This window comes from Sinohyriopsis cumingii, chromosome 15 (genome assembly GCF_028554795.1).
Source record: "Sinohyriopsis cumingii isolate HCF-2022 chromosome 15, ASM2855479v2, whole genome shotgun sequence".
Classification (NCBI taxonomy): Eukaryota; Metazoa; Mollusca; class Bivalvia; order Unionida; family Unionidae; genus Sinohyriopsis; species Sinohyriopsis cumingii.
In genome coordinates, this window is record NC_142975.1 from 116,339,738 (window position 1) to 116,483,916 (window position 144,179).

At 35.0% G+C, this 144,179-nt stretch overlaps 2 protein-coding genes and 1 long non-coding RNA gene across 6 annotated transcripts; 2 read left to right on the plus strand and 1 right to left on the minus strand.

Moving 5' to 3' along the window:
* Positions 1-2,087: 2,087 nt before the first annotated feature.
* On the minus strand, positions 2,088-52,857 carry LOC149782544 (arrestin domain-containing protein 17-like). Of its 3 annotated transcripts, XM_089933974.1 has the most exons (10): positions 52,533-52,857; positions 50,032-50,134; positions 49,467-49,635; positions 38,016-38,138; positions 32,349-32,566; positions 26,020-26,202; positions 20,411-20,620; positions 16,672-16,819; positions 10,532-10,753; positions 2,088-10,042 (listed from the first exon to the last, which is right to left on the minus strand). In XM_089933974.1, exons 2-9 carry the CDS (start codon positions 50,068-50,070, stop codon positions 10,578-10,580), a joined length of 1,266 nt encoding a protein of 421 aa, XP_089790100.1. In that variant the 5' UTR covers positions 50,071-50,134; positions 52,533-52,857; the 3' UTR covers positions 2,088-10,042; positions 10,532-10,577. The 3 variants fall into 3 exon arrangements, with proteins under 3 accessions (XP_089790100.1, XP_089790099.1, XP_089790101.1); XM_089933973.1 differs by having other exon boundaries at positions 2,088-10,753; XM_089933975.1 differs by lacking the exon at positions 50,032-50,134 and having other exon boundaries at positions 2,088-10,753.
* A 1,343-nt stretch (positions 52,858-54,200) lies between these two features.
* On the plus strand, positions 54,201-61,979 carry LOC149782545 (uncharacterized). The gene is made up of 3 exons (XR_016414382.1): positions 54,201-54,227; positions 55,120-55,268; positions 60,049-61,979. It is a non-coding gene; the product is annotated as an uncharacterized LOC149782545 (long non-coding RNA).
* A 16,998-nt stretch (positions 61,980-78,977) lies between these two features.
* On the plus strand, positions 78,978-105,301 carry LOC149782546 (b(0,+)-type amino acid transporter 1-like). 2 transcript variants are annotated; one of them, XM_089933978.1, is made up of 12 exons: positions 78,978-79,420; positions 79,971-80,072; positions 83,740-83,979; positions 85,473-85,598; positions 89,396-89,495; positions 93,891-93,935; positions 99,741-99,864; positions 100,459-100,562; positions 100,993-101,089; positions 101,433-101,582; positions 102,987-103,155; positions 104,740-105,301. In XM_089933978.1, exons 1-12 carry the CDS (start codon positions 79,270-79,272, stop codon positions 104,808-104,810), a joined length of 1,479 nt encoding a protein of 492 aa, XP_089790104.1. In that variant the 5' UTR covers positions 78,978-79,269; the 3' UTR covers positions 104,811-105,301. The 2 variants fall into 2 exon arrangements, with proteins under 2 accessions (XP_089790104.1, XP_089790105.1); XM_089933979.1 differs by lacking the exon at positions 101,433-101,582.
* The last annotated feature ends 38,878 nt before the right edge of the window (positions 105,302-144,179 follow it).

The window sequence follows — 144,179 nt, forward strand, 5'->3', positions numbered from 1 at the left end:
AAAAACATCAAGAGCTGAACTCGCTCTCTCTCATATATATATGACCATATTTTGTTTTGATCATGAGGTGCACGAAGGAAAATGCGATGGAATACATAAGCATTTTTCTCTCTGTATCTCTCTTCCCCCACACCACAGCTCCAAAAAACGGAAAAAGCATTACAGTATTAATGATGTCATTTCCCTATTGTTGGTAATCTGAAATAGCATACAGTGATACTTTTAATATTTATGAAACCAGAAGTTATTATAATTTAATTCCACAGGGCATCGTGAGTTTTATCCTACCTGTAACTCAATAAATGTTCATTTCAGCATCATTATATGTAGCTAAAAGAACATAATAGATTTAAAATACTTCATGTGAAGCAAATAAGGTACTTTTAGTTATATTTAATGATCCTGACTGGGAAGGTTACTGAGTTACAGATGGGATAAAATTCACGATGTTGTGTAGAACGAAGTGAAAAACACAATCTGAGGTATTGATCTGGCCTAATCTTATACTCGGCATCAACTTATATGTGGATGAAGGATGGAAATTCTTTTAAATTTGCTGATTCGACCTCTACTCCACATTGGCCTATAGGTCGGCAAATACAGTAGTATATAGATACATCCCTTTGATTGTGTGCTCACCCCCCCAATAAATTCTTGCAGGTGCCTATGATTATATTCCTTGTAATAAACAGATTTTGTTGACTGATTGACCTTTTCATGTCAATTTTGGCATACAATCATTTTAATGTTTGAACAAGTTAATGCATGAGAAGTTTTTAATTGCACATATTTTTTTTCAAGATAAAAATTCATATCTTCAGGAATTCCTCCACCATGGCTGTATCAATTTTAATTCTAACTATATGCCTCACAATTTTTCTGACAATTTTTTTCTTCTTCCACATAGTTGTTGTAGTGATTGCCATTAAAAATCTAATTTTTTATTTCACCAGTGATAAATTAAAAAGAATGCACAATGGATGAACAGACATAAATGCATATTAGTTGGTAAGTTGTTGTTGTAGGGTTTAATGCCCTTTTTCCAGCACACAATAGGCTATACATGGCAGCCAGTATTAATGGTGGAGGAAGAACCTGGGAAAACCCCGGAAAGAACCACCGACCCACGAGAACCTACTGCCAAGCTTTCTCACATACCCACATTAGCTGAATCCGAGACTCGAACCCACGCAGACAGAGGTGAGATGGCAGTGATCTGTAATGGAGAGCGCTTGAGACCAACCGGCCAATCGGGGCCCTTAGTTGGTAAGTAAAAGGTTAGATGCAAGAATAAAATCAAAAGAATAAGCAATAATGTGAAAAAGAGACTCTAATATGAAAATTACAAAATATATGAATTTACACATGAGAATAAACAGCAGAATAATAAAGGAACATAACATTTCACTAAATGGTCATTATACTTTTACTAAAACTGAAAACAAGATGCAAAAGTTATGATAATGAACAGAGTTTACTACTGAATAGGGTTAATTATTTTTATTTCACCTAACAATAAAATTAGGATGTTCTAAACCAATAAATCACTAATCTCCTCAAATTATAAGTTAAAGCCCCAATGCAACTGTTTATCATAAATTTCACCATTTCTCCAATCTAACTAAAGTTTGGAAGGAAGGAAATGATTTGTCATAAAAGTTTCTGACAAAAATCATTCCTTGAAATAATCATGATGTTTGGTTTAAATGACTTTCAAATGTTCAGTTTAGAATTAAGAGGTGCCACTCTAATTCAGTCAACAACATTGCTCATAATTCTGATCTTTTTCCAGCATGCTCCAAAAGTATTGGTGTGATACATTTGACAAATTCCATTAGTGACTAATCTAATAACATTCACACCTGGCACACAAACCGATTCAAGAGGGAAAAAAGAGAGGCAGGTCAACTATTTTAGTGAACCTGAGAAGAAAAAGTGTGCATCAGATAAAAAATATGACCTTGTGAATATTGGTGTTCTATATATGCTGACCTACACTTCTATTTTTCACCAAATCATGTTTCCCACTGACTATATGGATTATGCTTTTTTGCTACATTAAGAAATAAAAATAAAGCAATACAAAGTTCTTTTTGTAATTTTTATTATCATCTCTTTAGTTCCATTGAGAATATTCTTATAACGGTGACTGCTGCTTAAGAATAGCATAAGAGTACTTTCCTCATTTGCTATTTACAGCAACTGTATATGACACATTTCTAAGAAAACAGATGTGCTTTTTCAAAAGTAAAGTTGTATAACATATTTATTGATAAGCTAATTAGGTAGTGAACCAGTCTTTATTTCTAAAGAAAATCACACTAGATGTTAAATGAAATACTTTATGGTGTGAGTTGTGGATGTTATATGATGGAAAATGGATGGACCATTGCAAACTTCAGAACACATCAAATAAAAAAAAACGGACAAAACAACACCGCTTTACTAACTTATATAAGAGTAATGTAATACTGCACTCTGAGCACCTGACCATGATCATTGCAGAATTCCAGTTCATGATCAATCAGCAAAAATCACACATACAGACTAGTTGAAGCAAGTGCTGAATATAAATAATTTTTCAGTATATTTTGTATTGGTATCCTGGTTCTAATCCATACGGATTTTGCCCTCTGTGACAAGAATTTTGACCAGCTGCAGAACCAGGTTAGTAGTAAAAAAAAAATGTATGTTTCATTCATGCTGTAATTCTGGCATGTAATAAATAGATTACACTTTTTACACCCAAATGAAGCTTTCTTTGCCACACATAATTAGCAATAATTATGCTTATACCTCTTGGGGGGGTTGGGGTTAGCATGTAATGGTGATCAGCTGGGGTGCTGGAATTTCTACTGAAGGGCGAACTTGGGCTTAAGACAGTCTGACATTGCACTGTTAGCTTCTTATGTTTACAATGGTGATGTCATCAAATCTTGTGTGCCAGCCTTCGACTGAAATCAATGTATCCACGGATGTTGCCATGAACATTTGATTAATTCTTATATGTAGAAAATGACAGGGTTTCTCAGTTCATAATGTGATGAAATATTTATATTATCTGGTTTTATTGGAATCCAACAATATTTAGGACCAATATCTTTCAAGATTAAGTATTATTAAAATGATTTTGCATATACAACATTTTGCACTTTACGGCAGCATTGTGGCCTTAAAAGCCTGTACAACTGGTCTTTAAATGACATCAAATTTTATTTATAGCAATAATGACCTATTTGTATGATATTATATCTCAAGGAAAGTAACTCTATCACACCAAAAGAAGATCACTATGACTTAATTTACACAATTGACTAGTATTTTCAGCTCACTGTTCATATTTTGGATCCTGTTTCACCTACACTCAAGAAAACTGGCATCTAGATACATCTCAACAAAACCAAAACTTGAGTTAATTTTGCTGCTCAAGCATCATTTTTGCATTTTCCTTTATTCATGTAAATCTGGCCCAATTTCACATTTTTTTGTAGGACCAACTACTAAAAATCATATTTAACAAAAGAACAATTAGCTATATTGGTTCCAGAGAAGTAGCCATAACAGGGTTTCATATGGCAACTGTATTGGCAGTCGCACCAGAAATATTTTCATTTAAGACCAACTATTTATCTTAAAATTCTTTAAATTCAAGTCACATGTCAATACTGATATCCTCTGAGGAGTAGTATCATCAAGATTTTTAAGAGGACTGCCATGGTGGCCATATCTAAGATCAGACAGGCACCATTTCTATTTAAAACCAGCCAACATCTTAAGTCTTTTATTGAAAAGTTCATGCAGATATGACTATCCATTCATGAATTGTGATTTTAAATAAATAATTAAAAATTGCCACTATGTCAGATCAGCACCATTTTCATTCCGTGCCAACTACATATCAGAAGTCTTTTTGTGAAAAATCTGTGTCAGTAAGGATAGCATTGATAAGATTTTCAAGGGGATGGACTTATTGGGCACCATTTCTGTTTAGGACCATCTACACATCTTAAGGCCTGCTCCATTTAAACATATATGGTACCCAGGGAAGGCAGTTAAAAAACATATATATCCAGATATTATGATTTCACAGAGTTCATGTTAAAATCATAAGAAAATTCTAAATTGCATCTATGGGTGAGTACCCCACTTTAAAAGTACCTTCTCAGCATCACATGTATATTTTAATGGAAAAGCTCTAAGATGTCTCTTAGTTAAAATTCCTATGCTGATCTGGAGAAGCAACAAGATTTTCAATAAGGTCACCAGGATGTTCATACTGGATGACTGAGGGTCGCCTTTTTCATTTAGTACCAACTGGACCCTGGTGTGACACTGTGTGCTGGGTCTCTATCACTCTGCTCCTTTTAATTTAGAACCAGTTAATGGCTGCCAGATGGAGGATCATCGCATTCTGGTCTTTTAAATGCAGAGTTATTAAGCTCCAATTAAATGACATATACTTAAAAAAAAACAGACCAGTTACTTAAAGGTAAATACAAACAACACTAAACAATAAAAATGTAGTATAACAACAAATTTACCACAAAAAAATGAACATGTCTATTTTATATGCCAAAGGATAACCATGGCATTAACAACAAAAGTTGAATACTAACTGATAACCATTTATTTTAACTCTTCCAAAATGAAGAGAATAGAATAACTGTCAAACAGTATACATGTAAAACTAATTATATCAATGCTCAATCATGTTATATAGTTCCAAAACTGTTCAACATAAACTTAAAAATACATCTGATACAAAGTTGTAAAATATACACACATTTTATCATGCAATTTGAATTTTCAAAGACTTTCCCTCCTCTATTTAACAGTACTTCCTTTACAAATACCAAAAGAATCTACCTGATCTACATCTCCACAGGTGCAAATTAGATAGCTTACTACTTTAACAATACAAAAAAATCACATAAACATTCCAGTAACTAAATAATCAGAAACATAAATTAAAATGGTTGGCATTTTCAAAGATTAGGGTAAAGAATCCTACTAATCTGATCAACAGGAGCTACTGACAATGATTGTACTGCCAAGGGTCGCACTAAGTACAATTTGCTCAACAGAAGAATTTGTGTTGAGAAATTATTTAGAACAGACATTTGTGGGCTATTATTATTGCACAGGAATGCAGTAAGTCAAACTCATGGAAGTTCCCATCAGTGTAAAGCTAAAGCTCAAATCTCACTGAAATCCATCAATCACTGCTAAAGTGATGCTACAGAAACCAAACTTGAGATTTGGCCTCAGTGAGCATTAATACTCACTAACATTGTGAATGCTGGAAACAGAACTAATTTAAACCTCATTAACATAAAGCTACATGCCTAATTTGCTTGAAATCCAACCAACCTTGGTAAAGTTTTGCTGCAGGAACCAAAAGAGAAGAGAAAGAGTGATCAGGGAGCATAACTCCTGTAATTGACATCCATTGCTCATTGGCTGCTTAGTTTGGTCCCAACAGAGCCATTTTAGTGCTAATGAAACCTCTATATCATGGCCACCTCTGTTTATGAATGCTAAAATCTACAGTTTTGGTTCTCTCAATAGATATGGCTGAATGCTATAAAATGATTAGTATAAGCCTTCACATGATGATTTTGACAACTGAAATGCATGTGTATATGACGTTAGCCCCCTGTGATTATTTGAACCTTTAAAGGAATTATTATATGAGGCATGTTCTAGTTTGCTCCAGTTTAAACCTGCTCCATTAAATTTGATCAGGAACAAGCTGGAATGACAACAATTTTTTGTTAAAGAGGTGGCAGTAGCCTGCAACGAAATGTGTGTACTTATTTTCATTTAGGACTAGCTACGTATCACAATAAGTCTTTAAGTGAAATTCCCATATAAATACAACTATTCATATAAAATGAATATCAAGATAGCTGCTATGATGACCCTGCTGGACCTAAATTTGAAACATTTTCATTTAGGATCATCTGCACAGCCTAAGTGAAAACACTAGTAATAGTAGAGTAAAGGAACTCCATTGAATGAGACATACCTTTTTAAAAATGTATAAAGAGATACATACAAACAGTTATTAAATAACAAGCTATATACAGTGCTATCTACATATATATGACTGCACATTATTGTAACCAACAACATATTTACCACGAAAATATGAATATGTATAAATTTAAATGCCAAAGGATGACCACAGCATATACAATAAAGGTCAATACTAACAAACTGTCAAACATATATTTTAAGTTTTCTAAAATAACAGTGATAAAAAGCGATAACAATATCAGAACAATAAATAAGTGAAAAAAGGTATATATATATATATGAGAAAGAAAGAATGAGAGATAGAGACAGCTGCATAAATATTGACATACATCAATTACAAAATTATAAAATTTAAAAATGGATTTTATCTGAATACATCAATTACAAAATTATACAATTTATAGATGCTTTTATCCTATGTTAAATTTTCAAATAGATTTCCTGCCTGTCTTGTTAAGAGTACTTATATTTCATGGAATTTCCATAAAAAAGAACCTGCCTTATCTGCATCACCACAGATACAAATTAGATTCAGAAACTTACGGTACAAGGAAAAACACTATCCAGCAACAATATCAAAACACTTTCAGTCAAAAGGAATAAAACATTTTCAAAAGAGAATCAGAATAATAAATTACATTTATTGGCATGTCCAAAGATGAGGGTAATGATCCTGATAATCAGCAGACAAAGACCAACCAACAACAATTTGCACAGCAAAGAGCATACCCAGTAATTATACTGGGAAACAAGTCAGAATGGGAATGCATGTGCTATAATTGCTGCAATCTTAATCACTCCAGGTCTCCTCAACATAAAGCTGCAGCAGACCTGCCAACTCTTACGATTTTGCCTTAAACCTTAAAAAAAATACCCTTAAAATACGAACTTAAGGCATACTAGCAAAAACTATGGGAAAATGATTGTTGTCGAAAATTCCGGATAATTGGTTCATCCATGTTTTATTTGGATCCAGGTTTTATCTTAGAATTAGTAAAATTAGTCAGGGAACCAGACTAACTTTACAGCAACCCAGAAGCTTTAAACTGCACCTGTCAGTTCATGCAATGCATCTGCAAGATCAAACTGTTGATTATAGAATTTTTGAAAATGGCGTTCAGAAAGTGAAGCATGTTTAAGGACTCACAGTATTAATTTAGTTCCTATAGTAAACCTATGCAAACATCATGATATTAAAAATTCAATAACTTAAATTTTCTCTGTGCTCATTATCAAACTTATATTTATCAGCATAGATGAAACCTGGATGTCAGCTTCTGTGTAGAGGAAAGGATATGAGCCACAGCATTTTCTGAACCAGCATTTGTTTGAACCATGTGCTTTCAATTCTGCACTACAGAGTCATGTGCTAATTTTAGTAATGTATGTTCCAACTCAAGACTGTTAAAGGACTGAAATTCCATCAATAAAACAATGTCTCTATTTTTTCCAGTTACATCAAGGATAAGCTCTCAAAAGATTCTTTTTCCAAAAATATAACATATATTATTAACCAATCCTGGTCAGCCAAACCCATATATACTCTATTTTAGATTCACCCATTTCCAAACTGGTTCCTTTTTTTTTCTTTTCCATATAATTAGTACTGTGTGTCCTTAAGACAGAAGGGAAAATAAGCTTCTAGAAAAGTGTTAATAATCAGCACAGAAGAATAAAAAAGAGTATTGAGATTCTTGTGAATGAAATCTAGAAATGACATGATCACGTTTATTGGACATCACATGCCAATTTGAGTATGTCGTGTGGCGGGAGATATGATTGCCATCGTCATGTGAAATGGAAAAGAATTTCCAAGAATTATGTCAAGTTGAGAGACAGCAACAAGCCATTGAGATGCATAGGGTTTAGAACTATACTTTGTGCAACTGTACTAGTGGTAAATAAAGTCTACACATACTTTACAAACTTTTGAGTTGAACATAATGTTTACCATCAATGCATCAAATTTTAATTATGTCTTCCAGTTTTATAACAGCAGTTAGGGGCCATCCATTAAGTATGTACGCACAAATCTGGCAAAGCTTGACCCCTTACCCTCCCACTACACATGCATAGTTTTTTTACACCCCACTCTCTGCATACGTGTGCTTGATGCACCCCTCTCGAATTTTATAGAACGGACTATACTTAATCCACACAGAAACCATAAAGGATTAATAATATTAACGTGTTTAATAAAACATAGTCCAGTGATGTTGAATGTCTGGCTGCATCAAAGAAATAAGCTGTGTAACTTTAAGCAGTTTGTCTGGTGTCCGCTAAAATTCAAACGCCAACTGGACCCAGTCAAACAGGTTACGTATTAGACAAATTATTATCGAGGTTTCACCACCATCACCCTGTCTCCTATGCATACATACATTATCAGTAGACACTCCCCCATACGCAAGCATATGCATTTGGGTTACCCCCTCCCCTCCATGCACATGTACTAAATGGACAGCGCCATATTGATATCTTGTTACATCTTACTGAAAACTGGTCAATCTTACAGAACAAAATCAACTGCCTTACTAAGATGGACTCATCAGAGTTGGCAGGTCTGCTGCAGGTCAAATTTGGTTCAAATCAAACAATTCTTGGTAAAGTAACACCGCTTAGTCAGCTGTGTGGTAAATCAGGGGGGCTTAACTCCTCTTAATATCACTGTGGAATGCTGGAAGCTGTACTCATTCAGAGTCTAAATAACAAAGCCATATACCAAATTTGGCTGAAATCCAACAATCCTTAGTAAAGTTATGCTGCTGAAATCAAATGTCGGGAGAATGGACAATCACAGAGATGCTTTCAGGATATGCAAGTACATGAAGTGAACAAACATTTTAGGACTTTGTGCACTTAGAGAGATGCGATGATTGCATATAAAAAACTCAGAACAGCAAATAATTTTTATGTCAATGATAACCTTAAAGTGCTTGCTGAAACATAAGCTGCACCACTGGTAAAGGTCTCTGGACTTCTTGTGGGCAACCATTTACTCATCCTGGGACTTCTTACAATTATGCTGAACACCTTTATACTGCATGACACGTGCATTTAAAAATAGTAAAGTGTATTAGGAACTACTTTATAAACAAACCAAATACACTCATGAAGTAGATGCTTAAGGTTTTAGTTTATTAGATTTGTTTGTGGATGAATTAAAGCAGCTGTTTTGTCCATTTAAAAGTAGAGATGATAATGAAGATAACAAGTTAAATGAGTCACAAATAAAACTTTCAAACAAGCAAATAAATGAACATGATATTCACAATGTCAACAACAAATATACGAGATGCAGTAACTGAAAATACCAATCTGATCATTTAAACAGCTATTTTGGAGAAATATTCATAGAGACTGGTGCTCTGTAGGGTCTATTTAAATAGCACTGAAAAGCATATTGAGGCCAAGGGCTTTCACATATCTATCAGAGACATAGCATTTTACAAGTCAGTCAAAACACTCAATTCAAGAAAAAAAAATGCAACTCAAGGTTCTGTTAGGAAACTAAGTGCCTCATAAGCAATAAGCCAAGACTACAACAAAAGTAGTATTTCCGCTGGCTAAATGGACTGTCACACTTTGCAATTTTTCCCATTCAACTATTCTGATACAATTTTAGGCCAACGATATAAAGTACACACTGTCTGATACAGGTCATAGCTGGGATCCCTCCAACAGCAATCATGCAAGTAACAGGGCATCAATATATGTCTTCTTTAGCTGGTAATAAGAATGGTAATAAATATATTTACCTTTGTGCATCAGGAATTTTTCCCTCAAAATGTACTTTCTTTGTTCTGCAAATCTGAAAGACATGGCCCATGTCATGGAAAACCTGATACACACTGAAATTGTACTGTTATTTTGACCTCATTTCCAAATGAAATCAATTCTCCTTACTGCACTGAATTGACCCAGTAAATCCAGTTCATCATAAGCAGAAAAACAGAAGTGAGTTGCATCAACAGAAAAATGAAATCCATCCATTCCAGACCAACTGCAAAAGGTTTTCAATGCACATTCATTCCAAATATGAGTATAAATTTCAGTTTAAGTAGACCAAACAAAATTATTACTAAAAACTAACGTTGTGTGCTATGAACTTTTAAGGTCATAAGGCGGTGCTATGTGCACATTAATATTGTTAGTGTGTATTGATGAATGTATGGTTTTATTTATATTGAAATATAGCATAAATTCAATTATTTTGTCTTGTAGTGTATTCCATTATAAGAGACAGATCAGGGTCTATAATGTTTGCAGCTGGACTCAACTTATCAAGAGGTATATATATGGAAAGCGTTCAGATCTAAACTGGCTATGACTGTCTGAACCTTTCCATGAGTTACTACACTCAGTGTGTTCCACTAAAAACTATTCCATTACATTTTATCAAGGAGAAATTAGAGCACCAAGAAAATAAATTATTTTGTACAGATGGTAGATGTAGTCTGCGACCAAATATCTGTACACCTTCACTGCTCACCTGATTGTAAGTCCAATAAAGTAAATGTCATGCTGAAGATGTTACTTCAGTTCTCTGTATAGGCTGGAGGTTCTAGAACAGCTGTAGATATCTCCACATTTTGTATCTGCCAATTATAGTTTGGGTAGGCAGGTGCCCAGTCATTCTCTCCAACAGTGTTCATCTCCCCTTCCTCACAGATGTCTATTCTACCAAATACACATTCCTCATAAGAGGGAGGAGCTGAAATGAAAATGTATGATGGGAATATTTTAAGCAAGGCAGTGTGGGTCTGCATGTTATGCCCACATTCAAGGCCTGTTTTAAACATCATGACCTTGAAACCAAGGTGACAAGGGGATCAAGTATGTCATGAAGCAGAATTCTTAATCAGATATGCCAAGTAATGACAGAATCCAGGAATTACACGTAAATTAAATCCTTGAAAAATAATATGAATGTGCTATGACAGTGATGTTGACCTCAAGGTCAAAAGGGCAAGTTAGTGTTTCAAGTAGTTAGGAACAAAGATGTTGACCTCAAGGTCAAAAGGGCAAGTCAGTGTTTCAAGGGCTTTGGAACTAAGGACATGTGAAAAAAATTAAGCTAAACCTCAATTGTAAATCCTTTATACAACTGTAATCTTGATCTCAGGGTAAATGGGGTGTTCAAGTGTTTTTCAGAATGAATTCTCTTTGATTTATAATGACCCATCTCATATAACAAAAGAATACATGGAGGGATTTTTAATTATGCTCATATGTTGTTTTATTTACCACAATCTTAACTGTTGCAGTCACTAGTGTAAAAGTGACTGCTATGTCTTGCTTGCAACTAACTTGGACTAAACAAAAATATTACAACTAAAATTCATGTATTATTTGCAGCTGTACAACAAGCACAAAACTACACCTGGTACAAGAACCATCATATATATCAAGGTCTCATATTGCAAACATTACATATATTATGACCCTACTTTAATTTCCTGCCAAACTGAAACCTCAAACCCACATATTCTGTATCATGAGATTCCTATCCAACTGACCTAGCTTTTCTTGTCCCAGAGTCCTCATTGCATAACAAGTGGCCTAATTCTGCTCACCTGGCTGACACCGGCCTAACAGCAAAAGGTGAAAGTGTGTGGCCAAGAAATCTGAGTTGGCAGTGTACATTTTTTTATTTCTAATGATGCTGATAAATGTTAGGAAAAGGGTTTAAAGGTTTCTCTGTTGTATGCATTTTCATCCATATATGATGGCACATCAACAACAACTTGTCCAGTATGGTAAGGCTTTATGAAATGATGATTTCTGTCAAAGTTTGTCAAATTCTGTTAGATATTTTCATTTAGATATAGGTGATTCAATGTCTTTCTATTTAAACTCACCTGGCCATTCTGAATTTGACCAGATTTGACAAGAAGCATCCTAGCATGGATGGCCGTTTTGCACACGTTGCCAACCCATTATCAAAAACCATTACTAAAAAAAAACCCAGAAATCCATACTGACTTTATAAATTAAATCCACTTGTAAAGCCAAGAAAGTGTATATATTCTAAGTGAGAGACTAGTACTTACAGCCAATCCTTGAGGTGTGGGAGATATCCAGTGGACAAAGAAAAGTGCAGAGAAAGGGATCCTATATATGTATATACATGGTCAAGGAAAGATGATGAATCACAAGTGTTTCTTTCCCCTCAATAGTTTCAATACAAGTACAAAATTGCAATCACAAGCTGACATGTACATATGACCAGTACAATTTGAAAGCCCATCATGCCAAGGTGTATTCCACCAAGCTGACGAAAATTATGTTGAGTGTATGACTTTTGAGAACAATGTTATTTCAAAGTCATTGTGTTTAACTATTTAGACCATATTTGATAGTTCTGCATAATCCGATTCAGACTGGGAGCCATTTATACCAGAATGCTTTTAGTCAAAGATCTGAATTGTTTTAGCAGTTCTTGAGAAGAAAACATTTAACAGTTTTCCTATATTTAGTCATTTCTGTTATGTCTAATTTACATTTCTATCATGATAGTTAGTTGAACTTTTGTCATAAGCAGTTTTGGAGAAGTCACTGTTTAAAGGGTTCCAAAGTTCAGTAATAGTGGTCACATTTGATGGCAGATCATCATTTGTACAAATTTTAAAGCCCTTAAAGCAAATGGTGCTTTCTGTCAAATCTGCCATCATTTGTACAAATTTTAAAGCCCTTAAAGCAAATGGTGCTTTCTGTCAAATCTGTCATCATTTGTACAAATTTTAAAGCCCTTAAAGCAAATGGTGCTTTCTGTCAAATCTGTTATCATTTGTACAAATTTTAAAGCCCTTAAAGCAAATGGTGCTTTCTGTCAAATCTGTTATCATTTGTACAAATTTTAAAGCCCTTAAAGCAATGATGCTATCTGTAAATCTGGTCAAAATCTGTTGACCAGTTTTTGAGATGTACCGTATTTCATTTATTTTTCCATACCCTTTAACTTTTTCATACATAATCCAGTTATCAAAATCATAATTATTTAAATGTATCATAAATTTTTCTACATATAACTTTGTATTTTTAAAAAAATCCATTAAATTATCAGACATAAAATTTATACTAAGAAGATTTACATTTGCAAAAAAGATCGATAATACCATATTGCCATTTTGTTTTTACAAAAACTCAATAATTAATTATTGGGGAGAAAATACACAGATTGATGCATAAGCTCTCTTATTGTCATTACAATATCTTCTGGTGTTTATTAACAAATGGACAAATGACCTCACAGACCATATCTTTAAATATTATCATTTATTAATTCGCCTTTTAAAGTCCAACACTGCAACCAAATACCACGTTCATTTTAAAATGAGTTCAGAAGCCCTTTGATGTTTTCTTATACAACAAAAAAGTACATCTCAGTACATGCTAAAGTGAAGACCACAGACCCTTGATCAACTAGTCTTATTGTTTCATTATTGCCATATGAATGTAAAAAAATAAAAACCATGTCATTTTCTATCCTAAATTTGAAAGTCAAGCACTCCGTTAAATCAATCTGTATATATACATATACTATCTTTAAGTGTTTGTTCTGTTTTGACTTGGATATAATAAACATTTTATTGCAAATCTATTCAATGATATATTCCTCTATTATCTTTATTGGCGAGTTCGAAAAACAAGTAATGCATATGACTATCTGTCCTTATAACAAATTCTATATGGACAATGGCTTCTACAGCACACTGACAGATTTTCACTACCCTAAAGAGAGCCTCATTTCCCTACTGGCAGCCTCACTGATTTGACCTCTTGTGTCAATTCTTGCCCTCAATTTGGTTCCAACTGGAATAACCAAAGTGCTAAGCATGTTTAATTACCATGTAAATAACAATGCATAGCCATGTGGCTGTTGTGACAATGTATATCATAATTAAAACAAGAATGAATTGTTGAATTAGCGGTGTTTATTGATAATGGAATATAGTATGGTCGTAATACATGAGGATTATCACAATTGTCAGGTAACTCAAAATACGGTCTTTTTTTCTCTTTGCAAAAGCTAAAAATAAAAACAGCCCTGAATAAATATGGTCAAGTACACGGACAATATTTTTTCGCCTCTCTCTCACACACACACGTATGCTTACGCACATTAACTAAAACATGATTTCAAGTTCTTTTTTTGTTTAATGCAATCTGATAATGAAATTATTGCTGCCGTAAAAATACAAGTTGCACTTAATTTCTTGACTATGTGGACTCGTATTGTTGCATACAATTTACCAATAAATATTACACTTTACTATTACAAATTCAAACCATCTTAATCATTTTACTAGTCCTACATGTAAGACCACGGCGTTGATATATATGTTTTTACTTTTGTGCACACTAAAGCATAATAACATGTGATACGTCTTACATGTAGGGCTATCATTTTGCCAACATTACACAACATAACAGCTACATATGCTCTAAATGCAGACAAGCTCTCACACTGAGACATAATCCTCTCTCTCTCTCTCTATCTCTCTCATTCACTAATAACAACAAAAATCTTTCTGAGTACTTTTATTTTTATTGCAATTAGATTCTTGAGTTGAGGGAAGAATGAGACAGAAAATACATTTACTTTGTACGTTTTGTGTACTGTTAGGTTGTCGAGTAGCGTGTGTTTAGTAGAATTTGTTCAGGTACAATCCTTTTATGATGAAATGATAAGTATTTTACATATAATTTTTTGTACACTGAAATTAATAATTGTTCTGTCGTGTATGGAAAATTACATGAAATACAGTAGTTGTTTAAAAATTATTATATTTTTAGTAATGATGGCCATTTCTGATGGCAGATCAGCTCTATTTGTAAATATTTTAAAGCCATCTACGCCAGAATGCTTGCTTTAAAAATTGGTCAAATGGTGAAAAACTTGAATCAGTGTTGTCTTGTTTTAGTAATGGTGGCTATTTATGATAGATGGCTGATCAGCATAATTTGTACAAATGTGAAAGGCATTCATGTGCGAATACTTCCTTGTCGATTTGGTCAAATTCAATTTGAGTAGTTTAAAAAAGAAAGAAGCAATAATTAATTTAATACGTCTGTGCAAAATCACCAAAATATCTTAGAATCAACACTTAAACATACACATAAAAAACCATCATATCTCAACAGATTTTAAACAACAGTTAAATGTAGGGAACTAGTTTAAATTAGATAAAATAATAAATTGTTGGTAAAATAATGAACCATTTATTGTAGGTTCTGAAAGCTTCTCATTGTGTACCCAAAAATCAAATGAAGAATGGGTATGTTTACAAACGATTCCAGCTTTTACGCCCAAATATTATTTGATTTTAAAACTAATAAGTAATTAATCAGTGTATCCCCCCAGGGTGTAAAATTGAGGGGAAAAAAAAAAAACGATGTCAGAACTGGTGTTCAAATAAAAAATGTGGGGGTCAATAATGTAGACAAATTTTCATCATACCCGTACTTTTTCAGCTTGAAATAGGATATTGTAACTTGCATAACATACTCTCTTTCTCTCTCTCTAAAAATACAAATAAACCAACATGCACAATTAATAAACAAATGCATTGTCCATTCAAAGAATAATTTTATTAGTTCATTTTTCTTTTAGTTCAAAGTCATACTTTTAACAGTATCCTTACAATCTTTTTGTAGCAATATTACAGACCAACACATTACATATAAGCAAATACAAAAAGCCAATTAAATCTTTTAACCGAATGGCAGTTAATTTACTGCATCATAAAATGTGTACTATCATCGGTTTCATTGTACTTTGTCCTAGAACACATTTATCCAAAAATCAAAAAGGCTAATGATTAATTTATCTTTCTAATAAGTTGCACTTGAACTTTAAGTTCTTTCTTTTATTGCAGCAAGTTAAAAAACAACAAAATCTGCAATGACCCCCGGACTTTGCAATCCAAATAACGCATTTGTCTCAAGCAAGTTTACTATTTCTTTGTTGTGAAAGAATGTCTTGGGTGATAATGTGTTCTCCAGATATCTTGTGGCAAACAAGGGCAGATTTTTTAAAATTCTTAAACCCTGTCATGAAAGGATTATTTACTCCTGCAGTCACTTTCTAGTGCAACAAGCATTGACATTAAAAATCTGAACAACATCTTGCTGAGCTTGATGGAAATCACGCGAGAGCTCACAAGATTAGGGAAGCAATTCCATCATAAAATTGCCTATGCTAGTTTGGTACCCTGTTTCATATGCTCCCTGTGTTGCACTCCACTAGCGTAGTGCAAAACAGGGAAAATACAAAGCAGGAAACCAGACTATGCCTATGCTTGAAGTATACATGATGCCATCCCTCATCTAAAGCATTGGACATTAAATAAATCCTGATCAATTTATGCAAATCATTTGCGTCAGAAAAACGCATGACAACAAAATGTGTGCAAATTTTCTCCAGTGTGTGTCACTGATGCACAAATGTGCGTAAAGGGAAACACTGATTAATTAATGCAATATATGTATCCCTATATTGGAGCTTTTCTTTTGCAACCACATTTTGCCAATTCAGTATCATGTGTGACAAACACTGAGCTAACAGCAACCACAACATTATGTTGCATGAACAACTATTCCAAACCAACAATGTTATTATATACTTACCTGCATCATAGGGTGGAGGTGCTGTTGGTTCCAGTAAGGGAAGAGACGACTGATATCTTGGGGACTGGGGCTGCCTAAAAAACGGAACTGTTCCCACCAGAATTTCTTTCTCCATTTGAACTAGTGACCTGCCACATCGAACAGCTAGCTTTTAAGGGAAATCAGAGTTGCAATTAACATGGAGTTAGTACTTACCATATATATTCGTTCATAAGTGGATACCAACTGTAAATTTATTTTACACAATTGCAGTTGCATAATGCACTGGCAGATCATGACCTATGTTGTTTGTTCTACTGACTACTACTAACAAACTGCACAGACCCAGATAGGCCAGTGATTTATATGACAGACAGTAGATATGAGTTGACACAGTTAACAGTCTATTTCCTGCATAAGGAATCAATTTTCTTCTATACATCAAAATAAATTTGTTATGATGTAGACAAGCTAGGTGATCAGCAATATATAGGTCACACTAGCCTTTGTTTTGTTGGTATGATAGTGTACTGTTCCTTAGAATGTATGCACACATCAAACTCCATGATGATAAAAAGCAAAATGTGCCTTTGAAATCAAAAACAGAAATTTACTGTAAAGTTCCTGGATGTAAGATATTAATATTCTTATTATAATTTGCTGAATTTATTCTGGATCTTTAAAAATGAACTTTGTGGAGTTTTTCCAACATCTGCTGGTCATCGAACTTGTTCCACCAAAATTGTGTTATTAGACACAATACAAATTCAAAACTATCGCATGAACAGAAGGCATATCTTCAATCTGAGACCAGTGTATAAATATGGGACTAGTTTTCAAACTAATCATTGCTTTCTGTAGACCATACCACTGGCATAAAACCAAGTAGACCAAACTAGACAATCTGAGTGCATTCCGGTGGCTAAGCAACACATTTTGGGCAATCTGAGTGCATTCCAGTGGCTAAGCAATAACTAGTTAGGAACTACAAACACACTTGTTATGTCAGATTCAAATTATGTTTGAGGGCTGATGCAGCATCATTTATCTTACAAGTACACCTAACAATGAGTAAATTCTTTATTTATTTTACAATGAGTACACCGAACATACATTAACTAATTTCAAGGGCTTAAATGTTGAAACTTCTTTCAAATGAAGGAATCCAAGGAAAACACGGACCTTCAATACCTTTAACTTTAACCCTGACATTTGACAGAACTAGGAATCATGGTAAAGATGGCAGAGGGTAAAGTGTGTTTGCTTCCATTGTACTAACCTTGCTGCTATCCAGATAAGATGATAAAACTAGAACCCAGAATATGTGCTCAGGGAATCTGAAAAGCTCCCAACAGTGATGTCAAAGTAATAACAAGTAAGACAGACATATACAAATATAGCAATATGTGCCTCCCCCCCACCCCCCGGACCACAAAGTGCTACTTGACCAGACAGACAAGGGTAATGACATGTGCCCCTCCACAGTGATCTCCAAGTTATACTGAAATGAACAGCTGGAAACAGTAACACTCCACAGTGACCTTAAAGTAATATTTAACCATAGATTGACAAGGGTAGCATTATATGCCCATCCACAGCTACCTCAAAATAATACTTTACCAGACAGATTTATGAGGGTAATAATCTATGCCCATCCAGTTACCTCAAAATAATATTAACCAGACAGATTGACAAGGTTAACATGTATGTCCATCCAGTTAATGCAAAAAATATACTTAACAGACAGACAGACAAGGGTAACATTATATGCCCATGGACAGTTATCACAAAGCAATACTTAACTAAACAGACCAACATGGATAACATTCTATGCCCATCTAGTTACCTCAAAGCAATACTTAATTAAACAGACCAACAAGGATAACACTCTATGCCCATCCAGTTACCTCAAAGCAATATTTAATTAAACAGACCAACAAGGATAACGCTTTATGCCCATCTACAGTTACCTCAAAGCAATACTTAACTAAACAGACCAACAAGGATAACACTCTATGTCCATCCACAGCTGACCAACAATGATTATAAGCACAATGATCATTACCATGATTATAAGCACAATGATCAGTATAGGCACAATGATCATTACCATGATTATAAGCACAATGATCAGTATAGGCACAATCATCATTACCATGATTATAAGCACAATGGAGATCAGTATAGGCACAATCATCATTACCATGATTATAAGCACAATGATCAGTATAGGCACAATCATCATTATCATGATTATAAGCACAATGATCAGTATAGGCACAATCATCATTATCATGATTATAAGCACAATGATCAGTATAGGCACAATCATCATTACCATGATTATAAGCACAATGATCAGTATAGGCACAATCATCATTACCATGATTATAAGCACAATGATCAGTATAGGCACAATCATCATTACCATGATTATAAGCACAATGATCAGTATAGGCACAATCATCATTATCATGATTATAAGCACAATGATCAGTACAGGCACAATCATCATTATCATGATTATAAGCACAATGATCAGCATAGGCACAATCATCATTACCATGTATAGGCACAATCATCATTACCATGATGATAAGCACAATGATCAGTATAGGCACAATCATCATTATCATGATTTTAAGCACAATGATCAGTACAGGCACAATCATCATTATCATGATTATAAGCACAATGATCAGTATAGGCACAATCATCATTACCATGATTATAAGCACAATGATCAGTACAGGCACAATCATCATTACCATGATTATAAGCACAATAACCATTATAGGCACAATCATCATTATCATGATTATAAGCACAATGATCATTATAAGCACAATGATCATTACAAGCACAATTGCAAGCACAATTTTAAACACAATAATCATTACAAGTACATTTTTAAGGATAGGCACAATGATCATTGTAAGCATAATTATGAACACAATAATCATTATAAGTACATTTTTAAGGATAGGCACAATGATCATTATAAGCATAATTATAAACCCAATAATCATTATAAGCATATTTTCATAAGCACAATGATCATTATAAGCATACTTTTAAACACAATGATCATTATAAGCAAATTTAAAGCACAATGATCATTATAAGCACAAGGATTATTATCAGCACAAAGAAAAAATGTCATAAACAGAGCTCCTATCAAGTGTATACATGTACTGGAAGTCTTAGCTCTCTTTTTAATGAGCTCAACAATTTGGTGGTTAATTCTTCCAGTGGTTTTGGCCAATGAAACACATTCATTCTGGAAACACATGTAAGATTACTTCTGGAAACAGATTTCCAATTCAAACAATATCACAAAAGACTAAGGAAACATTAGGCATGCAAACTGTAGGTTGCAAGAAAATCACTACCATATATACTTGCTTACAAGTTGGGTCAAACTGCAAACAACATAGATCCTGATCTGTCATCACATAATGTGCTGGCATATCAAGTTTTATGTTGTTTATTCTAAGAATTACTCCTAACAATTGCATAGACCCAGATCTGCTGGTGCATAATGGATTGGCTGATCTAGGAGTATGAATTGGAACAAACCTATATGCAAGTAAATTTTAGCAGATGCTTCCTGCCATCTTACATTAGGGTGATGACATGCACTTAAAAATGATATTTTATATATATGACCAAAAAATAATAATAAATGTGCAGATATTATGCCAGTACAAAAATATTAAACAATAAGGGCAATAATCACATACTGCACGTGCATACTTACCACTATAAAATAAGATGCGCTGATAATTCCACATCCTTCAAGGTAAGATGGGGGTAGAGATGGTAATATTGATCCCCGATTTATTCTGCCAGTTTCGTTTTTAGGAACCCTTAAGGATTCATTTAAGAGTGAGAATTTTTCCTCCTTGGTATGGTACTTTGGTGATCCAGATGAGAAGATGTGGTTGCAGAAACCTGTGTACTGCACAACCTGACACAGAAAATTAACTTAGTTATATGGGTACACATCAGTAACCATGGTTGCAAAGCATTACGTACAAGAAATATCTTCATCAGTTAATTTAAAAGAACATTTATAAAGAATAAATCTAGGGTTCCATGGAACACCATCTCCCTATGAGCTGCAATATGATGTTATAATGGCTGCTTACAGTTCATAAAAGTGAACCACATTACACTTAAGTCACCTTGTAATGTACAATGTAAGAAAAGCTGGGTAAGGTTATCATTTTAAACAAAACTGCATTATAATAATACCACTAAGTGAATTTGAGTAAAACAACTTACTTATATTTACAATATTTAATATCCAAATGTGACTGTTTCTTAAAAAAATTCTTCACATGTATAAAGAAATCCATGAAAATGCCTTAGTTATTATGTTTTCATATTTGACTGAGGCAACTTATGTGAGGGATCAAAACACTGTTCTTGATGCCAATGCTATGGTAACCACTACTAATTCAACAGTTAGTGTTGCCACCACCAGAGAGAAAAACCAATTCTATTCATTACCTCTAAGGGATGAGATAAAAAAACGTATTCAAATTTCTAATAATAGATGGTAAGAATTGTTAAATTTAAAGTCATTCATCAGAAATTCATGAAGAATGCAATTTGACATGTGAGCAGAAAGAACATGGACTAGAGAAGTAATGTACTGTATAAAGTGGTAATAAACTGTAGGCTTACATGTATATAGCATTGTGTTTTAATTGTATGCACTATTGATTATACAATACTGGATATTGATCAGCAAGTGATAAGGGCAAAAAAAATGTTTCTGGTCAGCCAACCTGCCCTGTTTTTCGGTCCCAACCTCAGTACCATAGAACTTTTTCTCCCATGGTTCACAAAAATAATCTGAATTTGATTTGTGCATCTAATTGAGCTGATTTAACCAGGTTATTGAAGCACTTAGTACATTCTATATACTAATTGTAATATATGTTTTACAAAAATGACAACCAAATTATTAAAATAAATCCCTCAAAATTTATTTGTGCATCTAACTGAACCAGTTTATTCCAGTACACTAATCATTGTAATATACACATAATGTTAGAAAAAACACTGTCTATTGCATACATGCCAACCCCTGGCGAGGAAAAAGTGTAATCCAAGTGGACAAAAAGAGAAATCCAAGCAGAAAAAGAGTAATCCACATATAACATCATAAAAATTCAAAGAGCACATGTACAAAATGATTTATTTTATCCCTCTGGACTTTTAACATCAATTACTGCTTAAAGTGTTCCTATATAACACTTTAAGCTTTAAAAAGCAAGAGATTCTCATCACTTTGCAATTCAAAACAAACTGTACCAGCTGAGACTATGAATGTTTCACACACTAGTAGAGCACTAAGTGCTGGGTTACTGATCCTGTATCTGAATTCAGTATTATTTGTAAACAATACTGAACAATCTCTCACAGTCAGAATTAGAATGGCAAAGAACCAATATTCCTTTCATAACTTGACAAAGAGGAGGAAATTTATATCTCACAGTTATTGGGTCTTTTAGTTGGGAAATAATATGAAAAAATCAACTCTGTCCACATGAAGTACATTGTCAGGTAGAGTGCCAACTTGATACTTCAGGAGTTCTCCTAATTTATCAGCAGCCTTTCCTGCAGCATGGTGCCACATATGACAGAGACAACCTGATATGTACAATGATGGAGACATTTGTCAAAATATAGAATGCAACTCCTTTATGAATTCCAGTCATCACTGATGCAGTGTCAGCTAAAAATCCCATACAGTTCTGCCAACTTGTGTTTATTCAAAGCATTATCAAGCAAATAAAATAATGTTTTCTCCATTGGAATATACTGTTAATTCTGGTACTGAGAGAAGAGCACTCTAATTTTGCCCTTTTCGTTGTCAAAGTCTCTTACAAAGACTGGGTACAACCTTTTGACATAATCACTACTCCTGTCTATTGCAATACTAAACGGCCCACTTTTCATGGCTTCTGCAATTTTAAGTGAAGTATCTTCTGCTAAACACCTAACAATATTAGATGATTTTGTTCTTGCACATACATATTTTCTGCAATTTTGGACAGGAAACATCCATTTGAACAAAGGACCAATGCAGTCTTCTACTGCTAGGGGTAGTCTGTGTTATATTAAGAACTTGGCAGATAATGCTTCTGCATTTATAAAATTCATATCCACAATTTAGTCTGCTGTAAAAAAGAAGTTACCTTAGAACTGGAGTTAGTAAAACATGCTAATTCAAGGTTTCTCTGTTTTACCACAATGACCAATATTAACATACTTTCCATGCAGCCTGCAAGGGGCATGAATCTGCCCTAGAATGGAATGCCGTATGGTGTAATTCATGTATTCATTTCTGAATCGGTTTTTCGTCTTTTCCTAATCCATCTGTGAAATCTTTTGGAAAATATTTTTGCTCTAACACACATACCATCAAGAATAAATCTGACTTCACTTTTAGCGCCAAATACCTACAGACTGGTTCTGTACCAGATATGAATTAGAACAAAGAACCTGTGCACAAAGGGTAAAAGAAAACCAGTCTGTTCTCTCCTAACTAAGCCATACAACTGCTATAATTAGAAACTAAATTCACAAGTTGAAATTAGAAACCAGCATGTTTTTTGGAATAGGGCAACTGCTACAAATAGAACATAATACTGTCAGGAAAGTGCATGTAAGTCTTCAGACAAGTGTACTCTTATGTCGCAGTTACACAGAAGCCGTCTTTTCTTGAATACAGTCTGTGAGATTAATGGGATGTTAATCAAAATGAGAAAACAAATTATTAATTTTTTTGAGGGAGATATACCAAAAAAATGCATAATCCGAATACAGATACGCATAAGGCGTAATTTAGTGAAAAAAAGGGTAATGATTATGCCAAATGTGTAATGGTTGGCATGTATGCTATTGTGAACATATTCTATTGACAATAAAAAAACCTACAAAATGTCTATTGTGAACATATTCTATTGACAATAAAAAAACCTACAAAATGTCTATTGTGAACATATTCTATTGACAATAAAAAAACCTACAAAATGTCTATTGTGAACATATTCTATTGACAATAAAAAAAACCTACAAAATGTCTATTGTGAACATATTCTATTGACAATAAAAAAAACCTACAAAATGTCTATTGTGAACATATTCTATTGACAATAAAAAAACCTACAAAATGTCTATTGTGAACATATTCTATTGACAATAAAAAAACCTACAAAATGTCTATTGTGAACATATTCTATTGACAATAAAAAAACCTACAAAATGTCTATTGTGAACATATTCTATTGACAATAAAAAAACCTACAAAATGTCTATTGTGAACATATTCTATTGACAATAAAAAAACCTACAAAATGTCTATTGTGAATATATTTATTGACAATAAAAAAACCTACAAAATGTCTATTGTGAATATATTCTACTGACAATAAAAAAACCTACAAAATGTCTATTGTGAATATATTTTATTGACAATTAAAAAGTAGCAAGACAAGCTATGATGTCACAGTAGATTAGTTCAGGATTTTTTGTGTGTCTGTTTGAACATGCTAATGAATATGCAATTGTTGATTTACCATATCAATCAGGGGTTTTGGTCCAAAAATGACATTGTTACAAGCCAAGGAAGACAATCTACTATGCTCCTTTATTAACTGTGGCTGCTTTTGCTGAGATTCTTTCATTTTTCATTTTAAAGCATAAAGAAATAAAATGTCATCAGCAATACAATCAAACAATCTCCTACATATCAATGAATGTGCCCATTTTATTGATAGATAAATGACTGCTTGGAAGAGAAACTTTGATTTGCTCATTCAAACAGCTTGAAAGATAATGGCAAGAAAAATGTACTCATTCTTACAGAAAATATCTGCAGAGGCAGCATGGCTGACAAAGAAGTCCATATGACTTACAATGATGAGAAATCATAAAACTCCAAGCTTCAGTTTTCTGTTTCATTGATTTGCAAATGTAAACCTCTGTTTAAACTCAAGATTAACAGTTTTATGATCTCTTGGACCCGCTCTTCACAGTGGATCTTGGCATGACTGACACCACTAGAAAAATAATTTCTTGATTTTCTAATCAATATAAATTTGACCAACCCAAAGAAATAACAATTATTTAGACTAAGAAAGCACATAAATTACTTGGGTAAAATATACTGTATATACTTGTTTATATTTCAAGTCAAACTGCAAACAACAAAGATCCTGATCTGCCACAGCATAATACACCTGCAGATCATGGTCTATGTTTGTTTGTTTGTTCTACTGATTACTCCTAACAGGCTGCACAGACCCAGATCTGCCAGTGTATTATAAGATCTGTATCAGTTTGCAGTTGGACTCAACGTAAAGTGAGTATATATGGCAGGTTTGCAGTTAGACTCAACATAAAGTGAGTATATATGGCAGTTTGCAGTTGGACTCAGCGTAAAGTGAGTATATATGGCAGTTTGCAATTGGACTCAACGTAAAGTGAGTATATATGGCAGTTTGCAGTTGGACTCAGCGTAAAGTGAGTATATATGGCAGTTTGCAATTGGACTCAGCGTAAAGTGAGTATATATGGCAGTTTGCAGTTGGACTCAGCATAAAGTGAGTATATATGGCAGTTTGCAGTTGGACTCAGCATAAAGTGAGTATATATGGCAGTTTGCAGTTGGACTCAGTGTAAAGTGAGTATATATGGCAGTTTGCAGTTGGACTCAACATAAAGTGAGTATATATGGCAGGCATAATGGACTTGCAGTGAAGAGTCTGCCCTAATATTTGCCTTAAGCTGCAAGTAGAACAAAATGCAGAGACCCAGATCTGCAAGTGCACTATGAGCTGACAGATCTGTTCTGTTAGCAGTTTGATGCATATCTACCATGCATTATGTGGTAATGACAAATATATTATTACATACCCAGGGTTGATGTGGTTATTGAACAATATTTCTATATGGTACACCAAGAGTTGAATAAATTTGGTGTTTTCCCTGATGTCTGCACATTGATATCCTCAGATCATACAATTATAAATCGCAATTTGTTTTAAATTCATAGATACAAAATCTAATTGGAAAGCATAAAAGATTAGGGTATGTTACAGATACAAAGCTACTTATAAAATATTGTAATTTGTATACATCTTTCCTGATGGTCTCAATGGATTCCTCTGCAATGTTAAACTTGCTCTTTCCTTGGACTGTATCCGTATAATTTAGAATCACATATATCATTTGGAATCATATCAAGCATGCACAATGCATGCATATCACTTTACCCATTTTTGGGGAACCCTATTGTCTAAATATAGGCAAAACTAACAGGATGTTTTGGTTGAGATATTTAATGCCTACCTGTCTGAGTTCAAGTTGTAATTTGCTAATATTGTTGTCACTCTTGTTGTCAACTGTAATGTCATACAAAATGGGTTCACCTGGTACAAACCCAGTCTTTTGAAGGCTCAATATTACCCCAAGGGTCCCAGTAGTGCAGCACCAGTTCTCAATGTTCTCCTCTTTAGATAGAACAATAGGTACCTGCAAAGGAGTTCATAAGTGTGAGATATAACTATGTGATATCTCAAAGAAAACTGAAAACTCTCAAAACATTTGGACTGATTTCACAAGTTTAATTTTTAAAAGACTAATAAATTTCTTATGCTAAGATTGTTCACAATGGTAATATTTTGTTTAAACAAACAGATTGATTATGTTGACTGAGAGAAAAAAAATGAAATATTGCAATCAGAATTGCCGGTACTTTAATAAAGTGTGGTTTAAGTAAACCTGTAATATTGTATTGCAATAAGGACCAAATTAAGTTCAGTCAATATTTTATACATGTTTCATATGATGTAATGTTACTTGTGTTCACATATAGTAAAAGAGAACACACAAAAAAATTTGTTTCTATTTCCTACACTGTACATGGATTACCCAGACTAAAATAAATCCCAAGAATTTACTGACATTTATCACTGAACATTTTGTCAGACATCAGATAGTATTCTGATATTAGTCAAACTGTTGCAGTCTACATGTAACTAGAAAAGCACATACACCACAGAGGACTGAACCCAGAACATCATGGCATAAAGTCAATCACACATTGTACCAGAATAACATGTCCAAATATGTAGATCGCATTATCACACCCACCCACCACCAGTTTCTACTTTAACAGCCACCCTTTTGTGACATAACAATTCACCTCAGAGCAATTAAGACACACATCACAAAATATGAATAAAACATTATTTTAATTCACTCAGTTTTTCATTAGAGTATCTATCACTCTAGACCCATCCCACACCTATGATCATGGCACTGCAATGTGACTTTGTCGTTTCCATGGCAATACTGCTGTAATTTGCTGGTGATAGGATGATTTTAAATAACAATTTAGTTAAAACTGTCCTTATGATTAACTTTGCATGCAGTTACAATTTACATCAATGGAATATATTGTGAAATCAGTGTTAAAAATGCTCTTTTAAGTATCTGGATTGATAATATGAGTCATAAAAAATGTTGGAATTTTCTCTGCTGGATTTGTTTACAGTTGATTCACTAGTTAGATTAGGTTTCATGGCAACTCACTAAAAATTGCATAACAGCTGTCATACATTGCATCCAGATGTTAAGTCAAAATAGGCAACAACCCTTACAAAAGTCAAAAGAAGCAAAAAGATTTGTCAACAAGTGCATTGAGAGATCATGATCATATTATGTACCAAGTTTCAAAGTGATAACAAATATTCCAGACAAACTGCATTCACAATATTGTCTTGCACTACATTCAGTTGTAACACAAAGGGCAATAACTCTAACAAAAACCGTACAAACAAAGTGATTTATTAATATATGCAGTGGACACTTGCATTATGGTATATCTCTCCCTCAATAACTCATGCACATGTTTAAAAAAACATAGAACACTATAAGCCAAGGCATGAATTACCAAGGTACCTCCAAAAAGGTAAGAAGTGATGTCATGCCCACTGTACATTAAGAAAACTGCTGGGTGGCAAAGGGCAACTGGGGTGTTTAATGGCTGAATACTTATTTTATAATCATATTGGGAATAATTTACAACAAAGTGCTTTTTTAATGAAGTTGTTAGCTTTTCTGTATAAATTACCTTTATTTTAAATATGTCCAGCTTCTGAAAGATTGTTAACACTATCCCAACTGGTATCAAAAATGTGTACATGAAAACATTGTGTATTACATCAATGCTTTTTGTTGTTGTTGATTCACAAACAAACAAGATTACTTTTTATCAAAATCTAGGAATGTTTTGCAACAAAACTGTCAACACTGAAACTAGATTTTTTTAAAAATTGTTATATTAAAAAATCATGGTGCACTGATTTCATTGCAAATAATAGGGAAAATTCCTTCAGGAAATTATGGAATGTTAAGTAAACTACAACTCTGAAAATCACTTCTCCATGTGAACTGTACATGCAAATCAATGATTTTTATTTCACCAGGTACTCATGTCACTTGGTTGCCTTGCTATATCTATTATAACATTTATGAAAGAGTAGGCTAATTAAAGTTATTTTAATTATATTCTGACCACAATAATATTTATAACAGTGTTCGAATGACCAATTGATATCAGCTAACCTGACAAACAACCAGGGCCACCAGCTCTTATGTAGGTAGGGTTTGCATGCCTTTTAATTTTTCTTTTATTCCACAACATTTATTTGATTTGATACAAAAAACATAATTAGCATGAAAATACAAAGCAGGTCTGTTCTTAATTCAGTGCAACAATACTGCAAATACCTCTGCAAGACAAATATTTAAACAGAACCAACACTTAGATTTCAAAGAAACACTTGCAGTCATAGTTGTTATGGTAGACTGACATATTTTACATTTGAATACAAGAGGACACATTGCATTTATGATCATTACATTTAAACTAAAAATAAATTTCACTTGACAAAACTTACTATTAAAGTACTGCCTCCAGTAGTGACATTTTCATTGAACAGAACTTTAGTTGAATATTGTTATTTGCAGTGTACTAAGAATGTTTTTGGAAAGAAAATTTAACTGAATATATGACTTAATAAAAGTTGAGAATTTCATAATGCTGGTTCAAATTTATGAGTACCATCTACAATTACCGATGATAAAAGTACCGATATAACAAAGCTTCAATACCAATTCTGACAACATTTTTGTCATGTTCAACAAATAGGGTTTAATTTTTGGGTGTTTGCTAGCAAACAAATAGGGATCCACTCTTGGCCCTCAGCCCCTGTGTTGTATGTGGGTTCATGAGATGATGCACATTATCGAGGGAGTGGTGTAAAAAAAAAATATTACTAACTGAACAAGTAACACTCATGAAAATGATAACATGTTTGAATACAAGTACCATGGAATTTTCCATTCATGATAATGCTCTCGTTTAATTGAAGTTTTCACCCATGACCTACCACAGGGCTTAGTAAATCCACTTGTTAGACAAGTTTTATAGTCTGTGATATCAACAGAGTACATATGTCAGTACTTTTGTTTAATATACAGCATTCTTCTATATAACTACCCTAAGATTCTTCAAACCATAAAGCTTGTCAAATATTGTGTTGATGCATGTTCTCAATTTCAAGGTAACACATGGAAATGGAGGCAAGCAGGAGATGACAACACTTACCAGAAAAAAGCAAAGGCTAACTTCATTGTTATTGGAATATTCCAATGATGGACATGGTTTTACATTGTTCTCTTGGGATGGATACTTAAACCCGCACAAGAAGTTGAAGTGGAAAAGTATTCAAGAAAATGTTGTCATTTACTAAAACATGCTTAAAATATAGTAACACAGTTCTGTTCTTGGTTGTCTAACCTTTCAGTTCAAGGTCTTTTACAAAACAATCTCTCCTCTCTCTCCCTCAATCCCACTCTCTCTCAAAGTAGTTGTTTCCAAAACTCTTTATCTACAATCCATTTATCAATCTTTTAATCTTGTAACTACGTATACAATCTAAAACTTTATCTCATCTGCATAGTTATCTAAATGTATGTTTAATATATATGATTATCTTTTTTGATCATTTAAATATTGGCATAAGATTGTAAGGTGCAAGCAAAGATAAAAAATTTCTTATTTGTCAAATAAATATAGCACAATTTCCCTAAAACATTCCATATTTTATCTCACCTTATTTTTTATGTAAGTGCAATATTATATTGTGACATTTTCATATCTTGAAAAGGCAAGTACAATTTTCCATTCAGCATGCCCTGTAAAGTCATGACAAGAAAAGTTTGAAGATGGCTTCCACGGCAGCCACATTTGAGGTCATATCAACACCATTTTCATTCAGCATTAACAATACACCATAATTATTCTGGTGAAAACCCAAAGTTGACTAGAATTTCCATTCAGTAGGAGTAGCATCTGCACCATTTTCATTCTAGACCAACTAGGTATCATAATTAGTCATGTGAAAACCGTAAATATGACAATTTAGGAGCTGCAATAACAAAATTTTCAAAATGGCTGCCACAGTGGCCATACTGGATATCTGATAAGCACAATTTTCATTTAATACCAACTAACACCAAAGAAATCATTTAGTGAAAACCCCATGTGGATATGAGCTTCTATTCAGACAGAGTAGCAGTAAGATTTTCAAGCAGCATCATTTTCATTTAGGACCAACTAGACCTTGGGATGAGTATGCAAAATTTCATGACAAACCTCCAGGTAGTTTAGGATGAGCAGTGACAATAAACTTGTGCAAAAAATGGGATCCACACCTGCCTCCAAGTTATAAATGGATCTATCAGTTATCAGGATTTGCCACTGCAAGGTAGCAGTGTAAAATAAGATTTCATTTACATGAGTTTGGCATGAAAAATAAAAATAAATATTAACCTCTATACTTTAGGATTCTCATCTTTGATCACAACAAACGTTCTCTGACAGCACAAAAGAAGTTAAGGCCTACTATTTAATTTTATGTACCTCAGTATTTGCCAAGCTCCAGCTTTCAACTAATATCCTGAGGGTTTATTATTTTTCTTCTTTGGTTCTGTGGTTTGGATCAAATTCTATGATAGAAGTTTTACTTTTTGTCTGACTTTTGTCTTGGTTTTTGTTGAATAGAGTTGTCATGTGAGTATTCACATAATACATTCACAATCTGAGTCCAATACCGTGGTACAAAAATCAGTTATCCATCATCCCATATCTACTGCTTAGCAAAATATTGCCCCTTTCACATATAATAAATGGTTCTACATCAAGGTCTTCTAATGTAACTGAAAGCAAGAGCTTATGAAAATCACAGACACCATGAAGTTTGCTCTCAATCAAAAATGTTATCAAAATAGGTATGGAAGTTACCTTAATATATTTCTTGAAACACTATTCAGGGGCATGTCAAGTTTTTAACCTCTGAACCAAGAAATACTATGAGATACCAAGTATATTATTTCCAGGTGATCAATATTTGTGACATCTAATTTATACAATTATAGGGAAAACAGATGGTCTGATCATAGCAGGGCAACAGAAAAGATTGTTAATGGATTCAGTTCATTTTCATGAAATCAATCATTCAGCAATTCTGATATTTTTATTGGCTGGCACATCTATATTATATCAGATGTATAAAAAGGTACTTTGCTTTTTGTTGGTGGAGGGGGCACCATTTTGGCACATTAAATCTTTTTTTCTCTTGAATTTGTGTCTATTTTGTGAAGATCTCACAAGGGCACATCCTGGTTGAAACAATGTATGTATTATGTATACATGGATGTCTGTACATGTGTGTATGTGTGTTTTATCAGCACATCAACACAAACCTAGCAATGTAGTGCCAAGTGAAAATACGACTGAGCAAATATAAACATCAAAGTCTGCTAAAATCTGCAGGAAAATAAATCATTCCAATGAAAGTAACAGCATGTTCTCATGGAAGATACAAGAGGTAAAAATTTCTTATTAAAACAATAAAAAAAAGGAGCTGAAACAGGTAAAATCCTTACAAAATTGCCAGAAGGGTTGGCCTATATATGATGGTCATAGTGTATAATGCAACCAGATCTAGGACTATTCTTTTTGTTTCAAATCACAAATCGATCAAACAGCATACATTATATGCCAGTAGATTTAGGGCTAGTACTGTCTGCATTCAAGTGCTTGTTTGTATGTTTAACTGTATGGCATTTAAGGGTATATCAATACACAAAATGATACAGTGTAAATACAACTGGAGTAAAGTGCCTTGCTCTTAAACAAGACCACAGCAGTTGATCTGGACAGGATTCAAACTCAAAACATTTGGGTTTCAAGTCCAGTATGTGAACCACTGAGCCATCATGTTCAGACAAATATGCTACATGATTAAAACTGAAATCTCCAACAATTAACAGAGATCTAATGAACACCAATAAAAGGTCATGTTCTGTGACTTTTTCATTCAACAGCTGAATTTAATTTTCACATTTACAAAAGTATAAAATGTCATTTGGAACATAGAATTTCTAATGATAATGCTCCCAAACAAACTTGAACACTCTGCCTGATAGGTTACTAAAACTAAGTGTACTGGGAATTTGAAAGGATGGCTGAACAACATCAGAACTACGTTTTTATAATGGTAAATACAGAATGGTAAATATAGAAGAATCTGGTTTTAGTTACTTACTCCATATGATGAAAATAAATTTAGGTCAAGTTCATGAATCACTGTAAATGCTTTTCTAACATGCTGGTCAAATTTCCAAGGCCGTTCTATGGTGGCCTTACAAACATAGCGTACATGGCCTCGTCTTCCTTCAAAAGATGATGGAGCATTGGCAGGGATATTCAGACTGAAGGGGTACACATGATTCCCTGCAGGGTGCTTAAGCTGGTCACCTGTTTCTACAGAAAGACCACAAATTTCAACACTTAAGTTTAGAAGGGTCACATGGCTTATTACAAAAATCATATGCATGCCTTTATTTTCAAATTCTTCCTTACCTAAAAGAAAGATTTTGAACATTGATAGTTGAAATACTGCAGAGTTGGTGATATTATTGACATAATTTGGAGTTAGTAAACTGAATCATGGATTCATTTATATACGGCATAATTCTGAAATGATAATGATTTGAATTAAAATGTTACTTTTGAAACTGCATTCTGCCATCTCTATAGTTAGAACTTGAAAACATTGCATTATTCACTAAGATATATATATATATATAGACTTTATTATATCTGCAGTTTACTGAATTTGAAAAAAGTAAAGACTGAAAAATACAGATTCACAATTTTCTTTCACATTAAGAAAAAATAGGGTGCATTATAATAATAATAATAATAATAATAATAATGACCTTATTTAAAGAGGGTAACAAAATTAGCTAAAAATTAATCTACCTTGAGGCCCTCATTATGATTGATTATGGTTGCCATTTTAAAAACTTGCAGAAAATATATACTTATACTTATCACATGAAAGTAAGAAGTTGCGATCCTTCAACGATAAAACTGCTTTTGACCTTAAATCTGCCACCCATCTTATCTTAATGTTGTATGCAATAAAGAGCATTAAATCAAACTCATCACTAGGTCTCACAAGAAACATTAATCTGCTATAACATACATGTATAATATTAAAGTCACACAAAACTTTATCAAGTTAAAAACAATCTCAGCACAACATTTTGACTTTGTTGAAAAAACAACTGCACTGAATAGGACCCATCTGCACCTTGCCAGATTGTTCAGATATTTCTGTGCTTTGGGTCTGTGAATTTCATTGGATGCATCAGAAACCTACTGCATCCAATCAAAATTAAAATGTTAAAATCTGAACACTGTTCCCACATGATCGAGACAGGAAGAGCACACAACTTAAATGAACTGATAAATAAGCAATTTTCCAGTGCTGGTCCATGCTTGCACTAATATCTTTCACTCAAATACACCTGTAATGGCTTCCCTCTTGTACATAGTCATAATTTCGATGTTAAACTTACAAAGTATACTTTTTAGGTCAATTACTACCAGTGTTTTCGGCCAATGTACAATGCACCATGCTATTGGTTAGTTGGCATTACAGTAGTCCCCCTCTTATAAGACCACCTAGATTGCAACAGGGAAGTGGCCTTATAATGAGGGTGGCCTTTCTAGAGGGGGATGACAAATGCGAATAGTAAATACATATGAAGAGTCACAAGTACATTTAATTCTAAAACATTTAATATTTTCATTTAAAAATCACATGCTTGTTGTGAAATAAATGTAAAACAAACTATTTCATCATTTTCCAAAGAATGTTATGAATAACCATTGATATAGTTTTAAAACTGTCTTTATAATTATGTTACAGATCACATCATCTGTCACTTTGTTGGTAACAGTCTAAAAAACAAACCAGTCTTGTCACAATAAAAAATATCCTTGCTGTCATATCCCCTGCATATATTGTTTAGTCTTTTGTTCCAATTTTCGACAACTTCATTATTATCATCAGTTTATTCTCCACTAAGGACAGAACACTTTTTGTGTCGGAACTGAAATCTGCGCAACCATCCGTTACTTGCGGTAAAGTTGTCATATCCCATTTCAACTGACAAAATTGGTACTTTTTCTTGGATCATTCGAACGGTGTGTGGAATTTTCCTAGCATGCACAGTGCAAAACCATTAAAAAACCTTGTCATTCAAATCAGGATACAAACATCTGGCGCAAAAATTTCCTTTCTCCATCCATTCTACCTTCCCACTTCTGCAGAATTGCTTCCTTATCTTTCAAGATATTGTTTATCTGAGTCTTTCCAACATCACAGTTTTCAGTCAGTTGAATTACTTTCACTTTCTCTTCTATATTGATAATTTTTCTTTTCCTCGATGACATGTTGATCTTTTTGCAGTAAGTTAATCAAGTTGCCAACTACAAGACTGATAAAACAATTTTTATGCATTTAAACAAATTGCCATGTGTTTTTAAAGGAAGTAATCTTGTCACGTGATTCGTTAGTCATAGTCTGGTACCCTATTATTTTTATACATTTCTTTACACTAAATGAGAGAAGCCAAAACAGCTTTGTTACGTACCATTTAACATCACGAAGATTTGACCTCATGGCCGTTAGGATTTGTAATCTTGACAATTATTGTCAATAGTAATAGCCACTAATTATCAAAGTGAACAAGCTCAACATCTTACTAAGGGAAGCCATAAAGGTTATCAAACCATTTTCCTGCTGACTTGTGTATTGTACATCGATACTGCCACTTCTCAGCTGTTACTACTGTTCAATAATTGTAATCTTAATAATTATCAGAGCGACTAAACTAGACATCTTATGATAACACAGCAGTAAGGCTAATCGGATTACATGTACTTACCCTTTTGTATGGATTAAAATTTGAGTCTTTCTCGGCTTTATGGAATAAATGTGGCTTCTCGTGAGGTGTAAATGATATAATATTAACCTTAGTGGTACATGTACTTTAGTCAACACTCCTTTCAGTAATGAAAACCTGACATTGGAAAACAGAAATCAGATTACTTAACACACGTTATGAATAAAATACTGGTTCTGGATACATATTAAAATAAAATGCTTCCGCTTGTGAGGGGTAAATTTTACATTATTGCACTAGTATGCTGGCCACTGGTCGCATTAGCCAGGTGGCCTTTTGTGAGGGGTACTTTTGAACACAAACTCATCAGTGCCAATGGATTCTGGCCGCAAGGAGCGGTTGGCCGCAGGTCGGGGGCCATTCAAGAGGGGGACTACTGTAGATACTATGGGAGGCAACTCATGAAATCCAACAGATGTCACTAGGACAAAAAGCACCAATATATCTGTTCGATCCGCCCAGGTGTAGATAGGGTTATCATATCGGAACCTTGGCTACTGAAGATGAAAAATACCTGTCTCACTATGTTCTGACAGTAACTATGCTAAATCGGTACAATGCTTTTTCTTATCTTTTAAACTACATTAAAAAAATCAAACCTGTTGTTAAGTAAGGATATTTTTATCTCATATCCTAACAAAAAGAGTAGTTTCAAGGGACTGATGCTCTACTGTCTTAAAAAACGCACTGCAATCTAATATAAGACCATTCTTCTGGTAATTATTGATGCCTGACACCATCTCTGATATTCTTGAGTGATAAGATTTTCAAATTACTGCTGGGGCAGCCATAACAGATTATATGCTGGCAGCCACAATGGATGTCAGCTCAGTACCATTTTCATTAGGACAAACTGAACACCAGAAATTTTTGGTGAAGAACTCATGCCAATAGGACAATCCGTTCAGGAGAATTTGTGACAAGATTTACAATATGTTCATTGTGGCAGTCTCACTGGACATCTGCAGGGCAAGATTTTCATTTAGGATCAAATATCACACTGTGAAAAAGTCTTTTGATCAAAACCCTATGTCACAATAATTCAGGGCAATAACAAGAGTTTCAAGATTGCCATCACAATACTGGATGTCAGATCAGCATCATTTTCATTCAGCACCCTGGAAGAAGTCTTCTGCTGATATGACTTAATATTTAGGAAAAATAGCAAGACGATGGATGCTATGGCAGCCATATTTGAAGTTTAATCAGCATCATTTTCTTTCAGGACCAACCATATACCTTCATTAGTCTTTTTAAGCAAATTCCATGTGGCATTCCATTTAGAAGGGGTAGCATCTGCACCATTTTCATGCAAGACCAACTAAACATCATAATTGGTCTTATGGTAAAAAAACATATAGCCACATGACTTTCTAACAAGATTTTCAAGATGGCTGCCATGTTGAACATATTGGATGTCAGATTTACATCATTTTCATTCATTACTAACTAGACACCATAAGAAGCCTTCCAGTGGAAACTCCATGTTGATATGACTGTCAGTACATATGTAGAAATGACAAGATTTTCAAGCTAGCTGCTATGAAGACAATAATGGATGCCAGATCAACACCATTTTCGTTTAGGACCAAGGAGACATCATAAGAAGTCTTTTGGTGAAAATTCAATGTTGATATTGTAGCTGTTGTTGTTATAGGGTTTAATGCCACTGTTTAGCACAAGATGGGCAATACATGGCAGCCAGTATAAATGATGGAGGGAGAACCAGGGAAAACCCCAGAATGAACCATCAACAGATGAGAAGCTACTGGCAAGCTTTCTCATGTACCAACATTAATCGAGCCTGAGACTCAAACCCACTCTGACAGGTGAGATGGCAGTGATCCATAATGGCGAGTGCTTTAGACCACAAAGCCACTGGGGGTACGATAATGTTGATATGATCATCCATTCAGATGGAGTAGTGATAACAAGATTTTCAAGATGGCTGCTGTGGTGGATATATTGGGTGTTCTGGTGACACTATTTTCATTCAGAACGAACTAGATATCATAATTAGTTATAATAAAAAGATTTTTCAAAAAGGCTGCCAAGACAGCCATATTGGAAGTCAGATCAGCATAATTTTCATTTAGGGCCAATTAGACATCAAATGAAGTCTTTGAGACAACCTTGATAGGACTAACTATTCAGGGAGAGCAATGACAACAAGATATTCAAGAGGGTTGCTATGGCAGCCATACTGGCTGTATGATCAATGCCATTTTCATTTAGAACTAAACAGACCTTTTGTAAAGTTACAAAGCAATCCTCAGGAGAAGTATTGATAATAACCCTAACAGATGGACAGAGGTCAAACTACAGGTCATCTGATAAGCTCTTCTGGTCTGTGATCAGTGGAGCTAAAAATGCTGCTAATGAACCATGATAATACCCACATTTAAACCTTGATATGATGTTAAGTGAAAAATTTTAACAAAATGTGCATGGATTAATCAGGTAAAATAATCAAATAATAAATCTGTAACAACTAGAAGCTTTGAGTTATAGTGGATTGTAAATGTTGCTGTCAGCTTAACACCATTTTTCAGCAGAACTTGGAACTATTAACTCTGCATGAAAGTAAACAAAATACTCATAAACTATCAGCAGCCAGAATATGGTTGTTTAGTAGGATTTTGTGCTTTTAGCCCAATCTACAACTTTGTTCTCAAAGAGCTTTGAGAATAAAGTTCCTGCATCTGCACTCTTTATTCTATATGACTGCAAACAACCAACATAGATCAACCATCCAGATCATGCTGATACAATAAATCCTTACTAATAATTTTCAAAAATGGCTGTTAATATACATATAGGTCAGATCATCTGAGTCATGCTGGTACAACAGATCTGTGTCAACAATTTCCACAGATGGCAGTTAATATACAAGGGCAAATATGGCATTAAATGAAAGTTTAAAGTCAAGTATTCAGGTTTTAATTCACCTTTACCTGCTTGGACCAATGTAACCACCTGGTTCAGATAGGTTTCATATGCTCTGTACTTGGTGGTGTTCTTCCCACCATGGATTTCCCAGAAAGTTTTAGCTTTCCCTTCAACATGGATATGCACACCTAAAAATATAGAAAAAAGAGAGTCTGTAACATAATTTTATAATGAAATCTACTGAAGACAAAGTTCAAATGGTGCAAACAAAGACTAAAACAGTCATAAGTACGGACAGATTTTAACATCCCTTCACAAGGCATTAACCAGTGTTAAAGCCCCAATGCATCTGTTTATCATTAATTTCACGATTCTTCCAATTTAACAAAAGTTTGGGATGAAGGAAATAATTTGTAGAAAAGCTATCTGACATAAACTACTCTTGGAAATGATCAAGATATTAGGTTTAAAAGAAGTTCAGTTTAGAATTAAGAGGTGCCACCTCTTAACTCTGTCAATGAAGTCCCTCATAAAGGTGATCTCATACATTAGATAAATTCTGTTAGTGGCTAATTAAATAACAACAACATTCACACGTGGCAAACAAACTGAGTTGAGATGGAATAAAGAAAGACAAGCCTGCTATTTTCAAGCAGTTATGAGAAGAAAAAGCGTGTTTTAGATAAAACTAAGACTCTGGTCAATATTGGTGAACAGCTGGGGCAATGAAATGCTTTCAAGGGTGAACTTAGGCTGAAGACAATCTGACATAGCATGGTGTTGACATCTTAGGTTTACAATGGTGACATCATCAAATCTTGTGTTCCACCTTTTTCAACTGGAATCAGATGCCCATATCACTGACCAACATTGGATTAATTCATGCATATATAAAAAAAATGACAGGGTTTCTCATTTTGAGGTAGAAATTACATGACTCATAATGCGAGGAAACGTTGATATTATCTGGTTTTCATGGAACCGAATGATGTTTAGGACCAATATCTTTCAAGATTCAGTGTTATTCAGATGATTTGGCATTACAATGATTTCCAAATGATTCAATGCTATCTCTAGAAATAAAATCCAAAACAAGGCCAAACATTTTCCACCCCAAAAAGTTCAAAATGCGATTTGTGTAGAAAAAAAGTTTAAACCCAGTGGGCTGCAGCATGCATAAAAATATAAATACTGTAGTATTTTATATTCAAATTTTTTTTTCTTCTTAAAAGTAAGCTACTGTAGTATCGTTTATTTTCATTGGGCTCAACTTTTGTGGTTTTGCATTAAAAAAGGGCATTTTTGTGGGTACTTAAATTTGTGGTTTTGTATTTAAAAAAGGGCATTTTTGTGGGTATTTAAATTTGTGGTTTTGTATTAAAAAAAGGGCATTTTTGTGGGTACTTAAATTTGTGGTTTTGTATTAAAAAAAGGGCATTTTTGTGGGTATTTAAATTTGTGGTTTTGTATTAAAAAAAAGGCATTTTTGTGGGTACTTAAATTTGTGGTTTTGTATTAAAAAAGGGCATTTTTGTGGGTATTTAAATTTGTGGTTTTGTATTAAAAAAGGGCATTTTTGTGGGTACTTAAATTTGTGGTTTTGTATTTAAAAAAGGGCATTTTTGTGGGTACTTAAATTTGTGGTTTTGCCTGTCAAAGTTTGCATATTAGTAGTTATTTAATTTCATGGTTTAATCTCTACAAATACCCAAAATAAAGAATACAAAAGAATAAAACTATGCCGACACAAAACAGCTGTCACTTTAATGTTTAAAGCAATACTACCATCTGAATGAGCACAAATCAAAGACCTGTAAAGTTCAATATTTACACCATGTTTTCAACAAGTCAATCAAATCAGTCGAAGCCGACGCAGCCAACAACACTAAAACAATACTTCCATCTCTATGAGCACAAATAAAACACCTGTCATCATTAATCACTTTTGCCATGTTTTTATTTGAGTGTTCAACATCAAAGGAAGCCGATACAACCAACAACACTAGGCCAGTCAGTTATTAAAGAAGAACTAAAGCCACACTTCCATGAGTGGTATGCTAAACAGGTCATGGGCGTCATGGAGGGAAAAGATCTTACTGGTGACAATCAGTGCACAGTATTAGTAAACCTTGCAACCTTATCAAACAAGCCAATTAATGCTGAATGGATTATTGCAGCTCATGCGACACTGAGTGAAAGATCAGACCTAATTATCAGTAGTTTTGAAAAAGCTGGACTTGTTTAATTCAGCAATTTCGGGATTATACCTGAGAAGCATTTGTGATTACCATGAGACTTGATTGACATGATGCTGAAACAGTGGCTTTATCCAAAAATATGTGAAGTGTGAGGTTTAATACTCTGCTGTAATTAGTGTATATACATTGTGTTTCATTAATAACAGTGTTTCAAGAAATAGTTATAGTATCATACTGGATTGTTGTTCTTTTGGATTAAAAATGCATGGATAAAATGAAATGTGCTTTCAGAAGGATTTAAATGTTTCAACAGCAGTTGTACTCAAATGAAGGATCAATTTAAATAAGCATTAAATTTAATTTTCATGTAGTTATTTTTATTAATTTTTTCTTTCATTTTCAGTATTACTATTGTTTGAATACCTTAAGCTTTTTCTCTATCTTCTCTCTGTCCTTACTTACCTCACATATTGATTTAAGGCAGTTAGTGTAAAACTGTAGCTATCGGATACCTAATCGAATGTGTGCATTGAAACAATAAAAAAAAAGATTTATAATTTTTGTTTCAAAAGATTAGAATAAAAAATAAAACAAACACAAGTAAAAGCAAATATATAATTACCAGATTACAGTATTGACCTTGATTTATAAAATACCAGTAGCTGTGTTAATCTCTAGGAAAGAAACACTAAGAAAACATTGGGCATCATCCTACATGGTTCATTTTTTGTTGGGGATTTAAATTTGTGGTTAGGGGCAACAACGAAAACTACAAAAAATTGGTCCCCCACAAAAATTGATGATACTATAGTAAATGTTGTTGTAGGGTTTAACGCCATTTTTCAGCACACGATAGGCTATACATGGTGGCCAGTATTAATAATGGAGGAAGAACCTGGGGAAAACCCCGGAAAGAACCACCGACCCATGAGAAGCTACTGGCAAGCTTTCTCACATACTCACATTGGCTGAATCCGAGAGTTGAACCCATGCAGACAGAGGTGAGATGGCAATGATCTGAAATGGAGTGCGCTTTAGACCACTCGGCCACTCGGGGCCCAATACTATAGTAAATAGATTAAGGGTTCAAGTGTTTGCTTTGAAATTCCTCGGTCCTCTTTTCAACTTTAAGTAAGCTCAGACGCCTTGACTGGTAGCCCTATCAAGGTCTGACATTCGTTGATAGGATTATACCACACTCACTCTCTCTTTTTGTTCTTGGAAAGGGCATCAGCATTATTGGTAGGAATTTACATTGCATTGTAGCTACCATGGGCAGTATAATGGAACAACATCCTGCTAATGGTTTGATGTTGAAACTGCAATGCGTAAACAGAAGGATGACATGGATTCCTATTATACCTGTTTATAAACTCTAAGCATACAGAAGTATTGTTTATAAATTTCAGTTAAAAATACTGCAATCGATGTAGAAGACTTATAAAAACTTGAATTATATTGCTGACACCCAAGTCCACCTTTGTACATCGAATTCTACAAGCAAACAATACTACAACAGGTGATGGTGTAGCATAACCAGTGTTGTTGTTGTTGTTGTTGTAGGGTTTAACGCCATTTTTCAGCACACGATAGGCGGACAGTATTAATGGTGGAGGAAGAACCTGGGAAAACCCCGGAAAGAACCACCGACCCACGAGAACCTACTGGCAAGCTTTCTCACATACCCAACATTGGCAGAATCCGAGACTCGAACCCATGCAGACAGAGGTGAGATGGCAGTGATCCGTAACAGAGAGCGCTTTAGACCACTCAGCCACTTGGGGCCCCCACAACCAGTGTAATCAAACATTAAATAGCTCACCTCTACTTTCACTAGTCTCCAGTAGCATTGTAAACACATCATGCAGATTATAAATTCAGAATAAAGTGAATCTGATCCCTTTTCCAACTAAAGCCTATTTTTCTCATCATTTAGCTCAACATTTTGAACTTTAAATCAATTTCAAATTTTTAAATGTTAACTTTTAATTGGCACTTTATGCCAGTATTGTGCTAACATGTTATGAAACTACTTACCTACCTATCTACCTACCCACCGAGCTACCTACCTACCTACCTACTGTGACAGGGTGTAACTGACAAAAGGAATATAAAATAACAATTCTTTTTTATCATATAAATGTAGATGTATACATTGATAATAAACAGATAAATGTCATTTTTGTATATTTTTAAAATCATTGCTCTGAAAATATGCTTGAGAAGCTATTAACATTATCCATCCAGGGATGGTCCTGGCTTTTAAAAAGCTGTCGCCAAAAAAATCGCCACCCTCAATATTTTGTCGCCAATTTTCAAAAAGTGTCGCCAAAAAAAGTAGTGTACATTTTTCCAAGTGTTAATTTAGTCTATTAATGTAACAGGCAATGAAAATTACAAAAGATGGATTAGTTAATACTTTAATTACAAGAAGCATTAACAAAATGTTACAAAGTGTTACATGAAGATCCGTTGCGATTTTAGGGCTGCCCACTTGTTGAATGCAGTTTCAAAGTCTAATTTTTCACATCTGTACATGCTGCTGATTCTCATTAAATTCTCGAGAGATGAGATGCAGAGCTTATTTCTGATGTCAGTTTTTATGAAGTTCATCTTACTGAATCCACGTTCACAGTGTACAGTGCTGACAGGTGACACCAGTAGTCTCTCAGCAGCCCCCCCCCCTTTATGGCTAGCTTCACAATGCTTGTAGCGAATTGCTTCCTAAATCCCAAGAATGATCACTGAATGCTGTATAAATTTTCTCGACAAGAAAAATAGGATCTCCATTCCCACGAATGAAACTTACATGAGTCAACACCTGGCAATATTGGACCGTATATATAAGCATAAATTCACACCCAACTTAGGGATTCTTTCACTCCCGTATTTTGAGAAATAAATAGTTATTATTAATTATGCAAAACTGTTTTTTTTTTTTATTTGCTATTTCTTGTTGCGGAGTTTAAGTCTCTGCAGCCGTAACACAGGACTGATGGCAAAAGGAAAAGATCAATGAGTAAAATGCTGCACTGGCGACAGATGTAATTGTGATTTAGATTGTTTCCATTTGCTTTGTATTTATACACAGTTGTCGGTACTTCAAAGGTTATCAGTTTTCTATGAAGGTTCAGCAAAACTATTGTATTGGTATATGTGTAAAAAAAAACAGAAGGATTAGCCATTCAATTAACTGTATCTGTTCTATTCGCGTCTTCAGAAGTCGGTCAGTTGTAGGTATAGTGCGGTAGCATGATTGACTGTATCGCAGCATACAGTACTCAGCCCAGATGTCAGCATAAGCAGATTATGATGTAACAATGCACTGTAAAGATGGGGTTGTCAATAAGAACAAAGGATTGTTTGTGTAACAGATTGATACCAATGCATTGCTTAGTCAAGTTTGTGGCTTCCTTTCGTTCTGCCTTTTAATTTATCCAGTCCAAATCCATGATTGTATGTACAAATTAAATAACCAAAAAGTATGTCGCCAAAAAAATCGCCAGATGGGATATTTTTGTCGCCAATAAGGAAAAAAAATCGCAATTTGCGACATTGGCGAAGCCCAGGACGATCCCTGTCCATCCCTAAAAGGCAGATAAAATTACTGGGTGAAAGTCACAGGGTTGGAGTAACCCTTGAGTGACATCCAGCAGTACTTAGTTCATGAATCAATAATTACCTTGATTTACAACTGGTGTAACCTCACATAAAAAACATGCTGCATGAAGTCCATTCACCTGATTGCAATACTCATTCAAATGTACAAAACACAGCTAACCATAGAGGGTAACGTGGTACAGTATATAGCATAGAGTTATTAATATGGAATGTTTAGCAATGAATAAACATATTTATTCCTAGTGGTCTAAAGTGATCGCCTTTACTGATCGCATCCATCTCACCTCTGTCTGAATGGGTTCAAGTCTCAAGCTTGGCCAATGTGGGTATGTATGTAAGAAAGCTTGCCAGTAGCTTCCCGTTTCTTCTGTTTTTTTTTTCCATATTCTTCCTACACCAGTTATACTGGCTGCCATGTGTAAGCCTATCATCTGCTGAAAAATGGCATTAAACCCAAAACAACAAGAATATTCCTATTTCATACTGCCTTCTTTCTAGAATGTCAAAATCAATGTGATCATAAGCACCAATACTTGACATAATCTTAAAATGTAAAACACAGTGACCTTCATTGGTTTTATGGGCACAGCAGCAACAGATATGCACCAATCTATCAAATTTCATGACTGGATTATAACCAACAACCAAGAAATGAACTTTTAGCACAAAATTTTAACTAAGCCACTGATCAAGAGACAGAAGTCACAGATACTTCTTTGGTAAAAAAAGGATTCTGAACTATACAAGATACATCCACTCACCAAATTCTGGGTAGGACAGTATGCATCTAGCATGCAAACAACTTGCATGGTCATCAGCTAGATGCAAAAACCTAACATAAGCCTTTAACAGATCACAATGAGCTGCTTATATTGTATTTTTTGTTGTTGTTGTGGGGGTTTAACACCATTTTTCAATTTTTCAGCACACGATAGGCTATGCATGGCGGCCAGAATTAATGGTGGAGGAAGAACCCAGGAAAACCCCAGGAAGAACCACTGATCCATGGTGAGATGGCAGTGACCCATAACGAAGAGTGCTTTAGACCACTCGGGGCCCCTCTTATATTGCATGAGAGTGACAAATATGAATATCATCCTCAATTTCAATATTGCTCCATGAACAATTGTGAGGAATACAACTAAACACAAAAATTTGATCCAAATCAGCAAAGCATAAAATATGGCCAATATTGACTTGATACTGCTCATTAACACATTAACCTCTGGAGCTTTTTGTCATTTTTGCCTGAAATTCGAGTAGGAAACACATTTGGAAAGCTATTTCTAAATAGATCCGAAAACACCAAATCCCAGGTGATCTTTCAATAACATACTGCCTAGCTGTGTTAGAAACATCATTTTTCATTGGCTATTTGGCTCGCGCATGAGCAGAAGGATAAAAGTTGGAGTACTTTTTTTTTGATAAATGGAGCCATTATTTTTTTATCGAGACCACTCTTTATTCCAAATGCCCATCTTATCCTGCTTTTTGCAAAGGTTCATCTGTTTGTTTGCAGTTCATACTGGTGTGCCTTAGATCTGAGACCAAAAAGTCTAAAATCCTGATTCAAAATCGGATCCCAACCATGGGCCAATTTTGGGTAGAAAAAAACTGAGTCCAAAAAATGAGGTTTTTCCAACTGTATTTTGTAGTGCAACTAGTAATTCCAGATTATTTGGTATCATTCTAGAGCTACATCTCTCTACATTTCTATAATACCACCCACTTTAGTGTATCATGCATGACCATGATGCTACAGAGTTCGGCAGTAGGCTACTACCTCCTGCCACGTTAACTCGTTGCTAGAGGTTAATGTGTTAAGATGCTTACCAATGTTTCATCATTTTATGTAAGACCAGAGGTCTTGCTAGGATTTTAAAACTAGGATTCCACGACTCCTATTGTGGTAAAAAAAAGTCCCACCAGCAAATATTGCAGTCCCCATAAGCATATTGGGCATGCCTTAAGTGTCTAAATGTCCAGATGAGAAGAATCAGTGGTTGTCACCGAGTTTAATTTTCCAAATTCTTTACACCACTGACATATAGCTTTTCTTTGTCCATTGGAGTGAGACTAAATTTTGTCAATTCAAGGAAAGGCCTTATTCCAAACACTAAACCAGGAATTGCACACTTTCTTACACTTGGCTATCAGTTTCAGCAACTTGAGCACTCTCCTGAATCACATTACAATTTTCATCAATTTGCTGTTTAATCCCAAAATACTTATCCAAATTTTGCAAATGATATTTTGTCTAAGTCTCGACATGTGGACATGCACTACTTATTCTGCTACACTAGGAAATGAACACAATAATGAAAGCTAAAGTTGTTCATTTGATGTATTCATATAATGACCACATGTACATCTCTGAGTCTTTCTGCCTCTGAATTCAGTCACCATTAAATATCAGCATGTTTTCCCACCACTCAGCGGCTAGTCGAAGTCTTTAAACTTGCCACCCAGCTACTGCATATTTTCTTTTGATGTACTCTTATAATGACATGTACATCTGAGGTCTTTCAGCCACTGAATTCTGTCACTGTAAATAACAGCACATCTAAAATGAACAATTGATCAACACACTTCTGCACTCAGCAGGTGATGGAAGCAGAACTGGCAAGCCTTTGAATTTGTTGGCCAGCTAATACATGCATACAGAGGACTCCTACATAAGTGATTTTCTGCATCCCTGATAAAAAGAATTGTGTCCAAATATGCATGATAAAGCATTTCCAAGACCATTGTAAGACAGTATGCAATGAGCATGATAAGCCTCTATGTGGTCATGAGCTAAATGCAGCAACTTAAACTATGCTAGTAAAATCTGGAATATAGGTCATAGTGACCTTTTTTGTATAGGTAAGGTACATTTAAGGGATCAATAAAATCACCTAGTTTATGGAATATAGCAACAGAAAAAATGTCAAATTAAACCAAATAAAACCAAAGTCAAAGAAATGTTAAGTCTGAGTTGTGGATACTTATTTTTAAGATCAGGGTGCAGTACTTATCAAGATGCACCTTCTCGCCCTGTTTCATTATTCAAAGTACTGTATAGCAGTATACTACAGCAGACAAACAATGAATGTGGCCACGAGCTAATTGTAAAATGTTAAATATAGGTCACAATAACCATTTATTGAAAGACTGTGACAAAAAAGGGATGAATACAATCCATTACTAACTAGTTTGATGATTCTGGCATTAACCATGCTTGAGACTGAAAGTAAAGCAGTAAAGCATGAAATATGGGTCACTGTGATCAACTTCTGTGATGCAGGTGGACTACTCATCAAGAAAATATATTGCCAAATTAAAAAAATATCAGAATAGTATGTATGCAGGTTGCTTATCTATCTGGTTTTCAGCTAACCCAAAGAACTTATAAGCCAGCACACTCTAAAATCTAGGTCACAGGGACATTCTTTTGGGTAAGGGTGTGGCACTAACATAACACAAACACAGTCACATAAGTGATGATTGTAACATAAACAGGGCTTGTGAATATGTATGTCTGTAGTAGTTTTAAGTAACCACAGCACAAATGTGGCTATCCAGTGCCAATAAAAGCTTATGTTCCGACACTGTTAAAATGAATTGCACAAATATTATGAAGCTAATGCCTTTCAAATACATGTATAATGAAGCACAAGAACATGAAATATAAAATATAATGATGTAAAAATTCTGTAAAATGCATATACAGAGCATGGAAAATAACTTATAACACACTATTTTACAAAGGTGTAAAGCATAAAATACAAATCATAGAAACCATCTTCTGTAATGAGGGTGTCAGTGTCATCTCCTCACCAACTTTCATGAATACATGTATAACAATATATATCTATAGACTGCTAAATGCAAAAACATAACCTAAGCCATTAAATTGTGAAATGTTGTTCAGTAGTGTCTTTATTTTCTTGCATGGGTGTAGTACCAACAAAGACTAATATAATCATTTAGTTAGCAAAAATGCAGCTTGACAAATAAATTAAAAATACGATATTTACCCAGTGTCAGCAAAGTGTGAAATATTGATCACAGTGACCTACCCATGTGATGAGAATGTAGTACTCATCAAGATTCATTTCCTCACCCCATTATTCCAATCTCAGTATAACACAGGATGCTAAAACCTATTTGGCCATAAGCTATATGAAAAACTTAACCCAATGCAGTAAAATGTTAATGTAGGTCACTGTGACATTAATTGTGGTATGGGTATGGTACTAATTGATGATTCTAGCACAAAGAGAGAAATAAGCTCAAAACACAACAGTCAACCAATGGCAGTGAAACATGAAATGCAAGTCATAGAGACCTACTTTTGTGATGAGAGTGTAGTACTCATCAAGATGTATTCCTTCACCAAGTTTCATGAATCCAGGTTAAACAGTATATATCAACAGGGTGTTAAAACCTATCTGATAATAAGCTAACATCAAAATGAAACCTAAGCCAGTACTATGTAATATAGGTCACAGTGATATTCTTTTGTGGTACAGATTTGGTACTAATAAAGATGAATACGCTCATGAAGTTTGATGATGAGTCTAGCATGAACAGAGCTTGAGAGATCAACACAGAACATGCAATTTTACAAAATGAGTGAAGCATGAAGTACAGAGTAGTGACCTACTTTGTCATAAGTGTGTAGTAATAGACTCATCAAGATACATACCCTCACCGAATTTTCATGAATTTAGGTACAAAAGCATATATATATACATATATATATAGGGTAATAGAACCTATTTGGTCATGACATAAATGAACAACAAACTTAGCCAGAAATGCAGATCACAGTGGGTATGGTATTTATACATATACATACAATCATCTAGTTTGATAATCTAACATAAACAGAGCCTGAGAAACAAATGTAAAACACAACATTTAACCAAGGTCAGCGAAGCCTCAAATACAGGTCGCAGTGACCTTCATTTGTGACAAGGGTATAGCATTCATCAAGATGCATCTCCTCACAAGCTTTCTTGAATCTAAGTATAAAAGTATACACAGAATGAAAAAAAATCTAGCTAGTCATGAGCTGAATGCAACAACTTAACCTAAGCCAGTAATATATTAAATGTAGATCATACTGACTGTCCTTTAAGGAAAGGGTGTGCTACTGAGACATAATCATAGAGTTTGATGATTTCATCATGAAGAGATAGCTTCAGATATAAATGTAAACTTCAAAATTTAATGAAAGTCAGCAATGTGTGAAATATGGGTACAGTAACTTACATTTATGATGAAGGAATAGTACTTATCAAGATGTATTACCTCACAAAGTTTCATAATTCTTGATATAATAGTATTTATATAGTGTGCAACAAACCCCGAGCTAAATGCCAAAACCTAATGATGAATGTCCAACAAATGTGCATGTTTATACATGTACCTATTTAGCCCCCAAAGCACATTTCTCCAGTTGTATATGCTATGAAACAGACTCCAAACTGTGGCCTATGACACAGAAAGAAAGAATGATTGACAGTCAGTGAGAGTGTGAATACTTTATCAGCACAGACACCACAGTGGATACTGGGAACAATACAATAACTAACCATTACTTAATAGAAGTGAGCTACAAACTGAAGAAAGAAGTTCTAAAATTTTCAAAAGTGAATCATCTGCAAATTTTCCTTTCTATGACACAAATTAATGTGTAATATTGCATACCTTTCATTTTCATTGGTTTGGTTAGATTGATGATGACCATGCCATTAAGTTGCTGTCCAGTGGTCACAACCTCACATGGATTACTGATGTGAATCTGAAATTGCTCTAACTTCATAATTCTGGAATTACTGTGTCCCTGAATTATTGTGTCCCTGGATTTATTGTGTCCCTGAAAATTTCATCAATATAATTTTTAATCTAAAGTTACCTGTATAGAGAAGAATATTCATATTATTCAAAGCTGATTGTGGACGAGTTAAATATGCGGCCAAGGAGGCTTAAGCAATACCCAATTAATCTTTGGAAATGGGTATTGGAACGTTTTTCTTACCCCATTTTGGGGGAAAATAATTCTGCTACCACTATGCACACATGTCAAGTCGTAATGGTTTATCATGTGATATAAATTTTACTAAACCCATGAGAAACAAAATCACTTTTTTAGATCATCTGTATAAAGAACTTTCTATCTATCCAGCCATATAGTAAAATAACATTATCCCAGGCAGATAAAAATCTGTGCATCACTATGAAAAGAACAACAAAAACAACCAGTCGCACATACCTGTATCTGTTTCTTGTTTACTGAAGAAATTTCAAACATACATCTTTATCAGTCTTCCCTGTTTCAGGATTTGAATTCCTCATGCTTAAGCAATCATTGTCTTCTAGAATTTAATTTCAAGAATTTGAGTCAATATTTATTTATCCATATATATATATATATATATATATATATATATATATATATATATATATATTGGAAATAAATGCAGCATTTAAAATAAAATAAAATTCTGATTCCATTTCACTCAACTATTATATTTCTGATGTCAACCAGTAATGTCCTTACTGACTGGAAGCTCCAAAGCATTTGAAACATGTATTAATTTCAACATTTTCTCTTTACATTTTTAACACTGTTCATGCAGCTGAATCCCCTATCACATTCTACTGTACTGTGACTAACAAAAACACGACATTCAACAATTTTACAATATCTGTATCTTCCGGTGTTAAATTGAAGCTAATACGAGATACACCTCTACTCTTGAGATCTTTTTTGCATTTCTTTGGCTTTGCTGTCCAGACAATGTCTTCATACTTCATCATGATCTTGAGGAATCTGTTCTGGGGACTTGGAGCAGTTTAGTTTTCAAAATGCAGCAAACCTCCTCACAAACTGCTTGATCAAAATTAAGAACAGAAATTATGTTGGAAAACCATGGGTCTGCTTTTACAAATTTTAATCAGCAAAAGGAACAGCTTCAAGTTTTGCAATTAATAATTCGCTGTACGTAAGAATTAATGAAAACACTCTGTCCATACATATATTAACAGAATCAGTGGCCATCAACTTTTTGAATCAAATAGATTCAAATACAGTGTATCTATCTCTGTTCCTCTAAGTGAAAAAACTGTCTTGGACACTTTTATGAGTCATTAATAATCTTGACCAGGGATCAGCAATCTATCTGACTTAGCGTGCCACTTTCACTTTTTCCGGATTAATTACAAAATGTGCCACTAGTAAGCCAGTAACACTGCTAAAATCGAGATGTTTGGTTGCCCTTCATGTGCCACAAGATGGCACATGGGTCGTATGTTGCTGACTCCTGTTCTAGACCAACAAGATGTTCTTCACATTTATTTTTCTGACATGACTGATGGCAGAACAACTTCTCAGTCCACTAATATCCAAGCTTAACTATGTCAAACATATGCATAGGTAGCACTTTATATATTTAACCCATGATGCATTAGACTGTAAAAGAGCAAGGCATGCTTATTATTAAGCACGCAGGACAAGTGAGGACCTAATTATCACTTACCAGTGAAATAGAGAGAACAGAAATAGTAATGTTCCCAATTCATTGGTCACCTGCTTTGCTTTGTAAACAAAGTTTATAGTTTTTGATACAATTAAGCTGGCAATCTTCACAAGGGTGTGGGAGCTGCAAATGGAGCCCAGCTTGGGACTGAATATTTATAATTTACCAGCATCATTCAAAAACTTCTAAATAATTCCACAAGCCTGACTAGCATTATTTTTACTCAGAATACAGGTACCCCATTCTGTAGTAAAAGTCGTACAGGTCATATATGTGCATTTACTCATCTTAAATTGAATATTAAAAGAATAATGAACTGTTTAAAAATTTAATGCTAAGTTGGTTTAACAGAGTTCAGTTTTGATTATTTAATACTCTGCACCGTAACTGTAATGAAGAAACTTCCAGGCATATAATATTGATAGCTATGGGACATTACAATGGTGGCCAGGTACTAAACTGGGTCAAGAAGAGAGCATGTAACAAGTTGTTTATCAACATGTGTAGCTTTCAGTGTGACATCACAGCATGCAACATTCAATCCGGATTGAACTGGATCACACATTTAGGTTGATCTAGTAAAAAAATAACCACATCATTTAAAATTGATTACTTCTCAGGGCATGTAAATAATGACCTTCCAAAGGAATATGTATGTATGAGGTTCCAAATAAAGTGAACAATTTTTCATTTGATGGTATGCAAAATCATACTCTAAAATTTACTGGTAATGTCCGAACAAAACAAATCTGCCTGTTGGTCTGGAGTGGCACCATGTGTCGAGTTATGTTATTTCTTTTTACCACTGACCTCAACCCAAAAGAACGTTCCAAAAATCAAAAACTGGGTCGGATAGGTCATCCTTGCAGAGAGACTCGAGTTACATCTAGATCAACAATTTGTTCTCTGCATGTTAAGGAGTAGCCCGGTGTGTAAGAAAATCTGCGCTGATATTTATGTTTTGGGCGTCAGGGACGTAGCACTAAAACATAAATAACATGTGATACGTCTTACATGTTGGACTACTTAAGTGGGGGGGGGGTAGGAATAGGATTACTACGTGTTGGTCTAGTCCAACAATGTAAGACGTAGCGCATGTTATTTTTGTTTTAGATGCCCAAAACATAAATATCTGCATCGAGGTCTTACATGTAGGATTACGTGTTGGTCTACATCTGTTCATCCTTCATTAAACACTGGTCAATAAATTATACAACAAACACAATGAACTTACCTGCTTACCGGAGCTAACGGTGATACTAGTTTTAGAACATCTTTAAATAAACACAGCTTCTCTATAAGCGAAAATGTTCGCAATAATTATGCTGCTCAATTAGCCTATAGGTTTCATTTTCAATGAAAAGATACTGGTATTTGACCCACTGGCATGAAACGTTCACATTCAGTGAAATTTGGTTTATCACATGTTATACAACATAAGAGTTCATTTTAAATGTATTGTTGTGAAGGGCAGTAAGAAATGTAGTGTTTTACAAATCATACACTAAGTTCCGAATTCAATGAGCTATTAGCACCCTAAATTTACTGTCTGTGGAACATCATATTCTCTAACATAATGGCAATTAGGGTCCGGAAAGAAACCAAGCTAAACTCTAACCAGGAATAATAAGATCGTCGTCATTATTTAAAACAACGGTTCAGCATAAGCTCTCATTTTATGAGCTTTTTACCGGTACTGCATAAAATAAATAAGGCATTACAAGATGCATTATTAGTGATAAATCTAAACAAATCTAAACAAATCATACGACATAAAAACAGAACTGGTTCAAAAATACAACGCATGACTTAAGAAAGGAGCAAGCAACGAATTGTAAAACGCAGTGATTAAAAGTGAATTTATTATATAGGTTAAATTAAAGAAAACATAATTTAAGATTATAAATTGTATAATTTTTTTTTAAATTATTGCTAAGAATTGAAATTTAAATTAAATGCAGACGCACCCAAATAGAATGATGCGATGCAGCTTACGCCTTACACAAAAAAGAAAGGAGCTAACAGTATGGCACTTGATTAGTACATAATACAAGGGCAAATAAACAAACAAACGCTAACACAAACATTTGCCGTCATCATGGCGTGGGGACGGTATTATTTACAGATATTACATTAACAGACTCTACTATTCCAAGATAGAATTAAAGAAATATCGTTCGGTTGCTCTATAAAGCCGTTTGGTAGCTCATTCCATAGAGTGGCAGCTCACATCTAACAGACATTTTGCCGAATGTTGAGATTTTTATTCTTGGGACATCTAAAATATTCGAATATCTAAAATTATATTTCTTGTTTTCAAAACGTATTATGTCATCCATCATTTGGAAGCACGCTTATTCAGTATTTTGAAAATCTCTGGAGCCATATCCCGAAGTCTTCTCACCTTTAGAATTTTCATTGTTGCCGTAAATAAAAGTTTGTGATAGCTGCTGGTTAAATCATCATACATAAATCTTAGAGCAAAGTCTTGCATTTGTTCAAGTTTAGTAGTTTTCATGTCGCTTCAGAAATGAAAGGCTAAGGCCAAATATTGAAACTGAGAATATAAATGTATATAAAATTGTTAAAGGCACAATAGTGCAGCTGAGGGTGAATTTTCTTACAAAAATGTTGGGACATTTATGTATATCAACTGATTAAATACTATTTAAAGGCATTTCTAGGGTAATATCAAGTACGTAGGGGTTCTCGTTATGAAATACGAGCTCTCTGAAATCTTCGTACGTAGAGTAACGAATCTATCGTCTCCATGTTGAAATCCCGCTCGGCAGTGATCGGCAGATCCCGAATGAATAACACACATAATTCCGGTGACCGAAATTTGCATAATTATAGGCCACATTGTAAACACTGAAGATGATGACGTAACACACAACCACGCTACGGACCGCCCAAAATGTCAACAACGGTGAGTACGAGCTTCTTCTGATCTCATTCTTTTCTTCTTATCCTTTTCCTTTCTAATTTTAATTTTGAGAGGAAACAATGAAATGTATGTAGAACTACTTTTATAGTTATATTTCAAAGTTTTTGTGGTACGAGAATAATTTAAATCGATGTGCTCTGTACAATATTGCAAAAACCCACAGGTACTCACTCTATTTCTTGCCCAGTAGAATTCGTACTGCCTCACGTCCGGGCCCCACCACTCAATTTTATAAATGAAAAGCATCAGTGATATTTGAAAATGCTCAAAATTGAGTAACTTCATTAATCAATTTATAAATTCTAACCAGATTGTCACCAGTGGACCCCTAACACCCATCTTTCTGATGTTTCAAACGAAGCGGAAAAGAATTTGTGTGCTTCTCCAAGTTAATACTTTACATACACAAGGTTTTAAATAAGCTTTTTTTTTTTTTTAAATCTGCGACCAGAATATGGAATCCGGGTTCAAAACTCGGGGCCAGATCATAAAAAAGTACACACACACACAAACGTACAGTCACTTGTCAGCTGAAGTTTGACCACAGCTTTATTCTTGCACATGTTTATTGGGTATTGTGCACACTGAGTAAATAGACACATAGACTTTGCTTTGGTGCCCATTCGAGGAAAGAAGGGGCCCTTTTTAAATTTTGGATCCCCACCCTACCCAACACTTGACCTGATCCAGCCCAAAAAAACTTCCATCAAATCACAACCTCTCATGTAATAATTTCTGATACAAAGTTAGCACTATATTCCTATAAGTTTGATAAGTAGTCATGAATATATTAGTTGTCAAATTATGAAATACATTTACATATTAAAATTCATTAGATAGACTTAAATCAGCTCACTTTCAAGCTCATTTCTAGAGCGACCTTTAAGAGGAAGAGGGAGGATGAGGCATGGAGCAAGAAGTTGAAAAACCAGATGGGGGAGAGGAGGAAGACATGCTGTGCAGCCTAAAAACTGAGCTGACCAAGCTCTACACATAGTTCAGACAAGGCAGACAAGAATGAGGGTAATTGTTTATTTATATCTTGCAAAACAAGTATTGATTGATATTGAAAAATGTTTGGTACTAAGTAACTTGGCAAAGACTCTAATATCTATGTCAGTAGTGTTTTGCACAACTTAGAAAATGCATACTTGTATTAAAGGATTAGTTATTTTACCAAACAATGTATGTTTAAACTGCTTTACTTTTTGTTGCTACTCAACACCCCACCCCAATATGATTTGATAAAGGAAGACTATGCACAGATACCATAGAAAATACAGAGGCCCCTCATTTATATGGCCACCTTATATAACACCAAAATGGTAAAAGTATTATGGAGACAATCTCATAGAGTACCCCATTGCACGATGAAATACATATAATTGATATGAAACTAAATACAAAAGGTTTAACATGGGTCACTTAAATGCACAAGGTACATGTATAGTGGAAAAAATAGAACATATTAAGTAATGTTGTCTTCCAAGGAAAATAATATGCATGTTTTAGGACTCACTGAAACCAAATTAAATGCTAGCCACAATGATAATCTATTTCACTGTCAAGGCTACAATAAACCATTATGCAGGGACAGAGAGACAGCGGGGAGTGGGGGGGGCGTCTTGTATACATTACAAGATGTAAATGCAGAAAGGCGACCTGACTTGGGGTCACATGAAATTGAGAGTATTTGGGTGGAAATTTCTCAAAATAATGCAGAATCATTCCTAGTTGGTTTCATTTATAGGTCACCTTCCTCCAAAGCAATTTGGAATGATAACTCTTTGAAACAAATAGAAAATGTTCATGCACAGGAGAAAGAAACATATATACTCAGCAGTGTAAATAAGGACCTACTCAATACTCAAATAAGGAGTAACTGGATGGAATTTTTTGAATCATTAGGCCTAGTCAAGTGTAACAGAAATATCAAGCACTCTTATTGATCACATTTATACCAACCTACCAAACAATGTGGCTTATGTTAATGTACCAAATGTTGGTCTTAGTGACCACTATCCTACTTTTTTGACAAGAAAGGTTAAATGCAACATAAATAGGAACAATACACACAAAACTATCACTTACAGATCTTTCCAAAATTGAAGTAAATAACAATTTCAAGATGACCTATATAAAGTTCCATGGAATATTATCCAAAATTTTGATGACATATGTGAAGCTCTAAAAGTGTGGACTGATTTATGAATGTAGTCTCTAAGCATGCACCACTAAAAGTACATTGAGTAAAGTATGAAATCCAACCTAACTGATTTACTACTGAAATTCTAGATGCTATGAAGACACGAGACCAATTGAAGGCTATGGGAAACCATGCACAATATCAAGTATGGGGAAATAACATAACAAGTATGATTGAAAAGGCTAAAAAAAGACCTTTTTATCAATCAATGCTTGAAAACACAAAGAGCAACACAAACTCCATTTGGAAAGTCTTCAGTGAACTCATTGGGGTAAAACACAAAGATCAGACAAATAAAATTCACTCACGTCTGGTAAATGACACAAAAGTCACTGATGACACTGACATTGCAAATATTTTGAGTGATTTTTTTCACTAACGTTACCACTAAGTTAAAAGAACCAGTGATAGAAAACAACTATAATAAGCTCAGAAATCCCTAAGGAGGGATGTTTCTCTATCCCACAGGTATAAAAAAAACTGCTAAAAAATGTCTCAGTAAACTTGATATCAAGAAAGCTACAGGACTTGATCAGATTGGTCCACCACTCATTCAAACTTCTGCCTCAGCTATTTCAGATAGCATAACATTCATAATCAATTTAAATATTGCAACCTCATCTGTCCCCAAAATATGGAAAACTGCAAAAGTAATGCATATGCACAAATCTGGTTCTAAGAATGATGCTGATAACTACCAGCCAATTTCAATACAACCAAAACTTGTCAAAATTGATTGAAAAACATGTCCATGACTCGTTCATGCCATATTTAACGAAACAGTTGCTGTTACACCCTATTCAATCAGGCTTTAGACAGAAACATTCATGTGAGACTGACTTGATCTCTCTAACTGATAAATGGCTTCAAACACTTGATCAAAGTAGAATAATAGGATCTCTATTTGTAGATTTCAGGAAAGTTTATGGGTTGGTGTACATGAAATTCTTTTAAGAAACTGAAAATCAACCAATGTGATGAAAGCACAATTAGATGGTTTACTTCAAACTTAAGAGAGAGAACACAACATATTTATATAAATAATGTTCTGTCAGAAATCTGGAACAATTAGATATGGAGTACCACAAGGTTCAATTTTAGGTCCATTACTACTGATACTATTTATTAATGGCCTACCACTTTTTACTAAGGGACTCAATTTCATCTACAGATCTCTATGCAGATGACACAACATTGTCAGACATCCAAAACACAAAGCACAAACTATAAATTTATTTACAGGATGCCCTAAACAAACTGGACAACTGGTGCACATGCAATGGCATAGTGGTAAATACTGGAAGAACTTGTTGTTGTTCTAGTGTTTAACGCCATTTTTCAGTACAAGATAGGCTATACATGGCGGCCAGTATAACTGATGGAGGAAGAACCCTGGAAAACCCAGGGAAGAACCACCGACCCACGAGAAGCTACTGGCAGGCTTTCCCACATACCCACGCTAGCCGACTGGAAGAACTAAAATATTACTTATCTCAACATGGCAAAAAAGAACAAATCTTGATAGTGATGAACTATGTCTGACATGGAAGGATACAAATTTGCAAATGGTTTGTCAGTATAGACTACCTGGTGTTTTGGTACATAATAACCTATCATGGACTGAACATGTCAGTAAAAAAGTTAATTCAAGTTTATGGCTTTTCAGTAGGATAAGGTACAGAAAACTATTTTATAACAGTTACATACAACCCTATTTAGACTACTGTAACACAGTGTGGAGTAATTCAAATGATAAAATCATAGCAAAGCTGGCACATCTTAAAACAAGTGCATTGAGGCTATATCAATCCAGAAAGTAAGCAAGGAAAATTTTAGCTGGTAAGTTAAAATTATTACCTATTAAAGACTGAATCTGGTTGAGAAAAGCCAAATTAATGTACATGATATCCAATAATAGTGCTCCTGAATATTTACAAGTATAGGCTACCTGGTAATACTCCACAACTGTGATCCATGTCTACCAAACAGTATAAAATTACCAAACCAACTAAGGAATTATTCAAAAAATGTTTCCAGTACTCTGGAACTTTGCTCTGGAATAGTATTCCAGTTGATTTTAGAAATGCCAACTCTATTTCCTTCTTCCAAACCAATATATACAGCGGCTTCAGAGATACACTTAAAATAGATAAATTCCTTTGTATGAAGGCCTAATGGTAGATTAGCTAAAATCATTTCATATTAGTGATCTACGTTAGTGGCATACAAACATTCAATACTATTAAGGTCAACTTGCTCTTTTTTCAATTTAATTAATAAACCAACTGAAGTAATACATTTATTAGTTTTATTTTTTTTAAATACAAAATGGGAACAAAAAGTCTATGCAATCTTACTTTGGAGTTCAGCAATTAGACCTGACTAGGTTGCAGTTTTTTAAAAAAATTAGACATGTACAGAATTCATATAGCCATTTAAGTCTTGTGAAATAAATACTACACTTTTATTCTTCTGTTTTAAATATGATGCATGCCTTAATGTGTATTTCTAAAGCCCCAAAATATGTTAAGATAATACTATATATGCAATATCTTGATAAACTTAAGGATTTAATAATCCTAAATTGTTTTATTTATCCAGAATTAAGACTGACATGAAGGCTTGCAAGAATTTTTTTTCCCTTCTTATCTGATCTAACATTTTTGGGTAAGAATTTTAATTGCCCAGTCTGCTTGGCATTCAATGTTTCCACCTTTGAACTGGTGATTAGTGCAAATGATTTCTGTATAACAAATTTACTCGATTCAATGGCAATTTTGAAATTTCTTTAATTCTTTCAATAACTTTTATATATTCCTTAAGCGTGTTATTGCCAGAGCTTAAAATTTTTATGTACAAAATGTATATATCAAAAGGTATGAATAACTTGACACGTATGTTGGCTACATTACAGAAAACCTCTTTCTGTATACAGGATATGTGTAGCACATGCCTATGAATGTACAACTTGCACTTTGTACCAATAAAATCAAAATACTGCATCAATTTACAAACAGAATTAAAACTTTGATAGTTACTCTTACAATACAACATTTACAATGAATTCCATTTCCAAGGTGGACTCTCAAAGATTGATAATTGATGTACATATATGATTGTTGTAAATGTTATTTCTTTGCAACCACTGTGAAAGAATTTTAAAATTGTAAACCGTGCAAAAACAGACATGCATACATATGCAAATGATAAGGACTTTGTTTTAATTTACAATTGATACTCATCGAGTAGATTCTTTTCATTACCTGATTTCAATGTGGGTACCTCACTAAACAAATCTATGCTGCAATCAACCATTCCTATTTGATCCCAATGCAGGTGTCTCTGACTTCTAGAAATGCTCCCCAAAAACTTTGAGCTGTCCATCTTAACATAAACTATCAGTTCTAGTTGCGATGGAACTCTCATTGTTCATGTCAAAATAAAAACCATGTGCAGTTTTGATCCATGTGTATTTGACAGTGGAATTTGCTGATCGAAGATGAATAACATTTGAATAAGCACATGCTCCTATTATTTCTTAAAATATATTCTTTTACATTTTAGAAATAGGATATTACAGTTGGAATAATTTTTCAGATTTTTCAAGATCTAATCCTTGATGAGGCTGTTCTTGCCTTGTCCAGGATGTACAGACAAAATGTTCTTGTCCTCAACGATAAAGTTGACTTGATGAGTGCCAACAGTCATGCTACCTATAGGCAGTTCATACTATGGCAACATGGAAGGTTGGGGTCTGGACAGAGACATGTAATTTCCTGTTGCTGTTTCTGGCAGATACATGACAAATATCCAGATGGACAATACACTGGCTTCCTCCCCTCTAGGCTTGCATGAACTTAAACACTTTCTTGCATGTATGAGTTTGTATATAAATGAATACAATTGATTTTATTCATTGTTTTCTTATAAATGCACATAATATTGCATCAAACAATAATGCTTTCAGATTTTTTTTAACATCAGTCTATTTCTGCCTATAAACAATGTGGGCACGATCATAAATAATCAATATAAAAAGTTTTCAGCAACTGCAGATACAATATTATACATTATTTTATTTTCAACTACTGATATTTCAGGATATTATATAAAGTGTAACCTGCCTTAGCTGACACCTCTATATATCAGACACTGTTTCATATTTTACATAACTAAAATCGAGAGATCTCCTTCACCACACCAAAACTAGAGTTGATGGTGGTTCTTGAGGTGCCAGGTTTCTACACATTCTCCTGGGATCATCTTCCTTTAGTTCTCTTCTCCTCTGCATACCTGCTTTCCCTCAAGTTGACAGATAAGGACTTTCTTTATAAGCTCCCTGATGTGGGGATGTTTTCTTTTCCTTGCAAGGGTAGACGGACCATCTGCCGCTTTTTTTTGTTGTAACATCGATGCCTGTTTTAAAGAAAAATTTATTTTCTTAACATGTGTGACAAGCATCCCCATGCTAACCCATATTAACTTTTTACCCAATATTAGAGCCTCATGATCAGTTCCCAAGAAGGAGTTGTTGAGGGTTTGTTTTTGTTCGTATTTGTTCTATCCACAAAATACTATGTGAGACAGGATGCATTTTTGCCCATTCCTTCAGAAAGCAACATGTTTTCATGAACAGGTATTAGATAGTAATCATCATGATGACATCATCTACCCCAAACGTCCTGAGGATATTCCATAAACCCCATATATCCTTAATAAAGTGTGTCAGTCCCTTGGGAAAGTGCTATACATATCACTGGATCTAATTATTAGACTTGCATTGCTCAAATCAAAATAAATATCCACTAGAATGATAACAATACTAATTACAAGATCTGTATGCATGAAAATATTAAGATTCCTTACCACACATTTATAAATGTGTGCCGATTGTTGCAAAATGACTTGTATCTAATACAAAGTTTTCATGACTTGTACATGTGAATAATACTCCATTCGTCTGATCTCCAGGCAGGGATCATAATGCACAATCACTATATAAAATTATTTCTAATGCCCTGTAGTGAAACAAGCTTACACTATCTCCCCTTCTTTGTTTCTCATTACACCTCAGCCACTTTGTATATTGTGATTCAAAGCAGCTAGCTCATTCCTAATCCTGTACACAGGAGGGATGTATGAAAATCTCTTGGCACTGTACATCATGATCTGCTGATGAAAAACTTCAAGCTCAGCAGTGCTTCTGCAATTATCAAAAACATGTATCTTGTAACATGTGTTATTTGTAATCTGCTAACAGATTAATACAATTATTAAATAATCATTACTGTTGGTAATTTTTGCATACATAAAATCTTTACTGAAGTGTTTATTGATAGAGTGTCATGGAATTGTTTATACCTGATGTGCATGTCTTATACCTGAAATTACCAAAGACTTGAGAAGGAGTGTCACTATACATGTATCATGTGCACACATCTTATGAATTCTAACTTATTCAGATCTTCAAATGGTAAATATATACAGTGATTTATTATTTAGTTGAGAATAAAAATATCTAAAGTGGTCTTCATATTTTTCTTTTAAATACCATGCAATTGTTGCAATCCTGAAATGGCATACCTGAAATTTAATTAATACTCCACTGTTTTCAGCACTTTGGCTTTCTTCTTGGGATCATCTTCATCAAGCCAAGGCTTTGTCAGCTCTTCATTCTCCAAGTAAGGTTCATGAAGACATTTATTAATGCCTTGGCCATGTGAGAGGATCTACTCATGTGTATTGGTGATGTGATTTAGGACACTCCTCAAGATACTCTGAAAGAATGCCACAATCAATAACTTTAGCACCTAAAGCTGGTCTCTTTTGTCATGGTGACCCCATATTGATAAGACAACTTGATTTATATCATAAAGTGAAAGCTACATTGTAGAACTGGCTAATAGTTAGTGTAGCAGGATTCAAATTTTCCTCAGATCATTGTTCCTTCAATATTCCACATTACTATGACATTTCAAATAAATTACTTTTAATAAACTACATACCTAGAAGATTTGGTGATGAATATATATTGATAAAAAATACATTAAAAGAAATCAGAAGATAAGGATTATGCACTGTAATTTTGATTTCATACAAAGGTATACAATAGCAAATGTTTACATATATGTTTCAAATAAAAGGACTGAAAACTCACAAAAAATTGTCCATAGCTGCTAGCAGTCTTGCATGAAAACCAAAACTGTTTCATGTCTTGGGACCATTGTAATAAAGCCATATTATCCATTTGTTTGGCAACCTTGAAAAGTAGGTAGATAAAATAAAGTTAAAAATGCATGAAGAGCAATCATCAAAACAGTAACAGCTTTTCAATTCCAAAAGTTTTATAACAGTAAAGAGTGAAAACCAACAAGTCATTTAATTCCCAAGAATAAAAAATGAAATTTAAAAAGAACTTACAGTATTGTAAATTAAATCCCAAATAAGTTATATCACCAGTCCTAATGAATAAAGTTCTAATGAACTGCCAGTGGTTTCCAAAAACAAACTTCAACTGTTATCACAGTATTTTGTTTTTAAATTAAATATGTCTTATGTGCATTCATCATGAGCTAAGTGAATAGATGGGAAGAGGGTGTTAGCAAGAACTGCATGTGGGACATAGATACATGTATAAATGGGAAATGGCATAAGGAAAGCATATGAGGCATGTAGACACAATTTCAATATACAATCACTGGTCCTCTAAGTATTGAGTGGGGGAAAAAAACCCAGCTGTGATTATTGGGTTAGCCATCATAGTATACCAGAACTTTTTTGCATAACCAAAACAATGACAGTTCAAATTATGCCTTTTTCTATGCATCAAGTGGCACAGTTGAAATACCCAACCCCACTTCTGAGAAAGCGAAATTCAAGGTTTTTTTTTAACTCAAACTAAGAAAAGCATGAAGTGGGAACTCAACCTGCTGGCAGTTATAATAATGTCCTTTATCAGCATTGCATTTGTTACATCATTGTTTTTAGCAGAATGACAATTGTAAGACAACCCCCACCCACACACAAAAAAATCTGCAAGAAATTTGTCATTTTTACGTTCCTGATTCAATAGCAAATACTTCAGATACTGAAGGTGTCTTCATTCTCTCAGTATGTTGCAAAAGCACTTGGCCAGGTGTTGATGTGAAGCATGAAAATGTACTGGCCATCGGTTCTGTATGCTTGGGTTCATCTTTTGCTATATTCTTTTAAATATTCATTTGTATTATAAGTTATGCTTTAAATCTGTTTCTTTGTGCACTGTGTTAAACACTTAGAACTAAAATACTTCATTTAAGCAAGAATGCATAATAATAGATCTATAAAAAAAATTCACATCAATAAAACTAACTTGACTGCAGCTCAAAACTTTAACTGATAACAATCTACCAGCCATATATTTGGTAGCACTACAACATCCTTTCCTATCATGACTAGAGATCCTTTTGTAACTGTAGTCAATACAGTGCTTTATAATAGACTTACTAGTAGTTGAAAGATGTAAAATAAAATCTTATTATTTGTTCCATCACGTTTACATGATAAGGTTATTAAACTTTTATGCAAGTAATGTGCATGTCACATTAACCTAAGGTGTGTGTGTGTGTGAGAGAGAGAGAGGGATAGATATGATATAAATAATGATAACGCTTGTAAATGTATCTAAGTTCCCTCGCCGAATTTTAAAAAAAAAACCTGTCTCACGAAGATAACTGACAGGTGTACAAAATGACCTTTATGAGCACGCTGTTATAAAAAATAAATAATATATTCCACCCCAACATACACACAATGCAGTCACCGAGTGAAATATTGATCAGCCGATCACATCTATTTTGGACATATCACAAAGCAAGTCCTTGTGCAAACATTGTATTAATAAAACAGTGTGCTTTCAAACATACAGTAGGAACAAAATATTGAAAAATGGAGAACACTTATACATAGACATCACAGTCACTTGATTCTGGGGAAACTAATGTGATTCACCATATAACACCGACATTGGCTTACCTGTCCAACAACAACTTCGCCTTTTGAGTCCCTGATGCCAGTCCTAACTCTTACATCAATGCTCTCCATCGAACAAACTGGTCCCCAAGACGAATACTTGATAAGTCCCGTTCGGTTTCTCAGACAGTTTTTCAACGTTTCTTCTCGGAAAGCGATAAGCGCGGGCGACCTTTACGTTTTTGACGCTCACGTGTGTCCGCCATTTTTGTTTACAGTAGATATTTAAATTACAACCACGTGACTCATAACCCGCCCACTGGACGAAGATGACGTATACATTTTTGTGGTCACGTGAGGTTTCCGTAACGGTTCGTGACCTACAAGTTTCAATTAAAGCGGGCCCCCACAAAAATTCATTTTCTCTCGTTTATTTATCAATTGCTCAATTTAATCTTCTCAAACTCTAAGTTATTTTGAATTATTTCAGCTTATAAGTCGACACATTTCACTAGTTATGTGATCTGTAACATTCACAAAATTACGAACACTCTGCACTATTGTGCCTTTAAATTTTTTTATTCTTGTTAGCTTTATGACCCATACGTTTTAAGACATATACTGCTTTGAAGCTTTCCTATAGATTTGTTTTTAAAAAAACATTTGAATCGAATTGCAGGTAATACTAAATGTCAATTCCATGCAGTTTAACAATTTCTTCGCAATTTTTGGATATCACTGCTTATATTAAGTACAGGTTTCATACTGAATGTCCTTTTACCCACCGCTATTGGTTGCAACTTTTCTGGATCCGCCAGCATTTTGTTAGCAGAGAACCAGTCAATCAGAATGTTCAACTCCGGGATAATAAAACGACTGGGATTTGGGTCACAATTTCTCATCTTAAAGCCTTTCTGTGACTATCATTAGGAATTATTCTAAGATGAGAAGTGGTTTCGATCATAATTTTATCTCTCTAAAGATTTATAAATTTTTCAAAGGAACTGCTAAACGCCAGTCAGAATGAAAATGGTTTTTAGTTTTGGATTCAAAAAAAGAGATAAAAGCAACATCTATTGACTGATTAGGGTAATACCAGACTTTTCCAAATCCTTACCTCAACAGATTAGTTCTTACATTTAAAATGTATATAATTCTTTCTTTCCCAGTAGGTATACATTCATTGGTATAATGTAATAAGACATTAATTATATTTGTTTAGCAATTCCGAACCAGTATTTAATAACACATTCATATCAATTCTCCATATACAGACATATGGTTGGTAGAAAGTTACAACCTAGTAACAATTGCAATATTTTCTATTTTCTATATTGTCTGCTTTCAAAATCCCCAAATTTCACAGATGTAAGACAAATTTGAGATACAAAAGAATCAAATAAATCACACATTATATTCAATGGACATTGTTTGACATGGTTGATTTTTAGTTGTTATATTTTAAACAATTGGATAATATACATGTATGTGATACACACACGAACCTCAATAGTTTGTATGTCAGGTTCGATTCTCATCTGTATCTGGAAGTTATCCATGCTGGTCAGAAAAAAAATATCTCAGTAGTTTCTTTGGAAGGAAAGGCCCGGTTCATTCAACGAAAAACGACAAATGGTGTAGGAACGAGAAACATATGAGTGCCTAAAGACTGTAATGAAGATGTAATCAAAGGGAAAGAATTGGAACTGATCTTCTTTAGCGGCTAAACTAAACAAGGCCGAATAAACGTATATGTATGTTTGATATTCGAGATTTTAAGGAGACTCTATTTATAGGAACAGTGGCAGAAATGTCCGAGAAAAGTCATTTCCCGTCCTTCGCTTTTTTTCTAGGGTTAGTTAGAAAGAGAAATGTACATGATTTGCAAGCAGAAAGTGCTGAAACGAAGTCTGGCAGAATAAAAACAATCCCTGAAACAAAGAAATGAGGTAGTAGATCAAACTCTCTTCCTTCATCATCTGCCAAAAGAGGAAACGATCAAAGAAAAGGAACGAGAGTAGTAGCCAACATTTTAGTGTATGGGTGGACAGAGTGTTACTACTTTACATTTAAAATGACCCCAGTATTTACTGAGCACGTCAGCCTTGCTTGATTCAGTTTTCAAGTATATGTTTGTGTATATGACTGACGTGCTGCAAAAAGCCATAAGTGAGTACAAAAGCGTGGGTGAAGATGAACCCTTTGAAGTAATGGGCAGTCTTAAATGCAAAAGACGTTTTACGAAGGAAAGCCTCAAAAGTGTTTTCACGGAAATAGAACATAAAGAACTCATCCAGACACCGAAATTTTTCACTAGTTGTTGGTAGGAACCTTTGAAAGATAACTGCATCAGAGATGAAACCTTGAAAGGCATTTATACAAACCTATTTCAATAGATCAGTCTTGACCTTAAAGATGGAACGGAAGAAGATTTTCGGGAGAGTTATTTATTTAAGGGAATTAGATTCAAACATGCTTCGGTGTTTTCTCAGGTTTTATACGAGGGTCACAGTTGATGGCACAGAATGCAATCACTTTCCGACATGCATTATACTAGCCTGTCCGGCTTATCACGAAAGCTTTTGCCCATTCATGTTTTTGTATGCTACAAATACTGAAAACATACGAAATCATGGAATTTAACAGATTGCTAAAGAGTAACATGTGGGTATTGGATATTATATACCCTGAAATCCTATTTTATTAACTTGACTAGTTCTTTTTGACATTTTAGGTAATTATTTGGCAAGTGTATTATTTCTAGATTTTAAAGTGCACAGGAGGACTAACTTTAATTATGGTTGAAATTTGAAAACACGATACACGTATAATTTAGGTCTGACTAGGAGTAATCAAGTAATTACCTTTTCATTGCGTCAGTCTATTTTTCCATGTGTATGACCGTCCATACGTATCGTAACTAGCACAGGTTATCAAACCTTTAATATAATTCAGTGTCATCTTCTACGTGAACTGCCGAATACATAAACATGTGCGTATTAAACATGTACTGTCTTCTACATGTAGATGTGCCTTGAAAAGGTATTGTCTTCTCGTCTTTGATATTAAGAAATTAACAACAACTTTTGAAAGAATAAAATAAAATGAAAAACACCAAAACACGTGGCACTTTATGAGAGCAGTTACTTGTAACTGCTTAGCTTAGGAATAATTCAACATATCCTGACGCTAATTGCCTTGCAAATTCTATCTTAGACTTAAATGTATATTTTAGTAGAATTATATATTCGTCTCCTGTTTTGATACACACAGTTGCCGATCTTGGCATTGAACGTTGCCAGCTTAAGCCCTATCAAAGCTTAGTAATATTTAAACATATTTTCGTGACATTAGGTACGCAACCCAGCTTTGGTACAAATGTGTTTATTGATGCATTTCCACTTCGTTTTTTTCTTCTTCAAAGAGTTATTTTTTTAAATGTGCGTCAATATCTGACTATCTATGACACTTTTGTTCTTTTTTAAAATACTTTTTACTGTAGCTTGAAACATTGTTTGATGCTAAACCATTTTACATAAATTGGCAACCTCAAAGTCAATTCTACGATCATACTTAGAATGTATGTCAACAGCTGCCATCCGTATCACTTTGGTTATTTACCAAACAAGGATTGAAAGAGAAGTTACGAATTATTTTTAAATATATATCTCGGTCAATCCTACAGTCCAGTCTATGTTAGACATATCACAATTGCCTACCGAGGAACATTTAAAGTCATCTTTCCTATAATTTGTCGGGGCCCCGAGTGGCCGAGTGGTCTAAAGCGCTCTTCGTTACGGATCACTGCCATCTCACCTCTGTCTGCGGCGGTTCGAGTCTAAGATTCAGCCAATGTGGGCATGTGAGAAAGCTTGCCAGTAGCTTCTCGTGGGTCGGTGGTTCTTTCCGGGGTTTTCCGGGTTCTTCCTCCACCATTAATACTGGCCGCCATGTATAGCCTATCGTGCTGAAAAATGGCGTTAAACCCCACAACAACCACAACAACAACCTATAATTTGTCCTGAATATCTTGTAAGTGGCGCAGGGAAAGTAATTAATACTATGTCCTCTTTAACCCAATTAGCAAAGTTAAAAAAAATAAAAAGAATTTAATCTGCGTTAATGTGATATCTATGTTTATGAATATGTTGCTCATTGGATGGATAAAGAATTAACTCTGAAAAAAATCAGTCAACTCAGTTGATTTGAAAGTTACGATCACTACTCAGAACATTATATCAAATATGCCCACTCTTTCTTAATTGATGTAGATGGCGTTCAAGTGTGAAGGCAAACGATGACAGATGGATATAAAGATACACTGACGGATTAATGGGCATGACGTAGCAATATATCCAAAGATATAAAAAGACATCGTCGAGCATTAGTCAGACAAGAAACTTTTTCTTTCATTTATATAATTACGTGCTACGTAACATTTCGTTTTTAAGCAAAACCTCAAGATATTACTACTGATACAAGCCTTGTATGTATGCATGCATGGATGCATGTATGTATGTATGTATGCATGCATGTATGTATGTATGTAAATATGTACATGCGTACATACGTACGTATTCATGCATGCATACATGTATGTACACGCTATTTTTAAGACGACAGTAATGGTAAATGTGTATGGCATAGATGTATTACATATGTAACCCAGTGACCTAGTGTCACCTTACACCAGCAAAGTCAAGACTAAATAGCAACGTATCTCTCACTTACACCAAACTAAACCTAGGAACTAAGGAACTCATGTCGGTGGGTTGTTGAATATCTTGCTGATTCTGATCACAAGTGAAACAAGGGCCTTGTTTGGGGGGTGGAGGGGAGCATACTTGGGTTTTAGATTCATTGAAGTCGTATAAAATGTTTTTGGATTATAATATTGTTTTTTTTTTTTTTGGTTATTAAAAGAGACAAATGTATGCTTTCATCTATGTATAAAGTAAACAATATTTGTTTTATAAAAATTCTATCTTGTTTAAACAAAGTCATATCTTGTTAAAACAAGATAACATATTGTTTAAACAAGACATTATTTCGTTTTAGCAAGATACTAACTTGTTAAAGCAAGATGTGAAACTATATAGGTAGGTATGACGCAAAATACTGTTCAGGTCGTGTTCCTAATTTTGTACTCACAAAAGAATGATTAGACTAAATTGTTTAAAATAATGATATTATGTGTAATATTCATTGTGCCATAAATCTGGAAGTTTCCTTATTTAAAATCGAAATACCGCTACTAGTACTGCTACTACTACTACTACTTGCCAGTATCTGAAGGTATAGGTATCCACCATCCATATATTAGCTATCTAACGTTCGTGTATGTGTGCGTATGTACGTATGCATGTAAGCATGAATGAAAGAATTAATAAAGAGCCTTTATTTCCTCTGTTACTGAAGAGTTCAAATTAACCAAAGCAAACTGAAAAAGAGGCTGACGATATAAACATGAAATAACCATATATTATGAAACTTACACGAACATAAAAAAGCAGAAAAGTAAATGTACTTATGGGAGTGGACTATTTCTTGGAAGCACGGTGTATATATTGTTTATATTTTTAAGATTTTTACTTAACAGGATACATGATGGAAGATCTTTAAACAATACAACAAATCTTACTAATAAAGTATATCACCATCTATTTTTATTAGGCCTACTGATCATAGACCAGAAGAACTTATGGACTGGTCTGTCGTCCGTCGCCTGTCCGTCCGTTAGCACTGATTTGTTATCGCTACTACTACTAATCTACTGAAAGGATTGTCATGCAATTTAACAAGGTGTGAGTTCCGAATAAAGCACAAGCTTAGTATCAACTGCATTTAATGTTCTAGTTGATTCTGAATGAACATGGTGCCGCTCAGACATCCAATATGGCCACCAAAGTGGCCAGTATGAAAATCTTCCCATAGCTACTCCTCCTAAATGGATTGTCATATCTGCATGGAGTTTTCACTAAAATACTTCTCATGATTGTCCAGTTGGTGATAAATAAAATTGGTGCTAATCTTAAGTTACGCATGTCCGCCACAGTGGCCATTTGGAGAATGTTTTTATTACTGTTCATTCTGAAAATAGATGGTCATTATCATCTATACTAAACAACTTCTTATTGAATCTAGCTGATCGAAATGGAGCCGTTCAAACATTCAATTTACCTACCATATTGGTCATCTTGAAAATGTTCGCATTTCTCCTGAATGAATGGTCATATCAGCATGCGGTTTTCAAAAACAAATTGCGATCTCTAACTGGTCCTAAATGACAATGGTGCCTTTCCGACTTCTAACATGACTGTCACAATAGCCAGCTTGAACATTTTGTTATCACTACTTCTCCTGGGTGGCTTGTCATACTGACATTTTGCTTTCACCAAACGACTTCTTATAATGACAGCGTATCCCCCCCCAGGGGTGTAAAATTGAGGGTAAAAAAAACCCCTTGGTGTCAGAACTGGGGGTCAAATAAAAAATGTGGGGGTCAAAAATGTATTGAAAAATTTTCATATGACTCGTACTTTTTCAGCTTGAAATAGGATATTGCAACTTGCACAACATACTCTCTCTCTCTCTCTCTAAACGTACAAATAAATCAACATGCACAATTAACAAACAAATGCATTGTCCATTCAGAGGATAATTTTATTAGTTCATATTTCTTTTAAAGTCGTACTTTTAACAGTCTCCTTATAATCAATATGAAGCAATGTTATAGCCCAACACAGTACATACAAGCCAATACAAAAAGCCAAAAAAATATTCTTAACAAAATGGCAATCAAATTACTGTCTTTCATAAAATGTGTACTATCATCGGTTTCATTTTACTTCGTCCTAGAACATAATTATCCAGATATCAAGGAGGATAATGGTCCATCTTCTTTCTAATAAGTTACACTTGAACTTTAAGATGTATCTTTTATTGCAGCAAAGTTAAAAACCAACAAAATCTGCGATGACCCGCTGACTTTGTAATCCAAATCACACTGCTAGTTTATCCTAACTGCGTCGGCTAATTTCCAACTTAGGTCAGTCGTAATCAAGAATAGTTCAATTTTCAAAACAGCTGGACACACTTCGTTCATTTTGTGATATAATGGAGAAAATGCAATAATTGTTCGCCGATCTTTACGTTTTGACAACAACCCAACCCACGGTGCAATTTTGCATTCGGACAGTCTTGGATTTCACCATTGACCGAAAGGTAAGATCCGAACAAACTCGAGTGTGTATAAAATATTGAACACAATTTTACATTTAGATAATTAGCAGTATCTACGCTACTAATCTAATGTTACCATGGCACAAATTGTCCATTTCTTTCTTTGCTATCGTCTGCTCGTATTTAGCGCTCAACGCAATTAGGATAAACTAGCAGTGTTGGAACTACCGAGGGGTGCGGACCGGTGTCTTCCCTTGTGTTATATTATTACAGGTTAGAACCCCCATCCCTAGATTTTCTTTGTAACGAGCCCCTGTGATCCAAATAACGCATTTCTTTGTTGTGAAACAATGTCTTGGGTTATAAGTTGCGAAACAATGTCTTGGGTTATAATGTGTTCTCCAGATATCTTGTGGCGAACGAGGGCACATTTTTAAAAATTCTTAAAACCTGTCGATAAAGGATTATCCACTTTTGCAGTCTTCGAAATCACGCGATCATAGGTCACACCGGTAATCCTAATGTATGAATACCGCATTCCAGTCAAAGGCATTCTTTTCTCCATTTTTCATTAAAGTTAGATCCACAGTTACTGTTTTGTGTTTTGCTTCTTTCACTTTCTTCGCTAATGATTTTTGAAACATAAATGGTGCAGATCTGGTATCGAAATTGGCATCTTACGTATGTATGAATGTATGTATGTATGTATGTATGTATGTATGTACGTACGTACGTACGTACGTACGTATGTATGTATGTATGTATGTATGTATGTAGATACAATTTCGTAAACATTAAGATTGACGTATGGGCTAAGCTTGCAATAAATGGCTGACTGCGATGGATTGGATCTGCTATGTTTTGGGCATGAATTGAATTTGAATTAGAGTCCTTTCGATAACGGTCAGACATATGGAAGAAGCCAATATTAAATAATGTCAATAGCGGAAAATGACGAGAGTTAAGAAAAACCGGGACAAATTTCGGGAAAACTTGGGTTATTTGAAATAGGTGTCCTAATATTTTCCAGAATAGTTATTAATAAAGGGGGACTAGAGAGGATTAGTCTGACTTGGATGGCAGTAATACAATGTTTGATGTTTAGAGAAAGTAATCCTGATTTGCTAAGCTAAACGAGGAAGTGTGGGTTCCCAGGCGGAATTCAGGCTTTTAGAAATTCCCCTCGCGGAATTAGTCAGTCCAAGTTTCTGAGGCAAGCCAGACTTTTGCTACGAAAATTAGTAAAAAGTACCTTTCTCGTTAAATTGTCTAAGGGGAGCGTATCGGAAAGTGACGGTAAAGAAAGAAGAAAGATTAGAATTCATAGAATGGCGTGAGTCTCGAATAAAGCACAAGGTTAGTCGCAATTGCATACAAGATATGTTCATTGATGTAAGTTTGTAATTATTTGTTGAATGTATTCATTTTAAATTCACACATAAGCTTTTCCTTGAGTTCGGAAGTAATCATTTGCATGCATTTTGTATCAAATCTTATATAACTCATGTATTATATGAATGAGTTAGTATGTAGTTGTTTTGTATGTAATAGAAATCATCAATCATAAACAATTTTGTGCATATCTTTTGAGACTGATTGTGAGACGTAAATTATCAGTCTTAAATGATTTGTAGCATGTATTTTGCGAATTGACTTTTCTACATCTGGAAATGTATGTCAATGAATCACTAATTAGCAAAGTAAGGTAGTTAGGACAAAGAGTGAAGTCCATTAATTCGTTGTGTAATTAAGTTGTGAATTCTTTTCAAACGAAAATCGAGGGTGTTAGAAATAGGAGCGTATGTCGACAGGCATAGTGCAGTTGGTAATTTACAGTAGTCGTTATATAAGGTCGGGATATGTCATGGTTCTTAGCTACGATTGCGATTAGTGGCTTCAAAATTCTTTACTCAGTTTGATACCATTGCTACTCAATAACACCTAGATGCACAAGATTTTAAAATTTCAATTTCTTTGTCATATAATTTGAAAAGACATTTTCCCACCTTTTCTTTCTTAACGCTGACAATCTTAGCTTTTATCAATATTTGTTTAAAGTTTCTACTAATCACAAAATGAAGGTAACTTGTTAAAATGTGCGTTTAATGATTGAGGTAACTTTGCGAACAGAAATGTATCAGCTGTATCGAGTAAAATAATTTACAGTATCATTAAGCAATATAACAAATAAAACAAGCGACAAAGAATTACATTGTTTTACAGATTTGATAACAATTTTTAAAAAGCAGACAAATTATCCACGAGTTTCACACAAACTTGTACATTCTTATAAATATACCTTTACGGCGTATCATTTTATTAAGAACATTATCTTTTGCTAATTTGTGCCATATAATATTTATATTCAAACAACAAAATGCCTTTCAACAATCTATGAAAGCACTGCATAGTTTACATTTTTTAATCAAGCATTTACTTGTAACAGAATTCAAAACAAACAGAGAATCAACAATATACTCTTGAGGTTAAAACAGCATTGGAAATATGAAATATGTGCTACTAGAACGTCAGTCTTTTGGTAATTATATAAAAATTATTGTACCAATAATATTAGAAAGAATGATACCTCCGTAGTTATCTGCATCATTGAGATTCCATTTTAGGGACAGGAACAATTACCATTTTGTCCATTCCATGTGATGCATATCTTGATAAAATAAATTAAAATTTTCTACAGAATCAGTGCAAAGAATTCTATTGATTATGTAAATATCCTAAATACTTTTGTTGAATGTCAATATCTTAATAAATTCCATCGAATGTCTCAATACATTTTATTGAATACTTAAATGAATTATACTGAAGATGCAAATATTTTAATTAATTCTATTGAATATCTTCATTGGTTCTCTATTAAATAATTTAATGAATTCTATTGAATATCATAATGAATTCTACTGTTGAATATCATAATTAATTCTACTGAATATGTAAATGTGTTAATGCATTATGTTCTATATGTAAATACCACAGTGATTTACATTCAAGAAGGAAATACCTCAAAAAATCAGCTACAAATAATCTGCTGGCTGATTGACCTCTTTACAACGATCTTTTAGCAGATAACACTTTTTAATTGTTATAAGTTTGTCTCTGTACTCTGCATCAGAGTTTGTATTAGAATTTAGGAAAACAACAACAAAAATCATTGTCAAATATACCGTCATATGATCATCGATTTTATCAAATACCAATTTGATCTGAAAAAGTGTATTCTTTGTTCATTTAAATTGATATCCTAATATCGCACCAAACAAGTTTACGTTCTTGCCGCGATATAATATATATGTCGCTCCCTTTGTTTACATGATGTGCTGCAGACATGCATCTTTACTTTGTTATAGTGCGTTTATGTGACAAAGAATTCGGGTTGATTCATATTCTGTTATTGCGCGTTTATGCGCCAAAGAAATTGGGTTGATTAATAGGCTGTTATAGTGCGTTTATGCGATAAAGAATTTGGGTTGATTACTACGCTGTTTTTGTACGTTTATGAGACAAAGAACTGTGGGTTGATTGATAGTTTCTTATAGTGCGTTTATGCGATAAAGAATTGGCTTGATTAATACTTTGTTACAGTGCGTAAATGCGACAAAGAATTTGGTTTGATTAATACGTTTTATAGTGGGTTTATGCGACAAAGAATTTGGGTTGATTAAAACGTTGTTATAGTACGATTATGCGACGAGAACTTGGGTTGATTAATACTTTGCTATATTGCGTTTATGCGAGAAAGAACTTGGGTTGATTGATATTACAAGGATTCTATATTATATATTTCTCATATTGCTAAAATCTTCTTTAGCAGCTTTAGAATCATTAATAAACCAAATGCAGGCCTTGAAATGTTATCTTTTTAAATCTCAAAGCTTTTCACAAAAAAAATGTAAAAACTGTTATTGCATGCTCTTTTAATCGAATGTGCTTGATCATGCGCTTGATACATCTGTTAAATCCACATTTCCGTATCTCACACTAAGACTGGGACTAGTTCTGTGTCTCATTTGTCCGATATTTTTAGACGCAGTGAATCAGTCTCTTACTATTGCCAATTTTCATTGAAATCCATTCATAGAATAAAGCTAAAATATTTATAAAGCATAAACGATGGGATGCAAAATAAATACAGAACCGTATTTCGTGTTTTGTTTCGAATCGGATGAAAGAACTCGTTTGCTATAGATTATGAATACACATCGTTACAACGGCTTCGACGTATTAATACCCGCATCAAACTCGTTATTACCGAGGATTCAGAAAAAAGAATGAATACAGTTTTGTTTATTTATAATAGACGTTATATATGTCCAACATGACAAGCATTTTCTTTGTCCAGACCTTGAACGAATGTAGATATTTCATGCAGAGAACATAAAACTAACTAGCTAAAATGTAACAATTTATAACCGGTCCATTCAATACATTTCAACCGTTTCTCCACATTCTGTATTCATTGACACGATGTAGATTATCTCTTGGTACTAAATCGTAACCTCCAGCAATACTATCTTTCTTATACCCTAATATTTTGTACCCAACCCAACGATTTATATCCCAATACCTTAGTCTAAATTGTCGTAGAGATATATTTATTTAAAATAAAAAAAAAATTAGACTCATGAGGGAATGTAAACGATACAGATGTAACTGTCTTTACTTGAATCAAGTTTTACTCTTAATACTCTATGTCTGTTTGGGGACATACGTTTCATTCTTTATTGCAAATGTTTAAAATAAGCAGTTATACTCCACTATATTTGCCTTTACCGCTTATTATGTTACCTTGTAAAGAAAACGGAAGCTCCAACTCTGAAGAAAATATTTAATATTTTGATTGCGCCATGTTTCTCAACAATTTAAATTATGACAATTGCGGGCGAACTTGAGGAAATCAGTGTCATTAAGTTTTCTCTGTAGTCCATGGGCACAGTAGCTGAATTTATGAGCCAATAATCCAAGGGTCGCAAATTCGATTTCCGCCCAGACCAGCCACGGTGTGTCCTTAGGTAAGGGATTTAGCTTCCATTTCCTTGGCACGATGTAGCCAGTAATGAGTTAAAAGAGCCGTTGAAACCAAACGAATACTCTTTTGAGTCATTCCTTATTCCAGAATAGAAGCCGTCTCTGCTTCCATTGTTTTCTGGCAATTAGAATCTTCACGTCGTTCCGCCCCGAATGACTGACCACTGTGTCGATGGGTTCAAAGGGCAGCACATTTTCCGAGTCTGCACCGTGTAACCAATAGTCCGCTTTCCATAATTACTCGATGCTGGATCCGTGCAACATCGTGATCGTTGCCACTACCACGACCTGGTCTGCGTCATTTTTGAATTCTGCTTTACCTTACATAGCAATCTGATTAAGATCGGATCTCCACAGTCATACGAGAAGATGTGACAGCAACCGCTTTCGGTCATGTTCTTGTGATCTTTATATATTTGACAATGGAGATGCAGCTTTCAGAAATCTGAAAGTGACTTAAATCGTTCGGCAAACATTGATGATCTTCAGCCACACTTGCCAGTCTCCCAAACGCAAAGCTATAAGACTTCGACTCATTGGCTAAAAAAAAATCAGCGGTATGACAGTAACATTGGTCACCAGAGCGTGACCCCTAAGCAGTCGCTGTAAGATACTGACGTGGGACATATGATATGATTTTAATAAATTTGCCTTACATAGCTCCTAACAATACAAGCAGTCATCTTTATACAGATAACCAATTACAAACCTACATCTCATACCGTTTTCTCGTCTTCTTTCATGATTGGAATCAATTTTTGTTTGTGCAGCGAACATTTATTTCATTGGAATTTTTCAACTTCGAATGTTTTTTTTTTCTTCTCTCACTGTCTCTTTATCCGTGAACTGATGAAACGTTTCTCGCGTGACTTTGTTCAAAGATGATGTGCTCAGTTTTATGGCTGATTTTCTATAAGGACTCGGATGAAGTTGTCACAATTTCTTTGTCCTCATCTAAGATTCTAAAGAACATTAGATCCAATCGTATACTTCGTAACTGGCTTTGGATATTATTTATATCATCCTACACACAGGGCCAAAAAGGGGGAGGTAGGCAACCGGGGATATATTTTGTTAAAGAAATTTTTTGTTTGAACAAGAACTAGGAGAGGCCCGGGTGTTTCTTTCCGCTGGGCCTGTGATCGCTCTCTGCGGCCTGCGTACACCATTCGGCGTAAATGACATGTCCGTGACCTGTAATGCATAACTTGAAGGCAGGAGAACTTAAAAGAATGTCCAACCAATCTGAAACTATATCGAGACTGAAGTGACAGTCACGTAGCACTTTTTGAGACTGATTTTGTACGTAATGATATTACAACGCTAGATATGGGGAAGCGGGAATAACCACTCGAAATTTTCTTGCGAAAGCGATGACATTTGTGCACACATTTTTGCGATATTGGATTAGGCCGAGAGAAGTCAAACTGGAAAAGTTACAAGAAAGAGCACTCGCTATTGGTGCTGAATAAACTGAAATAAATTGTTGCACAAAGCATCCATCAGAAACAAGGGACTACGAGTGTGGCTGATCCTAGTGGAGATTTTGTTTTGCAAGTGTTTTTACAGATACACTTTAAATTTTCCTTTTCTTTACCCTCGTTACTACTTTGTTTTGGTGGCATGTAATTTCAGTACACTGAATGTATAGGATAAAGATAACTGCGTACAGTATCTTACACTGACAACTGAACATTTTTTATAAACAGGTCAGAGCTCCGTTTCAGCGATCTGTAACCACAAGGGACAGAGCTGGAATGGTATCTGTTACCTCTAGGTCTTGTTATGAATACCTGAACTGCTTTGTAGAAAGAAACATTGCATTACTTTGTTGACAACCAACCCGCTGGGAAGGGAGATAGTTTAGAATGCAAGGACCATGAATGTATATTTTGTATGGAAGGATGGATGGATGGATGGATGAATGTCTGCATGCATTTATTTATGTATGTACAGGTGTATGCATCTATGATTGCATCAGTGCATGCACGTGTATGAATGCATGCTTGTTTTGTTGTTCTAAAGGTAGGAAGTATGTTAATAGTTCTGTAGATCGGTGGATTAGTAGGTATAATAGTAATAATGTGAATAGGACGGTAGGTGAGTAGATATATACATATATTAACATATATTTCTCTGCAGAAACACAGACGGGCAGAGGAAAATTAATGTGACGAGAACTATCCTCCTGACCTAGCTCAGTATAAAGGTTTTTTTTTTGTAGTTCAGAATTACATATGACCCACATATAAATACGAACTGTTCGCCTGACCTGCCTCTCTACACGCGTCTTAATTTGTAGTTCAGAATTACACATGACTCACAAGTATTATCATAAGTCGACTATCTTTATCAAGAAACTTTATGCCAGTAGCACCGACTTGGTCATACTTCTATGCTATGCATAGAAGATTAGCTATGACATAAACGACGTTACCTCACGATATTAAAGTTATTATCAAAGTTATTATCACATTGGATAAAGTTTACCGGAGGAAGCATCTGCAAATATTTGTTTTTTGTGTGCTAGTATCTGTGCATAGCGTAATACGATAAATACAACGATACAATCATAGTGGATTTAAGGATATAAGCGGTGTGAAACAACAACAACAACAACAAACAAACAACAACAACAAAAAAATGATTGAAGCGAAACAGTCCAGAGTGAAAGAAGAGGGACAGGTTATATCGGAAAAGAATGTGAAATCAAAACAGGAGATGGAGCGTTTACAAGTTAAGCAACGAATTGGACTGTTTAGTAGCATTACATTTATTGTAGGCGCCATCATAGGTAATTGTTTTTCTTGCTGCATTGTCTTCTGTGTACATCGATAGTGAGTACAAACGAAAATGTATTATTCCTACTCCTTTCTAAAAAGCGCTGGAGATTTGATGTGCAACCGTCCTCTGTCTGTCCGTCTGTACATTCCCATATCTCCTATTAAACCACAGCGTGGGAAATCAGGAAATTGTTAAGTTATGATGCTCCTGTGATAAACATGGGCGAGATTTATGCCATCCCCATTGACTCCAATCCTTGACGAACCGATGATCACTGGCCATGGCGATAATAAATTGATAGAAGATCTATTTTTATTTACTTATTTTATCGTCAATGGTAAACCCAGCTTGATTTTTGAAAAGTAAAGTACTTATAGCAAATAACTGTTAAGTACTTCAAATGTATATAGTATTGCTATGGTTGCAAAGGCGACAACGACGACGACGACGACGACGATGATGATCATTATCATCATCTATGAGTGCAGTTGGGTCCGTCAAATAACATTTATGGTTTGAGATGATGGTAATTATTATTATTATTATTATTATTATTCCAGGTTCAGGAATTTTTGTTAGCCCGAAGGGTGCGTTATCATACTCCGGATCAGTTGGTTTGACGCTTGTGATGTGGGCTTTATGTGGATTGTTCTCTTTATTAGGTAGGTAGATCGCTCTTGTGGCTTCAGTGGTTCGAGCTTTAGCCTCTGATGCGGGAGTTCGCGGGTGTGAAACCCTGCTGAATCATACCAATGACATAAAAATGGTACTTACAGTTGCCTCACTTAGCGTTCAGCATTAATAGGTTAGTGTTAGGACTAGTCGGCCTAGTGTCGGGATAATCTGATAGGGTGGGACATGCTGAAACATGTCTGCGTCATGATGCTCCAGTGGTAGACATTATTATAAATTGCCACACTGTAAACATCGAAGTGACATGACTAAAAATTTTAAGCTACATTAAAAATAAAACATAAACATGCCACGCACAAACATATTTAAGGTAGGTCAGTTTCTAGAGATACAGAAACGTTTATGTTTTATCTTCATATATTGTTGCAGAAGACGATCAAGGTCACGGGATATATATATATATATATATATATATATATATATATATATATATATATATATATATAAGTATTGGTTTTTTGACTGAGTATTGAAAATTATTGGTCCGGACAGCATGCGGCAAAAGATGCACGAGCTTGCGAAGTTATCCTACGCCAGATGAACGATGACCTAATATTTATCAATACTCAGTCAGTGACCGTTTAATTATAAACTTAAAACAATCTTGGTTTGTATTAAAGGAATAATGCAACTGGAACGATATAATTATTCTGTTTTATTTCATATTTTATGTGTTCTTTAATTTATGAATGAAACCTGAGCACCGCGCATTAATACACACTATTTTACTACTATGAAGTGATAATTCGTCGCTTGCTAAAGAGACTGGAATGTGAAGCAGTCAAAGAAAAACAACGAAATATTGATACAAAAAACAACTGATGAAGTCTTTTTATGTCCTGTCATCACGATTTTATTTGGTTCAACTCCGGCTTTTGAGAGCGTGGGGTACAGTATATCCATCCGACAAAACGAGTTGATATTTTCCAATACAAATGCAGTAACCATTTTATTATATGCTCATTTTCTTATTCTACTTAAGGCTTAGTTATGTAAACAAAAATACACCACAAGAAACAAAGTAACTGAATGTATGCCGTATTCCAAACTAAACACATAAGCGCAAATTCATCAATACACAACAACATTATTAATGCGCACATAACTCCGCCCAGATAAATTTGAATTTAGCCGCGCGCTAGACATAGCTTTCGAAAGAAAATGGCGTTTTGGTCTACTTAAAATTGAAATTTGGTGTCGTATTGCGAATGAATGCGCATTGCAACAGCTTTTATATTCGATCTGGAATGAATATAGTTTGGTATTATTATCGTTTCTACGAAATTTTGTGATAATGCACTGGTTATATCTTACCAATTCTACATGAAGTAAATAGGATTTCAGTGGCGACGGAGCAGTGTGTTAACACCTGCAAGCGTGTGTCTGTTCTGTCATTGAATGTTAAAATCATAATGTGGGAAAATATGATGACTTTCAATTGCAGTTATTAAAAATACGCTATAGAATATAATGTTGATTTCATTTTGAGTGCAGTAAGGGGATGAAATTACACTTGGAATTTAGTCGAAATTACAATACAATTTCGAAATGTGTAATCAAGATTGAGAACCCATCACATAGTTCATGTACTTCGGATGTTCAGAACTAAGAAATTACATTTTGTTACACATTCACAATGTAAAACTGTAAGTATATTTTTGCCATTCTTATTATCAGTAAAGGCGACAGTTTATGCCTTGTCACTTGCATGTTATTTGTAGGAACCCAGTAATGTTATGGGATCTGGCGTCTATCGCCTGCCTAAATCAGAAACATTGTATCATACATTAACGAGGAATGTGGCAAAGCAGCTGCTATATGGCAGTCCACGAAACATCTGCTTTAGTTCATTCAGAAACAAATTTAAACAACTAAAACGTAAACTGCCAGGAGCTTAAGTGTACATGATTTGATTACAAATCAAAAGTGCTGCCGTCTGCTGCCTTTGGTTGTTTACAATAGAAATTAGTTCCTTTATAAGTGCAATACGACTTTTAGCGCAAGTTCAATATCGTAAAATCCTGAACGATTCTTACAATGCAAAGTTAACGGAGAAAAAAAATGAGCATATAATAAGACGTGTTCTCTCTCTGTTTTTTTAGTTTGTTTGCTGTTGTTTTTTGTTGCTATTTTATGTTCTTGTATGTAGATCTGTTCATTATTTTGTATTTAATTTTGGTGGTGGCTACCTTAGATTTTATATAAATACTTTCAATTTGGACGAGAGCTATATCTAGCCGTCACATTTACGTAGAGAAACCAAACGTTCATTAAGATGGTTATTCAGTAGATATGGGTGGATGTTTTCTATAGTTACATGCTCTCTCTCTTTACATTCCGTAGCTATAGCTGACCATTTTGTTTACATCTCGTAGCGTCGCTACTTCATCGTATTGTGCTTTTTATGATTTTATTTTACATTTTCCACGTCACCTGGATTTATTTGCAGATCTCGTGCTTCCACCTTTATCTCTTCTTCGAACTATTGAATATATAAATGTAACTGTTCTGGGCTCATCTCGAGTAAACCGTTGAAACAGTCAATGTTTTGGAGGCAGTCATCCTTCGTTGCCATTTTTATTTCCACGTAGACAAAAATAGTTCTTAGAACGCTGGCACGTTATAACCATATAAGTAAGCGGTGAATATTTTACACGTACTTAACTCCGGTCAGTACCGCTACCGCTGAGTATTGACCCTAGCATCATTGTTAAACTAATGGGACTATTTATAAAGTATATAGTAAATAATAAATTTTCCTTTTTATGCCCAGCAATATATTCGGGAGAGGCATATATTATCTTATTGCTTATTATTAAGATGCATTCTAGTGTGTACAGAACAGGACAGAACAAAATTTGTATTAATAAAAAAAATCTCAGGCATATATGGTGAATAGGTTGCATGTGATAATAACACAACTGCTACAATATTGTAAGGCTCCGTCACTAACATAAGGAGATACACATAACATCATAGGTCAACATTTACAATAATAGCAAGACTAAACATTCGGACGTTTGTGAGATCATCTGAGTACGTAAATTAAACATTATTTTCGTAGAGTACAATGTCTCTCATAGAGTGTACAAAAGTTGTGAGAGAGAGAGAGGAAAATATTAATATTGTTGTGAAGTATAGGAAATTTACGCTTGCACAGACTGCATAAAATTTATGATATTCTTTTCATTATTACAGTATTTTGGAGATTTTAGCGATTTTTTGTGTGCAAAATAAGGTTTGTAATTTTCCAAAGGATGGTTTGCGGTAATAGAACGGTTTTAGAAACGTGCCCCTTTCTTTGTAAAGTTTGGATCAAATAACAAAAAATGGTATTCTTCCCAGATGTCATTTATATCACAATGATTACATTTTCTTTCCTCAAATGGTGTATTGTCCCAACGACCGCTTTTAACGGGGAGTCTGCGATTTGAAGTCCCGAACTTTATCGATGGCAAATACTAAAGTATGTCGCTGTCCGTAAATTTCACGTTTCATTTACCTGGATTAAATGTTGTGTTTACGGTCATTTTCTGTGTGCATATTTGTCCTTATAGTCATACAAAAAAGAAAAGCAGTGGCATTTTGTTCAATGAACTGATTTCTAAGTTGTTTTTTTTCCTTTTATCTATCTAGCTTCTCTTGTCTATGCCGAGTTGGCTACCATGCTACCCAAATCTGGAGGGGATTACAGTTATATCATGGAGGCTTTCGGTGACTGTCCTGCATTTCTGATTTTCTGGTCCCATGTAATAATCGGCAGTAGTTCTAACGTTGTTCTTCCTCTAGTTTTTGCGGATTATCTCTGTGCTCTCCTGTTCGGAGCCTGCGGCGCACCAGAGAGTATCAGAAGAATGATAGCTGCCATTGAAATGCGTAAGAAATTTATCACGTGTTCAATACATGAAATTTAGGGTTATTTGGAAGATACGTAAGTATGGAAATAATGTTTTTGAAGTTTTGTTTTATTTTTTTTATCAAACACGCAAGTCTCGAAAGGATGAGCAGAGCAATATTCAAGGCTGCAATCCCATGCCAAGCAATCGTAAATTAAAATAATGTCAATGCACGCTATAACATAACAGTTTGACCCCTTCCCCGGTCCCATTTGAGAGTAGCGAAAACAATTTAGTACACTTTTACACCAAAGTCAAGGGCAACGGGAGATTCAAGAGTCTGGGGATAGTGGTTATTAAGAACCGATATATTTGGGCAAACAAAATATCAGCTAAACACGTGTAATCCGGGTAGATGTTTAGTGAGTTGTTCGTCATGCACGCGTGTCACGATCACGGGCGCCTGCACATGGGAGCAAGGGGAGGAGGCAACCTCTTTATTTCACCGCTAAACATGTTTTGGCATACATTCATAGAACTAAACTGGACGAGCATGGTATATTTGGGGGTAGGAAAATTGTATGAAATAAGTGAGCTACAAAGAGTCATATGAGTTCAAATCGTTTGTTACTCTCTCCAGGAAATGAAGCTTTAAAATTGTGTGGAATACTTCAAACTTTATAATGATTATATGCAGTAATTACACTTTTTGAGAAGAAAAAAAAAAAAAGAAACTGAAAGAATGTCTCCGAATCATTTTGAGCGAAGTAAATAAATGTTTTTTTGTTGTTCTGTAGGTCAAGAATGATTAGACCGGAATTACACTATATATATATATATATATATATATATATATATATATATATATATATATATATATATATATATATATATATATATATATATATATATATATATATATATATATATATATAGGGGCCCCGAGTGGCCGAGTGGTCTAAAGCGCTCTCCGTTACGGATCACTGCCATCTCACCTCTGTCTGCGGCGGTTCGAGTCTAAGATTCAGCCAATGTGGGCATGTGAGAAAGCTTGCCAGTAGCTTCTCGTGGGTCGGTGGTTCTTTCCGGGGTTTTCCGGGTTCTTCCTCCACCATTAATACTGGCCGCCATGTATAGCCTATCGTGCTGAAAAATGGCGTTAAACTCCCACAACAACAACAACAATATATATATATATATATATATATATATATATATATATATATATATATATATATATATATGCACCTCATTTTATATACATGTATATCATTTTGGTGATAAATTTACGATCTTATCGAAGACAGACATAAAAAAAATGATTTGAAATTATAAATTTCAACAAAAGGTCGCTATTTCTTATAAATTATAATTCTAATTATAACTGTAATTATAAATAGTTCTGTGTCGGTTATCATTCATTAGCAGTAATTATTAAAAAATATTACGAAGTAAAATTCGTATCTTTACATAATTCTTCAAAAATAAGTTTGCGTTATGTAGACGAATTTGAGACTGATTTTTTAATTACAGTAACCTTGACAATAGTGAATGTTACCAGTGTGCGACTAGCAGTATCCGTTCAAGGAGTTTGTACCACTGCGAAAGTATGTGCTCTTCTTGTAATTATACTTGGCGGTATTGTCTCCATGTGCCAGGGTAAGAGCAGACTGAGAACATACATACATACATACATACATACATACATACATACAGGCATGTAAACAATATAGTTTGACAATAGTCTATTGGTAATGTAGATCATATGCAGACAATATTATAGTTACACAACAATATTGCAATGATGCAGACCGTCATATTACAAATAAATTTAACACAGTAAGGTGATCAATTGAAAGAATGAACAAATCCAGCACACACAGCAAAAATATGAATGGAGACGAAACGGAACAATTTATGATCCTCCATAAGGTAGGAAAATAGTTACAAGTGCATCTGATCTCTACTGTGGAATATTGAAAACGAGTATTGAGATAATAAGTATGACAGGGTTCTTAGATCTCATCATAGAACAGAAGATATCTTCACATGGGTGCTTTTGGTAAAAATTCCTGGAATGAATCTGTTTCGAAGATCTGCATGTAAAGGTCATTGCAAAACGAAGTGATATTTCTGTTTGGATTGGTCACGTGACTCACAATATGTTGATAATGGTATGCAAAATATTTATTTTGATATTTTTTTAATAAGGTTTATTTTGATAATTGATTTGGTCCTCCTCATATTTTTAGTCGGTTTCCAGCTCACTAAAGTGTACCCACCCAGCACACTACAGTTTCGGCCAAGCCTAGTAAAACCAAAGCGATCTCACCGACCGCACCTAGCCAATACATCAAGCCAAACTCATAAAGCACATTGTCTTCAGCAGGTTTTATGTAAGAGTACTGTTACTGTCTTCGATAATGTAACCTTTATCATCGTTAACAGGTTAACCCGCCTTTGTTGAACGAGTCTGCAAATAAGTATGACAAATTGGCAGGAATGGGTATATTTGCGAGAACAGTTTGATTCCTCCAAGCGTCTCCAGATAATGTTCGTGCTTCCGAGACTTTTTTGATAACGTTTTTCTTGATTCCTTTAGCCCGTTTTTTTACTTCGCCGCGAGCTAATTTGATTGAGTACATTTTTCCTCGCAGTCCGACGAATCCCGCTGTGGGCACTAAATTCATTTGGTCCTTGAACTTTCTGATGACCTTTTTGTTAGAACCGTCGTAAAATGGACTCGATTTGGGATTGTCTGAAAAGTCGAATGAGCTTTTGTCCTCGAACATATCATGGTACATGTAAAAATCTAAATACCCGTTTGTGTTATCGCTGAAAAATCTTTTCCACATGCGGTTCTCAGCATCCTGTTAAACCGCTCAACAACCACAGCTGTTCTCTGATTCTGTGGGTGGTACAAGACACTTTTATTTCTTTAAAGTCAATCCAAGACGGTTACGTTGTAAAACTTCCTGCACCGATAATATTGTCTGGAGCTACAACAATAGAATGTCCTTTTTATTTCTCAATCGAACTACCCAAGCGTACTTTCTGAACACATCAATAACGATCATCAAATATTTGAAATAATCGTTGTGCGGGCTGTAATCTGTCATGTCCACGAAATCATCTGCTCAAATATCATCCATCGTCACGGCAATGACCTTACGCCGTGGAAAATGTTTACGCACAGGTTTGAGCAGCCCTTCTGCCAGTTGTGTTTCATGCGTTCCAACTCTAGTGATGGAACCAACACTTAGCTTATGTTTAGTGCCAATGATTCAAGGCACGCGAGCGCGGTCCACTCACTCCCTGTTTTGGAGTTTTTATTCTCTCAAATCTCCCATTATGACCTTATCGCATCCGGCTTTATCGTCGAGTACAATATCTGTGATTCGGCTAATGTGGGTATGTGAGAAAGCTTGCCGGTAGCTTCTCGTGGGTCGGTGGTTCTTTCCGGGGTTTTCCCGGGTTCTTCCTCCACCATTAATACTGGCCGCCATGTATAGCCTATCGTGTGCTGAAAAATGGCGTTAAACCCCACAACAACAACAACAGCAAGCCAGACTGTGCGATACGACATTGTTATTTAGACAAATTGACAATGTACTTATCGAGACATTACTTGTGGGTTATGGCGAGTCAGATAGCTTCTGCAAAACATTACTGTCCTTGCCAGTAACTTATGTTATTGACTTTTATTGTTCCAGGTCACAAAATGCTCGTTTGCAACAAACTGGCTGTGATGTCACGCGACCTTGTGGTACGGATATGCATCCGTCCTGTATCGGTCAACATTTAACATTGGCAACTTCTGATAATACACCAAACCAATTTTAACCAAACCTATCAAAAATTGTTCCTGACACAAAGGACCCTCAAGCTAATATAAGTAATGCCAGTCTTCCATCAAATATGGCCGCTGTCACTTTACAAAATGAAAACTTATATATATATATATATATATATATATATATATATATATATATATATATATATATATATATATATATAATGCTCATTTTTTTCTCCGTTAACGTTACATTTTCAGAATCGTTCAGTATTTTACGATATTGCACATTTTCATCTTGCACTCACGTGCAGGACACGTGTACCCAATAGCGTATTCGGAACTACTTTGTAAAAAAATCATGTACACTCGTGTAGCAGACGTTTTACGTTTTGGTTGATTACATTTTTTTCTGAATGAACTAAAGCAAATGTTTCGTGGACTGCCACATAGCAGCTGCTTTGCCACATTCCGCGTTAATGTTTGATACAACGTTTCGGATTTAGGCGGGCGATAGACGCCAGATACATGCAAGTTACAAGGCATAAACTGTCTCCTTAGCTGGTAATAAGAACGGCAAAGAATATACTTACAGTTTTACATCCTGAAAGTCATAAAAATGTACTTTTTTAGTTCTGAAAATCGGAAGTACATGAGCCATGTGATGGGTTCTCGATCTTGATTACACATTTGGAAATTGCACAGTAATTTCGACTATATTCCAAATGTAATTACATCCTCCTTACTGCACTCAAAATGAAATAAACATTATATTCGATAGCATCTTTCTGATAATTGAAATTGAATGACTTCATATTTTCCCCTCATTATGATTTCAAACAGAACTGGCGCATAAATCCAGTGCATAATCACAAAATTTCATAGAAACGACAAAAATACCAAAGTCTATTCATTCCAGATCAAATGGAAAAGCGGATGCAATGCGCATTAATTCACAATATGGCTCCAAATTTCAATTTTAAGTAGACCAAAACGCCATTTTTTTCGAAAGTTATGTCTAGCGCGCGACTAAGTTCAAATTGATATGGGCGGAGTTATGTGCGCATTAATAATGTTGTTATTGTATAATGATATATCTGCGCTTGTGTATTTAGTCTGGAATACGGCACACATTCAGTTACTTTGTTTCGTGTAATGTATTTTTGTTTACATAGCTAAGCCTTAGGTAGAATAAGAAAATGAGCATATAATAGAAAGGTTACTGCATTTATATGGGAAAATATTAACTCGTTTTGTCAGATGGATATACTGCAATCACAAGGTCGTGTAGTAGTTCCATCCCAGAAACATCTCGTTCATATTTTCCCATACAAATGCAGTAACATATGTGTGTATATATATATATATATATATATATATATATATATATATATATATATATGTCTGCACCTATCTTTGCAAACACTGACATATTTCTTTTAACTGATATGGCCCATTTATAATGAATGACAAGTAGATATAGTGTTACAATCGTTCTCCACAATGTGCTGAATTTACTCGTTAAATTTGTTCTCTAGACTAGTCGGAACGCCACCGTAGCTGTTATTTACGAATTTGTCATCTAATCTATTCGAAACGCCCGACCATAACTGTAATTTAGGAATGTGTTTTTTTTGACAATTACAACATTTATATTTCACAGGGAAAGTTGAAAATATAAGCAGTGGATTTGATGGTACGACTACTAACGTAACTTCCTATGCCTTAGCATTCTACAGTTGCATGTGGGCCTACGGCGGATGGTATGTTACTGCATTAGCTCATCTATATCACTCCCACGTCTGCGTATAAAATGGATCCGCATCCGAATTATGTCGCTCAGATCAATGTCTACGCTGTTCGCTCAATATCATATAAATAATGAATCGTGTAAACCCTGACCCGCCGTCGCATTAAGTAATTTCAGATCGGAGGTGTGTTTTGTTCGCAACTGAACACGTGCAACGCAAGAAGAGAAACATCACGTTTTCAAAATGAAATAGGTTACCAGTTTTGAGGAATTAGACCAGATTCTGCTCCTTTTATTTTTAGGTACAATTGCGTGCAATAATAGGTGATTGGTGGATGACGGAGCGATGCATAAACTCTATCATTTAAGGCAGTGGTTCTCAACCCCAGGTCACGACCCAAATCAGGGTCGCGGGGACATTCTGCAGGGTCGCGGAGGGTAGCTAGGATATTTGTTTAGGGTGGCAAAACTTATCAAAATGTGGATCAGGCTCTGAAGAAAAATCAGTTTTTAGGGTCGCGGAGAAAAAGGTTGGGCACCACTGGCCTAATGGCCATTGGTAATGCCCACGTCATTAAAGGTAAATGAGGATGATACTTTGATTGTGAAGAAATGGCTACAAATTATGGTAATGGTAATTTAAGTAGTCTGCTCATTATATCAGTGAAAGTGTGATGGAATAAATTATAATTAAAAAAATCCATACCTTTTTTATTCATACTTTGACACAGTGTACATAAATATGGAGTTTGTAGTAAAAACTGAGTGCCACTGACACTTATGAATAATACATGTAGTGGCAAGGAGAAGTGGATTTTATATAACAGTTGGAGAAATTGAACATGAGCTGTTTTGCTGCTCATACTGTTTACAAATAAAATGGATTCTACTCAGCCCTGAAATATTGTAAGGAGGCTTGTATTTGCTATACTCAGCATTTTATTAGGAAAACAAAAACACACTTTTAAAATGTATTTTGGTAATAATAATGGCACTATGTTCAGCCCACACATTATGATTTTCCTAAAATAAAGTCTGGAATATTTTCATAATCCTTGCTTACACGTATTTCTGTAAATGCTGTTCGTCTATCTATCTATCTATCTATCTATCTATCTATCTATCTTTCTTTCTTTCTTTCTTTCTTTCTTTCTATTGTGCCACAAAGGATAATTCTGTTTTCTATACTTTATTAATTAATGAATCTTGATTTTAAAACTCAAGCCACTTTCGTTGCATCCTATTAAGGCAAAGTGTGCGAAATGAAACAATTTGGTCTAATATTTCCCTTTTATGTAGACCACCAGCCACATTAAGCTGTTCCCCTGTAACATGTGTTCTAAAGCACCCCGTGTCTTTGCAAATGACTACACTCCACACTATATAACGAAAAAGGTATACTTACCCAGTGTTCAAATGTCATCCACAAAGCAACATAAATAACTAGTTATCACAAAAACAGAAAAATGTCATTTCACCATTACTAATATGTTTATAACTAATTGTACAAATAAGCGTCAACTCTTTCCATATACGTGACCTATTCGACACACCGTAGAACCCTGTGTAGAGAAGTATATGGCATATACACGCATGCGTGTCATATACGCCGTCATTAAGTACAATGCGCTGTACTTTAACTTCAAGATTAATGAGAATTGTAAACTTCCACCAAAACTGAACGAAGTACCATCCTGTAAAGTATCTGCCTCTTTCCTAATTTCAATCACACTCTTGTTTCGCTTGAATTTCCGTCTCGTACACTAGCAGAAACGCAGCCTTCAACTGCTTACAAGAATCAAGAATACCATCTATGCGTACATACAAGGTTTATTTAGGAAAAGTAGCTAATGGCAAGTACTTTTCATTATCATAGATGGGTGTTAAGAATGAAGGACTGATGATACCAGAAGATATACATTTTCACGGATTAATACTAAGAGAACTAGATGTGGTGAAAGATGAAATAAAAATAAGAAAAATGTAAAATCGTAAATAAGTCATTTTATAGTATGTATTTCATTAATGTTTTGGATATCTCTTTATTTTGATCAGTAATGACCACAGCTGTACTTTCAACATGGACAGTTTGATGACCTCAGTGTTACAGATATACATGTAACATAATTGTCAGTCAAGGGTCCGGGTTGACTGGAAGAAGACCAATATGGTAGCTTCCGTTACATCGCATCGTGATCTTTGCCACATGCATTGTATGCAATGTCAAATGTATATGAAAAAAGGACCGCTCATTGCATCTTGATTAGTCTTCTTCCTGCAACATGATAATTACAATGCAATAGCTCAATACTATCTCAGTGCTGTGATCTATTGCGCGTAAAATACAATATTAAATTGACCATCTTAGCTCATATAGATACATTTTCCGTGAAAAAGATTGTCCCTGAAAATTTAAATGCCAGTTATTAAGGTTAATACTATGTAACTTTAAACTCATTACGTACTATACACGATATCTGACCATACCACACCCACCCACCCGAGAGCCAATTCGATTACCAATAGTCTTTAAGTTCCACCCTCTACTTCCAAGACCTCACCTATCTGTGTAACAGCAAGTCCAGCTTTGTACAACGTTGACCAAGAAAAGTTCACGCATAATAATTAATCTTTTCCATACAGAGGTCTTCGGAACGTATGCAGTCAGTCTTATACTAACACTATGATCATTTAGCTCCACGGACGACGTCTGTCGCGGTTCGTCTTTTAATGCTTGTTTAATGTGCATAATTCTAAGTTCTTGTGATGTGCAATCAATCCGTTCGTCTGTTGACATCTCGTCCCTCCAGGGATCAGTCTGTAATTCACATGTAAATAGTCTAAATAAAAGTACAGTTTATACAGGTCATGCAGGCGTGCAGCGCCGACTTTTTCAGTAATTGGTATAATATTTTCGAATTTGATTGCACATGCTTTTTAATGGCGATTTTTCACCTTTTTCCAACCTCAAACATCTACTTTCTTGGAAGGTCATTATAGAACACATCCTAAGAAATACAATGATAAAGCCACAATTCCGCCGCATATAATAAATTTCAGCATTCGTCCAATCAAAGTAAAGTTTGGAAGGAAATGGTTTATTAAACAAAAGCATAAATCGTTCTATGAAATAATCAAAATGCTAGGATTTAAAGACGTTCCAATATTTAGTTTAGAATTTTGAGTTGCCTCCCCTTAATTCAGTCAACGAAGCCGCTTGTAATTCAGATCCTTTTCCAGAGTGCCCCAAAAGTAGTTATGTGATACATTCGTCAAATCTGTTAGTAACTAGTCTAATAACAACAACATTCACACGTGGCGCACAGACTGATTCGAAAGGGGATAAAGAAAGGCAGGCTTTTTCAAGGTTGTCTGAGAAGAAAACGCTTGCATCAAATACAATTAAGTCTCGGGTGAATACTAGTACTCATCTGGGGCGCTGGAATATACACTGAAGGGCGGACTTGGGCAGAAGACAGTCCGACATAGCGTGGTATCAACTTCTTATGTTTACAACGAAGACAGTATCAAATCTTGTGTTGCAGCTTTGAACTAAAATCGGTTGAACCACGGATGTCGCCAATCAGCATCGGTTTAATTGGTACACATGTGAAAAATGGCAGAGTTTCTCTGCTTGAGGGAAAACCTACATGGCTCGTAATGTGATGAAACGACGACATTATCTATTCTTGATGGAACCCAGCGATGTTTAGGACCAATACCTTTCAGAAATCAGTAGTTTCAAGATGATTTGGCATGTACAACGTTTTGCACATAACGGCGGCATTGGGACTTTAAAGTACGTGGACATTTGTGGACGAAGTCAGTCTAAATGAGGAATACAAGGCCACCATTATAAAAGTCCACAGCAATCAATAACTTATGTCTGGAAGTGTTTTGATGACATGTAAGGTCCAGAACATACAGCAGTCAGGACTGAATAGACTTTGGTTACATTATTTTAGTATTAAAGTTATGAAGAACAGTTAACATTTATTTTAATTTGAGTAAATGCGCCAGCATGACCACGTTGACGCACATTTGAGTAATTAGCCAAACAATGGCCATTTGCTTCTGTTTTTAAATGCAAATATTTAAAATTATTATGATGGGATTGAAATCGTTGTGTTGAAACAAAATCACAATTGCATCAGAGAAACTGTAAAAATATCATATCTTACAATCCTCACCACAAGTAAATTCTAGCTTCTGTCTTGGTGTTTATTCAATGTAGAGTGATCGACTAATTTTCGTATTTGAGCTTACGTTATTTAATGTGCTATGCGAAATGCCAAACCATTTTGTAAATTCCTACCACAATTCACCAATTTGAAAAGTTTGTTCTTGGTTCTTGCCAATTTATGCTATTTAGGAGAAATGGTATCGTTTCACGATCTTTTTATTTCAGGTATGTGGTAAATAATATTGCAGAAGAAGTGAAAAAACCCAAGAAGTAAGTACAATCGGTTTCTCAAAATGTTTGAGTATTTGAGAAAATATAAAATTTACATAATGATGCAATGATGTCAAATTTTGCTGTTGTTTTTGCTTTTTGAAGAGTATACATTGGTTCTAATTCATTCTGTAGGAAATAATTAGCATCAAGGACGCCTATGCTTTACATTCCTAATTTTTGTTGTTGATGATTTAGTCTGTTTTGTACATTGTACCCAAATATGAACTGAATTTAACCATATCGTAAGAATAGATTTTCCAGTAGAAATATCGTCCATATTTACATCCCCGTGATAACGACGTGTCAGTTCATACGGTCCCCATTGATGCATTGCTTACGTGCATTAATCCTATATGTACAAAGGCTGAATGAAACTGAAGACTCCGCACACACTACAATCTTCCTTTATCGACTTTATTTCTGCAAAAATGTTTGAATTTGCATTCTCGAACCCTGGAATGAACAGTAACATGAATATAGGTCTACAAAATAAGTCTATTTTATTTATGACACTTACGTTAACTAAATTTCATCGTCTGTATTTCTGAAAAGTCATCTTGCATGAAAATATAACAACAAATCAATTGCTCCTTATAGTAATTTATGTTGGTTTTGTTCTTCATGCTGTTATCGGTATAAAAATCGCGAGTTTTACGATTGCTTGGTCCAAATACGAATTTCATTTCATAAATTGAAATAAATAATCTTATAGATGTTGAAGCCTAAATTGTATTACTCATTTTAAGTTCTTTTTTCTCTCCATTATTTTAGTTATGCTTTATTGAACAATTCGCTATATAGTGAACTACGTTGTTTATTATATATATATATATATATATATATATATATATATATATATATATATATATATATATATATATATATATATATATATATAATCATTTCATTCATTAATGGAAATAGGGTTTGCTGCATTGATTAATTCATGTTTATTTATATATTTAAGCTGTGCAACTATTGTTGTGATATTTTCACCAAAATTTAAATTGAAATGTTAATGTAAATGAATTTAAATGGATACGTTGAGGAAAGTTAAGGCACAAAAATTTTGACGTATTCTTACTAGCGGGATGCAAAATTTAATTTCAAAATTATGTTCCTGACGATTTCTTTAAAGTTATTAACAGATTTTAAATTTAGAACTATGACATAGATTACTGAAGAAAAGACAAATTAAACCACGAATTTCTGATGAATGTATGCTGATTAAGGCCTTAATTATAATAATATTTAAATTTAGGTACCCAAGTAACAAAGGAGACAATAATAATAATAATAATAATAATTTAGTACAGCGCTTTATCTTTAGCTCTTTAAGATATTATCTAGTACATAAAACAAATACAACGAAAGATGACCAAAACAAACACCATGAAATTATCACAAAAAACCCCAGGCTGACAATAATTAAGGAAGTTAACATGATTGTTATCTTTAATTCTCTTCTTGTGGTCGAACTAGATGAGTTTTAAGGACACTCTTCAATGTGACACAGTGTCGTAGTATCTAACACCTATGGGCAGTTCGTTCCACGTAGATGCGCCTTGGTAAGCAAAAGAACGTTTTCCGTATGAATTCGTTTTAACAGTGGTAACAACGAGAATGCGAGTGCCGGAAGAGGACCGTACATTTCTAGATGGGCTGTGTACATTGGTAAGGTCATATAGGTATGCTGGACTGGAGCCAATCAAACAAAATGTAGTATAGTGACCCGATTTGTGTTTGATTCTGGATCGAACGAGTAGCCAGTGATGGCTACAGAGCGGGGGCAGATGTGTTCAATTCTTCATACTCTAAGGATGATCCGATCAGCCATGTTACGAACATTGTGAAGTTTCTGTAGTAGATAATGAGATGAACCAGATAGGAGTGAATTAGAATAGTCCAGTCTTGAAAGCAGTCTAGTCTTGAAAGTAATAAGAAACACGCAGGTGTTTTAGTGGCATCAGCCGAAATGCAATTGTGAACGGAGATGATGAGTCTCAGCTCTAGATATGCATCTTTGCATACATTAATTGCATGTTGGTGTAACGAGGGCGTATTGTCGTGTGTGACACCTATGTTTCGTACTGACTGTGTAAATTCGATGTTGGCATGGATGGTACTTTTTTTGAGGTAAAGGATGTGGCTGAGATTGCGTGGTGATCAGGATGGCTTTAGTTGTATTATCATTCATCTGCATCTTGTTATATGTCATCCATCCATGACTTCACGTTATAAATGCAACTCTGTGCCTTGGATGGTAGCATCAAATTCGTTTGGGCAGCTATATTTGAGTGTTATCAGAGGAACAATTAGTGAGACATCGGGTGTCGATCTATGCAGAATGTAGAGAACTGTGCCAAGAACAGAACATTATGGAACGGCAAAACATACATCAACCGGGCCGGAATGTTTTCCATTTACGGACACACTTTGTGTCCTATTGACCAAGTTGGACTTGAACCATGGTAAGGCTGTATCGTGAATACCAAATAGATGATGGAGACGGTGACGTAATATATCATGATCCATTGTGTTAAATGCCGCAGAAAATTCAGTGAGGGTGAGATCTATAATCTTTCCACCATCCAAAGCAGAGAAAAGGTCGTTAACTACTCTCAGAAGGGAAGTCTTAGTACTGTGGTGAGGTTGATATGCAGACTGTACATTACTAAATGACCATTTAAATTTAGATGAGATACAAATTTGGACAGAACAAGTGTTTCTAAGATTATTTTTTTTATGAATGAGAGGTTAAAATAGGGCGGTAGTTCTTTAAATCGTTACTGTCAAATATTGGTATCTTAAACAGAGGCTTTACAGTTAGTCTTGAAGAAATGATGGGTATTCCCCATATGGAAGATAAGTATTTATAACATTGGTTAGTGAAGGCAATATTGAATCCAAGCGCTCAAGCTGCATTAATGTCGTAATCGGATGGAGTTCACATAACTTTGGGGCGCTCTTCGTCACAACTGTATATACCAAATCCAAAGGGACAGTTGCAGTGATTTCATTGTGATTTTGTTACACTTAGTGCCATTAAATGTTGTCGTGTATTTTCTATATCACAACTGTATGGTGACGATGAGTCACTTCAAATTGATTTGTCAAGCTTATCTCTAACAGATTGAACTTGATCACGGAAGAAATTTGCGAATAGGTCCAGAACGTCGTTGGAAGTGGTGCACATTTATTCCTTGACATTAACTTGCCCGTAATCTCGAGGAACTCTTCGCAGTTGGAACTATCAATTATCTAGGTGATATCGTAGGCTAATTTTGCTCAATGAACTATGTAACATTCATCTTGGGAGCTTCATAGATCTGTTTATGAATAGCGAGGCTGGTGGTAATCCAAAGCCTCTCAGCCTTACGGAGTTCTCATTTAGCATTACTATACCATGGAGAACACTTTTGAATTTATTCTCTGTACTTGGTACATATTTTTTAAAGTAATAAATGCAAGCACTTGCCAAGTTGTAGGAGGTAACGAAGTTGAGGTTTGCTTGGATGTCATGCCTTAGTTGGGTTGTATGTGAATATAATTTGGGAGTTGTTATGTGTATGGGTTTTCAGAACAGTCAAAGGGAAGGTTGAAATTCCCAAGAAGAACCAGGTTGCCACCTATCAAATTTCCATATTCCAGGAGGTATTGAAATTGCTCAAAATACAGAGATTCAGTCAGCTTGTTTATTCGACTAGGAGGACGGCGGTAGAGGCAGAACAAATATACTGTCCTTTCTTCCATAGTAAGCTAGGTTCGGACCAGTTTAAAAAAGATGTGTGTTCGAGACAGAATGTAGTACTGTAGTTCAGACGGTGTGTCGAGGGTGTGAGATCCATAAACTTTCGCTCATCGCCTGACTTTTTAAGACAAATTTCTGTTAAGAAAAATACATTAATAGTTGATAAAGATAACTATTTCCGTTGGTCCTTCTCATTGGAAGTTGAATAATGAAGCACACAGTAGTGGTTAATGAGACTTCAAGATTGACGATTGAGGAGGAATTTGAATTAAAGTTTTCCAAATTAACGGTCGAGTTTTCAAATTGCTTTGAAGGAAAGGGCGAAAGGGTCATAACTGGAATTTTCCTTCCTGTTCTACAGCGGTCGGCATTCTTTCCTCTATGCCGTTTACATTTAAGTAAAGATGGATGTAGTCCCAGACCCATAAGTCTAGTGCAGTTGTAGGATCGATCGCAAAGGGGTTCTTATTTTTTGCAGTCAATGAGGGTCCATCGAAACATAAACGGGTCGACTGGCGAGTATAACTTGATGACGTCATATTTAAAACAAATGGCGACTGAAAAAGCTCAACAGTTCTCTTTTCCAGGGACGTCATTTCAACTTGTTTCGGCGGGGGGGGGGGGGGGAGCAAAACTTGATTGGGGAGAGGGGCAAACTTGACGGGCAAGTTAATTTTCCTTTATAGGCTACAGCAATTTTACAGCACATGCAAATGGGGGGGGGGAGGGCAAATACCCACTGCCCCCAATGACGTCACTGATCTTTTCCAAAACAAGTAAACGAAGAAACTCGTTCCAACAGAACAGCCAATGCATGATGAAACCACTAATGTAAATTAATTCTGTCAACAAATAATTATGTCATGCAACACGGTAAAAATTCCGGAGCAGCTGCCTCAAGCTTATAAAGCGATGGCTGTCAATTTTTAATTCGCGTCGATGTACTTTTGATTTAAATACATGTCCATATAAATGACAATTACAACAAACGTTTAACAACATAGTATTTATAGGACAGAGAACTGAGCCACATAAGTAATGGCAGAAAATCAAGTGACTCGAAAATGGCCGTGTCATATAAAAGTCTGATATAAAGGTGTATATATAATTCAGTACACACAGATTCGAATACCAAAAACCAGTATTTCTCTACACCGATAACTTGCTCATTAAGTATAGTGACATACCAGTGAGTTTTAAGTCTCCTAAAGCTGACTTGAAGAATTGCTCCCAATTAAAGGATTTTCTAAAACAAAACTTTATTTTTGTTACTCGAAGGGTTTGACTATTGTTGCAGTATCTAATTACTTTCAGATTTTTTTGTTTTTGTTTTGTATGGTTATTTTTAAGTTATATTCCAGTTCTGTTTCTTGTATTTGGATTTATACGAATACTTTCTTGCGACGGAAAGGAATATGAATAAAATATATGGCCCAGTTAAAGTGCTCTTTTGCAACAAAAGCAATACAATTATAGAACCTGTATAAATTAGGCACTTTTGCTGGCACAATGTTGATATGATTCTTAACTATGGTATTTTACGACGTGAATCTAAATTTTAATTTCTTTCACCAAAATATATTAGGTACCGGCATGATACTTATGTATGAAAAACCGAAATATCACGCACAATCAAGGATACCCCGCAGATGATACTCGTCTTGCTTTTTCTTTAAGAATTTGTCATTCCAATTTTTTCCTTTACAACTTTGACAGCATACATGTAACTTTACATATACGTATAAGTCATTATCATTATAGATCAGAGAGGTTACTAGTTTTAATGTAATGTTTAATGCAATCTTCTCTAGAATCCCCACCAGATAAAGTTATCATTCACATCAGGAGAAACGTCATGTTGAGAACACTGCCTTTGATAGTATACCTACTCTAAAATGCAAACCCAATACTGATAACAGCCAATAAATTTTGAATCGCGATGAATTCGAATATATATATATATATATATATATATATATATATATATATATATATATATAATTGTGTGTGTGTGTGTGTGTGTACAACGTTCTCATCAAAAATGGTTGCAGAAACATACCAAAGGGTATCGTCATGTCGATGGTGGCGGTGACTGTGATCTATTTGTTGGCCAACATTTCCTACTCTACCATCCTTTCTAAGAAAGAGTTTTTGGCATCTTCCGCAGTCGCATATGTAATTCTCTCTCTCTCTCTCTCTCTCTCTCTCTCTGTGATCGTTCCAACTTTCCATCGGAATAGGAAATTCAGCTTCATAGTAAAGACCTAGTATAACTCTAAATTAAAACATTACTTCACATTAATGCATCTCACACTTTCTTTCCTACAAGATTCATTGATGCAAAGTATTTGACATTTTAAAGACGTTTAATAAAATTGATATGATATAATAAATAACAGATACATTTATTAAGTTAATAAAATGATAAATATCTTTTTCAATAAAAATACCCATATGTCGAGAAAAACCATTTGAATATGGAAGCAGTGTTTTAATCAATTATATCACGTATAGTATTTAATTACCGGAAATGAATATCTAACCTCCATGACGATAGTGTGAAAGTGCTAGAAGGAATAAAGTATGGATATACGACTAAGTCTGAGATGATTAAAAAATCTTTTTATACGGAACAACGCGGACTTATAGACTTATTACCTATTTCCCCCATATATATATATATATATATATATATATATATATATATATATATATATATATATATATATATATATATATATATATATATATTTATATTTATATCTACAGTCTTGGGGCAAAAGAGTAATCGGTAGTGCTGCTGTTTTGGTACCGATCAGCGTAATGTTTTCTGTATACGGAACATCCAACGGTGCCCTATTTTCTGCGGGAAGGTAAATATGTTTTAATCGAACTTGCAACAATTACTAATGTTGTCTTGTTCCCCCGCATGTATATATATATATATATATATATATATATATATATATATATATATATATATATATATATATATATATATATATATGGATAAAAGTAGCTATTTAATCATCATTCTTGGTTGATAATATAAGCTTAATTGTTTTTCCCGCCAGCGTACATTGAAATACGATAAGATCCTTCCTGTTGAAAAAAAGACAGAAACAAGAGATATTAAAGGATATAAGAAGCGAAAAACTCAACAGCTGAAATTCTTTTCAGTATGTTTCCTAGCTATCTGTTGCTTTGTTAAGATTGCATTGTATATAATAATTGTTGCTAAGCACCACAAGCACAATATTTACAATAAAACACTCCTGATTCTAGAGGATCAATGTATTTTAGGTTATATTTTGCTGCCGCAAGAAATGGACATGTTCCAGCTATAATGGCATACATCCATGTCAAGTCACTTATTCCAATCGCTGCCGTTGTTTTTCCGGTGAGTAATTGAGTAGGTGATATAATTAAAGAGACTATAAGATGAGCACCATTGAAAAGAATACTGTCATTTTAGATGGACATCTATGGATAAAGTTTCTTTAAAGTTCTACTTTAAATCTTATATTAATTTGTATCTATCCAGTGTATATTAGTCATTGACGCCATGAAGCGTAAAGATCTTAATAAAGAAATAAATATACTCTACCCATTTAAAAAGTTATTACAACTGTATGGTATATATCACCAGATTTTTTTAAAGCATTGACATCAAGTAATACTTTCCAGTTGTTGCAGTGATTGCTTTTGGATGAAACAGTTTGTCTGTCTGTGTGTAATTTCAGAGCACTGTGTCTATTTTGTTACTTGCATACGCCGACATTACAGAGCTGATCAACTTTGTTGGGTTTATCACATTTACCGTCAATGCTCTTGTAATGCTCTCTGACATCAAACTTCGTCTCACCAGGAAAGATCTTCAACCAACATTCAAGGTAACCATGGTCACTTCTGCCAGCATTGCACGTGACTTTACATTTCGATTGCATCGTGTAACATTTGATGCAACAATTAAAAGCTGTATAGACACAATAGCAAATAAGGCGATGTAGTTCAGCCACATAATACACTATTGCTGGCAATATAACATGTTAAATGAAAGGAAAGTACCGTAAAGAAAGTGATTTACTTTTGAGCGTTTTGGGCGTATTCCTGGTATCAAAGGTCATCGGATACTATTATGCTAAAGGAGTTGAAAATCTTTGGTAGAAGTCTTATACTTAATTGAACGAAATAAACTCTGCGGTTGACTGTTGACCAGTACAAACTTTTATTGAGTCCATAGAAGCGGATTCAAGATGTTTTCTAAGAAGGTCGGGTTTCGTTACATTCCTGTGAGTGTATGATAGAATTGTCTACTACTGAACAACAGCGGGGAAAATCTCTTTCTTCAAGTGACAACTACATTTTATCACGTGACTTAATGCAATCAAGGGACAAAAAAACCCGATTTCCATCATTCACAATAATCAAGATAAATGCTAACTGTAGAACGTTTACGTTCCTAGGGGCGCCACTTAACAATATTTCCTCGGGAGGCTCGTACCATCGCCCCACCATTGGGTTTCGACCACTTTTATATGAACGTTCGTGTGTGTTTAAACGTCGTTTATAGCTCATACTGATTGTTTTTATTATTTCCGCTCTATATTAAGGCGAATAAATATTGGATTTGTGCTTTCTTTTAAGCTGTTTTAAAGTTGCGTTAGTTTTCACAATACTCCATTTTGTCAAAGACCTTCATTTTCACCCAGGAATGGGAGAAAATTAATATTTGATATGTATTGCTGTTGCATTGAAAAATTCCACTCTTGGCATCAAACTGTGACGTCAAAGCCTCATGTCAAACACAACACTGTGACTCTTAGGATAATTTGGCCATTGATGCATGTGAACGATTATATGTATCCGAAAATTTACGGAGTATGATAGTCTGAAATGGCTTAGCTCCCATTTGCATTGTTCCCGTTTTCCAATTCTTTCTAGTATATAGACGATATAGAAACAAATTGTTTTCAATCATGTAAATTATTCAAAGCTCAAAGTTACAGTTATTAGGCATTTACAACAAAAGATCACAAATTTCCGACAATGTCTTTGTTTATTTCTGTGGTATGTTTGTTTGATAGTAATAATAATAATAATAGGACATCATGCAGAATAGACAACGAAAATAGTGTCAAAATTGGAAAGGGAAATTTCACGATCTCATGGTCATTTGAAACCTGAAGAAATTCATTCTTACAGTAAAAAAAAATCTTAATTAAATCGTAAAAAACCTACCGTTAGCATCCTTGCATATTAAAATAATGATGGGTCAATAAGGGATTTCTTTACAGGTACCATTAGTAATACCTATCGTGGTTTTCTTCATTTGCATCTTCATGGTTGTGGCACCTTTTCTGCAAAAGCCCAACATAGAATTTTTGTATGGTGTCGCCATTATAGTTGCCGGACTTGTTTTCTATTTCCCCTTTGTCTACTTTCGGAAGAAAATACCAGGATACGGTATGTATAAATAATTTTTCTTTTTAAATACCTTTAATGAACATGCTTGTGGCGAGAAACCGGAAAAAGTGTGTCGTCAATCCAATCCACGCGTGTGTATCTGTAAATCTATTTATCTATTGTGATGTCCCTCCCAGTCACATTTTCCTGACACCAGGCCGACCAGTCCTAGCACTAACCTCTTATTGCTGAGCGCCAAACGAGGCAGCTGTTAGTACCATTTTTAGAAGTCTTTGGTATGACTTGGTCGGGGTTCGAACCCAGACCTCCCGCATCCGGGGCGGACGCTCTAATTACTAGGCCACCGGAGCGGTTCTTTATCTAATTACTGTTTGCTATTTACAAATAATTTCGAACGTGCACAAAAATTTTAATGTTTCAGACAATTATTCTATTTTTCCCTCCATCATATAGTTGTTTTCTTATACGTACGTGTAAATCAAAATCATTGGTTAGAATATCTATCATATTTGAACTTATTTATCGCGTATCATCAAGCAAACAGTGGCTTTTTACTCCCAATCTTCGGAAAATGTGGCAATTAAACATCTAATACATAAGCAGGAGATTTTCTAAGAAAAGAAAGTAAAGTTCATCTAACATGCTTAATCAGAAAAAGTCTCAGAACTTCATGGTTAATATAAAATTCACGTCATCACTTGGGGCCGTGTCAGTTGTAAGCCAGCTAATCCGCCTGCCGTTTTACACTTGATATTAGATAAAGATCCTTCCGCCAACCCAACTGAACATTCTCAAATTGGCAGATTCTTGTTCGAATTCGATATACACTGATATGTCTTGACTGGTTTTAATAAAGAAAATAAGAAAAGAATATATTTTGCCACAATGGCACATACAACTAATTGTAGCCACATTTAATTACTATGGCGGAGGGTAGGAATGGTGGTGTCTTGACCTGGCATTTGGATCGACTGTTTTGGCGGCTTGGCTGTGGTCGTGTGACGTAATTTCTCAACAGTTCCTGGTTAAAAGTAAGATTATTTGCTGTGGCTAATTTTCGTGGACAGCTGTGTAAGACATGGTTCTAATGATATGGAAAAATGGAAACCAGCCTGGAAATTGGTGGACATAAAATAGAGTATATATGGATTTGGCTGACCAGGATTAGTTAATAATGTAAGTTATGTTTTAGGAAAAAGAATCTTTTGAGAGCTTATCCTAGTTGTAAGTGAAACAAATAGAGACATTGTTTTATTGATGGAATTTAAGTCCTTTAACAGTCTTGAGTTTGGAGCAATCATTACTAAAATTAGCACCCGAGTCTTTGGTGTGGAATTGAAAGCACATGCTTTTTTCAAACACATGCAGGTCCAGAAAATGCCTCGGCTAATCTCCTTTCCTCAACACAGAAGCTGACATCCAGTTTTCATCTATACTGATAAATATAGGTTTGATCATGAGCACTCAAAAATTTAAAGTTGTTGAATATTTAATATCATGGTGTTTGCATCGGTTTACTATGGGAACTGAATTAGTACCGTGAGTCCTGTACTGACCACACCAGTAAATATTACATTACGTAGGGAGTATTTTTGACAATGTATTTTTTTTACTGCTTTTCAGATTGGTTTACTCTTAAGTGTCAGCTTTTGTTGGAAGTATCTCCAACGTCTCCAAACATTCGCTCAAATTAAGCTGACCTGGGTGTTGAGCATTTACGTGTCATAGAATAAAGACAGAAGAATACATGAATGACCGAAAAAATGGGACATGTCTTCTCAACATAGTGGCTGAAATAAAAAAGCACCTGAAATAACGATTGTATGCGTAAACAATGTAATTCAGGAAGACATTATCAATATATTGTCATTTATGTGAGTTGTTTTTTTCTGTTTGTATTCATAGGAACTACAAAGCTGTTTGACTGTTTGGACTTAAACGCTCTTTTGGGATTATTGTGAATCCATTCAAAGACATTCTGGATTACATAAATGTGAAATATTAAATCTGTTAGCACATCGGTAAATTCAAGGCTAATGGTGCGTCAGCTCCTTCATTCATAACACTCTACACATTTCAACCTGAGACAGAACTTTTAGAATTATTTGGGATTTAATTCAAATTGCTGTTTTTTAAAGAGTTTCACTTTGTGTTCTAGGGAAATAAATTATTTGTTGATCTTTAATAGGCATGTCTGTTGTTTTTCTCTTTTCGGTCTACCGTACTTATCATAAAGTCGTAACAGGCAAATTCGATGCTGTGAGCACATTGATTCAGTGGAGGCGCTAGGGTTCCTTATGCCCGGGGCACTGTTCTTTAGTAACGACCACGTGCGGAGAATAGTTTTATACTAGTTGCCATCCTCCTAGATATGCATTTTGTGAAGAATCGCTATGTTAGACTAAGAACAAGGTGAAACGCTATGAAAATTTTCATCTACAAAATGAAAAACAACAAAATCGCTTGACACCGGGAGCAACTGAACCCTCCCCTGCTGCCACTGTATTGATTCAGTAGTAATTCAGTGTCATGACTTTGAAGACGATACCAGATTTTCTCAGCTTGTTAATGAGCATGATTAAAAGAGCTATACTGTATACATTTTCAACAATATTATTTTACTTTCGTTTTATTTGGTTTGATGATAAATTTTGAATAAGTTTGAAAGCAAGCTTGTGTTCAATCTAAAAAGGCTAGAAAAAGACGCATTTGAGAAAGGTCCATCTTAAAAGTAGGTAGACCTTTCCTCCTTTAAAATAAAGCTTGTGTCTACGTGTAAGATAGTCGTGTGACAAATATGAATGTCAGTCAGTGTACTCAAAACACAGATATTAATGCTTTTACGTTAATTTATGCGATAATAAAATAGTATCTATTGCTGTCGCTAATGGGTGAAATAGTTTTAATACATGGTAATTTACTCATTGAAGTAAAGCAGTTTTTACAGACCGTTTCAGAGCAGTGGATGAAGCAGGCCATTTATTGTGCAATCTCTCTCCCCATCTTGTAAATAAAAGGACGAATCCTTTATCTGTTTCTTTAGATGATAAACACATACTCGTCTCAAATTCACATATAGTGAAAGTTTAATGTTAATAAATGAAGCTGTAAAAGAGTTTCAGCATGGACATAGAAGACAGATGAACCCACACACACGTAGATAGACAAAATATCTCCCATGTACTGACAGCTTATTGACATGAAATTAATAAAGGGAATATTTTGAACAGGTCGCAACTCTTGACTCATTGCCAAAATATGAATATTTTTTGAGGGGGGATAAGGTAATTGAAACACACTTTAAATGAAAATTGTTTCTCACCTGGATGTAATGAAGACCAAGATTCATACATTTGTTTGCAGATCTTCAGATGATAACCATTTATTCCAATTCCTTGGCTAAAGTTCTACTAGTGTATTTTTAGGGATATGTAAAAAATGTTTTTCTACTCGATTGCAATATAATTATAATTGTCTAAGTGTTGCTATTGTAGCTGTCAAAATAAAACTTGTCTAAAAATAATCCACGAATGCTTGGCCAAATATAGTTGTTTCTTTAGATGTCAAAGTATATTGTTGATCTCGTTGTTATGGAAACTAAACCTCCATCACTTCATAAGTTTATACATCTATTTTCAATTGTACTGTATGGTAGTTAATATTTCTTACTCATTAGCATGCATTGGGTACCTATACGAATAAAAAGAAACATACGATATATTTTTCATTTTTTAGTCACGGGCCATTTTTATATATATTCACTGGTAACTGAAAGAATATTCATGCACACGGACTATGCCCTAGGATGATCACAATTCACACCAAATAACATTATCAACATCTCTTGGGCATGAAGAGATAAATAAAGTCCTTACACTGTGGCGGTAACAGCTTGAAACCCAGAGGTTTAGCAATTCTATTCCATTAACCATATTATATACTATAAACGTTTATATTTGACCCATCATTCATGCACAGGCAATCGAAACGTTTCTACAGTTTGGTGTAAAAATCAAATGCAAACCATTCTGGTACTTTCTTAAGTTCAAATATAATCAAACCTTTTCCATTATTCGTTTTAAAGTGTGTTATTCAATAATTTTGTATGATTACATTTCCATAACTGTGAAGTTTAATCAAGAAATATAGTTGTCTTCTCATTGGATGTTATGATAGGGAAAATTTGGCACAAGGCTTTAGATCCCCTGAAGGATGACTAGACTTTGCAACATCCTTAATCGTGTCGCAGAAAAGGCGCCATAGTCAGGAACATGTCTGATGGTCAAATAGTAGACTTTGGGAGATATTCCACAACACAGTACAAAGTTGGATGATTTGTTTCACAAGTGACTTTTTAAATGGTTTAAGATAAAATAATAATCAAAGAATATACTTTAAACTTAAAGAACTGTACAGATTGTTAAAATATGCAGGTTTTTAATGAAGACATCGATATGTAAAGTATTACCTTATTTATGTCACTCAAGCTCATTGCAGTTACTTCCCTTACCGTATGAAAAACGACCTTGACACCCATTGATGACACTTTCCGAATTTAAATTTTCTAGTTTGATCATCAAAACTCGGTCAAATCCGCTTTGTTGCCAGACCTGCTCAAATCCACAAAACCTCTCGCCACGGAAAGTAGAGTCTGTAATTATTATTAGACATATTATATCCTATCATGTATATTTTCTAAGTGAAAAGGTAAAATCAACCAACGCTTGTGGTCTTTTGTGTACGCTCAATTGCATTCAACGTTGAACAACAATATATCTACATATTGGCACATCCAGCCGAGTCTGGAACGACAGAGTAAACAAAACAGCGACATGAGTCTTTGTCTGCCTTGGGTTAAATAATCCACGACTTCATCTGACGGTCCAAGCACGAACGAGTCAAAATATGATAGATGATCAGATGTCACCACGTACTCAACCCAAATGAGTATCAGGCCCTGTTGTGAATCCATGTTAATGATGCCGATTTCCCTTGCGAGCATAGTCATCAATGTTAGTTCATTGAGCATAAAGACACTATTGAAATGTGTTTCACCTACTTTTCTATCGCGAGTACCTCAAAATTAGTTAATGGGCACGAGACCTTTTGCGAGTTGCACCGGGTAGTCGAGAACGTCTGCCTGAGGGTATTCTATGTCCGAATATTTATGTCAACGAATCGCTGTTTAGCAAAGTAAGATAGTTATGGCATGGGGTGAAGTCGATTAATTCGTTGTGTATTAAGTTGTGAAGTCTTTTCGACCGAGATTCGAGGGTGTTAGCATTATGAGCGTGTGTAGATAGGCATAGTGCAATTGATAATTTATAGCCACTTGGGCCCACTAATCGTTATCTGAGACCTAGTTATGTAATGGTTCTCATCCAGGAATGCGATTAGTAGCTAGAAAGACCTGAAGTTTTTGAGTGTTATTTAGGAGGCGAACCGATCATTATAGCTTAGTTCAAATGAATTACGAAAAACAAAATCTGGCGTAAAGTGTGGGATATTATAATTCCAGGAGAAGAAAAAAAAAACCCACCAAAATAACAACCCGGATACATATTTTGTATGGTTATTAAACTTTTATTTGAAGGAAACAATAGCTCCATGCTGTACTGCACATTGGAAAGATCACAGTTAATGACCAAGACGGTTCAGTCACGTATATGAGAGAGAGAGAGAGAGAGAGAGAGAGAGAGAGAGAGAAGGAAAGAAGAAAGGAATAACGGAGGGAAGGAAGGAAGGAAAGGAACTACGGCAAGGTCGACCTATAACCAACAGTGATTTGGGACGAAGGGAAAGAACCAGTTGATGCTGACATGTCGTCAATTAGTTTTATCATATAAAAGTAATCTACCTGAATTATGCATACATTTTGTCATTCTATTTCTAAGAGAAAGTGAATTATTCAAAAATGGCATGCTAATTTCATTTTGTTGATGTGATTGATTTAACTAATACATTTTTCATACGGGGTTCGTGTTTTATTTTGTATCTCTGCTGAGATCTCTGTTATTCCATCCATGAATGTAATATTTTATTTTATTGTTTACTTGATCTGGGCAACAGCATCGTGGTCGATCATCTCCAGATAACGATTACCAAACCACCAAAAGAAGTGGGATTTCACACTTAATCCTACCACCTCTTGAAAGTATGTACGTATTGGGATTTCACACTTAATCCTACCACCTCTTGACAGTATGTATGTATTGGGATTTCACACTTAATCCTACCACCTCTTGACAGTATGTATGTATGTATGTATGTATGCACCCTAACCAACAAGCAACCAATATTAGTCACCGTATTTAGCAAACACCTTTATATAAATATCAGATTAAAAAAAGACTCAGTTTTAACTTCACTTTATTAAAGACGTTGATATATGCGCTAAAGCTTAACCGGAGGATGCATCTGTAAATAGTTGTCTTTTGTGTTCTAGTATCTGTGCATAGTGAAATACAATACAATACAACTATCCTATGATGGATTTAAGGATATAAACTGTGTGAGACCAATAACAAAAACTGATTGAGGCAAAACAGTCCAGCGCGAAAGAAGAGGGATAGGTTATATAAAAAAAGAATGCTGAAATAAAACAGGCGACAGAGCGTTTGCAAGTTAAGCGACTGTTTATTAGCAGTACATTTATTGTCGGCGCTGTCATAGGTAAGTGACATTTTTTGGCAAAATTGTCTTCTATCTACATCGATGGTGAGCACAAAAGAGAATTTATTTATTTATCCCTACTGCTTTCTACAAACCGCCAGGATATTGTATCCGTCCGTGCGTTACCATATCTACTCCTAAACCTCAGGGTGGAAAAAGAAAACGTTTAAGTTCTGATGCTACTGTGATAACCAGGTGCACGAAATGTGTCATCGTCACTGATTCCAGCCCCTAGTGTCCCTGGGACAGAGTTTAAGATCAGATGAAAAGAAAATTCGTTTTTCGTTATGTCCTCTGTGTCACTGCTTAGCACTGAGAATGAGTACTGGGTGAGTGGTGATGGGATTGGGGTGAGGGCTCGTAATTTGTATTGGAAATCTTTGTGGTTTGACTAATCTACGAGCAATAACCATGGTGATAATAAAGTGACAGACGATCGATTTATTTATTTACTTTTTATGTGCTCGTCCAATGGTAAACCCAATTTGATTTTTAAAAGGTCAAGTATTTACATCAAATGACTCAAGTACAACAAGTGTCTCCAGTACTGATTAGGGTTAGGGTTAGGGTAAGGTAATTCCAACCAAGGCAACATCGACGATAACGATGCTCATCATTATCACCATCTATGAGTGTAGGTGGGTCCGTCCGATAATATTTCTGGTTTGAAATTATTCTTCTTTTTTTTTTTTTTTGGGGGGGGGGGGGGCACCAGACAGATCCCCCCCCCCATTTCCTAAAAAAAGAAAAGGATGTTATGTGTTCCTGTCTCCCCCGAAGGTGTGTATGTTTGTATTATTTATAGTAGAATTTTGATCAAAAATGTTATTGAATTTTTGATGGGGTATTTAATCCCTAGTGTTATCTAAAGGGTTGTTCATCCGACACTGGGTTGTATCCCGATGTCGAAATTCCTTCCCTTATGTGTTTGGTGATCTTTGCCAGAGATCCCTAAGTCCCGTGTATGCTATATGCATATGCTATGTGTATGTGTGCTATATGTTTATATGTTGGGAAGGCCTTTATTGTCGAATTTCCCCAGTTGTCCTCTCTTGCATTCATAGGATATTTATTTCATTAAATATTTAGACTGAGTTTTCGAAATTTGGTAGAGAAAACGGCGTGATATTTGTTTTTATAAAAGAAACTTATTGTTTTGAGTGAGTGGTCATATGTGTCGTTTTCTCTCTACTTTTATTGGATGAGAGGCTTGTCCGATAAAGGTCCGCATTTTCCTTTATTTTCTGAATGTTTCGCCTTTAGAGGAGTGTAGCTCTCTTCTTTATTGAAAGTGTAATTGAAAGTTCAAAAAGTTATAACTTGTATTTATGTGTTAGTTAAGTTAGCATTGTTAGACTTGTTCTTCTTTAAATGTTACTATTTCCCCATGTTTCTGTTATGTTTGTCCATATCCTCTGCGTGGGTTTTTCTGTCACTATTTCGCAGGCCTGTCCACTTCGCGTAGCGCCTTGTGACTTAGCCCTGCGACGTCTATGCAACATACTTCTCCCACGCAGAGATTCCCTGTATCCCTTACTAACAAGAAACGTCAAAGAAAGAAAGAAGAAAAAAATCAATTAGTTTTTCTCTTATAAGTTTGGGTTGAAGGTCTTTTTAAGTTGGGGTTGAAAGTATGTTTTATCTGCAGTGAAATATTAATCGCGCGATGGGGCAGGGTTCGGCTTGCATCTGCGTTACCGCTATCGGTACTACCGAAACCCTTCCCCGCCTCCCCCTCGAGATCGTAGATTTGGTGTTTATTTTCTATTTGGTTTTCTTATTTAAAAAACTTAATCACTTGTCCGCAGGATATCATAGTTGTTATTATGTAGTCTATTATTTTTAAAACAGTTTTGTTATCATAATCCACATCTAATTATAAAATATTATTTCTATGATACTTGTATTTCTTACAAATTTCCATTATTACCCTGATCCTATTATTTTTGTTTTTGTCGCATTGAGCCATCGTATGTAGTTTGATGAAATTGGCCTTTTTACATAGCGGATATTTTGGCATTTCCCTAATCATACGAAGTTTTATTGCTTATAATAATAATAATAATAATAATAATAAGAGGAAAATACATTAGTATCACAAACTGAGATTGCAACATATATGCCATCTTTCTAATTATATGCTACTGTATAGATATTAATTTATTGCTCTGGTGTATTATCTAATGTTTTAAAGTAAACAAATTCTCGTCACAAGACCATTAATTGTGGCAACATCCTTAATCGTGTCGCAGAAAAGGCGCCATAGTCAGGAACATGTCTGATGGTCAAATAGTACACTCAGATTCCAGTCGCAAAAACTAGAATCAATGCGAGACCACTTGATGCGATTGCAATTGGCAAGCATATAGGGATACACATAATTAGATACCCCCCGCACACACACACACACACACACACACACACACACACACACACAATTGTGTATCAGTTTACACTATCAGTCAAGTTATATGAGATTAATATTTCTAAAATTTAAGCACGAGTACAATTGTAGCGTCCCTGTACGAACCTCCATCTTTGGCAAGTTTGCCGGGGTGGCTCAGTTGGAAGAATGTCTGACTCGAAATCCAAGGGTTGAGGATTCTGTACCCACCAAAGCCAGTCGAGGTCGGCTGGCGAGACTTTAAGAAAGACACTGTGCTCCCATTTCATCGGCATTAGGCCAGTATCGTATTAAAAGTGCTATTACAATAACAAAGCACATTAAAAACAACATACAACTTATTTCCATTCACTGAGTTTACAAAAATGTATAAGGTCACTTGCATGAGATTAATGCGGTTTAAACTTCATGAATAGCCGTACAAGGAGACCAAGATCACGGATCTCTCTCTCTCTCTCTCTCTCTCTCTCTCTCTCTCTATATATATATATATATATATATATATATATATATATATATATATCTCGGTAGGAAGGAAGGGTAGGTGATGACATTAAACATATTGACAAAATAAGCATTTCACCTTTTCCGTACGTTCGTAAGTAAGTCACACTCGTATTCTAGTGTGCACGACATCACCTTACTAAAGTAGGACACTGTCAGTGTAATTTCACGTTTAATTTATCTGGGTTACATTTTGTGTTTAGGATCAGTTTCTTTGTGCATATTTGACCTCGTTGTCATACAAAAAGGGAGATGCGGTGGCATTTGTATTCAGTGAACAGATTTCTACTACATTTCTTTTCCATTTTACTATCTAGTTTCTCTTGTCTATGCCGAGTTGGCTATCATGCTACCCAAATCTGGAGGCGATTATAGTTATATCATGGAGGCTTTCGGTGACTGTCCTGCATTTCTGATATTTTGATATAATCATCGCTTTCATATAAAAAATTATAGAGATCCTCAGTTTTCCTCTAATGTTTCAACACACTTTAACACCAATAATCACTCTCTTCTTGATTTTTCTTTCATGCCAATAGATATTGTCCATGGTGACATGAATAGACTCATAAAAGAAACTTATTGGATTCATAAGTTAGATATTATCCTAATGGACTTAATGCTAATGCACTATATAAAATTGTATAATTTAAATTGATATATTGTATATCCTTTATAACAATATAATTATATGTATGACTGTTTGTCTCTAGTTTATTTTATTATTTTACTAATTCAAGTTTCATTAGAGACTCGTGTATCTTTTAGATCCTGTCATATATAATTGTTATGATGATGCATATCATTTATGACGTTACGTAATGACGTAATTGTTGTTTTAAAATAAAAGACGTCATCCGTTACTTTCAGAACATTTCGTGCCTGAAGAATCATACATTAAATGCAAAACTAGTTGCACAGAATTTTCGGCGTTTGTGTTTTTTTTTCTTCACAATTCTGATATTTTGGTTGTAATAATCGGCAGCAGTTCTAACGTTCTTCCTCTAGTTTTTTTGCGTATTATCTCTGTGCTCTCCTGTTTGGAGACTGCGGCGCACCAGAGAGTATCAGAAGAATGATATCTGCCATTGAAATGGGTAAGAAATTTATCACGTGTTAAGTGCATGAACTTATTAGGTTATTTGAAAGATATGTAAGTATGGAAATAATGTTTGTTATATTTTTTTAACAAATACGCAAGTCTCGAAAGGATGAGTAGAGTAATATTCAAGGCTGCACTCCCTTGCAAAACAATCGTAAATTAAGATAATGTCAATGTACGCTGTAACATAATCTTTTGACCCTTCCCCCGGCCCCATTTGAGGGTATCAAATATTATTTAGTACTCTTGTACACTAAAGCCAACGGAAAGGGCAAATTCAGGAGTCTGAGAAGAGTGTTTGTTAAGGACATATACAGTCGGGCAGACTATATAACACCTATATTCTTGTAGTCTGGATAGAAGTTTACTAAGTTGTTCGTCATACACGCGTGTCACGATCATGGACGCCCGCACATAGGAGCGGGAGGTCGGCAAAACATGGATTTTACCTCTAAACAACAATTTGGCCTGCATCCGTAAAACTAAACTGGACGAGTGGATTTGGGGGTGAGAAAATCGTATGAAATAACAAAGTTACAAAGAGCATGTCAGTCATAAGAGTTCAAATCATTAGCAGCAGAGAGGGTGAACAGACCTTTTGATGAAACGTCATTTTGAAATCTAAAACCTGATACGAAAAAAAAAATATAAGCGTAATAACGCTAAACAAAATCCTCTAACTTTACCGATAGTTTCTCTAATTGGCTTAGTTTTTTGGTTACTTTATCTTTGTCGTTTGTGCTTTTATAAATTTGTATGTGTTTTTTCGTTTACCGCAGAACGTTTCACTGAGGTCGCACCCTCTCTGCTGCTATGATTTAATCATTATTATATCAATAATGGCACCTACTATGCTGCTAGATTAGCTCGAGGAGAACTACAAGTACGTCAAGAATCTCACGTTGAATTTGCAGAAGATACAGAAAAAGTATTTAAACCAATTGTCGAACCAACCAAGAAAATTGTTACAGCAACCGAGGCAACATAAAAAAAAACTCTTGAAAGGTTGCCTGTTGATATTGCTGGCCGTCTTCTAGCAGCTTAACCACCACTCCAGCAACCTCCTCAACCACAACCTGAAGTTCAACCACGACCTCTGCCAAGAGTTAGAACTAGCATCATTGAAAAATTCACGCATAAAAGTATTGCCGCTATCAAAGACCCAAACTAAATATTTGATATTGACGCGTTTGAATATCGTGAAAGAGAAAAATATGTAAAACCCGAATATATTAATACTTTAAAATATGCTGATTGGATTAGGGATGTATATCGCGTCGTTACTAATATTCAACAAATCAGATCTGAGGAAGATGTTTATAATTTTGACATTTTTAACCGGGCAGTAGATGAGCGTATTAGACGATCAATGCTGGAAAGGAGACAAAAAGAAGAAGAAATGAAGTTGCAACTTGAAAAAGCAAAACCAGAAAGGAAAAAAGGAGAGAGGGAAATGAGGTCTGAACTTAAGGAGGTTGAACGAGAAAGGACACAAAGAGAAGAAGAAGATTGGAATTTGAAGAAACTAGACGAAGGAAGGAATTATGTTCTTCACCAGGTGAGAAAGAAGCAAAATGGAAATCAGTCTCAGGAAAATGGGAGAAGGAAGCAGATATAAATATAAGTGAAGAAGAAGGAGCAACTGGAAGTGGTTTTTCTACTCAAAGAAATGGTCTTATTCGTCCCGACATTATTCTTGCCGATGTTGACCGACCAGAAGTTCTAATTGGAGAAAACGCGCAGGACATAATTCTCCAGAAATTATTAATGAAATATCTGTTATTTGTCGAAGATTATTTACAGGCGGTGTTATGGATCGCAATGTTTATTATTCTCTCATTAATGAAATTGCTGACTATTATTACAACGACTAAAATCAAATAATTAATCAGCATGTAATTTAAAATTGAATTATACACAATTCTCAACGTGGACCCGCAATTGTCAGAGTAGTAATCTCACAATTACCAACTTACAGAGCGATTTATGGAGATGGACTCGGTGATGTTGTTATGGGTTTATTAAAAAGGATGGGTCTAAAAGCAATACCGATTGCAAAACAATTAGGGATGAAAACTATTGAAACTTTTCGCGATAAAGGTAATGGTGCTGTTGTCATATTGCTGGTAAAGCATTCTAGGCAATCAAGGACAGACTAGCACAATTAATTTGACAAAAACCACAACCAGTAAAATTAACCAGTACTAAAGTTATGCCTGCAAATGTCCGTAAAATAATAAATCAAGCTGCAAATCAAAAACTATCAGAGTTGGTTAATATACCCCAGTCAGAAAAAGAAAAAAATATAACGGCAAGCTTGATAACAGGAAGTGATAATAATTATAATAAAATGTTCAAACGTGTATCCGATCCAGCGTTCGCTATAGACGCAACATTTCTTAAAGATGAATCTATTCACGATTATCAATTTTATTCTTATGACGCACGGCAACCAGATCTGCGTGGTCGAATTGAATTACAAGTTCAAGATATAAAGAGATATCTTTTACCTGCTGAAGCGTTTACTGAAGTAGAAGGTAGAATGTTGCAAGATGATGGTACAGGAGTTGCAATTTGTTTTGTTAAGAATGGTTGTTGTTGTTGTAGGGTTTAACGCCATTTTTCAGCACACGATAGGCTTAACATGGTGGCCAGTATTAATGATGGAGGAAGAACCCGGGTAAACCCCCGGAAAGAACCACCGACCCACGAGAAGCTACTGGCAAGCTTTCTCACATACCCACTTTGGTTGAATCCGAGATTCGAACCCACGCAGACAGAGATGAGATGGCAGTGATCCGTAACGGAGAGCGCTTTAGACCACTCGGCCCCTCGGGGCCCCTCTTAACAATGGTTTTAGTGGCATCACCTGAAACATATTTGCGAATTGAGCTGATGCGTCTCAGCTCAAGATATACAGCCTTGCATTTGTTCATGACATGTTGGTGCAGTGTGAGAGTACTGTCCAGAGTAACACCTAGGTTTCGTACTGATTGTGTGAATTTAATGTTGGTGTTGCTGATATTTATTGTTTGAAGAAAAGGATGTGAATGAGAAAGTCTTTGTGAAGTGATGTTGGAATTGGATCAAGTTCACACGCTTTGGTGCACTTTTCATCACGATTGTTCGTACTAAACCCAGGTTCAAATGCTCTAATATTAGCCGCTCAAATTCTGTATCCCAACTGTATGGTGACGACGAGTCGATTGAAATTGTGTTGAAAAAGCTTATCTCTGTTGGTTTATACTTTGTCACATAAGAAATTTGCAAACAGGTCCGGAAGGTCAGCTGGAGAGATGGTAGTTGGAAGTGGTGTAATTTGTTCCTTGATATTTTCTTGTTAGTAATCTCGAATAGCTCTTTGCATCTGTAACTTTCCATGATCTTAGTACTGTAGTGGGCTGATTTCGTTGCATGGACTATGTTTGTGACGTTCTTCTTAGCGTCTTCATAGATTTGCTTATGGTGGAAAGCCAACGCCTCTCCGCTTCACGTCGGTCTCTTTTAGCAATGCGAAGTTCTTCCCTAACACTGCTATACCATGGAGAGCACTTTTGAATTGATACTCTACGGTTGGTGGCTGGGGCATGTTTGTCGAGCAATGAAACCAGGCAGTTATCGAGTTGTTCTTCTGTAGAAATTAAGCAAGTTGTTAGGTTTGTTTCGATATCATGCATTAGTTTGGTTCTATTTATCATACGGAGGTTTCTCTTAGTACCAAATAAAGGTGGAGGGTTAGGGACTGATACTTTAAGATGGCATACAATGCAGAGGTGATATGATGCATGTTCGTGGGATACCAATGAGGACCGTATAATATTATCATCAAGTCTATGAAGAATCCATTCTAAAATGTGACCATCTGTATGGGTGGGATGGTTAACTGACTGTTTGAGGTTGAAAACATTAATGGAATCTATGAGGTTTGATGTGTTTGTGTTTTCGGGACAGTCAAAGTGAAAGTTAAACTCTCGAAGAATAATCACGTTGCCACCTATGGAATTTACATACTCAAGGAGATTCAGAATCTGCGCCAAAAAGAGAGATTCAGTTGGCTTGTTTTTTTCTACTAGGATGAGGGAGGTAGAGGCAGAAAAAATGGACTGACCTTTGTTCCAGTGTGAGTGTGGTTAGGACTAGTTCAAATGATGTGTGGTAGAAATTGAAAGTTGTGGTGTGGTTAAGACGTTTGATCATGGAGTTTTTTGTGATGACAGCAATTCCACTTCCGCGAGAGTGGTGGTGGAACGACTTGATGGAGCAACCGGTAGTTGTTAAATCAGCGCACTTGGGCTCATCCCCTGATGTTTTTAGCCATGTGTCTGTCAGGAAAAAGACGACGATATTCTGATTGTTGATAAAATTAACTATTTCTGTGCCCTTTTCCGGTGGTTCTACTGATTGGGCGTTGAATGATGCAATAAGAAGAGGTATCTCTTGGATAGTTGACTCAAAGTTGACTATTTAATAGGGACTTCAATGAGGTTATCTAAATTAACGGCCGAAGTTTTAAATTGTTGAGCCAGAAAGGGCATAAGGGAGATAACTGGAATTCTTCTTTCTGTTCTACGCCGGCAAGCTTTGAAACAACGTTTCTTTTTTCGCTTCTGTTTATATTTAAGTAATGATGAATGCAGTCTGAATTCGTTTAGTCTTGAGCACAATGTATTGTGGAGAGCCTAGTAGTGGTTATTTAAAGCAATTAATGAGGGTCCATGATATCATGAACGGCTTAACTCTCGAGTATCACGACTGGCGGTTTGTTCAACAACAAATTACGTTGTAGCAGTTGAGCAATACAGTTGAGAAAAAGTCTAATTGTTCTCGTTTCCAAAACAAGGAGATAAAGAAACATATACGAACTGAACAGCCGATGTATGTTGAACACAATAACGTAGACGAAGACAGACAACAAGCACATATATCATAAAAAACGGCACAAAAACGGAACAGCTGCTTCAAGCCGGTTAAGCGGTAGCGGCCATCTTGAGAATCATATTATAAAAATGTCATATAGTTACGTTATTGTCACTCTGCCTCCCGGTTAGGTGAACAAATTACAACCAAAACTTGCAAGCAAATGCGGAACGAAAATAACACTAAACAAATATCAAATTTCTTGCGGCGGTCCAAACAAATTATCATTAACCAAGACTCAACTCAAACATTTTAATAAGGAAGTTCAACTTCATCTTCCTCCGTGTTCCATTAAAGACTCAAATAAAACAGGCAGCATATTTCCACTTCTTGCAGCTATACCAGCATTAATAGCCGCTACAGCTCCAGCTGCAGCAAAAGCAGCTGCACTTGGTGGTGTTGGAACCGCCGCTAGAATGACATTAAAGAAAACAACAGGACAGGGATTTAAAAAAGGGGGAAAGGCCTAAGATTACCAGGAAAAGGTCTGAGACTTTCAGGAACATTTCGTTAATTCTTCTAATGTCAAAATTTGATTTACTTGATGCTGCAAAAAATTAAATATCAAAATATTTAGAGGTGTTTTTATGCGTGATCAGTTGCCTTTCCAACCAAACAATGTTGAAACAGGCATTATTAATCTCGATAATAATTCCGGTGCAGGAACTCATTGGGTAGCATAAGCAATTGACCCACGTGGAATTGTTTATTTCGATTCGTGAGTGTTAGCTCCACGAAAAGAATTTATAAATTAGGTAAACAAGATAAAAACTCAAATTTGGTATTCAACATTACGAACACAAACAATAACCGATCCTCCAATATGTGGACGTGAAGTAAGTAATGAACTCAGTGCTGTATCTTCATCAGCATTACCATCTCATAAAGTCGTGCATGAGTATACAAGTAGCCGTTAATCGTTTTAAAGAAGTTATAGTATAATGGCTGATATTTACGGAAGATCTTCTTCCATCGACAAGAAAAAAAGATGATATTGATTTGTCAAATTACGCAACTAATGATGAACTTGCCGATATTATGAACCTTTCTGGAGTTGACCGAAATGAAGTTGTTATTTTTCAGATTTAATACGGTGTTTTAAAGACGAGTAATGTCAAATGGAATGACATAGTTCATAGAGTTCTCGGTGCTACTACGGATAATATTCCAGTATTTACTGACGGCGGTAGACTCAGAGACTCAAATATATCAATCGCAACTATTAGACATGAAATTGCAAGAAGTGCTGCTAATCGTTTACGATCTACCGGTGATACAATGACAGGTAAACTCAGCATGAATGGAAATACAATAGTTGTTTTAAGAGATCAAACATATGATGAAGATGCCGCAACAACAAAAAATGTTTGACAATAACTATAATACAGCAGAAACTAAATTAACCACGCTACGAGCTGTGTATGACGTTCATGTAAAGATGTTTACAAATCTTCGTAGAAATTTTAGAAAAATTAATGAAATAGTAGAGGAATTCTTTGGAAGTCCGTTGCTTGCAGACGTAAAACTACTTGAAATTAACACAAAACTTGATATTAAAACAGCTCTATCAGAAATTGAAACGATTAGAAAAAACTAGAAGATGTTATATGTAGAATTCCTGTTATCGTTAAAAAATTTGATCTTCTTAAAATTCCCCACAAACAGATTACCAACATAATATACAGAGTGTCATCAGGATTCTCAACATGGTCACAGCAAAATAACACTATAAAACATACCGCAGAAGTCACTGGCGTTTATAGGCTGTCCGTGTTCAGCGGTTCAAAATTTAGTATATTCACCAGGTATCCTTGGCGTCATTCAACCAATAATTTTTCTGGAACCGTGTCTATTGTGTTAAATAAAGGAGACGAAGAAACGTTTATGCTGGAATCATTTAATAAAAAATTTACCACAGCGTCTTACTGGTGGTGTCTGAAATTTGTGGCTGAAACACCTCAATTGATCACTAAATAAATTATAATGAGCCTTCCGATCAACGTTCAACGTTTTAGATACAATCAAGCACGTGCATGGCAACAAAATTAAAAAATATCTTAGCCGAGTATATAGTAAAAGTAAATAATATCGCAGACGTGTAGTTATCGTTGACATAACTGTTTATTCAGCGTCTGCTGTTATTGCTGGAAACGATGTATTATTATCAAAAATAACAATGACATCACCAGCAGTTGTAAACAATTTGTGTTTAAGCTGCAACAACAATTGCCGGTATTCTTAACATCATCGCTAAAATAATATGTACGTGCACAAATGCAAAATTGCATGATTATATAATACAATTACACACAGCGACGTTAGCATACTCCAAATTATCCTCTTTATTATCAACAAGTCTTAAGTGATGGAAAAATATTAGATTGTGAGTTTACAGAGATGATTAAAATTTAAGAAGAAGCAGTGACTGTGATTGATTTAGAAAATCAGGATTTAAATAAGAATGTCAACTCCGAAGGAGCTACTTCAGCAGATTGTCGTTAGTACAACTCCGTCAAAAACTACGATGATACCGGTAAGCTAAACTAATCCAGAATTTAGTATTAACTTTCCAACTGCAATTCCAGTGAAATAAATCGCACTAGCACAGTTACGAGTATATAACAGTTCGCAAAATATCAGATTAAAATCATTTGATGGATTGCAGGTGAATAATCCACTTGTATTTGCAAATAAAAATAATGACGATGCAACACCAGAATGGAATGTTGTCGCTGTTCCAACAGGTAATTATCAAATCAAACAAATCAATAATGAATTCCAGCGCAGAATAAAATCTATAATTGGAAAAGAATCTAAAATAGCTATAACAATTCACGAACCAACTTTATCATCTGCAATTGAAATATATTCTCTAGATTACGTTGTAGATATATATCAGTCATCAATCACATCTGTTTTAGGTTGGCCTGAGATAGCACCAGAATATAAAGGACTGCCGGAACCTCAACGAGATGATTTTTCCACTAACGATAAAAAAAAAAAAAAAAAAAAAAAAAAAAAAAAAAAAAAAAAAAAACCATACAGAATATCGAAAAACTCATACGTGGAACATAGCAGATATATCTTATTATATTACTAAGTGTGATAGCACAAGCCATCCTATGTTATTATGTATTGAGGATGTACAAGATATAGACGAGGAAAATAAACGCTTCATCGACGAAAACAAAATCAAATCATTTTCCCACGTCATTAAGCCTGAAAATGAACAATTAATAAATTACGAAATTTATTATCCAGTGTCACATAACATTACATCGATGATATAAAGAAACAGATCGTTGAGTCAATACACCATTTAAACCCAGGTTGCATCAAATCTCAAGTTTATCAATAAACAGATTGTTGTGTTTGTGATTGACTTTGGTGATCATGTAACGTATCAATTCCTCCACACCCAAACATAAAAACATGTAAACATTGCTTCTAAGACACTACGCGATCACAGAAGAACAATAACCCAAATTTGAAATACCAGGATTTTCTACTGATGGACTAAAAACATTACTCAACTATCTTATCAACGAAAACTTTCCTAAAATTGTTGAATCATGGAGAAAAATAGCCCCAACGGCATCTCTTATCAAGTATAACAATGATCCATACGGTGGCGGCAGATATATTTCACAAGGAATTGTAAATATAACATCAACAATCTCAGTCAATATTGTGTGTGATGCAATTGAAAATCAAATCAGGCTCGACAAGGATATATTCTGAATACATTTACAAGGCAAGTACATCCTGGATATTTGATTGTACAAGAACCAATCAATCCTGTTTATCTACGATGTCATTATAATTTTGTTTATGAAGAATACATTTAAAACTCACTGACCAATCGGGACACTTAATTGACTTACGTGAAGACATTTTAAATATAAATCTATACGTAAGATCGTAATGATAATTTTTGTAGGTTGTTTTACAATTAATTATTTAATCAAGAGGTATTATATAATGTACCAACATGTGAGAATTTTCATACACGACAAAGAGGAGGTAATTGAAAACGCCATCAAAACAATAATGACACAATCTCCAGTGAATACAGAACACTTTAGTGTTAATATAGTTATTGATGAACACGGCAACGAAGACATTTCGTTGACGCAGGAACAATTAAATGAACTGCGGCGAGAACATATTATTATGATCACGTGTGATATACATCAGATTATGAATTATGTAAATTCCTGCATTAAATTTGATCAGCTTAAAAAATATTGTCTAATTCTGAATAAAAATCTGATTTCATTAAATTAATGAGCTATTGTAACTCAATTCTGTCCGTACCACGATTAGAGCACACCTCCCTGCTGCTCTGTACACTACACTGGCTATCCATTCGATCCAGAATCAAACACAAAATTTGTTTTCTGTGCTACGTTTCACTGTCGGACTCTAGTCCAACATACCTATCCGACCTCACCCATGTGTATACACCAGCAAGATACTTACGCTCCTCTTCTGACAATCTCATAGTCATTATTCCCACTATGAAAACAAAGTCATATGGACAGCGTTCGTTTGCATACCAGGGCCCAACAACGTGGAATGAATTGCCCACTGAACTTAGACACTAAAACACAGGGATCACATTCAAGAGGGGTCTGAAAACTCACTTATTTCGACTTCAAGAACAAACTTTAAGACCTAATAATGTTTTCTACTTTAAATATTCTCAGCATGTTGTTTTTTTAAAAAAATTTTAATAAAGTTTTCTAATTTCATGGTGTTTGTTTTTGTAATCATATTATTATATTTTTTTTTATCTTATAGGTGTTGTCTAATGTTGTAAAGCACTTAGAGCTTCTAAAGATTAGGCGCTATACAAAGTCCTCATTATTATTATTATTATTATTATTATTATTATTTTTATTCAAATAATGATCCGAGTAAATTTGCTATAGTCAGAATTATTAGTAATTTTGGTCATACACGCGAGAATGAAATGCTGATCTGTATTAAATGTAATCGATGTCGAGCTGCTAGTTTACAGAAGTGAATGCGGTACTAATTGTGTCTTCAGGAATTACTTGTAACTGTTCACGTACAAATCCACGTTGAGGAGCAGTTGAATCTAGTCTGTAGATTGCAGGTCTACTCTTGGATCTTACCACGCTAGATATTTTTTGTGTCGTAATACTCCAAATAGGATCAGTCGCTCGTTTGTTTTATCACGTTCATGTTCACCGAGTTCATATAAACACCTAACAGTAACATTACCTAATACTGGTTGTTTTAAAAATCCATGTCGTTGTATTGGTAATTTTTTTGTTGGTAATTGCATTAAATGGTTTAATGGCAGTTGTTCGAGTAATTTCGTTTATTTAATGCATTTATCATACCTGGTAATCTTGCAACCCTTTCCCGAGATCTCATATCTTTCTGATTTATTTCCTTTGCATATTGATATCCAAATAACCGCTCAGAAAGTGTTAGATTAAATAGTTAAACAATTGCCTGATCACGCTGAATTGCTTTGTGTCCTCGTCTGATTTTGTCTTCATGTTTTTCCATCAGAGATGATACTACACCAAAAAATTCTTTGCCAGGATCAAACTGTAATAGTTGTGGCCATCGTAAGGGCTCTCATTGATAAATTCGTCCAAAAGCGGAAGAAAATTCAGTTGCTATTTTAGTTGAGAATGGTTCCGCTTCTTTATATCTACTTTCAACGTCAATGACAGTTAACGCGTATTTATAAGTACGTGATTGACGTTTTCCAATTTGAACAGTATCATGTGGTAAAAATAAAATATCTGCTTGATGATCTTCATTAGGAGTGCTGATATCAACATGTGCATGCTGAATTTGTGTAGGTGGTGGTAGTTAAATTAGCCATATTGCCTGTCGTACTAACCTTTCTTCAGCAGCAGAACGTGTAACATTTGCTGCATCATCTGCTCTACCCCTCCAATATCCACTTGGACTATAATAAATCGATTCCATTATTTCAATAACGGTTGGTTAATTACAAGTTCAGATTAATAGTTTACCTTTCATCGCAGATCTTACCAACCGATTAGCCAATGAATCTCTGAATTTTTTATTTTTAGAATTTAATGCATAAATCAACTTCACATCTGCAAGAAATCATTGTTATAAATCCTTACTTTTATAAGCTACACCGTGAATAGGACATACTTTATCAATCGCGTTTATTAGATAATCTCCAGGTCTTGGCTCTTGAAGTCGGATATCAAGTCGGGTTCCAGGTCCACAGTAATTATATCCAGGAAGATGTTTTCTCCCCCGTGTTTAGCCCATGGAATTCCGTGTAATTTTCCTAATGAAAGAGCGATATCACCACCAATTTTATTATTAGAAATAAATGCATATTTATTTGTACCACATTTGACATTTACCTGTAAGTACACGCTGTTCATTTTATGTTATTATTGTTGTCAATCCACTTGTAGGAGTGGATGCTCTACATCGAACACAGTATAGATTTATATTATTTACTATATTTCTACAGTATGGATGTCATTGATTTCTGAGCGACACGAAAACAAGAGCCAGTTAAACATTTTTCAGCATTACCGAATTCTATCAGAATGATGATAGGTCCAACTGGGTCCGGTAAAACGCAATTATTACTTAATTTGGTAGTGAGATGGCTCAGATGGGATAAGTAATCTTTTGTGGTTCCATCAGTTGATGATCAGAGATATTACGATGTACTTTAAGATTTTAATGAAAATGCAAAATTGTTAATGAAGATGGCGATGACTTTATTAATTTTATAACTGATATTGATGAAGCACCATCCGTAGATGCATTAGATGGATTTATTAATAATCTCGTAGTATCCGACGACGTAATGCTGGACAAACAAACAAATCCATCTCGGTTATTTTCTCGAGGCAGGCATAAAAATACTGATGTGGTTTATGTTACTCAGCGATATACCTAAGTACCTAAAGTGATCAGGGATTACTATAACAGTTTAGTTGTGTTTAATGGAGCTGATACACATACTCTGCGAACTATTCATCAGACTTGGTGTAGTGGGGATATGAACATGATTATTTTCAAAAATTTCTTTTCAACAGTACAATCTGCTCATCACTGATTTATAACAATACATTTACACGATCCCAGAACAAGAGATCATGTAGGTCTTGAAAAATATTTGGTTGATATAAAAATGATTTAATTACAGCAGCAGAGAGGGTGCGACCTCAATGAAACGTTCCGCGCTAAACGCAAACACACATGCAAATTTAGAAAAACACAAACGAGAAAGATAAAGTAACAAAATAAACTAACCCAATTAGAGAAACTCTCGGTAAAGCTTGAGACTTTGGTTTAACGTTATTATGCTTATATTATTTTTTTTTTGTATGAGGATTTAGTTTTCAAAATGAAGTTTCAGCAACGATCTGTTCACCCTCTCTGGTTCTTCGTTTCTTTTTTGCAGGAAATTATGCTTTATAATTTTGTTGAATACTTAAACTGTATGAGGGTGTTTGTATGTAGAAATAACACTTTTTTGCATGATTTTGAAATAAAGGAAATTGAGAGAATCTCTGCGAATTCTTTAGTGCAGGATGGAGAAACGTTTTTTCTTCTTCGTATATATATATATATATATATATATATATATATATATATATATATATATATATATATACACGTCATTTTGGTGTTAAAGATATGGTCATAAAGAAGACAGACAAAAAGAGAAGATTGGAAAGTGTGAATAGTAACAAATTATCACAATTTCTTATAACTTATAATTATAATAATAATTGTAACTATGATTAATTAGTTCAATCAAGAATAGATTATCATTTATGAGCAGTAAGTATGACAAAAATCATGAAATACAATTTCTATCTTCATGTAACTATGTTAAAATAAGTTTGTGTTATGTAGACATGTATGTGATTTATTTCTAAATTAATGTAACCCTGACAACAGGGAATGTTACCAGTGTGTGACTAGCAGTATCCGTTCAAGGAGTTTGCACCACTGCGAAAGTATGTGCTCTTCTTGTAATTATACTTGGCGGTATTGTCTCCCTGTACTAGGGTAAGTGCATATTGACAAATACATACATACATACATACATACATACAACTCCACTTTTCAGCCTACAATATCAAAGGTTGCTGCTAAAACGTTGCTCCTCCATTGCACCTAATTATTTTAATTGTAATACACAGCAGATCTCCTGACTATAAAATGTACAAAATTCGATCAGTTGCCTTGATATTTTGCCAAAATCAATAGCTTATGCGTCAACCCATGGGTAAGCTGCATGTGAAGTTTGTAGTAAAAAGGCCTAAGCAAACAAACTTTATGTTGTGAAAACCACTCTGTACAAACGCTATGGTTATATACCAGCACTTTTTGTTGGGGATATAAAAATATAGCTTGACAATGGTTTATTGTTAATGTAGGTCATGATACATCATTTACAAGAATATTGCAATGATGCAGAATAATACGTGAGGTGAAAAAGGGCAAGAAATGGTAAAATCCAGCACCCACATTATAAATATGTAGGAAGATGAAACAGAACAAGCATACATAACTGTAATCTTCCATATAGTTAGGAAAAATAACATAGTCCAATGTGCATTTGATTTTTTCTGTGACGAAAGCACCTTCACTTGAGCACGTGCAGCCCATAATTTCTCCCGCGATCGACATGCAGACCGGTAGGCGTGGGGGTATTAGGTATGGGAATATATGTGAAAGGTGATATTTTAACAACTTTAGAATGTAGCTTGTAAACAAACAACAAATAATTGAAGAAAAGGGAGAGTAAAATATGTGCAGCTCAATTAATCTGTATTACCACAGAATGTGAATTTGTGCTGAAAGGAAACAAAATACTGTTGGTACGTGCAACCTAAGGTGACTCTTATGACTGGTGTGTACGCCTAAAGGTAATATTCAATGTGCAATGGAGTGATGACATTCAAAGGAATCCTCTTCAAAGGAATGGGCTAAAATATGAAAGGTAAGTTATGGTTTTCGTTGTAGACTAATATCGATTGCTAACTCAAAATTATATAGGGAACAAAATAGTCCTGCCCAGCATCATTTATCAATAAAATGAACAAGATTTAAGCTGGAAAAATAAGTTTTGATTCTACAATGTGTTACTAATTACCGCTTTTTTATGATAGTATGCACGTATGCGTTTGATCCATATTGCATTCAGAGCATAATATGTGTAATTAAGAAACAATAATAGCTAAAAAGTCAGACGAGAGCCTTAAATTAAGACATTTGACTGGGGCCAATTTATGAAACTGTCCCCTGCCACATGAGTTCGGTTCACCCCATGCTGCACGAGCAAAGTGTTTGCAATGGTGAAAACCGATAACCTTAAGCTTTCGGGCCGTAGATTGCAAAATATGGGAGCTGTTTTGAAACCTAACGTATTCTTGATTACGACTGGCTTAAGTTGGAAATTAGCAGACGCAATTAGGATACGCTAGCAGGGTTGGAACTACTGACGGGTGTGGACTGGTGTCTTCCCTTGTGTTATATTGTTACAGGTTAGACCCCCCCCATTCCTTGATTTATGTACGGATACTCCTAATTTTCTTTGCAACGAACCCTTGTGGATTGCACCATAACCAGGGTACTTCAAGTTCGACAGTAACGTCACAACAAGTTTTGTCAGGAAGCAGTCTATATTGCTATACAGGTATGTGAAATATAAAATTGCATTATCTTTTCGCTTTTTGTATTGTGTGAGAAAATTGAAAATCTCGTACAGTAGTTCCCATTAAATGATTTAATATGTAACAAGCAACTAGACGTGCGCGCATGCGTAACGTGTATCATTGTATTTGTAGTGACCGTGTCTCGTGTACTACACGTTTTAGCAATTATTTGTTCAGCTTTCTGAAATCCGAGATGTTACTCTAGATTTGAAGTTTTGGCGAATATGGGTGTGCTTTTGCTTGTATAACTGATAACTTTGATCCAGAATCATGGGGCTTAGTGGGGCTTTTGTTTAACTTGTGATGCTGTTGACTCCGAGGAATGTCGTGCTTTTCTCGTGTTGAGAGACCAAAACTTCGGAACTAATGGGTATGTATCGAACAAGGGGGCTCTTGAGGGATCCTTTGACAGACTGGGGGAGTGGTAATGGTCCGTGCTTGGTGACTCCTAGAGTTGCGCAGTATTACCTGTATATTGCGGTATTTTTCCCCGGTGGTATGCACCAAGGTAGTTTGTCAGTACGGAATCCACGGAAATTCCCGATGAAGTTGTTACAGCTTTAATGATGTTAAAGGCATGTTTTCATTATTCATAAGATACGTTAATAAAGACGATATTTGTACAAAACTTTTGTAATTGCCATATATTCATAGTGAATATTACATCTATAATATTTATAATCTTTTAATTACATGTTTGACAAGTGTCACTTATGCCAAAAAGCGGCCGTTTATTGAATGTTGCGAAACGTATTCAGCCCAAATCCAACCTTCAGAAAAAATTTCACATTAAAAACAAAGCAAGTATTGGTCATGTTTTAGCTGTTTACTAGCATATGTGAATGTGTTAACATGTGTATTCTTCTGTAAGATTACAAATCATCAGGCACATTTCCGGATCACACTTAGCATTAACGTAATTTAATTAGGTGCGTTATGTTTACTGGCCCTCTGATGAATATCTTGCCTAGGTGTAGGCATCCCACGCAAACGACCCTGCCAATTATGAATAGTGTCGCTATAAAATTGTAGGATTCTGTATCAACACATTTTTTTTATGAATAGGCCCTCTGTTAACACCTCTTTCATATTAACATATATATAATGTAAGCTTAAACATCTTTAGTTACAGCTTTTATATTTCAACTTCTACAGTTAACATAAATATAGCATATTCATTGACTATAAGGTACTGTACAATTGATTCTATGATCGGGGTGGGGTGTGTGATTTTTCTTTCGAGCTAAATTGTATTTGTATCGAAAGAAAATTAAAAATTCCCCCCAAAATATCATGGATATAATATAGTGTTTTGCTATAAATCGGAGTTATATATTTTTCCAGCTGTTGACAGACCGAAATTAAACAACTGTCTGGTCATGTCCCAGAAATTTAAGGGGGTGGGGGCAGGGGCCAGTTTTTATGTACAAATGTAATGCGGCAATCGGCGACCTAGTATAAAAAAAAATCATAAAAAATCAAATACATAAGTGAGGTCAAAAAGGTCCATATTTTTGAATACCTATATTAAAACATAAGAATATTATTCACGTGACCAAAGAAGTCAATGGCAGTTCATAGAAGAAGTTTATGCACCCCAATCTCAAATTTCTACCTGCAATTTTCATGTCCGAGGGTCATTTTTGACACCATATGATGCTCAGTGCAAACACAAGCCCTTATCCTAGATGATAATTCTGCAAAACCGCATGTAATAAACAGGCTGATGCAACTGAAAATAGTTGTCAGCCAAGCCGTTTTTGAGATAGTCTGCTTGCCCCAAACCCATGTGTTTACTTCTCCTGGAGGCTATCACTTCCTCCTAGCCGACAATTGGAATTTCACTATCAACATACTGCAGAGTAACTATGGTAGGTGTACATGCCTGACATCAATTTCAAGAACACAAGCTCGAAACACCCAGTTTACAAATATATCAATATCTTCAAATAGTAAACAATAATAGCTGAAAAAGTTACACGATAGCCTCAAGTTAAGAAATTTGCCTGGGGCCAATTTACGAAACTGGACCCTACCACCGAAACTGTTGTTTCCTAATAAATGGCGTTCAGAAAAATAGGCATTTCAGTTACTGCTACTACTTCAGCGGAGGCTTTTTATTATTGATTTAGAAAGTATTATTTCTGAAAGTCACTATGAAAAGTACATAAAATCGAGAATGATGTACATTATATAGAGGGAAGAAGAAAACGCCCAAGGTTATTACGCGCCGTTTTCTTTCTAGCAGTCTTTTTAGCACGATGTGGCTAACATAGCAATGTATGGTCACAATAAAGATGTGTATTGTCAAGGGGCTATCTATTCACGGAAGCCATCTTCACTTATCGGTGTCAGTGAAAGGAAATGCTCTATTCATTCTTGATATCCGTTGCATCTTACGGAATCTTAGATACTTTAAATATTTGTGAATTGATTGCAAATTTATAGCAAATCAGATCTATCACAAATAACGCCACGATATCAAATAAAATATAACCTATTCCATGTTAGCCAATAGTTGTGGACGCATTAAAGGATTAGAAGGTTGTAAACAAATTCTTTCTTTCTTTTAATCCTTGTGATTCCTCTTGTGGGAGAGATATTCATGCACGCATGTGGTTATTACAATGAGAATCTCACACAGACGCTCAATTCAAAGAATTAAATAACGCTTGAAGTCTGTTCATGTGCACTCATGTGTAATGTTAATGACTATTTTCCGACTTGAAAAAGTGTATTGTGAAGTACACGGCTCTGTTATCAATTTTCTTCCCTTTACGTATTACATTGTATGACTTAAAATTATTTAAAACTCGTCAGAAGATGTTGTAAGAGACATATTCAAACAATTCGTCTGTGGTAGATATTTTGGTGTCACAAGTGGCCAGGGAAGATGCATGTTAAATGAATGAAACAAATGTTTATTTTTTCTTTCGTTTCCCATTAATACCTTATATTGAGGCATAACATATTTTTGAAATGAAGGAAAATTTATCTCTCCCCACAAGTTTCAATTCGGCACACCGTCGTCGTCATTGCCCTCATTAGCATCATCATTATTATCATTATCATCATAATCAATCAATCAAGCCCTGAATAAGCAATAGGGATATTAACACACCGGAACTCGCTTTTAAATTAATATAAACATTTCACGGAATGTTTGTTGATTTGACACAAATTCTGTAAATAATATGAGCAAGAACACACTGCAAGAAGAGGCTTAATGTTTCAATCAAAAACGTAACCTTGACTCCTTTTTGATATTAACATGTCTTGTTAATCAAATCGTCGGATTTGTTTAGGAAGTTCGTTTATTGGTAATTTTCGCTTGTAGAAATAAAGTAATCTGAAACACGTGATAACCTCGTTTATATTTTATGCCGTTGTGAAATGTAAGCCTGCATTGTACTGCTATCCGTCAGAATTAAGGAAATAAGGAATTACGCACGAGATTGCAACAAACCATATTGCTTACAATTGACATTTGACTCATCAAATTCGAAGTACCAGGCTGCTTTCATTTTGACAAGCAGCAGAGAGGGTGAACAGACCATAGAATTCCGACAAAACAAATAAAACAAACAAATAAATCATCTCGTAGAAAGGTCCAGATTTTACAAATGAACTTTCCTTGAGATGTTTATTTTTGCAATGACCGATTGTACTAATAAAACCTCAGTTCGAAATAGTATCTGAAAAAATAAAGTACTCTACGTGTTTATTTATTTCTTGTTTATTTTTTTGACGACCAACGTTGGTAGGTACCCTCTCTGCTGCTCCCCCTGTTACCCAAATATTTTATCAATACCCACACGATATCTTGTTCTTGGATCATGTAAATTTATTGTTATAAATCCATGCGGGGTAGCTTGCGCTCGTGAGAAGAAATTTTTGAATTTAATTATATCCATGTCACCACCACACCAGGTTTGATGAATATTTCGCAACGTGTGTGTGTCTACGCCATTAAACACAACTAAAATGTTGCAGTTGTCTCTGATCACCTTCGGAATTTGTGTATATCGTTGAGTAACATAGATCACGTCTGTATTTTTGTGTCTCCCTCGGGAAAATATTCTGGCTGGATTTGATTGTTTATCTAGCATCACATCGTCGTATACAACTAAATTATTAATAAATCCGTCTATGGAATCTACGGATGGTGCTTCATCAATATCGGTTATAAACTCTATAACATCATTATCCTCATCCAGTAATCGCGCGTTTTCATTGAAATCTTTGAGTACATCATAACATCGCTGATCATCAACGGATGGTGCTACTAAATATAATTTATCCCATTTCAACCATCTCATTATCAGATTAAGTACTAATTGCGTCTTACCCGATCCAGATGGTCCTATGATAATCATTCTGATGGAGTTCGGTAGCGCAGGATGATGCTTAACTGGCTCTCGCTGCCGAGTTGCTGAGAAATCAATTATATCCATATATGTTATAACATGAATTTATATTGTTTACGGCGTAGAGTTAAAACTCCAACTATTGATTTAGCTACAGTTACAACAAAAAACAAAAAAATAGCGTACGGTGGAAAATGTTCTATGTGCTGTAGAAAGAAATTTTCATTTTTACCTAATAAGCGCGGTGGTGATATTGCTAATTTGATGTCAAAGTTTCCAGGTGCTCCATGGGCTAAATACAGTGGAGAAAAACATCTACCAGGATATAATTATTGCGGTCCTGGTACCAGACTTGATATCAGGCTCGATAATCAAGATGAACCAAAACCAGGCGAGGAACCAATAAATGCTATTGATCGAGCTTGTCATGCTCATGATGTAGCTTATAAAAGTCAAAATCTACAAGATAGGCATATTGCAGATGTAAAATTAATTCATTCATTAAATTCTATAAAAAATAAAAATATTAGAGAATCATTAGCTAATTGGTTAGTAAGATCCTCGATGAAAGGTAAATTAGCGATTGGGGCTGGTAATTAATAATGGAATCAATTTATTATTCACCGAGAGGATACTGGAGAGGCAAAGCAGCAATTGGTAAACTTGCTGATGCAGCGGCGGTTAAACATTCTACTGCTAAAACGTGGTTATCTAAACAAGCAATATGGCAAATTTATCTACCACGTCCTAAACAAATTCAGTACGCGTATTTCGATGTCAGTGTTCCTAATGAAGTTCATCAAGCTGATATTCTGTTTTTACCGCACGATACTGTGCGTGGAAAAACGTACAAGTACGCGCTAACCGTAGTTGATGTTGCAAGTAGATATAAAGAAGCAGAGCCGCTATCAGCGAAAACATCATCTGAAGTAGCCGATGCGTTTGAACGAATTTATCAACGAGGTGGTGGACCACGAGGTGGTCTGCGATGGCCACAGCTACTACAGGTTGATCCTGGTAAGGAATTTCTTGGTCCAGTATCATCGTTGATGAAACAACATAATACCAAAATACGACGAGGACATACTGCAATTCATCGTGATCAAGCAATTGTTGAGCGATTTAATCGAACACTTGCTGAACGGTTATTTCGATATCAATACGCGAGGGAATTTATTCAGGATAAAAGATCTCGCGAATGGGTGGCAAGATTACCAGGCGTGATAGCTGCATTAAATAATGAGATCACACGAACAACCAACATGAAACCCATTAGCGCGGTCACAAAAAAAAATATACCAACACAACGAAAAGATGCTGGAAAACAAAAAATATTAGGTGATGTCACAGTCAGATATTTATATGAGCCTGGTGAACTTGAAGGTGGTAAAGCGAGAGCGACCGATCCTATTTGGAGTGTTACCACACACAAAATATCTACCGTGACAAGATCCACTGGAAGAAACGTAGGCGTTTCCAGACCTGCAATCTACAGATTAGATTCAGCTGCTCCTCAACGTGGATTTACACGTGAACAACTACAAATAATTCCCGAGGATACACAACTACCGCCGCGATCACTTCGGTGATTTCGATCACTTAACTAGCACTAGCGCCAAGGGTGCCTGCACCCAAGGCGCTAGCGCCTCTACGTCGATTACACTCAAGACAGGTTAACATGGTATTTTCTCGTGTATGACCGCGACTATTATCTTTTCTATCTACGGTAAATTGTCTTGAATCATTACTCGAATATCGCCATAACATTATACAATTACAACTGGTGCAATGATTGTTCTGCTGCTGTTTTAACTCAATAATAAATTCAACATCAAGATCAAAGTCACGTTTATTTTTTTTGTCAGATTGTTTGTATCCGATTAATTTTTTTCTTATTATATCATCATCGATGATGTTAAATTTATCAACGATTTCAGGAATTATGATTCTACGTAATTGAGATATATTTCTGACCCTCGATACCGCCAAATAAACTAAATTTGACCACTCGATGCGATCGTCTACAATCCAGACTCGTGTGTCAGAAATAGTTAATCCCTGAGACGAGTGGATCGTCATAGCGTATCCCAACACCCATGGAGATTTGTCAGTGCGTAATGCATCTTCGACCACACTGATATCAACGGCGACAATATCATTTAATACGAGAATCTGTTTCCTTGACTCTGTCAAGGGTCCTGGAATATCAACATTAATATTCTGTTTTCGTGTATCTGATGGTCTATAACACAACGGTACGGGTAGTTCTGAATATTGTTCTTTATGTAGTTGAAATAACTGTTGTTGTAAAGCGTCTCTGATTATTTTTCTACTTGCTACGATCAAATCGGTGGGTCTCCATGAGTTCAAAAAATCGTTCATTAATGTCTCTGAGATCACTCCACGTATTATTTCACACTGAATTTTGTTTGATTGTAATCTGATTAATTTTTTAAACTCCCTCAAATTTGCATCAAGAGCTCTATGATCATCATCTATTTCTTCGTAATAATCAACGAAATTTTTTAACCAATCATGTGGAGATGGTCCAACAAAAGGCGGCGGTTGACCATGATCGCCACACATTATTATGGCGGTATTTTTCGTCAACAACCAATCAAGAAACATTTTTAATGTATCCAATGACACCGTGCATATCTCATCCCAAATAATTATTTTAGGTATATATTTTTCTCCCATTCGCTCAGGAGTCCATGTATCTCCGCGCCATCGGAAGAAACTATGATACGTACACGATTGTACTTGCCGCTGTTTCCTCTCACGTGCGAGTCTATGTGTGGGTGTCAGCACGATTATATCTGAATTTCTAAAAACATTAATCGTTCGAGTTGTTTTGCCGCATCCACCAGGTCCATTGAGATATACTGTCTTATATCTGGTTATTGGATCACTCAACGATGGTGCCTTCGACATTTCTGATATTTTATTACCCTCACGATAAAAATCTCTCATTGGAACATCTGCTGATTCTGTATAATTGTGTAATAGTTCCTTTTTTATTCTCCACGAACCCCATCGTTCATCATTACTTGTAAATTTCATAACAGGTTCTAAATATTTACTTGAAATATAAAACGAGTCCGTTGCGACTCTGACTGTGGTCTCAGGAAATCTATTAATCATCGATAATAAATTTATAGAAACATAAGCCAACATGGAAGATCTTAGATGAGTATATTGCGGGGATACGTCATTTATGTAACTAACGATCGTACCTAATTTTGTTCCGTCGGATAAATAAACACTCTCTCGATTTACAAATGTATTTTTCGCCGTTGTATCAGCGATTATAAAATCGTACTCGGCATCATCTAAAATTAATCGTGCGTGATGTCTTTTATAATCATATGCACCACCTTGAGTAAATTTACCTATAATTTTTCTACCGAGATCTTTTGCGGTTTTGAGTTTATTAGGAATATCATCTTCGGAAATATCAGGATATTTTTCCTTAAACTCGCTGATAACTTCAGAATCTGACATGGGCAACCAAACTTTGGTCTGTGCATGATATGATATAATTGCCTCACTGACCACCAACGATGTCAGTATCATACAATCTAGCATATATCGCAACAAAACTATAGGTGCCCAACGTTTTTCACAAAAATGTCTGCCAAACCAAACATAACAAATCTTGTGAAGATTTTCGTTAAACTCGAACGACTCAATACAGGCGAATCCAGTCAGATCAAAATCAGGTAATGGTCCATTAATTGCCACTCGCGTCATCTCGTTTGTAGGGTGACCAAATCTTTCAAAGTACACAGAACAATCTCCGTATCCCAGAAAACTTCCTGGATAACATGCAACCATATCAACCGAAATAACATCATTGTAATTGTATTTGGTATTCCATAATCCGCCATGTCCATATTCGACGCAACTTGCGCGTACGTCCTCGAGTAAATCAAATCGTGTTGGTTTCCGTGAATTTCGTTCTCTGGCGAAATGAGCCGCAACAGATGGAACGGTAAAACAATTAGTTAGTAATTTGTCAGTATTTTCCGCGTGCTTGCACTGTAAAAACGTTGCAAGATTTTTCATCTCGTCATGGAGGGATTCTGTGCGATATATTTCACCGTTCGGTTTGACAAACTGATCAAATTCACCCTCCTCATTACTTTTAAATAACCATACCGATACAGGATCGGTTTTACTTATTTCGTTGATAAAATCAAACATACTATCTGTGGGGTAAAATCTAACAGTTCGATCACGTGGAAATATTGTTACTGCGTTAGTCCATGCGTGCGCGTTATGATCGATAATATTTATTGGAGCTCCTTTCGATTTATATTTCGACTGGTACAGTACTTCTCCCGTTATTGTCGCCACAGTTATTGGAAATTTTAATATTTTTCCTAACTCAGCAACATCTTTTATTGTAGCACCGGTATCCTTAACTGAATCAGCCCACGAGTTTATTTTTTCACGCCTTAAATCAGTTAATCCATTTCCACGCATCGCGTTTGTAAAGTGTTCTATTACTCGTTCAGCTACACAATTTAACCTTGAAAATTTCATCGGCGCTAGTTTATCAACGTTAGGTTTTTTATTTATCTCATAGATTCCATAAATAACTGCTGTTACAGGATATGCTCGCTCATAATACGGTTTATCAATACCTGTCAGTAGACCCGGTCTGGAATTTTTACTTAATATGATAGTTTTATTATTGCCAAGGACAGGATCATATTTGTCACGGATAATCCAACTACCTGTTTCTGTTAATACAATAAATTTTACTCTGAAGAAATATTTTTGATTGCCCTCGTATTCAGCGATGTGTAGTTAATGATAGTTGCCGCTCGTTTGTCATTCATTGTAGCGTCCTTGACAGTGTTGCGTATAATCTTGAACGTTGACCATGTATGAGATGCACCATCCGTGTAAAATTCTTTCTTGGCGTCGTGAATTTTCGAGATCAAACTTTTATTTTTCGGATCAACCAGATCTCGCACTGGCAAGTCAGAAGATAATCTGTCAAGGTTGAATTTATGCTTAACAGGCCTAGTTTGGGATAATCTCTCAAATTCGTTCATATAATTAAAACAAATATTTAAATAAAGAAAATTATATATATATACACAATGTCCCAATGCAGATGGTTGATGATCGGCTCAGTAAATCGATGCAACAAATCCTGTAGAAAGGAATTTTGTTGGATGCACTCACAAAACATACGACGAGGAAGTCTAGGACCAATACCATGTCTACGGTGTGGTATTGGAGTGCGAGGAAAGACAGAATTATGTGGGAAGTGCGGCGGAAAACGGTTCAGAGAACTTAAAAGATATTATGACAAAAAAAATAATAGCGGTGAAAACGCTATAAAATCCGTGAGGGATTATATATCAAGATTTCAGACAAACAATGATTTAAACATATAATATTATTATAATGGAGCAAAATATATTTGTCCCACATCCTGTCATAACAAACTATGAATCAAATATTAATGGTATCATCAGACACTGCAAGTTGAAGAGACCAGTTGGCGTTGTTTCTAATACTGGCTATCTAAGGTTCACATGCGAGGGGGGGAAGAAACATTATTTGTGTCATAGATTTACATACGAGTGTCACAAGGGTTTGATCAATGACGGTCTTGTTATTGATCATATTGACGGGGATACTCAAAACAATAATTTATCCAACCTTCGTGTTGTCACATACAGCGAGAATAATACACGTGGAAATACAGGAAGATATAAGACAATCGGAAAGAGGGCGGTAATTTCCACAAACATAGAAACCGGCAAAGAAATTATGTTTCAGTCTATGAACGCGGCTGCGACATATTTTGATATTAACTCGCGTGTGGTAAAATACGTCGCAGATAATATAACCAGATCTACTTTCTCGAAAAAATATAAACAGAAAATTATCTTTAAGTATCAATAACTATCACCACATTATTAACTATCATCACCACATTATTAACTATCATCACCACATTGAATTAATTTTTTAATTTATGTCACAGTAGGTCCTCCATACACTACTGAATTTTTGATTATATAAGGGGAGATTACTTTGTAATATATAGTTTTCTTCGTAGATGGTTGGTTTTTTATGATCGTAATTAGTCAGTTTAACTAATTACATCGTAACTAATTACATCGTAACTAATTACTCGTAGAAGTATTATTTATGTTTTTTAAATATTTCCCCATCATACAACACATGATAATGTTATTGATCCGTAGGAAGCTGTGTGTGAAACAGAAACCGTTGCTCATTGTAATCGACCTGCAGTTGTGTGTTCACTGAACTTACATTCTGGAAAGTTCTTTGACTGGTGCATTAATGCCACTGTTATTATTGATTCTCAGTCTACTTAGGAAAACCGCTACAAATACAGAAACTGTTGTTTATTGATTCTCAGTCTACTTAGGAAAACCGCCACAAATACAGAAACTATTATTCAGAAACTGTTATAAATACAGAAACTTATTATTCAGAAACCGCTACAAATACAGAAACTGTTATTATTCAGAAACTGTTATTATTCAGAAACTGTTATTATTCAGAAACCGCTACAAATACAGAAACTGTTATTATTCAGAAACTGTTATTATTCAGAAACCGCTACAAATACAGAAACTGTTATAAATACAGAAACTGTTATTATTCAGAAACCGCTGTTTACTGTAAATATTGGTTCCTTAACTATATATTAACTTCCGAAACATGTTCGTAACAATGTTTGATAGCTCGATCAGTATGGTATTGGACTGTGACGCTCGCGGTCCAGGATCGAATCCCCATGGCTGACAATTTGTCGGTGGCGTACGCATAATTGCGATTTTTATAATAGTGGGGAAACCGCAAACCCCCCCCCCCCGCTCAGCAAAATTCCCAACCACAATATTGACTTGTGGTTGATACATATTTTCGTATCACCCACTGGATTAATTATTGTGGGTGTGATTTTGCTGAGCGTACATGTTTGTGCTGTCCTTAGTGCCGTTTCATTCATAATCTGAGCTCGCTAATACACTCGATAGGGGCTCTTCATTCATTGTATATAACCATTTCATTGTATATATGTTATATGTATATCCTGTAAACTTGGTAGATTGCGGTGGCAAGCTACGAGCTTAACGAGGACTGTGCTGTCCTTGTGCTGTCCTTAGTTAGTTATATGTATATCCTCTAAACTTGGTAGATTGCGGTGGCAAGCTACGAGTTTAATGAGGACTGTGCTGTCCTTAGTTAGTTATATGTTATGTGTATATCCTCTAAACTTGGTAGATTGCGGTGGCAAGCTACGAGTTTAATGAGGACTGTGCTGTCCTTGTGCTGTCCTTAGTTAGTTATATGTTATATGTATATCCTCTAAACTTGGTAGATTGCGGTGGCAAGCTACGAGTTTAATGAGGACTGTGCTGTCCTCCCTCTTGGGCCTCTAGACCGTTGTTTGGCGGGTTAGGGGCTTTCGTAGAGGGAATATTTGCCTAATGAACTTGGTAGATTGCGGTGGCAAGCTACGAGTTCTTGGTTGTGCTGTCCCTGAAACATCCCGACGAACTCGCTAATACACTCGATAGGTGTTCTAGGGATATTTTTTTTATTTTAAAGATTTATATATTATATAATGAACCATGAAAATATCAATGATGTAATTGTCGCTATTAAAAAATTAAAAAAAGATGGAATTAATATATCTGATGAACTTAATCCTGAAAAAATAGTTTCTGACTTTGAGATTTTACAAGAACGTAAAACCATGGGGACACACACACTATCATCTGAATACAGGCTCATGAAACGGATTCAATCGGCAATGTTTCAGTCGCTAGCTACCGTAGAAGATGATCATGTGAAGGAGTTCGTTCCTCTTTCTACCGCCGTAGAAAGAATTAAGTCGTTATTATCCCACGAGTATGAGGCAAAGAAAACGATTAGTACTCGCATAAGACTATTAAGAAAAATTATGTCAGAGAGTAACTTCGTTACTGGTGAAACGATCCAAGGTAACTTCGTTACTGGTGAAACGATCCAAGGTAACTTCGTTACTGGTGATAATGAAAATGAAAGTTTTGGTAACTGGGGTCCATGTCAACGCTGACCACGTGTATTGGTAGTCAAAATCAAGAAAGTTCTAACCTTGTCAAATTTGTTCCTAATAAATTTTATTTATTATAAATTTTATTTATTATAAATTTTATTTATTATAAATTTTATTTATTAATAATATTATTTTTACTGAGGATTTATTTTTTTTTTTACTAAAATCAAGAAAAATGCACAAATTACTAGATTCTGACGGGGTAGTTGGTAGTCAAAATCAAAGAAAAATGCACGAACTACTTGATTTCTGACGGGGTAGTTGGTAGTCAAAATCAGGAAAATTGAGCAATTTCGTTGTATTTTAGTAAAAAAAAAATAAAAATCTCAGTAAAAATAATATTATTAATAAATAAAATTAATTTATAATAAATAAAATTTGTTAGGAACAATTTGACAAGGTTAGAACTTTCTTGATTTTGACGGGGTAGTTGGTAGTCAAAATCAAGTAGTTCGTGCATTTTTATGTTTCTGAGGGGGTAGTTGGTAGTCAAAATCAAGTAGTTCGTGCATTTTTATGTTTCTGAGGGGGTAGTTGGTAGTCAAAATCAAGTAATTTGTACAATTTCAGTAAAAATCAGGAAAATTAATAAATATTATTTTTTTTTTGTGATAGAAATTTTAATTTTACTTTCATCGACTAGCTTTTTTAGTTGCCTAGGCCGATTAATTTGTACCAAACACAAATTTGTGCCAGTAATAATAAAATATTTTTTTAAGTTGATCGAATTTGATTCTGAAGATCTACGACAAAAGTCCTTAGACAGAAATCCTTACGACGGAAGTCCTTAGACAGAAATCCTTACGACGGAAGTCCTTACGACGGAAGTCTTACGACTTTACATACAGATTTATTACAAGCTCTTCTTCACGTATGTCAATCAAGCGATTAAGGTGGTCTGTGAGCTTAAAATTGATTCGCGTTAACATATTATTGTGACACCGTAAATACACAGGATTAGTTGGTTCTTGCACGATTAAACTTCCAGGGGGAACTTGTGGTGTGAACGTGTACAGGATGTATCCTTGTTGAGCTTGATTTGATCTTCCGAGATCTATTTGATAGCTGCCATCGATTACGTCACAAACCAGATTGACCGCGACCGTCGGTGTTATATTAACGATCCGCGGAGATACGTGTCTTCCGCCGCCGTGTGGATCATTATCATGTCTAAGAACAGTTGGAGGTGGAATTAATTTTCTCCATGCATCGAGTAGTTTAGGAAAAAACTCATCAATGACATCATTGATAGATTTTCTTAACTCGGTTACACTATACCCGGGAAATTTATAATTCGGTACATCGGCTTCTGTTAATTTATATTTTTCTAACCATATTTTTGCATAAGTTCCTTCAGAAAATTCTAAACTAAGCATCGCTTGAACTATTCGGTTATTAATATATTCCATATCTGATATAAGCTGATTTAATATTTCCACACGCGTGATGATTTTTTCACGCGATGACGCTGATATGTCAAAAATATGTTCGTTAAAATATTGATTTAGTTGATCTAGTTGTTTTTTACACTCTTGATTGATTTCCTGAAAATATTTAATAATATCTTCTCGATAAAAACCCTTAAAATGTCCTGTTTCCCCCGGATTTTTAAAAAACCATGCCTCAATTCCACCGAAGACGGAAAAACTGTGAAGCATTGATTTATTTTTTATAATACGTAGTTTTTCCCCGTATGATGGATTAATTTCATGATATGATTGTCTATCCGTGACATATTCAGACTTTTTCGGTTCTGGTGGTATCGGTGTTATCGGTGGTGATATTTCAGGCCAACCTAGTACGGATCTTATCGTGGACTGATAAATATCAACGGCATAATCAGGCGAGTTTATTTCAATCGTCGAGGACAGGGTGGGTTCATGAACATTAATTGATATTTTTGATTCTTTTCCTGTTATTGATTTTATTCTACGCGCAAATTCCTCACTGATCTCTTCAATCTCGTAACTGCCAGTTGGTATTCCAACAACAACCCAGTCAGGTGTTCCATCGGGTTTGTTGTTGTTAGCAAATACGAGCGAATTATTTGCTGGTGTACCATTAAATGATTTTGATCTGATATTTGGCCAGCTGTAATATACTCGTAATTGTGCTAGTGCTATTTCTTTTACTGGAATTGCAGTAGGAAAGTTAATACTAAATTCAGGATTAGTTGAACTTACCGAGATCATCGTTATCTTTGGCGGAGTTGTGTTGGTCACGATCTGCTGGAGTAATTCTGTCATTATTGATACTTGTATCTTTAATACCTTCGTCGTATATTTTGGTTATCATTGAAAATTCGAAATCAGATATAAATCCATCACTGAGACTCGCTGATAACAACGAGGATAATTTCGAGTATGCTACCGTCGCTGTATGTAATTTTATTTTGTAATCGGATAATTTTTCGTTCGTACAAGTACATATTTTTTTTGTGATGATACCAAGCACACCTGCAATAGTTGTTGCTGCTGAAATACAGATAGTTACAGCTACTGGTGCCATCGTTGTCAACGCTGATAATATTACACCGGTTCCAGCAAAAACAGCGGATACTGAATAAACAATCACATCAACGATAACCAATCGTCGTCGATATTTTTTTACTTTTACTGTATATTGATCGACTTGATCTTTTAGCGCCGCCTGCCATTCACGCGCTTGATTGTATCTGTATTGTGCACCGTCCATATATTTTTATGCAGTAACCAATTGAGGTGTTTCAGCTACAAATTCCAAACACCACCAGAAGGATGTTGCGGTTAATTTCTTTTCATCTGCTTCCAGAATAAATATTTCTTCGGTTCCGCTATTTAATACAACAGATACAACCCCGGAAAACCTGTCTGTGGAATGACGCCATGGAAACGTTGTAAATATTTCAAATTTTGCAGCACTAAACACAGATAGCCTGTACACGCCAGTGACTGTTGCGGTATATTTGATAGTATTATTTTGCTGCGACCATGTTGCAAATCCCGATGATACCGTGCATACGATGTTTGTGATATGCCCGGGAGTTATTCCAGCTGGAATTTTAATCAAATTGGTTTTGCTGACAATCTCAGGAATTCCCGCTACGACGTCTTGCTGTGTTTGTTTGATCGTGTCTAGGTTATTTTTGATATCAGCGAGTTTCATGTCAATGGCGCGTGGAGTACCGAAGAATTTATCTATGGTATCATCGGTTTTTTGAAAATTTCTTCGAAATCTTCCAAAAGCTCCTGCGTGAACGTCATACTCAGCCCGTAACGTGGATAATTTACCGTCTACGGTACCA

Excerpts from the sequence above, each read along its gene's own strand:
- LOC149782544 (XM_089933974.1), bottom strand. The coding sequence starts at position 50,070 with ATGTTTGAAATTTCTTCAGTAAACAAGAAACAGATACAG. Across the intron at positions 16,820-20,410 it reads GCGCATCTTATTTTATAGTG|CTAGCTGTTCGATGTGGCAG; the intron begins GTAAGTATGCAC and ends TTCCCTTAAAAG. Across the intron at positions 10,754-16,671 it reads ACCTCCACCCTATGATGCAG|CTCCTCCCTCTTATGAGGAA; the intron begins GTAAGTATATAA and ends TTTTCATTTCAG.
- LOC149782546 (XM_089933978.1), top strand. The coding sequence starts at position 79,270 with ATGATTGAAGCGAAACAGTCCAGAGTGAAAGAAGAGGGACAGGTTATA. Across the intron at positions 93,936-99,740 it reads GAAGTGAAAAAACCCAAGAA|AAACATACCAAAGGGTATCG; the intron begins GTAAGTACAATC and ends AAATGGTTGCAG. Across the intron at positions 101,583-102,986 it reads ATCTTCAACCAACATTCAAG|GTACCATTAGTAATACCTAT; the intron begins GTAACCATGGTC and ends ATTTCTTTACAG.